Below are 144,179 nucleotides of genomic sequence, written 5' to 3'. Positions count from 1 at the left end.
TCCCCACTAATATATTAGTATTATGTATGCATACGTTATATGTATATATATATATATATATATATATATATATATATATATATATATATATATATGCACATACATCTATATATTAATATTTTTTAAAATATGGTTGAATATGTTTGAATCTTTTCTAATAAGATTGTAAATTTTAATTATTTTATTTTTATTTTTTAAGTAAAATAAAAAACAAAAACAAAATGATTAACATTATAAAAAATCACAGGGAATGAAAATTCCCATAGAAACGGGGATGGGGATAACCTTGTCCCTGTTAGCGGGAGCGGGATGGGGATGGGGAAAGGCTCCCCGTCCCTGCCCCGCCCCGTGCCATTCCTATCTAACACTGCAAATGGATTAATGGATATACCTAAATCCAAATCTGATGTATTAAAAGTTGGATTCAAATAGAATATTATCTGTTGGATTTGCATTGTACTTGGACATCATTCGTGCAACTTGGGTCAGGTTGGGGTGGGAATCTGTTAATTTTTCAATAGGTCAAAACCCTATCCCGAGCCTCATGTAGTTGAAACCCTAAGTCCCACAACCCAACTTGCAGCCCTAATCTTAAATTATTAATAAATTAAATTAAACATAATCAAATTATCATTTTGAATAAAATAAGCACCTAATTATATGTATGTATTCGTGTAGATATAATTCGATTTGGGATGGTATCCATTAACAATTTAATTATAAAGTTATAGAATTCAGATCAATATTGGGATGAGATTCCAATTTGAGATACAGTTTGCAGGCTCTTGAATTTTGAATCTCAGTATACAGCATAGGGGTGCAACTCGGGCAGATTGGATCAAGTTGAAGGTCAATTTAGACCCAATTCTAAATATGCAAATCTTGGATTCAGGCAATCCAATTTGAGGTTAAGTCCAAATTTATCAATCCAAGCCCAACTCAAGTTTAATCTATCACAATTTGGGGTAATTTTTTAGGCTTAGGTTGCATTAGGTAGGGCTTAGTTGGGCTTGATTGGGTTAGTTGGACTTAAAAGAATTTATGAATATATTTTTATATAATCATCTTTATATATGAATAAAAATGATTGAAAAATATGGGAAATTTTTATTTTTTATTATGTATATATAATTGGAAAAAGAATTTTTATATAAATAAATGGCACGCATATATGTATTTGTTTGAGTGGGCTCAGACTGGATTGGGTCGGGTTCAGTCTCCTGAAGGTGCTAACCCAAAATCAACCCAAATTTAAGTCAAACCTGAGTCTTCTGCCTAAGGCCAGCCCATACCTAAAAACTCAAAGCCCACTTTGTGCAAAATTAGGCTGAATTTGGGATCTGCCAACTACAAAACGCTCTGTTTTGTTTGATAGATATTTCCTACGTAATATTTATTCGAATAAATGTATTTCTTTTATTTTTTAAATAAATAAAAAATATCATTTTAATCATAAAAAATCATTATTACATAATCTCAGGCAATTTTATTTTTAGACATTATTCACCATATCATATCGTGATTTACAGCCTACTTACTATAAAACGCTGGCGACGTTCGTGTGCACGTAATATCACAGCAGCACATTGGGAACATCTCCCATGATAATAAATGGTATAATAAGATAATGTTCACAATGTGCGGCTGTAGATTTGTAGTAAGCACATTCGGCTATAGACACATTCCAAATTTCTTGCCTGCAGCATCCAGCATGGAGATACGATAAAAGAAAAAAAAAAAAAAAAAATGAACGACGGAGAGTGGAAGATGAGAACTGAAAAATATCCCTGTCGACAAGATAACCTTTTCTCTCCTCTTATCCAAATTTCTTGCCTCTGCGTGTTGACGTGTTGACGTGTTGACAGGCTGAGACTGAGCTTACCCAGTTGCCTTCCAAGTTCCAACTCTCTACCCTCTAGTCTCTAGTGTCTGGCCTTCTCTACTCTTGCATCGTTCATCTCCTTCTTCTTTCCCGACTTAACCAACAATTTTTTTTTTCACTGAAGAGTGCTCTTTTAGCGAAGTTCCATAGTTATCCCCTTCCGATTCTCCAGCTTTAATGGTGATGCCGTTCTCGTCCGCTGCTTCTGTACGGTCTCTCTATCAGACTAAATCACACACTACCAATGCTTCCCTAACTCTTCAAGGTCAGTAGCTTTTTATAAACCTTTTTACGTTTTGAATTTTATTTATTTGTTTGGTTTGGGAGCAGGGGAGGAGGTTAGGGGTTTAGGGTTTTGTTTCAAGATTCCAGCTCTCAAGTAATTGATGGAGTTCTGTTACTCTTTCCGTAATCGTAGTTATGGACTGTTCGGCTCCTTATTGAGACACGGAGTAATTGAATTGCAATCTGTTACCGATTCGCTATTGACCCGCCAGTTTTGCTTATATGAACTTGAAATTGGTTTTGTGTTATGGGATTTGGGAGTTCTAACGCCGAACCAACTTGTCTGAGTTAATTGAGGTCTCCCTAATTCCGTTAAAATTCGAATGTAAACGTGGAGTTTGAACGTGGAACTTGGAGTATGGTTAACCAATTCGGGCCATGCAAGTTCCAAATTACTCGGGCAGTCAGTATTGGAAAAACTTTGGCTGTTGCAAACCTGTTTTATGGCCATTGTCGATTGGATCCCTGTTTTATGGTGAATACTTTCAGGTTCTTACTGCAGAGAAACCAGTTGCAAGAAATGTCTTTCCACATGCACAAACGTGGCTTCATGGAGCTCAGCTGCAAATTACGTAAGCCTTCAAGTTGGCACCAGGAAATTTTCTGGCAAGCCCATTGTTGTAAAACTATCGGAACAGAAGAGGTAAGTCCATCTCCAGATCATTTTCTTTATTGTAGTTGTACTTGGGTCGTTATGCATGTAGATTTTTTTTTGTTTGCCAACCCTTTTTTGTGACTCCTTCCTGATGTGTTCGGTACCGCATTTTGTTACAATTTCAGATCCAGAGCAGGAGTTTTGAGGTGTGCCACCATTGAAGAAATTGAAGCTGAGAAATCTTTGATTGAGAAGGATGTTGTAAGTGTCCCTCATGGTTATAGTGCAGGCATGATATTGAAAAACATACTCTGTGTGGAGCATTGCCCCATACTTGTTATCGGATATTTGCAGTTATTATCACAAACACTGTACTCCATGATTTGATTGTTCTGCAGAAGCAAAGGATGGAAAAGACTATTGAAACAGTTAGAGGAAATTTTAATGCAGTAAGGACTGGAAGAGCAAACCCAGCCATGCTTGATAGAGTTGAGGTATTAAGTTCGTTTAACGTCTTCATTGTTCCCTTTGTAATGAGTAATTTACTTGTTTTTATCAAATGATTAATTACATAATTAGGGAATGTATGATAACTAGTGGTTGTTTTCCAATTGATTCTAACTCAGACATACCCGAAGGCTGCAAAAAGTATGGAACATGAAAAAATATGAATTTGAACTCAGAAAAATGCAATACTGGCATGTAAAATGATGTTGTTCGGGTCTATCTTGATCTAAAGTCCATTTGAATCTGCCCTTTATTAATACAAAGGACATGAAAATTGCAGTCTTCATAGTCAATAATGAAGAATGGAAACGAATCAGCCATAAAATTTGAAGAAGTAAATGCAAAAGCACAAGCCAAGGATGATAGTTTTATGTCTAGGTTGTTTGGGATATAAATCAACATTATGATGCTAAGTCCACCATGGTTTGCTCACTTGGTCTGCAAATTTCATGTTTCTCAGGTAATAAATAAATACTTTTTTTTGTGAATATACCAAACCTTTAGATAAGAATACCGAGCTGCTTTAGTTTGCTTTACACTGAACCTTGTTTTGGAAAAAAAAATCTGTTTGATGAATAATTCTAACCCAAGCAAAAAAAAGACTGTGCATCACCTGGCTGGTTTCTGTGTTTCGATGAATTGGCATTGAATATGATGTTAAATAAGTTTGTCGGTTGTACCTATGATGTTTAGACTTTAGAGTTTAAACAATTAAGTCTATATAGGACTTGAACATACAAGGTATGACCTTTTTGCTAATAACACAATACACTAACTAATTGAGCTAATAGCCTTTTGTATATATTGTATATTAATTTTTTCATCTTTTCAAAAGTGGTGCTTCATTTTGTTCAGGCCCTCATCTTGTGAGACACTAATATTTCAGGTTGAGTACTATGGAACTCCTGTCAGCTTGAAGAGCATTGCACAAATAAGTACTCCAGATGCAAGTTCTCTTCTGATTCAGCCATATGATAAATCGAGGTACAGTTTCATAAAATGATTTATATGAAGAAACTTTATAGTATTGGGAAATTAAGAGGTCCAACCTAACCATTTCTTTGTGGTTGATATGATTGCACATGCAAAGAGGTTAGGGACCTACTGTTCATTGAGTTCAACCTTATTGATCCAGTGGTGGAAATGTCAACCCAATAGGTTAGCTACAGGTTGTGAAAACTTGATAAGGATATTTCCTTTGACTATACAAGTAGGAACATATTGGAAGAAGACCCTCCAATTAATCTTAATTGTTTAATGCATCAACTGCTACCAAATCTCCCATATGTGCCACGTATATTATTCTAATATTAGAGGCTGGTATGGTATTAGTGATGCCCATGTATTTTTCTATATATTTCACTGTTATGTAATTTTATCTATGTTTAGGCTTGTTAAATCCTGTCTTTATTTCCTTTAAAGGTGAGTATCTCCAAAAAAGTAACCTTGTCTTTGTACCAATCAAATAGTAGACTTTGTTTTTGTCTTTCTTTATGTTTATCCTTTATTCTTTTTCGTAATTGCAACTTTCTTGCAGCTTAAAAGTTATTGAGAAGGCCATTGTCAATTCCGATCTTCGTTTAACTCCAAACAATGATGGAGAAGTGATACGTCTTTCCGTTCCACAATTGACATCTGATAGGAGGAAGGTAATTTATTTTATCCCATGTTTCAATAGTATTTTATGCAATATACCAAATTTCCTTTATTGGCCTTTAAACCTTTTTTTGGTACATATAGGAAAGCACTACAAGAGAAAAAGAAAAGAAAGAAAAAAGCATCATTCTTACTGTCTGCAACACAATCTGATGAGCCATCCTTGCAGCAATGAATTATGCCACGTTGATCGTAGTTCTTCCTATCAAGCTTGAAATCACACGAGCAATCTTCCCCTGCGAAATACAAATTCCTTACTATGCACCCAATTGCACAGTCTCCGTTTCCTTGCCTTGACTTGAGGCATCAAAGATTATCTTTAACCAGCCCTCTCTAGGTGGAGTCCATCCTGTCCATAATTTTTCTTTTGGTCTCTTTCCTCTTCTGTTTCCATTTACTGACTCTAATATATTCTTTAAATAATCTCTCCGGCCTCTGTAGAATAAGCCCAGCATTGCCATCCTTGTTAGAGAAAATTATTTCATTTCTTTGTTTTCAGATGCTCCAGAGCAGGAAACTGACTCTTTCCCATCCTGAGTTTATTACATTTTCCCTTGTGTCCTTGATTCCTCTTGTTAACCACTGTTCAAGATCTTCCTTATCCGTTCTGGGGCCCAAGTTCGGACCTTCTATACTCCCCCAAACTTGCTTTGCCAGCTGGCATCTCAGGAAAATATGATTTCCATCTTCTCTTTCTCCACAGTGGCCACAATCTGGATCGATTTGAAAGCCTCTGTTAGAGTTATATGTATGCCACTCAAAAAGAGATTATAACAAATAACTATAATATTCTTGTTCCCATGATTTTCAATTTCTTCCTTGTGCTAAAGTGGGAGTATTTTGGGATGTTTTCCTCCAAGATATGGAAAATCTAAAGAAATTAGGGAAAATATTGAAAACATGAAATTCGTTAATAAAAATATATGTATTGTTAGAAGAAGGATATTTGTGCATTGAAAACTCAAATAACCATAGCAAATAACTGCATATACCAAACAAGAGAAGATTAAGAGATTTGAATAAGCATCTTTTGCTATCTCCCTTTTAGTCTTTTAGCTATCTTATTGTCATTAACTTACCATTTTGACTTCCATCTTTTTTGGTACTATATGTTTTGGTTAGATCGAGTATCTTCCTTTTATTTTTTTTATTGTAATTGAGAATCCTCTTTTATAGTTATGTTGTTTTTTCTTTTTCTTTTTTTTTTTTTTGAATCACAATGACTTAGTAAATGAACCATATCATAGAATCACCATTTATTCTTTCAGGAAAAGATTTTCAAAAACTTTTGATGATTTTATTGAAATATTGGAAAGTTTCAATAACATTCCAAACTTTCAGATCTTAGATGTATGATTTATCAATAAAATTTATCACTGATATAAAGACAATTCTTCAGAGATAAGAGGGAAAAGAAAGATTCTTGGAATATTGTGTATTCCTCTAGCTAAATGGAGAGATTTCAGGGATATTTCACCAAGTCTGACCAGTATTTTGAATCATGCTTGCACCATCATCCACATGTCCTAAAGCAACTAATTTAACACTGATCTTGATCTCACCCTTCTTACCCATTTGTTTCGTTTCTATCATGGCCCATTGCCTTAATGTACCTTCACCCTTGATAATGCCCTGAAATATGTTACATGCAGAATGGAAATCTTATTTATACCTTTTGTCCCCAAAACCCCTACACATCACACTTATTTTCTTTTGAGAAGAATGCTCACTTTGTTTTTCTATATTTTGTCCTATTATCTAGCATTATTTCACAATTTTCATATATTGCCTATTATTTCATTCATTTTAATTTTACATGCATCTTTTAATTTTCTATATAATAACTACAAAGATTGCTTTAATATGAAAAAGAAAGCATATTAAGATGCCTTTTTTTTATTTTTTAAAATCTGATACGTCACTCCAACTAAACTTGGAATAACAAAATTCTTTCATTGAATCACTGTATTGGAAGTTTCAAGGCCTAATAGGTTGTACCTTTCTTCTCACATTTGCAGTATGTGGTTCACTTGAGCATGGGAATAGAAAAAGAATAAATAGGTTATGTATTTGTAAAATAACTAGATTAATGTAGATCTATATATATTAGCCAAAAAGTTACACTAAAAGGTAAAAGCAAGAGAAGAGATTTAGGCTGTGTTTGTTTCTATCTAAAATGGATGTATAATATTTTAAACTGAGATATTTTTTCTATTATTTATGCGCTTTTTATGGCAGAAACTTTGTTTTCTACCTCTTCTGATTTATTTTGATGTAAATGGCAAGGAAAATGTATTTTTCATTGTAATCAGGGAAGACAAAAGCTCAAATATTTCAGAGCCTGAAAAAAATTTCATCTACTTTATGTTGACACAATAGCTGGCTTGAGATTAAAGGTTGACAATCTAAATGCTAAACCTTGATGAAATTTTGACACATTGGACCATAGTACCTCATTAAATGATCAAGAAAACAAATGTGAATACATAGTAAAAGGAGATGAAGAAGAAGCCAAGCTCCTTTGGATATGCTGGTAAATTTCTCATTGCTAATTCCTTTCTTCTGTTGCTGAACCCAGGAGTTATTGAAAATTGTGGCTAAACAAGCTGAGGAAGGGAAGGTATGCTTCATTCTGGATCTTAAACATACATGGATGGTGAAAATGTGTATGTCTTGTTTCTTAATTTTGTTTTGGAATACTAGCACCAAGATGGAGAGAATTGGAAAAAAAGCATCTGCTTAACACACATTGTGCACCCAGATTTTTTTTTGATGGATTAGTGCACCTACTTTGGGGAACCTGATTGATCCTAAACTTCTGAATGCTATATCCAAAGAAAATTTTATACTTGGCTACTGTTCCCAATTAAAAAAATTATACTTGGCTTAGAGCATCTAATAAACTGGTCAGGTTTTGGCTTAGGACTGGAGGTTTTCCATTGTTTGGTTTGAACTTCTGACATGTAATATGTACAAAATCTGAAGTCTCAAGCTGTTCTGAATGCTGGATTTGGCTGGTTAGGGGTAAGTTTTGAAAAGGCAAATGAAAAAGTTGATGATTCAAGAGATGATGAATGCATGATTAGATCCTAGGCCCAAGGTTTGACATCCTGCAGACTTTTCACTGCCAACTAAGAGTCTAAGCTCTGTTTCCTGTCCAACAGTATGTAATTACTCTAATTGGCAAAAGTAAGGTACCGCTTGATGGATTAAAGAATTCTGCATGATGTTTTCATTGTCATTGGTATTAAAGGCTCCTCTAGCTACATTAGTGCTGTAAATTGTGAAACCTCACATGGTCAATGAGCTTGCTAAATTGATAGAGAACATTAATTATAGTTGCAAAGGGTTAGAGAACCATTGCAAGGAATTTCTATTAGCAATTTTTTTATATTTGAAATGGTGTAGCTTCCTTATTTATATTTGCTATCAATCGAGGGAAAAGGCTAATGTTTCTTATTAATCAGTACAAGGGCCAATTCACCTTTAAAAGCATATTACATTATGTAAGTCACTAAGTTGCGTATTTTCCTATTTGCATTTCACTACTTGTCAGGATGGAAAAGCTACTTATAAGCACAATTTCTCAGAAGAGTATTGTTATGTCCCAGAAACTTTACGCACAATTTTCAGACTCAGCAGAATTCACACAACTCGAACATCAACAAAGAAATTGGTATTCATTCAGATGAAAAGAAGAACATTAACAGTTGGTCAGTTCTTCGAGAGACCGTCGGCTCTCCCAATCGCTCACAGTATTCTTCACTCAACAAAAGCCTATCTCCCCCATCCCCCAAAGCCCTTTCTTATACTCTTCTCACAGCATAACTGACTCCCTCAATAAATGCCCAACTGGCCAAGTTATAAATGCCCATACTCTTCTTATTCCTAACTGACATAGCTATAAATGCCTCAAGACTCTCCTTATTCCCTCCAGCTATAATTGCCCCCATGTTCAATTATTTCCCCCCTTAGCCGAAAGTTGACCTTTCCCCTTCCTAGCATATGTAAAGTTAATCGGGGGCCTATCATTACCCGCCGCCCAAAGTCTAACCTTATTCTCAAGGTTAAAATGAGGAAATTGGTCTAGAAGTAAGTCAAAAGGATCCCACAAATCTTCAAAATCAGGCAGGTCCTGCTAATGGATGAGCACTTCCAAACCAGTAACTCTAGGCATAGTGGATGGACGCACACCGCCCACAGCAGCATGTTCCACAAGCATCTCCATATCAGCTGACAGAGTGGAAGGAATCACAAGAGAAGAGATATGGTTGCCAATTGCCTTCTACTACGACCTCGAATTGTTGACGACAAACTAAATTTAACATTCTGTAGAAATCTATCTGCAAGTTCCCCAAGTTCAGCAACCACAAACACATCATTCTGCCAACTCATGATTAAACCAACTGAATCATTTTGAAGAGCCAAATGAATAATGCCCACCTGGGGCAAGTTTTGTAGCTTCTTATGCAATGATCTGACAGGAGAGTTAAGCTGTCGAGGTCCTGAGGGAGATTTTGGTGGTGAGGAAGGTCCCTTTCCACTTTGAAAACCATCCAAACTCAGTGGTGGGACTAAATCAATTCGGCTAATCCTTGGAGGACCAACTTTAGGACTGTATAAAAGCGGGGTTGATGGGAAGCTTCCAGTGAACAAAGGTGATGTGAAAGGAGTTGGAAATGTTGTTGCTGGCACTGCCTTTGAGAATCCTGATACTTTGCTCACAAGAGACAATCTTATACCATCGCGTGCACAAAATGCTTCCAGAGACCGAACATGGTGGACAATTCTTCCTGAATTAGGACTATGAGAGGCTTCTGCAAGAAGTATCATACGCCTCCAGCCTAAAGAAGGCTTGTTCTCATCTAGCACTGCATTTGAAGCTTTTATTTTAGGAATTTGCTGTGGCTTAAACTTCTCTAACAATTTCTCTTCATTTTGGTATGGTAAAACCAATCTTTCACATAGACTTTTAAAGGCCTGGGAGTTACTTTGTATGTACCCATCAGTTCCAGCTTCTAGTTTCAACCAAACTGCAGGATCTGTCTCATCTAGTTTCATACCACAACGTTCATCAATTGGATTGAATCTATAATATTGTATTTCAGGAAGCATTGGCAGTAGTGTTCATTTCTTCTTCCACTTGCTCCACTGAGCATGCACTCTCAATCAAAACGTGTCCAGTATCCAGATAATGCCACCCACCTTTTCAAGGCTTTGTTGGGACAGAACCACATCCAATGGATACCAAATAGTCAATTCTTGTATCGGGCCATAGAAGTTGTGCATCTCTAATGGCGAAAATAGTGGGATTATGTGCTACAATTGCACCATCTTGCCAGCGGCTTACATCATCAGAGAAATCATCAAGGTAATACGGAGCAGCAGATGATGCTTTTATAGCCTGCCATATTTGATACCTACAACTTCCAATGAAAGCATTGTGCTTCAACCCAACTTGAGCTCCAGAGGGGGATGTTGTGGGCCAATGAGGAAATGAACCTGATTGATAAGCCCAAAGGGCCTAATTCTTATCCTCAATCTTTTGGGCCGCAACCATTTTCCTGATCAACCCAACGGGTTCCATCTGTCGGAGTTCGGCCTGGATATCTGGGCGCAACCCATTAACAAATGTTGCTTCAAGGACTGATTCTGGTAGGTCATGCAAGGGAGCGGAGAGCACCTCGAATTGGCAAGGATACTCCTTAACAGTGGAAGACTGATGTAACGAGAATATCTGCTCCTATAAATTACCCTCCTGAGTCGATCGAAAACATTCAAGGAGGAGCTCTTTGAATTCTGTCCAACCACGAAAAGGTCGCCGACCATCTTCCCAGTAATACCACGCCAATGCATCACCCTCTAAACAGACCACGGCCGCACGCAAACGCTTTGCCGGAAGCAAGCCATTAATCTCAAAATAGCGCTCCGCGCAAAAAAGCCAGCCGTCTGGATTTTCTCCATAAAAAATCGGTAACTCCAACTTTCGAGGAAGTGAATCAGAAGTATGTTCCGACACCGACATTGAAGAAGACGTCGAAAAAGCTGCACTCTTCCCTTTGTCAGTTGCACGACTCGATGTAACTAAAGGAGGAGCAGTGTCAGTTGTAGACAAAGGAGCTGAAAAGGTGTTGCTCAAGCAACAGATCAAAACGTCTCACCAGCTACACCTCCTTCTAGAGACGAGATCTTCGAAAGTCCAACTGCTACCTTTTCTGGATCGAGACGCTGAATCTCGTTGCGTAAGCTATCCATCTCCCCACGAAATTCAGAATGTAGAGAAGTCAAACATTCTTCAAAACCCTCCACCTGCGATGCCACTTCCTTAGCTGTCACCATGGCTGAGGAAAGACAGGCTCTGATACCACTATGTCCCAGAAACTTTACACACAATTTTCAGACTCACAGCAGAATTCACACAACTCAAACATCAACAAAGAAACTGGTATTCATTCAGATGAAAAGAAGAACATTAACAGTTGGTCGGTTCTTCGAGAGACCGCCGGCTCTCCCAATCACTCACAGTATTCTTCACTCAACAAAAGCCTATCTCCCCCATCCCCCAAAGCCCCTTTTTATACTCTTCTCACAGCATAACTGACTCCCTCAATAAATGCCCAGCTGGCCAAGTTATAAATGCCCATACTCTTCTTATTCCTAACTGGCATAGCTATAAATGCCTCAAGACTCTCCTTATTCCCTCCAGCTATAATTGCCCCCATGTTCAATTATTTCCCCCCTTAGCCAAAAGCTGACCTTTCCCCTTCCTGGCATACGTAAAGTTAATTGGGGGCCTATCAAATATCCAACTTGCATTAACAACTCATTTAAAATATTTCCCCTGAATTGTGATGTAGTGATGGTGAAACTATGAAAAGGAGGCTTGATATGGAGAGTAATGCCTAGGGAATCTGATTATTTTCTGTTATATAGTTATTCATTTGCTAAATGTTATTTTTCCTCATCAGAGATGTTTTTCTCAAACTTTTTTAAAACCTCAGAGATCTATCATTTACAGGTGGCATTAAGGAATATAAGAAGAGATGCCATAAAATCCTATGAGAAACTTGAGAAGGTTTGTGTCTCTCATCTGTCAATAATTTTCTTTTCTTTTTCCATATTTCATAGGGTGTTCTTTTGCTTTCTAATTGTTTATCAGATTCTGTCCTCCGATGTTCTCTGTTTTGCAGGAGAAAAAGCTTTCTGAAGACAATGTTAAAGATTTGTCAAGTGATTTGCAGGTATTGAATAATTTGCTTGTTCTCTATCCTGCATGTCATTTTTCTGTGGTCATCTTAATCCATATCCTTTCTTTTTCTTCTACTTGTTCGTCAAAATAATTTCTTGAAAATGACCAAGTATTGCCCCTTCATTGCAGAAAGTCACAGATGAGTATATGAAGAAGATTGATTCTGTGTACAAACAAAAGGAGAAGGTATATTAGTACTTCAATTCTATAGATTGATAACACAGATGTGATATTTCTTACAGGATCTTTCTATCTATTTGTCTATACGAGCATACCTAACGAGACTCGTGCACTGGGCTGCCCTTTTAATTTATACCCAAGGAGGTTGGGACTTGGGGCCAATTGCTGAATACTGGGCCCTAGCTAGGAGGGCTCCTGCTTTAAAATCATTGTTGTTGTCGTTACTTATTTCAGACAGTAAAAATGAAAGTAAAGAAAAATGAAGGCCTAAATAAAATTCCGTTAGGTAAGATGGTTACAGTCAATCAATTCGCCTTGTTTTTAGTTACCTCTTAGCTGAGATGCACTGGATGGTTAACCTTGAACCCTCCACATGTGTGCCACATTTTGCACTAGAGGAATTTGAGGATGACTTCCCATGCATCACCTTGTTCTTTTCTGTGACTATTTTAACAACCAAAGCTCAGTGATCAGCTGAGGTGATGTTTTCATGATGTATGATTGTTTATTGTTTTAATTGCTTCAAGATCAATGTTTTTTGCAATTTTTCTTGAAAGTTTCTGAGGCTGAATGGAAGAAGCTTCTTTTGACTTTCTTGGGCATAACTTATATTTGCACAGTTTGTGAAACCAATAGGTCCGCTTCTCAATTTATAGTTATGATCAATGAGCAGTGCACTCCTTGTAAATGTGATGTAGATGGATTTGGACCCCGAACTTTCTTAATGCTGTCAATGTGCTTTTTATTCGGAGATATGATGTAATCAAATGTCTCATTACTGTTGATATATTGTCTTCTTTTAGACTCAGAAATAGCCCACAAAATGGTCTGCACCCTCTGGATTTTTTTTTTCTTGTGCCTAGAAATAATAGGTTGCACTGATTGGGTGGTGGGTTCTTCTTGATGGCCTTTGAGGTGATGTTTGGATACTTTTGTAAAAAGACCTAACGTATACAACGTTTTAACTTTTTTGCTCCTTTGGTGTGACATAAAAGGCCCAAAAGATATGAACATGTATTAGAAGCACTAGCAACCATTAAGAATGAGAATGGTGTGTGTGTGTGTGTGTGGATAAGGCCTAGGGAAGAAATCAAAGTCCTGATTACTGCTTGATGCACGTCCTGTTTTCAATTTTTGAATTGTAGATCTGTAGTTACATTATCAAATCATGCTCTTCATAGTTCAAGTGCTCGATAAGTGCAGTATATTCAATTTTCTTAATGTTTTACATTTATCTATGGATATGGTTGGTTTTCAGGAGTTGCTGACCGTCTGAAATCTTCATGGGCATAAGTGTAAATCCCTGGAATCCCCCTTTTGAGTTTTGACTTTTGAGTCTTTTGACTATCATTTAGCATCAGTCCATTCTTTTCTCATTGCTTTTATTGGATGGATGCACTTTAAACTCATCAAATTTTGTAAGAAAGCAAAGGTGGTTCATTGTCAGTTGTATTAAAACAAAGTAGAAATTCTTGATGAAGAGTAGAATATTTTCTCCTTCCGCTTGCACTTGGAATGGTTGACCTATCTGTTCATTTTCTACAGTGACGTATCTAGAGAATAAAATATCATATGCTGAACCTCTGAAGTCTAAAGGCATGATTTTGCTGCAATAGTTTTCCATACAAGAGCTACAGTCTTAACTTTGGAGTTCTTAGTCACTGTTATGAAAGTTCCCATTGTTCCACTCAAGGACAAGCCTCATTCTGTCTACTTGGAAAAGGACATCTAGTGTTCATTAAAGTCTGAAAGATTGCCCTATCATCGCTCTGTGGAGAACTACTGTGCGTCTGCAATGAATTATGAATCTTCTAGGTAGGCAAATGGGTGGGTCCCTGCTCTTCTGATTAGGGTCATTGGATGGTTTTGATAAAGCTGACCATTGCCTTTAGTGATACATCTGTATCGAACTTGTAGTTATTGCTGAATGCGCTTGTCTGAAAACCTGTCACAAACACACCCACAAGCTTCAAAAGGGTAAAAGTTTACCTTACATGGGTCGTTTTATAGCAGCCCAAAATCATTAGTCGCAGGGGGTTAGATCCCAATCGAATGGTTTGATTTCTTCTCGTTTTTCACCCATCCAAAAGAAACCCTGTACCACTAATACACTATACCTGTGAGGCAACACAGAAACCTCTTTATTCAAAAACCAAAACTAGTGTGAAGGAAGAATGCTTTAATGAAATGAAACTGTTAAAAAAATGTCTACTCCGTAAATGGTCGGTTCAGACATAATTTGGTGAACATGGGCTTCAGTGGTATGTTGTGCAATAACCATCCAGGTCGATAGGGTCCACTTGTAAAAAAGGGGGAACCATTAAATAATGTTCATCATGGGTTAACGGCTTCTTATCATCATATCACGTGTACAAGTAGATATCCCCAAGCTGGGCTTGGCCTGTTGGGCTGTGGTTGGCCCAGCGTGAAGGCGGGCTGAGCCTTGTGGTATGGTACCAATCATTTAATCAGGTGGGGCGGGAACCATTAAATGGGGGACCAATCTCTAAAAGTTTATGTCCTCTATAGAGCCCAGAGGGTTTCCAGTGATCCAAGTAGATATGGATTATGGACCCCACTCCTTCCCTTTGGATCCTTTCTCTTAGGCTTGCACATGTAAGAACCCCACAAAACCATGAACTATTGCCCTCCCGGAGAGTAGGGAGAGGGGGTGGTTGGGGTGGGTAGCACATAGCATTAGCTACATGGTTGATTACGTCCGCATACATCAAAGATATATCATCCATTGGCCTGTATAAATTATCTTTACCAATATAATCATGGTTCAAGGTAGAATGGGCTGGGTAGCCGGACGGGCCAGCCCGGCCTGGCCCAACACTATTACATATAATAAAAAAGTATTTATGTTATATATAATATATATTTGTTTCTTAAGTTATTAATAAATATTATTATTAGGAAATACAAATTATTTTATTAATTTATTAAATTATTACTAAACTAATACAATATTAGTTTATAAAAGTACACTTAAAAATAAGACATTGTGTACAGATTGGGCTTTGGGCTTTGGGCTTTATATAAGGGCTGGGCTCATGCTCAAGATCTAGGCCCAATGGTTGGGCTGGACTCGGGCTCAGGTCTGCATTTTCTGTTGATAAAGAGGTGAAGCCTGGCCTGGCCCATGAACAGGTCTAGTTCAAAGTATCAATTTTCACAAAATGCAAAAATGGGTAAAATATAGTGAACTACACTTCAAAGGTAGTGACACTTGGGTACTTGACTCCCGAGAAAGAGTTACCCTGTACTTTTATATTCCAAACTCTATTTTCATGAAACCATTTTGCCCTTTTCTTTTATTGCATCTTTAAAAGCTAAGTTTGAACCCTACCTCTTTCAACTCTCATTCCTCTCTCTGTTACAAAAAGGAAAAAAAAAAAAAAAAAAAAAAAGATAGAAAAAGTTCAAAGCATAGGGTTCTAAAAGGGCAAAATGATCTCATAAAAGTTCAAAACTGCTGAAATATTAACTGTGGGTGTAGAGTGTTGGAATCTAAAAGTACAAGGTAATTCTCTATCACAAATGAAAGCTTTGGGATTTAAGTGACACTACCCCCAAAGTACAACATGACAAGTCTTTGTATTTTACCCACCTTTAAAGGCCGATATATAGGAGTATCAATGTATTAAAAAATCCGATTTCAAATTCAAGATTCAACATAATCAAATCGAATTCAGATATGACCTGATTCAATTCGATAAATATTCAAATTCGATCAATTATTTAATTTTTATATAATATATATATATAATTTTTAAATGCTTTATATAATATATATAATTAAATTATATAAATAGTTTATATATTTATATAAATAAAATATTTATTAATTTCCTAAAAATAATTAATTGGTCGAATTTGTATCCAAATATTTAATCAAATTCGAATTTGAACATTAATTCCCAATATCCATTAGATATCAAATCGAATTCAGATATTGAATTTTCTGATCAGATTCGAATTCAGATATTACCTGGATCAATTCAAATTTGATCCGTTTACGCCCCTACTGATATAGTATTTTTCTATTAGTATCATTTCAGTCTAATGTTTCAAGGTCAAGCATGTTAGAAGGGGTTTTATGCATGGTTTTTTGAACCGTTGTTGACCTGGATGGTCAGACCATTCAGCCTGGAAACCATCCAACTGCTTCTATTTCACCCTTAATCCGTATCTTGGCAAAAAACCATTGACTTGGTCAATAGCATATTGACCCGGGATGTCGAACCATTGACCCATTCAACTCAGACAACAGTTTTGGCCCTTTTTTTATTTTAATTATTTTTATTTTTAAATTAAAATGAGCCATCCATTCAAAATGGACATAAAAACCGCTGACCCAGAAATCGGTGGCCAAAACAGTTCCGATTCCGGGTCAATTTTTAAAACATTGATTTTATGTTTAAACATAGAAACACCATCTAACTCCCTATAAACAGCATTTCGACGGATTTAAAAATTGATACAGATAACACAATAAGCGCCGATACATTATAATATTTCGAACCTTGTATATAACACCGAGGATTGCCATTGGCTTCACCTCCAGACCACCATGCAAATGAAATTTGTATATTTATTTTTCTCTCTCCACAGTCCACTCTATTCATCTCTGTTCTCTTTTAGGTGCCGCTCATCTAATATAACATAAAAGATATGTTAATGATCTTATTTTTATAAACTATTTTTCAAAGTATCGATAGATCCATAAACTATTGAAAGTGAAATCCTGTACTTGTCAAAGTATAGAAAGCTGCTTTAGTAAAGGATAGGGCCAGACCGCTCATCCAATTTTTAAAAGGTGTTTTGTATGTATTATGCGATCAAAGAATAAACCTAAAAGGGTTTTGGCTTATTAAACGTGTACTGATTAGAAAACCATTTTTCCAAACTCACTAAACCCTAACACGTCGTACTTGGACTTGATTATAAAACAAAATACTTTTTTTAAATCCCCCCAATATTTGATTGGACAGAGGAGAGGAGAGTTGGTTCTAGCAGCAGCCATTGGATCAGAATCTTTTATCTCTTTCTCTTTGTAGTTGAGATGAATAAAGTGTTTTTTCTGCGTTTCTTATCTCTGCCCAAAGCAAAAGATTCTGATCCAATGCTTCTAGTAAAAAGAGTTGGTCTAGGTGCTAGGCTGCTAGCTAGTTCGAATATTGCACAGACCATGAGGTTCCATTATTTTTCAAAATATCAGGCCTGGGGGCCCACGGCCCACCTTCGAAATATTTTTAATGTAATTTCCTGTTTATAAGTCAACATGGTTGTAAGATCACAACCATTAGATTGAGACATTTCGATATTCAATGCCACAAATGGATGGTTAGGATGATGAAATATCATCTACTTTTGATTGATGATTCTCCCGAATAGGACAACCCGCCTCCTTTTGGATTTATTTAGAAAAATTGAAACTTTTGACTTAGCCCTGAAGTTGAAGCACATATTAATAATCTATCAACCAACCATACCACTTACTTTACCTCCTCCTCATAAACCTAACTATAGTGTCTCCTTCATCCAAGCTGACATGGCATCATCCATTGTGCCACTTGTCACCATCCTTCCCCACATGTCAATGTCTAGAATATTCGCACTGCCGATGCACGTGGTTAAATGGGCCAATCAAGTAAAGAGGATTCCACAAGGGGGCCATGGTAACTTTCCGATCCGAATCGGCTTCGGTCAGGGCAAAGCCCGTTCTAACACCTTTTACAGTCTTACGTTGGGAATATTTTCATACTTATCTAATTTATTTCATGGCAAGGTTGGAAGATTCTGATCCTAAAATAGTGTCCTAAGATTTCGATAGGACCTTACGCCGATGGTAGGGCCGGTAGGTATTCCGGATCCTGGTTAAATGACGTTTTTTACGAGTTCAACGGTTAATAATCCGATTAATCAATGAAACCGTGATCTATTCAGTTGTTGATCCAGATGGTCTGGCCGTTTGGCATGGGAGCCGTTTAGGCAATTGATTCGGTTTTACTTTTAATCTGCTCTTTGGTCAAAATCGTTGATTTGATTAGTGATTTACTGATCTTGATGGTTGAACCGTAACTTGTTTAATTCGAACAATGATTTTGAATTTTTATTATTTTTATTATTTTTATTTTTTTAATTAGAATGGGCCATTTGTTTGAACCAAATGGTCAAACCATTGGCTCAGAAACCGGTGGTCAAAGTAGTTCGAGTATCGGGTCAATTTTTAAAACATTTGATCTACTAAGCATTTCGATTTTTAGTCCAATCAGAATCATTAATATTTTAATAAAAGATTTAAGGGAGAATGACCGATCAGCCCAGGGTCAGAATATGTAGGCTAGCTCGGAATTGATGCTAATTCACGGGTGGGCATTGGTGCATAGAGTGTGGGTTGTGGTCATTTGAATGTTTATAGCTCTACAGTGTAAATTAGAAATCTGCATTGGGCAAATCTGTACTTCTCTGAAGATTTAATTTTCTATTGATGGGTTATTTTTTCAACGGTAAGTATAACTACTTAACTAGGGTGTCAATTGGACCGGATTTAGTCCAATCCAATATGAATCTATCATAGATGGATCGGGTACAATTCAATCCAATGAATACTTTGGACCAATTTAGAATGGTCCAATTCAATGTTTGGACTGTTCAATATGTTCAAGTTGGTTTTAATTTGGATTGGTTTCAAACCAAGCCTAATTCATTAATACTTTGGACCATTAAGTCTAGAGTCTAGATTGGTCAAATTCAATATATCTTATTCATCTATCCAATCTGTCCAAATTGAGGAACATTAAGTCTAGAGTCTAGACAGGTCCAATTCAATATATCTTATTGATCTATTAACCTGTCCAAATTGATTTTGATTTTGATTTTCAGGGGTTCAACCCAAAACTGGTCGATTGATAGTTTGATACCCCTAAATCATTATCTTTCTCTCAAGGATAAGTGCAAGGAGACAGGAGAATGGGAACAAACAGTCTTCCAACCCATGAACCAACTCTGTGCTGGGAGTATGCCACACACACCTGGACCCACCAACACAATGTGTTGGGGTCCACCTAAGATTTTTTTTCTAGGTCAATGTTTAACCTAATGTACCATGTTGTAGATTTTAACGGTTGGGATCACCCGGCCCTGTCTTTTTGTCCTCACCTACATCTTCTTCAACGATTCTCATTGAATACTTGGATGTTGGATCCATCAGTCTTCAATTCTTTGATTATACGACATTGCGTATGGCACACCACCACGTACAGGCACAACAACTATCGCTCCCCTTTCCATCTGAATCTTTCAGTCCCAACCAAAGCACATTTCCCTTTCTGGTTTCTTATTCCCCCCCTTATCTCCTTCAATAATCTCTTCTTATAGTGAAATGCCACGTGGAAAATACAGTGACTGGTATTTAAGCTGATGTGGAATTACTACATTCAACTATCGATCATTGGACATGTTATATATGGTGGGGGCCAACCGGCCAAGTCCAACCACAGAAGGAAAAAAAGAAATAAGGGTGGTATCTGAGTATTTCCTATTCCTATCTGGACGATCCCGTATAGGAAACGCCTCTTCTCTGCGTCTGGAATCTGGACCTCTCAGGAGTGAGCAGAATGAATGAGACCCTACCACGGTACTAGCCCTTAGAAAAGCTCAAATTCAGAGATGCCACACGTTCGGCAAGCAACAACTGCTCTAGTAAAAGAAATAAGGGTGGTATCTGAGTATTTCCTATTGCTATCTGGACGATCCCGTATAGGAAACGCCTCTTCTCTGCGTCTGGAATCTGGACCTCTCAGGAGTGAGCAGAATGAATGAGACCCTACCACGGTACTAGCCCTTAGAAAAGCTCAAATTCAGAGATGCCACACGTTCGGCAAGCAACAACTGCTCTAGTACTACAGAACAGGCGCATATCTTATCGGTGGTTGTGGCCCAGAAAAGACAAAAGGCACGTCATTTTTCCTTTTAGGTGGAGCCCCAACAGCATTGAGGTTGGCCGAGGCAGATGCAGATCTAGAGAGGACTGAGGATCTCTCCTCTTTCTTCAGCTTCACATTCAGACATAGAAAGGAACAAAAGCAAAATATGTCCAGACTCCACCAGTCATACTTACGCTTCTCTTCAATCTTTTCCTCTCTATTCTATGCTTCAATTATGCGTTCGTGTCTTTTGCGCCATCTACAGCAAAATTCTTCTGTAAATTAGTCCAATCGATTGAGGATTATAGCCTTTAACCATTAGATTAGATCTAGGACTTCAACTCAAATCATTGTACGGTTTGTGATGCACCCTGCTCTCGCGGATTCCTAATCCTCTGCTCTACTGTTCACAGGACAAAATTACAGTACTGAGGTCAATCGATTCTCCTCATTTCACCTGGTCTCCACCTCCACCGCCGGCAGAATCAACCAACGGCGACCAATTTTGACTTTTTGCGTTGCAATCTGGCCTCCACGACCAAAACCATCTGCTCGCATCTTTGTGTTTGTCTTCAGCCAAAATTGAAAGCTAACCGCAGATTTGTGAATCAGAAGAAAATCCCCATATGTTTCCAAGAAATGATGTTAGCAGTTGCGGAATCTATTTAAAACGAATTCTCCAAAGAACCCAGATCAAAAAATAAAATGGAATACTGAGTGAATTCTAAGCTCTATAAAGTTATAAACCAATAGATGCAGAGATTTATGAACGACCTGAAGCATAAAAGGGCAAAGTGAGCAGAATCATTGGAAGCTTTATTGGAGGGATCATGGATGGCGTCCAAATTCCAATAACAAATAACTGCATCACGGGTTAGTAGACACCCTTTAATCTCCGCCTTTTCAATCCAGGGATTGAAAGTCCAGTAAAGCACAAGAAGTCTTAAATGTTGACCTCTGCAACATAATAAAAGCCATTCCGCTCTAAAAGAGATGGGATAAATTTCAATTTTCTGCTCACTTCGTGTGTTTTTGAAACATGGACATTGGACACCAACATGCATAAGAAGTTTGGATGCTTTTTTCGTTGCCACCTACGGTGTTCGCTTTTTGACACTGTTAATTTCTCTACTTTGGGTTGTTCAGGTGAAGAGGCAGAGTGCGAGGGAAAGATTGTACAGTGGCCGTGTTTCAATCAGATATTCCGGTGGTGTCTTGGGATTGAGAGAAGTTGGTGGCTCTGAATTCTGAAATAGAGAGAGAGAGAGAGAGAGAGAGAGAGAGAGAGAGGGAGGGAGAGCGCCCGGCCAACAGGTCTGCCATTCCAGCCCGTGAAGGTCAGGTGGCGTGGTGAAAACGTATTGGCCCAGAGCTTTAGCCAGGAGGACAGGAAGAGTGGACATGGACGCTCTCTCTCTCTATGAGACACAAGCATACAGGCAAACAGGCACACGCACATCTTGCTCTGTTTAGGCAGACACTTAGTAGCCAGAAGCAGTAGGCAGTGGGTTGAGGGGAGTAGTACATTTGGCATTTTCCTAATGGGTGGCATTCAGCATTCTCACAGTTGAACCGGGTTGACTAAGAACCCGAAGAGCTAATGTGTTTCCTAGAGTCGATTATTCTTGTATTGATTTGAGTTTGACAGATTGTGGTACTGGGAATACAACAAAACCTCAGGGACCCACTTTGTGAAGGAAGTTGCTTATACGCGTGTAACACTGCTTAAATCCATGGAACCTGACTCTGAATCTCTGGCTTATTCTTATTGAGTTCCATACCTCCTCCTAACTTCTACTCCTACCTACAACTACAACAGCAGACAATGTGGTGGAGAGTGAGTGAAAGAGACCCATAAAAATAAATCACATTTATGTATGGACTAGAATTAAAACTTGGGGCCCCAAATAGCCCTACAAATTTCCCTTTCTAATCCTGTATGGATATTGGATAGGTGAATGCGAATTTCAGTTCAAAAATAAAAAATCTTCTCTCGATAGATGTGAGCTGTGAGATTTGAATAAGTGGCCAACACAAAAGCCCCCCACTTTGTTTGGTAAATGGTTCAGAATGGCAATATTGTATCCCGGCCCGATCTAAGTCGGGTTGCCTAGCCCGGCCCAGTCCAGCCCATGAACAAGTCTAACTGCAGCACCATACATGCATAAAAGGAGTTTTTTTTCATTGAGTGTCATAAAAAATGATGCTTTAAAGTCTGGATGGTTGAACCACTTTTCTTTCTGGGTGACGGTTTACTGGTTCAACCATCCAGGTTGAACAGGACAGTCCATTTTATCAATAGATCAAATTTGGGCATTTGTAGTGGAATAATAGGTTGACCTTGAATCCTAGAAGTAGCGGTGACAGCCAATAAACCTACTGTTAATTAGGGTTCTGTCTAAATGGCTAAAATCTAAATTGTAATAGGGGTGAGATTTGGGAAATAATAAAGTACATAAAGCCTAGTTGGTGGTATAGAATTAAGTGGTTATGGTCTGACCTATATCACCCACTAAAGGGGTTAATTGATTCAACTGTTTGACCACCTGGATTGATGGGTTTTGAATTTTGACTAGTGGGGTTTTGATATCGGTTGAAGTATTTCTATTCTTGTGTCCGATATGGGTGATTTGCTGATTCTTTAGTGATTCACGTATCAAATTTATTTTTCAAGTCAAATAAACTGTCAGTTCGAACCTAATGGTTGAACCATTTAATCCAGAATCCGGTCTCAGAACGGTTTCCTGTCCAGTCCAGTTTAAAAAAAACCTTGCGATGTATATTCTGAACCTTGTTTGATATTAAGCGAATTGAGTGTTAGAACAGCTATGAACGATAATAGGTCAAATGGTTTGGCCGCCTTGAAGCCAAGGAAAAAATAGTTTGACCGCCTGGAAAGGGTGGTAAAAGCTAATAATTAGGGGGTGTTTAGTACAAACTTCGTCAATTGCTTGGTTTCAGTCCATGTCACAGCCACAAGTTATTTGTTGGAAAGTATAGGCCAATTTGAACAACACACACTATATATAGCGTGGATTGAATTAGGTAATATTGCAATTTTTTGTCTATAGTTAAATTTCATAGCATAATATATTGAATAAGTCATTAAGATATTTTATTTAAATTTTTTTGGCAATATATCCAAACCAAGGTTCAAAGTATCAATATGCTATGCCCCGTATTGGGTATATCGTATTGTATCTTTGGGGTCGAATACACTTATTTGCGGTGTTTTGGAATCCTACTATTTTTTAATAAAAAATATGCTCGAACCTTGATCCACTTGTTTAAGTACCCATATACCTCTATTGATACACAAAGGTGATACTTTGAACCTTGATTCAAACTAATGTCTTACATACCAATTCGAAACCGCAACTGCTTTGGCTCCCACCATTATTCGGATCAACAGTTCAATCGTCGGATCCAAATGAATCACTCAGCCAATAACATTTAAAAGAATTAAAATGTAAAAAAAAAATCAACACAAAACCATTGTTTGCTTTGAATGAATTAACAATTCAATCATCTAGCCGTTATTTTTGACAAAATAATGGTTCATGGATGAAAAAGAACGGGTGTCTTAAACGGTTTTGAGGCCGAACAATCCGACTATGCAGGTCAATGATGATTTGAAAACCTTGATCCACAAAATATCCACTTTACAATACAAAACAACTATAGAGGGTCTCGTGGTTCTGCGATTTGGCAATTTCAACCACACAACAATAGAGCCGAATTCAGATTTCATCCTTTCAAATTAAACCTTTCTCTCAGCCATTTTACAGTATTGGGAATTACGTCAGTATTTATATGTTTTTATTTACAATGCAAGCTGCAAAAGGCTGTAAAGACCGTATGAAAAACCACATGAGATGAAAGACCACAGTACCGAGAACATCCTAAAACTGACCTGGATGACACTTAACAGAACACTATTTATGTGGGCTGCGATGTTGAGATATTCCACATGCGTGGCTGTGATGTTATGTGAGTAGAAAATCCAGATTCTCTTAATACCTTTTTATTTCTCAAATTTATGTGATAGCTGAGGTGGTGGAGCCGAGGGGGTCGTTGTGTTGAGAGCCAACTCTCGCAATCTCCAGGTATCTACACCATGTGATCCATAAATCTTTCTCTTTTTCTACTTTGCCACAAAAAAGGGGGAATCCATCCATTGTCCATTGTCCGATTTAAAGTAGTCGTCGTTTGGTCATGTCCCGGTATTTTTTTCCCACTCAAATGAGCATTCTGTTGTGATAAAAGACAACAAGTATTTATATAATTAGAATATGAAAATGCCCTTGTCTAATGATTTTAATTAAGGGATAGTGATGGCCTCCCTGAGGTGATAGTACATTTTTGTTTCCTTCAGCTTCAAACTATTGCAACTGTTTGCCAATAATTTTAGTCCCTGTGAACAAAGATAGAAAGACATTGAGATTAAAATACTAAATTATATAATTCCACCTAGACCATAATCCTATTTTTTTATTGGTAGTTAATAATAGTCATATTTAATGGTTTTATTTTTATTAAACCTGTTCCTATAAATCCTTGGTATAGGACCCACCATCCACATGGCATTGGACTGGATTTTTCTATTTGAATTGGAAAATCAAATTTAACTACGGTAAGAGCATATAGAAATAAGTATTAAGGATATTTGAATTTAACTTTTATAATTTGTAGGAAATTCAAAGCAAATATCCACTTTATATTGTATAAAATAGATGTATTTAAAATAGAGAGTATTCACCTTAATATATATATATATATATATTGTGAATTATCAAATTGAAATAAAATAAACACATTATCAATTCTTGAAAACTCTGACTGTACTATATATATTTACGGATCTAAAGAATCGATACCTTGAACCATGCCAATTATTATACTTGTTTAATAAACATACTTCCATTACCTCTGTAAGAGTATATCCAAAATTACATATCCACTTGCAAAATTAAAGTTTAATTGAGATCCCTTCATTTTTTTTTTTAATATTATTATTCCCCAAGCCTATGAAAAACATTGGCATATTTCATTTTATCAGTTAAATTTGTCAACAATAGGCTTCATTATCATCAAACCTTGTCCCAATTATGTCTATGTTTTGTAATTCCATTTTGTTTAATATGATGCCCATTATTAAATTATTAACCCTTATTTTTTGGGGGGAGGTGTGGGGGCAGAGAAGGATGCACGTGAAACCCACTACCCTACCATGGAGATAGTTCACACCTATTTGAAGGATGTCAAGTAACCATCTCAACTACCGGGACATTGGTGTGAACCCTTTAATAAAAATAACGCTTTCTATGAAGCAAAGCTAAAGGAGCTAATTTCTGTAGTTTGTAACATTGTAAACAATATTTTTCTTGCCTTTATTTATTTGTTTGTTTGAGATATGAAGAAAGGCATCCATATGATATAATATCTTATTATTCCCCAAATCACCAAATAGGTTAATTGGTTATATTTAATACCTTATACTGGCTTCTTCAAAGTAATTTTTGGTGGAAAAAATTGAAAGTTCAAATATTTTGAGCTTCAGGTTGTGTTTGGAAATAATGCAAATAAGTGTGAATATAAATTTGTAGAGTGTAAAATGGTTTATATAAATTATAAAATTAAGTTAGTTTTGCATGACAAATTTACCTTTTTACCAAACAAACTTTTACCTTGCAAACGTGAATTCCAATAAAACATATGCTTTTTTTTTTTTTTTATCAAAAGCTCACTTGAATGCAAATTTACTTCTTTTTTATTGATGTACTTTTACATCTTATTATCAATGTAAATATGCATTGGTGTGTCATTTGTAAATGCATAAATGTAATGTTGTCAAACACAAGTAAAAGTGAACCAGGATACAAATTTATCCTGAACTGGAATTTACACTCCATTTGCATCATTCCCAATACACAAATGTAATGCCTGTCTGGGAGGGCTTTTACATGGTGACTTCTGCATTGCAAGGTAAGCCCCACACCAAAAGGCATAAAGCCATGTTTGGTGAAAAACCTGGAAAATCAGAAATATGCTTACATGAGCTGAGAATTTTACTTTTGAGTGAAGCTATTTTTGGTAACTCTCCAGAGTGGCTCAATCAATGTAGCTCATTCAAAGCTGAAGCCCTCCCAAAGGGCCCAGTCATTTCTTCGTTTGGTTGTATAAATGCGCTCTTTCCGGTTCATAACTGCAATCTAGGTTCATCGATTTTGTACTCTTGTTGTTTGTTTCAATTGGTGCAAATACATATACAAATTTGCTGGTGTTTGGGAGAATGCAATGTGAGCAAATGAACAGGTAGGAACCTTGACTAAACCTGTAAAAAAAATACCCAAATATATGAAAGAGATTTAGACAGGAACCATCCAAAGGGAAAACAGATCTACATCCTACAAAAGACAAACACCCTTGATTTGGATCTCAAATACATGAACGATTGCAGATGGTTTGGGCAGACATCGGAAGTCTAAGTTCGAAATGAAGAAAAACAAGGGAAAACTACAGTGCGCAAACGCAGATTTGCATCTTCACGCGCAATGTCCAGATCAGAAAAAAAAAAAAAAAAAAAAAAAAAAGGAAAATGGACTACCAATGCAACCATTTTGGGTTCCAAGTTGGGAAATAATGAGAGGATGTATGCAATGGTGTCAATGGGCCTGTTTTGGATTGAATCCCGTCCAGTTCAAAATCAATTTGGACTGGACCAATCTGGTCCAAAATATTTATTAGATTAGATTGGATCTGGTTCATCCATAATAAATTTATATTGGATTGGATTGGATTAAGTCAATATCTAATCCATTGATATAAGATAATAATATATGTGTCAATGGATCAGGTTTGAGTTGAAACCAATCTAAATCAAAACAAATTTGAACAGATTTGATGGTCCAGACATTGAATTGGACTGGTCCAAAGGATCCAAAATATTCATTGGACTGGATTGGACCTGGTCCATTTATAATGGACTCACATTGGACTGGATTGAATTGGACCAAATCCAGTCCAATTGACACCCCTATGTATGGGTGTATTGAGGTTGAATCTGAGAGTAGTGAATGGTCAATCTGTAGAAGAAGATGGACTATGCCTCTGCCGAAGAGCACAACGAAATAGACGAGAGATCTGCAAAAGCAAAAGAGTATCACCACATCAGATGAGCGGAGGAGATCTGCAAAAGCAAACGATTAAAAAAAATCGACAATCAATCATGGATGGTGATGACCACGTATAGGTCAAAGATGAAGATGAGAAGTTACCGTTGGCGGAACCCCAGGAGCATTGGTTCTCCTCTTACTCGATCGAGACAATCGATAAGCCTGTTTAGTTAGGTTTTCAAAGAGCATAATTTTGTATCTAAAAAATGGATACAGAAATGCACTCTCTTCATGGCACAAAGTTATCAGTCTGAGTAGAATGACAATCCCCATTTGACGGAATGGCAATTCCTGACCCACCCCCTAAGAATCATGGACGGTGATGACCACGTAGTGGTCAAAGATGAAGATGAGAAGTTACCGTTGGCGGAACCCCCAGGAGCATTGTTTCTCCTCTTACTCGATTGAGACAATCAATAAGCCTGTTTACTTAGTTTTTCAAAGAACACAACTTTGTATCTAAAAAATGGATACAGAAATGCACTCTCTTCATGACACAAATCTATCAGTCTGAGTAGAATGACAATCCCCCATTTGAGGGAATGGCAATTCCCGACCCACCCCCTAATAATCGGAATCCCATTCATGCTTCTTAAAATAATAAAAAACAAAATTACATAAAATCCCTCAAACCCTTCTCACTACCTGGTTCCAACTTTTTAACCCTCTCTCCTTGTTGCTGAAATTTGAAGAATGAATTTGGACCAAAGCTCTAAAAACGACAAGGTAAGTCATGTTGATTTTGCTCTGTGTCTTCTCTTCTCTTCTTCTTCTTTTCCTCTCACACTCTTTTTCATTCATTTCTTGTCTTTCTATTGCAGACTAGACCAGACCACAATGAAATTGAATCAATGAGCCTGACGATGATGATGTCTGCATCTGACCGGAAATGATCGGGTCATCAATCAGGGTGTCGAGGCTGATGGTGTGTACGGTCAGAGGATAGAGTGGGTTGTTTTGGTGCTGGTCCTATGGAAATGGGACTTAGAGACTTCGAGGATGAGCATGGGGAAGGATTGGAAGGGAGAGAGAAAGAGGGGGGAGAGAGGGAGGAATAGAGGGAGATGGGGATGGCGGTGACTTTGTTTCTGGCTTCGACTATCATTAATGACAGTGATGGCAGTTCGATCGGTGGTGGTGTGTTTAGTGATGATGGTCTGATGAATATCACCGTTGCTTCTCCTCATTGCTCTTGGGGTTGTTCCCTACTTCACCGCGTCATTTTTTTTTTTTTTAAATCACTCATAAGCATCATATTTCATTCAATCAAGAAATTGATACAAAAAAAAAGGCCGATGAGGTCAACCAGAAAACATAGGAACAATTTCTCAAGAGAACAAAATAAGACAATTGATGAAGGAGGATCAAAAGATCTTCACCAAGTCATTCACTTTTGCTTATTAATATTTTTATAATATTAATAGTATTAGCATTTTATAAATATTATTTTATATTAATATTTTAAATTATTATTTTTATAATATTAATATTTGAATGCAAATATTAACATTTTGAAGACAAATTAAAATAAAAAATATATTATTTTATAATATTTTAATTAATATTATTTTATAACACTGTTCAACATTGATTCCGACTTATCAAGGTTCGACTAGATCAAACCAACCTGATGGTTGCGTTAAGCGGAAAACTTCAACAGAATTTCTGTTATTTCCTGACATTTTTATCCATTTTCTGCATTTTTATTTTTATTAGAGACAAAATTAAAAATTATGATTGATTCGGAATTCAAATTCTAAATAAATCAAACAGCATAAATCGAAATCTGATTCTAATTCCTGTCTGAACCAAATAGATAAAAAGAATAGATCATTCCAGTCGGATTCCAGGATTCCAATTCGAATTCCAATCGCGAACAAACATAACGTAAGTTAGTTTCTTAATTTTTTTCAATGTTACACCGGTATGGGTCATATTCTTTTTTAGATAAAATGGGGTTTGTTAATTGCAAAATCATACCTAATTTATATATTCAAGTCCAACCAAAAAAGTTTGAAAAAAGTATAATCGCCTTTTATTCAATATACGAGGTGGTGATTAACTAATAATTGACCAGAGGAGTAGTTGCCTTGTAATCAATACAGGGTGAGGGTGGTCATTAACTAATTAGTCAGAGGAATGAAATTGACCAAAAGACCACCTTGCCTCTTTCATTAAAAATTGAAAGCATGAATAACTATTACTGACTGACTGGGTTGGTAGAACCTGCATTACAAAGTCGAGTTTGGGTAAGTTTGGCCATTGGATTAAACATGTAGACAATTAAATAGATGGTCTTAGATTTGCCAAAGAAACTGTCCAAAGCGCCAAAAAACAAATATAGGTGGGGTGATAAAGAGGGAAACATTTTAATTGACCCAAGGGTGAACTTGATGAATGAATTGTTGATGAGAGTTGTAACCTGATCCTTCTAAAGGTAGCAACAGCTAGCCTTTGGAATTAGTAGGCGCGTCGTCAAAATTCTCCACTGTGCAGACACCTGAAGACAAATAAACAAATCGATTACACCTTTTCTTCGTGAAAATCAACATGCATAAAGTTTTTTCCATTCACAGCAGCCCCTGCATAAAGAATGCTTTGCTGAATATTCAATTTTGAGTAGTTAATAATGCCTGATAGATCTTTAATCCCACTTGAAGGGTTATCTGAATTTCCCTTATTTGAAGGACCCCAACAAGAGAGGATCCTCGATTTTTTTTCCTTTTTTGATTTATTTTAGATTTAGATGGAGCTTTACCACTTACACGGGTGTTCAATCCAACCGTGGGCATATTTTTGAAATTATTATCAGTTTTTGAAAAATTGGTAACTAAAATTGAACGAAAGTCGATCGGTTAAACCAGTTGAGTGGTTTGGTTCATCAGTTTTTTTTTTTATATTTACAATATATATTATAAAAAAATATAAATATATAATAATAATTAAAAATATATAATATTATCTTTTAAATAACAAATAATATATTATATATTATAAATATATATTTATATATAATGCATATTTATTAATTTATAATATATATATATATAATGTATATAAATATACATAAAATATATTAAATATATATATATATATATATAATTGGATTTTTTGTTCAAGTTTGATCAAATTTTCAATTTTTTTTTCTTCACCCCTAACTTACACAGCATCCACATTTGGAAAACTTCTGATAAGTGGGTTTTGATTCATTGGTTCAAGCTGCAACAAAATGCTTAGTTTAGAATTTAGGCTGTTCAATTAGAGCCCTAAAATGTGAGTGAAAAATGGAAATACAACCACAAATAAAAACCCTAGAATGTATGTCTATTGGTGATTAGGTTCCTAAATCCCATCTAGTTATGGTGGATGCTATTGTAGGATCTATGGAATTTTTTGACTTGCATATGCAACATCATCTTGATAGAATTTGGTAGAATTCTCAAATTATTTAATGATTTTGGTTCTGTAAATATTTAATTTAGACATAAGGACTTAACTCTTGTTGCTCACTTAGCTGTCCAGATGGCAAAACTTTCAACTTTTTTCTGCTGTTGGGGTAATGTCCCAAAACCCATCTCATGATGGGAGGGCAAAAGTGTGATTAAGAATAAAGAAGAGGGTGGAGTATAAGCGAGGAAGAGATATAGGGAGAGAGTGAGGTCAGTGGTCAGTCAAATGTGGCATTTGATGTGATGTATCTACGTCACACACACTCTGCAGCCTTGGACGTTGGAAAATTCCTACCCCACCCTCTGCATACGTGTTCGTGCAAATATCTCTTCTTCGTAAAGTACCTTGTTATTTGCATGTAATATCCTGCTAACGCTAATGCTGCTTTCCTTCCTATCCCATTCAGGCATTCACCTATTCGTGGAAAGTGGGAATTGGGATAGGGCAACTCACAACGATCTCACAATGACTTTATAGTTAATATACCTTTTTTTATGCAAAATTTGCTCTCATTTTGAATGTAAATATATCTTAGAATCTGTATTTATTGTCATTTGTCAAGACACAAATACATTCTTGTCAAACACTACCAAACTTGCATTATCACTCTTGCCAACAAAGCCTAAGGAATCATTTTTGATGTTCAATGTCTCAAATTATACCTTAATCCTCATATTCCTATCTAATATTCCAAACAACCCTCATTCACTTATCAAGAAAAAAAACGCCCTAATTCATCTTCAAACTCAATCAGCCGAGCCCATGACTCACCAAGCATGAATTGGACCCATGGTTCAAAGCATCAGTATGTGTGATACACAAAAATTACATACCATACAATTCAAAGGGGCGGTACTCGTGAATTACAATTGTTTAAAGTTTAAAGTTTCGAATGAGATGATTTCTTGAAGGCGTATTAACCATTGAATATGTTCATATGTCTTCAATCCTAGCATTTAGCATTTCAATGATCATAAAAATTAATATATAATGTTATTGTTGCTGCTCAGATCTACAACAAGGACAATGTTGGAAGACTTAGGGTTCCAATGACTTGAGTATTAAAGACTAATCACAATCCCAAACCGACAATCATGAGATTTATATGGTAATATATTTTCTTTTCTATTTGGTGTATAATTTTCTTTTTTTTTATTTTTTTTTTGTCTTTGATGCCCTTCTTTTTGAGAGATATTGTAATGTATATATATACACGTCTAACCAGACATGACCAAATAGAAGATCCTCACTTATTCAAATTTATTATTGTGATCATAGAAAATGTTAAAAGTGCCTAGAGTTCTTCAAGGTGGAGTCTTTGATGCTCAAGTGGGATAAAGAGTGTGTAAAGAGAGTGAGAAGTTGTACTATCACAACAAAAAGCCAATAAAATGTAGTGTATCATAGTATAGTATATATGATGTATTGTCATGTGTTATGCCTTGGGTTCTATGTAGGGGCGGCCACGAGTTAAGCTTTTTATGAGTTATTCAAATTTGGTTCGGTTTCAAATGAGCTTCGAGCCGAATTCAAGCCCAATTTATAAGCTCAATTAATAAACGAGCCAAACTCGAATATATATATATATATATAATAATAATAATAATAAAATTATAATTTTTAATTTTTAAATATGAAATAAAAAATATTTTTATCTATAATTTTTTATTTTTATAAAACATTTTTTCTCAAATTGAACTCGATTCGAACTAGTCGAGCTCAAATTCAAGGTTCTAGCTTGAACCGAGCTCAAGTTCGAGTGCCTCGTACTATACGACTCAGCTCGACTCGACTCCTAGTTCTATATCCTTATATAGAGGAGGAGGGAGGGAGAAATACTTCGCTCCTTGAACAAAGGACACTTTCATCCTAAAGACTAAACTTATCGATCCATGTTCTTCGGCGTTAGGTTAATTTGTCCCCAAAACCCTAAAAATCCTTATCCTCTTTCTTCTCCCCTTCTGTGGCGTGACCATCACCGGCTCCTCCCACTAGAAAACTTAAATTACTATTAAATCATTGTTCAAATCAATTTAACACAGCAATATATGCTAGAATAGAAACAAAAAGGAAGAGTGGATCTAAGTTTGCAATCTTGAGAAATAATCCATATAATACTTCCTGAATCTTTTTAAGCCCTAAAACATGATGGTGCAAGTTAATAGACATCAGGTCCATGTTGTTTTGCTCACAGCATTGCCATCATTCTTGGTTTATAGTTACCATTGGGTCTAATATTTTATTATAAAATAAGATTTGTACTTAGTACCGGGTAGACTATGTGCATGCGAGTGATGTAGCAGGGATTCGGCTGCAAAATGGCAACAAAGGTGAGTTCGTTGCCGCCAATAATGTTCAGGCCATCTCTGTTGAAGAGCTTGCATATTGGCTTTGTATTATTTTCTGAATAAAGTTGCAGTACATTTCAGACACCATACCTTGTATAATCATGCTAGTGAATGGGAGATGAGGATAGGAAGAGGAGGAGGAAGAACTGATCTATAATTTATGGGAAAATCTATAATGCGAAAAAGATATGATATGAGAAAAATTTTGGCCAATCAAAATCCATCTAAATTGGTTATCATGTTTATGATTCTAGGTGATTCAAATATTGATCATAGTTAAACCTATGATTTATTTATTACCATTGAATTTGTCCGACGAAAAAGCTCAATTCCCATCTGCTGCTAGTCATGCCGATGATTCAGATAAGAGAATGAATGAGAAGAATAACAAGGTCCTTGTCCCCAACGGGTTTTGGGGGGCAAATTACCCTAACACCATTTATAAGTCCTATCGTGATTCATTAATTTGATGTGGCAGCAGGATAAATGATGTGGGGCAATAATAAAAATTTTTAGGACAAAAGCGTGATTTCATTGAGGAGCAAAGTAAAACTCAGGAGGAGGACCAAAGGACTAATTGGTTGGCTTAGGTCTCGTATCTAAAACGACCTCTTTACTTAATCGTGGTTTTTTGCTTTCATTTCTGATTCCTTTCTCCTCCTCGACTAGCTTGGTTGATAAATTTTCAAATTTGCTTCTGGCTCAGGCCTCAGGGCATGAGGCGTTTTTTGATTATTGGTCGTTATTTAAATGTATCAATACTTTAAACCATGATTCGACCCCAATTACTCTTTATAAAGTTGAGATAAGAATTTTTATTAGTGGCATGGATATGATAATTAGACCCTGTTTTATATTTTAAATTATAGATTGCTTTAACTCTAAGGTTAGCTTTTAATATAGAAATTTATTATTAAATAATGTTTGTAGATATCTGTCTATCTATCTTTCTATAATATTAGGTATGTGTGCGTGTTTCTCCCAACCAATATTGGATTGTTTTCTGGACGACTGTGATTGCTTTAACAAAGGTGGATTCATTTGTTTATTCAGGTAATTTGGGAAATGCATTACCGACTAGTTAATATGGTAGATCACGAGTGCAGATGATTAATAAAATATCGCGTGGCCAAATTAAAATACTAATTCAGTTTCTTGCTGTTTAGACAAATCAGGCTTCTTACATGCACTTGCTGATGTGGCTGTAACAATTTATTCATGTGCCCGGTCTCCTTCCATGTGACAAGCTTTTATGTTTTATCACTCAATTGCGCGCTCTTTCTCGCTCTAGAAAAGAGTCCAATAAGAACTGTTTATCCTTGCTACTATAAGCCAGAAAATCCCATACAAGGCAAGTTTGTGGGGCCAAACGCGGACCCAAAAGGAAAAACGAATGAAAAACTGACACACCAACGGAAATCTAAATTTGCCACCTCAGCACTCCACACATGGAAAGAAATGAAAACCAAGTATCGTGATGAGAACAGGTAGGTCTTTACGGCCAGCTGGTTGTGCGCTGACATGGTAGATCTAAGCTATCATTTTGCTGAAACAATCAATTGATGGATGAGTATCATTTCCGGCAATAAGAATCTTAGTGAAGCTAGGGTTTTCTTTGTAAATTTCTCAAACAAACATTTAATTATCAAAAGAATAAAAAAAATCAAGAATTTTCATTTTATTTGTAAATGAGTTAAATATAATCAGCCAATATCCAACTTTGATTATAACCCACTTACGTGTAACCTTTTATGTCTTTTTATAAATAAATTATATCATATCACACTATAATTTTTTTGGATGACACTTGGTTATTGCCACCACACTTTTTGCCCTTGAGGGCTCGTTTGTTTATTTGCAGCACACTGATGCAAAAGTATGAGAGTGAAAATAATTTCAGCATAGATTCTAATTCATTTTTGCTTTGGAGATTTTCCCTTTTTTGGCTTGTTTGCATTGCAGGTAAAGCAAAATAAAATCTGAAGCTAAAATTCAAGTAAAAGAGGAGTTGAATTTGCATTTTTCTCATTTTCACTTTCATACGCTTATGCAAATGGAATTACATTGCAAACAAACAGAGGGCATAATAATTTTGCTGGAACCCTAATTTAATCCACATTGCAATGTAGGGAGTTGATACTCGATAGCAATGACCGCCCTTATAAAAGTTGCATTTGTTTAGCCGAGAAAAGTTGAAATTCCAAGAAACCCATTGGAAAGCCCGGCTTCAGTTGTGCAAGTCAAAATTTCAGGCTTCATTCATCAAAAGTCCAAGCGCTTAGTCTTTGTGTCTTCAATTCAAGCATTGTGGAGAAAAGAAAGTTAATAGTAGTGGTTGCGTCCCCTCACCTCCCAAACGGCCAAACCCCTGGGTTCCTACTGCTTCCTACTAACTAAAGCTTATATAAACAATTGACCCACCCCATCCCCATGCAACAATGATGACAAAGACAAAATGAGATACCTTCCGATCTGCCGTGTTTTCCTCATCCACGTGCCACCACCTCGTCAATTTAAAATGGTAGACCATAGCATATGAGATATGACCATCCATATTGATGTAAGCTGAGATCCATAACATAAAAATGCATGTATATTTTATTTCACTATTAGTTTCCCTTTTCTAAAGAGTCAGAGAATAAATCAACTTCATTTTATGCTTCTTATTTTTTTTTTGTTTATCGGAATTACAAACTTGCATATATTATTCTATTTCTTAGGTCAAAATAATTTAACCTACATAGAACACATCAAACATTTTCTATTCTAAGGTTTTAATTAAATTAAAAATATATTAAAAAAAATTAATCAAATTAAAAAGAAAAGAAAAGAAAAAACGATAGTGTGGAAAGGAATAACAATCAATGTATTGTCGTCCTGGGCAGACGATGAAAGGTAGGGATGGATGGATTCCTTTGTCTAGGGTTTCATATCAAGCATTATCTCTCCAATTCAATTCAATTCTAGTGGGCTACAAAAGCTTCAAGGCAATAAGGATTGAGGCGCCTGCATGCTTTTGAGTTTTGATACATAAAACGGTGCAAAGGTCAATAAATAATTAGTACATGCTAGATCTGTTTACTCCCTTTTATTTTCTTTTTTGAATTTACGATTAAATTATTATATTAAATGGTGGTACTGTCGTAGTCGACGGCTTGGTCTACGAAAATTTCGTAAAGGGACGTCCACGTAGGTTCGCTGATATGGTTCCTTATTGTATACGTGGCCCTAGGTCCTTCACCATTCGAAAGCGAGTAGAGATTAGAGAATGAAGAAAGATTCAAAGGCGACAAAACACAAGGAGAAAGGGATCCACTGGAGTGGGCTCCACTACTTAAGGTGGGTCTCTCGTCTGACGTAGCCGACAATTTTTCTGATTATTTAATGAGAGTGCAAGATATTTGCTGGCATGGGAAAGTGGAGCGGATGGCAAATAACCGGATCTGAGAGGAGAGATGAATAGTAATATATGAAATCGCTTGCCACGTGTCCAACTTTGCTGCGACCAAGCCTGAAACGTTTGTATGTTGGCATCCTGGATTTACGGCACCTCTTTTATATTATTACCTCGTGGAGAAAAGTCATTAATATTCCTTTTTTTTTTGTTTTTCCCATTTATAATTTTGAGTGGGGAGTGGGTTGATGACGTCACTCAAACTGCCACGTGAGCTACCGAAACAATGGGGCCCGCGAGGAAATAATTCTAGACGTGGGCCCATCCTTCTGGGAAGTTCCGTGACCATGGTTCGGGTTTCTCCTTTCCGGCAGTGCTAGTTCCTTCCACCGTTTGATGGGTGGATACCGGTGGCACGAATCTCATGGTCCATTCAACACGCATCGAGGCAGGTTATTTGGTGCCAGCTCGGACTAGTGCTTCGTGCATTGGGCTCCGCGCACCGTTATGTGACGCCACGTCAGATTACAATCCAACGACTGATGAAATTCCACAAATTCTCCACAAACATCCAAACCGTCGGGTGCCTATGCCGTAGCTTTCGTGGTGGGCCCAGCAGTCAACTTCCACATAAAAAGGACACAAGATATAGTAGAATGGTAAAAGAAATATGGAAATATAAAATAAAAGAAAATGAAAGCATGGAGGAGGAAATAATGGATTTGAGCGGCTTGAGCTGATATTTTCCGGTGGGAAGCGTTTACTTATGTCCCATGTGATTGCGCTGTAGCTTTTAACATGGCACCGAGTAACGGGCAATAGCCAGTGGGAAATCGTACGGAAGGGGAGAGATATATCTGCATTTGACGGTCTGTTGTCGGTATCGTCAAGCGAGCGATTAGAATAAAGTCGAGGAAGGCTGTGAGTTTTTTGGTTTTTACAAATTACACCCACCCCCACAAAACCAAAAAATAAAATAAAATAAAAAAGAGGATGGTAGTGAATACTGACCGTTTTCTACCCAAAAAAAAGAATACTGACCGAAGCTTGGGATAGATGAAAAGCGATATAGACTTTGACACGTGGCGGTAATGTTCAGAAGAGCTAAGGCTCCGACGGCGTCTTTTCTGCCATGTTGGCACTAGCCAACCATAGCCGTAGATTTTCTTGTGATCTCAACGGCTAAGATTAAATCTTTGACGGAAGCAAGTGATCTTGGCCGCTCGCGAAGAGTGAAAAACCATAAGATGAGATTAGAGAGCAAGCTGAAAAGCAAGACAAGAAAAGCAGAGGGGGAGAGGGAGAGGGAGAGAGGAGGCGAGGCGGAAGTAGAGAGAATAAGTAAAAGCTGAGATTTTTTCCGTCTTTTTCTTGTTCACTGGTTCAGAGGAGTTTGATACTTGAATCGTTTTGTTGGTCGAGGTCGGCCGGAATCTGAAGTTTTCTTCCATTGAGCTCCGGCGAATTATTGTAGAAATTTGGTCGGAATATCGGTTTATGGTTCACCGTATTTGATTTCATGAGAAATAGCGGTAAGGGATGGATAGAAACAGAGAAGCAAGAAGAGGAACCTTAGCAGCGTCAAATGGATTGTCAAGAAGGAGACAGAGGAGTAGCAGTCTTAGGGATTCTCCTGGTTCGGACTTCTCAGATCTGCCTTTTATACTGTTTATAACAATACTTTTTCATTTTTTCTCTGATCTTGACGTTGCTTCTTTTTTCCCTTTTTGTTCAATTTACAGAGGAAGATGGACCGATGGAATTGCAGGAAACGGCGAGATTGAGAGATCGAGGGAATAAGAAAGATAGAGATCGAGATCGGTCGAGTCGTAACAAACGAAGAAGAGGGGATAGATTGATGCATGGCAGTAATCATCACCGGCGAGACCAAGTGTTGCAGTAGCATCACCGGCTCCGATCTCTCCGTCTTCTTCCAATGCTTCTGCTCGGAAGAAGATGGTTAGTTTCTAATGTTTTACTCTTTATTTTGTTCCTATCTTTTGCTTTTTTTTTTTTTTCAATCACTCTGGAGATTGTCCACTAAATGTTTCAGATTTTGTGGCAGAAACCTATTGGACCCAAGCACCGGCCACCGAAGGTAGCCAAATCTTCATCCTCTTCAATTCAGGAGATTGAGATCGAGGTTGCAGAGGTTTTATATGGTTTGAAGAGGCAATCACAGTGCCCTTCTAACGAAGAAATCACACTAAATTCATCACAGAAGTTGGATTCAAAAGAGAACAATGGATCGAGTAATGAGGCCAAGTCGAGAGTTTCCTCTCCGGTCTCAATCTCACAATCGGCCGCGCCACCTCAGTCGTCTTTGTTACCTCAGAATTCTGGCACTTCGGCCACTCCGTTACCGGCTGTGGGTGAGTATCTTAAACTACTAGTCAACAAAGTTGGATTCGTTTCCCAACTGTTTTTCTGTTATTACATTGAAAACCTTCTGCGTCTGATGATGCTGGTATATGCAGCCCCGAAGAGGAAAAGGCCGCGACCTATGAAGTTTGAGGAGGAGGGCCCCTCTCATTTTCCAGTCCGAAATGGTTCCATTTCATCTGCTGCAGCTAAAGTTGAGAATGAACTGCCTCAAAAAATCGATATTTCCTCCCCAAAATTGGAGAAAATTCCAGGATCAAGCGAGGAAAATGGTGGGGTTTCTTTGGATTTGTGCTCCTCCCAGGCTGCTGCTGCTCCTGTATCATCATCGGAACCACCCGCATCGGAATCAACTAAGCCAGAAAGCAATACAATCTCGGATTCTAAGCCCGTGGCCGAAGAATCAGAAATTCGAGATGCGATTCAGACGAGGGAGGATGTCCTGTCGCCGAAGATGGAATCTCCTTGTGCGAAATTGGACGTTGATCTTGAGGATAATACAGCGACAAAAGCGTGAGCACCATAGATCCGTCGCCTTTTGCAGTTTTTTCTTCGGCCATTATTGTTAATGTGATTTCTGAAGTTTTGATTTTTTGATCATACAGGGTGTCAACAGTACCGGAGGTTGAAAACAAGCGGGAGGAAAAATTTCAGATCGACTTGATGGTGTGGATTTTTTCTCGTAATATATAGATAGGATTTTTGCAGTTATTTCTTCCACGAAGTTTTACTTAGAAAAATTTCTTCCATACAGGCTCCTCCTCCTTTGAAATCTTCTCCAGAAGGGGATGGTGTTACCGATTTTGTAGCAGATGCTAAATCTATGGCTCAAGATGTTGATGCGGTGAGTAGGCTTCTCTTTATTCTTTCCAACAACCTCTTGGTGGGCGATAGGTTGCAAATATGTTTCTATATATTTCCTCTTATGTTTTTATTATCTTTGATTAAATATTTTCTGTGTCATATTCCAGGGACATAAGTTGGAGACTGCGGTTCAGGCAGAAGAGAACGTCGATGAAATTGATAAGCAGGACGCATCGGAGGTTGGGTTGGAAGACAAGAAGATGGAGACAATGGCGGAAGAACCTGAATCACAGAAACCGATTGGAAATAGGGAGAGGGTTCTTGATCTGCAACTTGATTTAGAGAAGGTTGATAGGGAAAGTTGCAGTGTTGGTGGCACCAAACAGCAACAAGCGCAGCAAGTTCAGCAGCAGCAGCCGCTTCCGCCGCCGCCAGCCCAACCAAAATCTGGAAGAAATGATTTGAAGGCGGAGAAACCTGGTAAACCTACTTGAAGTTCCAATTTTTGCAATGCAGGGTGTCTGTTTTATTGGCCCCACGTTATGGCAATGAGTGGCTTCTTTTTTCCACCTTATCTTTGCTTTTCTCATAATTTTCTTCTCTGTTTTCAGGTCAATCCACCTCTTTGCCGTTGCCGATGACTGTAGCGGGCTGGCCAGGCGGGCTTACTTCTCTGGGGTGCGAATCCGATTACCTCGTTATGTTTCCCTGGCTGTTTTGGTTATTTATCATTGTAACCGTAACAATAAATATTTCATAGCTAAGAAATTACCTCCATCTTCATAAGCAGATACATGCCACCACTTCAAGCTGTTGTGTCCATGGATGGGAGTTCTGGATCTTCGACGCCTGGACAGGTATGTGTCACTTTCTTTATGTGGTGTCCACTTGGGCGATGTACCAAACGTTCTCTGATGATGTTGTGGTGATCCGGTGTTAAAAAAATTTAGGTACCCCATTTGTTTCTCTCCCAACAGCGGCAAAAGAGGTGCGCAACTCATTACCACATTGCTCGGAACATCTACTGTCATCAGCAGTTTACAAGGATGAATCCTTTCTGGCATGCAGCGGCTGGTTCTGCATCTCTTTATGGGGCCAAGCCATACAATCTCAATGTTGTGCCCCCAACAGAAACCACTATTCTTGGAAACCCATTGCAGGGAAGCTTACCTGGTAGGAATTTGAACTCGGTCTCAGACAAGGGCCAAGTTGCTAGCACATTTTCTGGTCATACTACAAAGGATAAGAACTCTGCAGCGGCTGCAGCCAACTTTGTGGATGCCAAGAGAAAGCAGCATGTGCTTCAGCAAGCTCCGCAGTCTGCTTCTTCTGGAAATCTGCTGGTATGACCCTATCCTCTTCACTGAATAATTTACTGGTGATGGTTTAAGAAATTTATTAATTTTATTTGCTCTGCGTTAGCATGGTCCTACTTTCATCTTCCCATTGAGTCATCAGCAGGCAGCAGCAGCTGCCACTGTGGCCACCAACCGATCGGGTCCTGTGAAATCTCCTACTGTTACCAGCAATGCTTCTTCCTCAAGTGCAGCTAGTTCAGCTCAGTGTGTTCCAGCAAACTCGTCATCGCAAGCAGCAGCTACCACAACCATGAGCTTCAGTTATCCAAATCTGCCTGCCAATGATGCTCAGTACTTGGCAATATTACAGAACAATGGATATCCATTCCCTATCCCTGCTCATGTTGGAGCACCACCACCTTATAGAGGAGGAGGAGCCCATGCTCAGGCAATGACTTTCTTCAATGGGTCTTTCTATTCTTCCCAGATGCTCCATCCCTCTCAACTTCAGCAGCAACAGCAGCAGCAACAACCACATTCTCAGTCAAAACCAATCCAACAGGGCCACCAGAACACGAGCACATCAAGTGGTTCCTCATCATCACACAAGCATCAACAGAATCAACAACAGCGCCTGCAAGGTGGTGGCAGCAGTGGTGGTGGTGGAAACTCGCATAACTTTCCTGCCTCGAAGAATCGACCTCCCCAGCAGCAGGCTCTGCAGCAGAACTTGCATGTGCCGCCACCTCATCAGGCTCGCCAACTTGAGGCAGAAGTTGGTGGGGAAGATAGTCCATCAACTGCCGATAGTAGAGTCTCTCATGCTCAGAAGAATATCTATGGCCAGAACTATGCCTTGCAGTTTCACCCACAGAACTTTGCATTGATGTCTCCTGCAGCTTTGGGTGGTGGTGGAAGCACCGGAAGTAATGGCGAGAAGCAACAACAATCACAGCAACATGGATTGAAAGGTGGGGTGGAACTCCTTCCATCTCAGGCATTTGCTATGTCCTTTGCCTCCTTCAATGGAGCTTCTACAGCAATGGGGCTTGATTTCTCTTCCATGCCTCAGAACCATGCAATTTTCCAGAGCCTACCAGAGACGGTAAGGCATGGCTATGCAGCAGCAGCAGCTGCTGCTCAGGTAGCACATCAAAAGAAGAATCACCAGATCACTGAAGAAGCCAAGGCTGGTGAAGCAACTAATGCTCAGGATGAAAAGAAGGGTTTGAGTGGAAAAGCCCCAGCGAGTATTGGGCAGTCACTTGCCTTCTCCAAGCCAGATTCCACCGAGCCATCAGTGTCCACAATTCTAGGCAATGCTGTTTTTGATAGCTCTCGCACTCTCAACCTTATCTCAGCTCCTGTCAATTGCAATAGAGCATCTCGTTCCAATACAAATTCTACAATGGCTACTGCTTCTGCCCCATCTAGTAACCCCAATTCTCAGCAGCAGCAGCAGCAGCAGCAACAGCAATTAATTCAGATTCAGAAGCAGCAACAGCAGCAACAACATATGCAGCAACAGCAGCAACAACATATGCAGCAACAACAACTACAGCATTTTGCGGCTGCAGCAGCGGCAGCAGTAGCTAGAAGCAAAACATCAGCAACTAGTAGTAGCAGTGTTTACTCTGATCGCCTGCCTGCCTCTTCTGTTGCCACTAAGTTCCCAAATACACTTTTTTCGCAGGCTCTTATCCAAAGCAGCAGCTCTGCCCAGTCTTCCCAGTGGAAGAACTCAGCAAGGGCAACGGCCTCTCCCATACCTTCCCCTTCTCTGGCATCATCGACCACTTCTTCCATTAAGAATCTCCCTCAACAGCAGGGCAGGACTCAAGGCCACACACAGATATCATTTGGAGTGAACGCAAAATCGGCCGCCCCAGGACAACAGCTTCCCACTAACCAGTCAACGTCACCCCCTGTCGTTGTGGGGTCACCCCCAACTACTACTTCTAAGAGTGCTGGGGGAAGTCCGAGAACTACATCTACGGGTAGCAAAACAACAGGCCCATCACCAGCATTATCATCTCAACAACAGAGCAAGAACTCGCCATCAGGGCCCAGCAGGAAGTCCTCTCCCGTTGGTGGAAGGAATGTACCTTCTATACTTGGCAACTCCATCGTTACCAGTGCACCTAGCTCTAGTTCCAAATCTCAATCCCAGTCGCAGCAGCAGCAGCAGCAGCAGCAGCTACAGAAGCAAGCATTGCAGCAGCCACAGCTATTCTTCACCAATGCCTATATGCAAGCTCAGTCTCCACAGTCTATGAACACCGCCACAACGAACGCCAACACCGCCACTACTGGATTTTACTGTCAGAGGCGATCTGATCAACACCAACATCAGGGGTCGACTGCATCTAATGGGATGCTGTCATTGTGCCCTCCCTCCCTCTCACTAGCTGGTGCCACGTCTGATCCTGCAAAAGCGGTTGCTGCTGCGGCTGCAGCAGCTGCAGCTACCAATAACATGAAAGTGGGCTTGCCGCCACCAAGCCTTCTCGCTGCACAGTTTACTACACCGGCTACTGGAAACTCACACCAGCTCATGTCTGCAGCTTTTCCATACATACATGCCGTGCCGCCTGTACCTGTCAAACCAGCTGAACAGAAGCAACCTGCTGGTAAGTAGATTGATTTTGTTTGTTATTTATTTGTTCCCTCCCCCCCCCCCCCCAATTGGAAATCTTGAGGTGAAAGAAAAACGGAATAGGAACTTTTGTTGGGGCTTTGTATATTTATCAAGGAGATACGGTTTCTTGCCCAGGAAATGACAATTTGCATGCCTGCTGGCAGCCTGACAAGAAATGAATGAAGCAACCCATTTGAAGGCGAAGAAGATGCTCTTGGAGTCGTCAGGGAATCCGCTGGCGCGGTACAACCCACACCTGCTGCTATGCTTTTAAGAGATCTTTGGAGAAGCGTCCGGAGTGCGCGGGGGGAGGAGAGGGCTGGGGGGAAGGCAGCTTGGAGGATTCTTTGTTTGGGGAATGCAATTTTGTGTGAATGAACACTACGGAGGTTCATCATCATCGTCAGCAACTGATCCGATAGTGTATGTAAGCTGTATTCATACCCTGAATTAACATGGTTTTCGTGGGTCGATTGAGAGAATTAGTTTGATTGGTTTTGACGGAGAAGGAACAGATACAGTGGAGAAGATGGAAAGGACAGATATGGTAGGCATGCATGCACAATGAACGACAATGCAGCAGTTGAAAAAGTTGGAAAGACAAGTCCGGCCAGACCCACCTTTTTATGTGGGGTTGTAGGGAAGGGTGTTAGTTTCTTTTATTGGAAGATATTGAAAACGTTTTTTAATTATGACTTATATTTTGTGATGAAGGACGTGTATATATATCTGGCACATAGAAGAAAACAGTGACTCATTTTTTTTTCTTTTCTGTCAATTTAATTCTTTCCTTTTTATTTACATATTTTGTTCCTCACTTCTTTACCCTTTTCTGGTTCTGGAGGGATGTGGATGGATGGGTAATGGGTTCATGATGGCACGGAAGGTGGGGTGTTGAAGAAAAGCTAAAAGGCTCCCCAAGAGACGTGGGTGTGTCATCAACTCGGTTTGATTGGGTCGGTGTCGCTGTGTGCGTCCCTTGTCCGTTTTAATGTTTCCATGTCTAAATTAACATCATAACTATGATCATCACCATTATCATTATTATAAAGAGAAATAAAGAGATGAGATTACTGGGTTATTCTTGTTGATGATTTTTGCTGTTAGGAAATTGGCTTTTTTCCTAGTTTTGATGCGTCTTTGCTTCGTTGCGGACCTGTGTTTGTTTAATTTTAATTGATTTGATTAATGAAGTTGGTGGACGTCATCAGATTTTGATAAGGAAAATATGATAAGGGGTGTGGAAAAGAGGGCAGGACAGCGCCAAGGCAAGTCAGGTTTGTCGTTTTTTACTTCTTTTATGGGGTCCTTTGGCTTTGAGATTTGAGCTTTTTGTTTTGTTTCTGAGAGGGAGGGAGATTGGATTCTCTCTCTCCTCTCTCCTCTCTCTCTCTAAAAATATAGATACGTTTATAAAGTAGGGTAGTTGAAAAGGACTACTATTGGCTCTTTATTCAGTATCAAACACGTGGCTTCCTTTCAAACCTTGTTGTTTAAAAAGACATTAAAATAATGAAATGGTGGAATACATAAATTTATAATGAAAGAAGAATCTACTATTACGGACAGTAGGCCGTAGAGTGGAGTGGTACCCCCCAGTCCCCCACACAGCCACACTGGCACTAGTTAGTTTCTGTTATCTGAAGATGTCCGATCTCGATCGATGCAGTGGTACGCATGTCTTCACATGGTTAGCGCAAGGCAAATGCCCTCAACCCAATTACGTTATGTTCACGCTCTTTCAATTCATAGCTTTGCTTTCTCCACATGAAATGAAATAAACGCAATCTTCTACTGCTCAAGTGGATAGCCATTAAAGAGTAAAGACATCGCGTCTCTGCCAAACACCTTTGCCCCCTTTCAAGATTTTTTCTCTTTCATCCCATGTGCTTCCCACGGGCGGTCTTTGTATTTGTGTATATGAGAAAAACATGGCTGTGCCAGTTATCTGTCCATCATCTCTCCCTCCTGTAGCTAATAGCCTGATACTTCCAACCTTCTATCAGTTTCCCACAAGAACACAAATCAATACTACTTTGGTCTGCAACCGGAACACGTCATCCCTTCCAATTAAAGCACTCCCATTCCTCTTCTATAGTTTATACTGTTCCAATAATGATATCCCACGTCAGTCTACTACGTGGGGTCCCTGAGGATACTGGGCCAATCACGATAAGCCGCGTCGTCCCCCTACCCTCCTCTCTATTAAAAGAAAGAAATGCTCATTTGGTTCGAGAAAATGATTGATAGGTTGAGTTGAAAATTGAAATCTTGAAAATGAGAGATGACTTTTCAAACTTCTAAATCTTCCGAAATCAAAAAGAAATTAGGAAAGGTAGGTATCACGTCGTTGGGGATTGGATGAGTTTGTTCGGGTGATCGGGTCGAACCCGACAGACCACAGGCCAGAACCCCCACCCCAAACGAGTGAGAATCATTGCTTCTTGTTGCTGGGTGGTTTTTTTCCATAATCTGAATCCGGATACCCTTACCTTAATCCCAACTTGTATGTAATATACTAATATCATATCCTGAATTTATGATACATACGTACAAGTTGAACGATCACAGCCCATATTCGGAGTCGGAAAGCGGGTTTGGGGTTTGCTCCCGTGATCCATATTCTGCTATTGTGTGTGTCATCGGCAGCGCGCAGTTTCAATTTTCAAATTCAATGCCATGGCCCTTCACTTCTCTGATCTCTCTTCTCTTTCTCACTCAAAGTCAACAAAGTTGGACGATCACAGCCTTCTATATCCTTCGCCTCAGCCAAGATGTACATGATCTATTTTACAAGGTCAAATGGTTTGGGCTCTTCAAAATTCTTCCAACCATTGGGTCCGGGAGATGTACGATCGTGTATATATTCCTGTACTTCAGTTAGCACATTATCATTACTCTCATTTGCATCTACTCCCCTATAAATTTCAAAAAAAAAAGGTTGTTTATTTATTCAGCGTATTTATTACTTCACCTTATCATTTGTAATTTTTAAATGGGTAATTGAAACCAAATGAGCTGGGCCCACGGGCAGAATCAAAGCAAAGACGGAAAAGAGAAAAGGATGATTGACTTTAGTTAGAAACACAAAGACTCTTTAAAAATAGGAAGCCCACCATGTCCCCTTTTATGCCCTCTAGGGCCCAAACCCTATAATATTAAATTTGGGTATATCATTATTATAAATTATTACTTTTTTATTTTATTCACATGTAATATATTTATATGTTTCCATAATATTAGATTAAAAACTAACACCCAATAGACAGATTGTGACTTGTGACTTGTGAGAGAGGAATTTTCTTTATTATATATTAAACCATACGTTTCATCATATCCCCATGATCAACCCTACCCCTCTCTCTCTCTCTCTCTACAACCTTTGCATATGTTCAATTAAACAAATCATTCAACTATCTGTGGTCTTTGAAGCTACACTCTCTCATCATTAAAATATTGGGGCATGTTTGGCTAATACGATTATTACGATTGAGGGGCGAATTTCCTTATAGTACATCTTCTAGAAATTTGTAGATACTAGACAGTGCTTCTCCACTTGACCACCAAACACGCAACTAAATAATTAAAAAAAAAATGAAGAAAATTATGGCCACTCTAGGCGGCTATAGCTGATCTTATGTGTGTGTGTTTTGGTCGGAAAACAAGTTTGAGGCGGTGAGTTAGGCATTTCCCATTCTTAGCTCAGAGTCACATGACCTACATTAGTAAATTGATAGATTTAAGTGAAAGGGGGCTTTGGGCCTCCTACTCCTAGCATGAGAAAGAGCATTTCTGGTGTCAGATCGGAATCTACTTGAATTCATCCAACCCAACCCTATTTTTAATCGTGATCTTAATCGACATAATTTGTAAAAAGCCCAGTTGAATATGATGATGCTGGACTGATATGATTGCGTATTGCAATTGGGCTTTGGCAAGGGGATCTCGGAGGGTATCCTGGCGTGGCCTAAACTTGGAATGGTTAAAACTGAGGTGGGCCCCCCTTTGACAACCCCCTAAGAAGAAGAAACGTGTGTTATGTTGGATGAATGGGGACGTAGCCTAGCCATGTCTGTCCCCTCATCCCATGTTGTCTTTATGAGCCTAACAGTAGTAAAGAGTGATAAGTTCTAGTTATTGACTATTTGACACACCGTTAGCTTTGGGAGTAAATTTAGGTGGGCTCACACAGTGCAAGTTTAAGGTCTTATTTATTTGCTGGAGGATGTTAAGAGAGAGAAAATGGACATGAAAGTTGAAAACTTGTTTTTTGAAGAAAAAAAGGGGGGGGGGGGGGAGAAAGTGGACTACTTTGTTAGAGTAGTTATAATTCCTACCTAAATGAGGCTAAGGTGGTCCCTTTAAATATCTGGAGTGGGGTCAAAATTCCTTTCAGACCCTTGTGATTGAGGTGAATTGGTCAGTCCAATTCAAGCATTATTTATTTATTTATTTACCATCTGATGAGATGAATGATGAGTCAACCCCAAATAAAGAAATAGACAATTAGGCATAGAGAGGGCATTGCGTATACAGAAAATGATATTTCACATGCATAGATAGAGATGAGATAGCCAAAGCCAAGGAAGGCCATATTCCCCCAATTATTCTCCACTCTCAATTAGATATAACTGGAGCCTGGAGGTTTCTTGGAACCATTCATTCTAATTAGATTTTTTCTCATTTGCTTTTGGTGAGTGAACTGATGAAATCAGACTAGTTTGTTGTATTTGGAAGATGGGAATTGAAATTTGGCCAAAGTAAGGGTTAGGCCGTTGGATGGGCATAAATAAATGAGCCCCTTTCCCCTTGTCTGTGGCCTGTAGGTGTGGGGTTTACTTCATCAGACATTTTTGGTTATTTTGTTAAATTTGTTTTGGTGGAGTTGGAAACTTGTGGTGCAGTGGACCGCCTGTTGTAGTTAATTGTTAATTTGTTAGTGCTGGTGAATGAATGGTGTTGGTGATGTGAAGTGGCCTGTCTTTTTTGTGGACCCTGGGTCCACCACCATCTGCCTTTCTGAACGAATGGAATTATGAGCTTTATCATCTCCAACTCACACTTTTGATCTGATGATGCTTGTCAAATGTCTGTGACAGAGAAAGCATCTTGAGCACACATCTGGGCTGCCTAACTCACACACTTTTGGAATTTGGATTTGGATTTTGGAATTGGATTGAGAGCATTTGCCATTTCTGGGTGTGTGGGACTTCGCCACGTGTTTCCCTCTCCACCTTTTTCTTTGTTTTTGTAGATAAGCAGATGGAGATGCGTGTCGTGTCACTGTGTCCCTCTCTCTCTCCCTCCCTGGCTTGGTGATTTCGTCGCAATTCGCAATAAAATCTCCACTCCCAGCATCCCACTGAGCTCTTGAAGTTTGAATGAACTTCATTCCTGTCCTGTTTCAGTTTGATTACCGTCGATGGGTTGTGGGCCTTCTTGCATCTGTCTGATGGACAAGTTGTTCGCTACTTTCCCAATCAAGTAAGTAACAGAAATGGAAGATGATCTAACCTCTATCGCGAAGGGTAGGCGATCTCATGGAGTTAATCCATGGAAATCGAGTGTCGGTAGTCGTGGAACAGGTCCCCATTGCTTGGACCGCTGGAGCTTACTTCCGAGTTCCGATCAGAGGGGGAGATGAAATCCAAGGTACGGTATGAAGAAAAATTTCTGAGGATCCATGGGAACTGGTTTTTCTTTTGTTATAAAATAGAAAAAAAAGGACAAGAGTTGCAGAAAGACAAGTGAATAATCGCCCCCAGTGAGTGCAGTTGAGACGAGAGAGAGAGAGAGAGAAAGGGTGAAGTGGTGAGACTGAAAACTCAAAAACTGGGAGTGCGAAGTGGGGAGAGTGCCTGCTTTGATTTCTCTTTCTCGTTCTCTCAATCTGACACGTCTCATGGAAGAAGGAGGATGGAACAAAGGGGATCCTACAATTTAATGCGGTGGGAGCAACATATAAATAGAGGGAGATCGGGTTGGGGACTTTGGGGGGTCCTCTTTGCCTCTTTGGGGAAGAGGAGAATCTAGAAGAGAGGAAAACGGAGTGGACCCCACACCCTGTACGGTGTACGGTCAATTAATAGTTGGAGCCTGGACTGGACGGAGGGTGGTCCACCCTCCAGGCCTCCACCGGCCCACAACAAAGAAAGTCTAAATTAATAGCAATTACTGGGTTGGACTCGGAAGCATGGCGTGTGCCCTTTTTCCTTGTGCAAATATTAATTCATAAATTCTGGACTCTGGTAGGTAGCTACAACATTGCCTACTGCCTATTATTGCATTGGCCATTGGGGAATTTACCGCTCAGCCCCGGGGCATAAAAATTAACTTCCAAAACAATTGTATTCATTTAAAAGATACCGTTTTTTATTCTTTGAAACCACATGCACAAAATCCTAATAACGTAACATTGTTATTGTTATGAAATATCCAAAATGCCTCTTTCATCATCATTAGAATATACTCAAAATACCCCAAGCGCTTAGCGGTAAATTTTCCCCCATGTCTGTAATTCCGATCAAACGAACGTCTTTCTTTTGCACTGGCGTTTGTTTTACCTTAGCATTGTCCGTTGACTTTCGCTCCTTGCACCGACATAGACACAAGACCGACGACGAGGAGGTGAACTTTCTGTTCTTCCTCACACTACACTCAAACAAGGTATTTCAACTAAATTAACTGTTTGAAGTTCGAATTACAATATTAAAAGAAAATGGGCAATCTCATGCTATGCTACTTATTGCTTGTTGTTGGAAGAAATTTCTTTGGATTACTAAGAATAGTTCTTGCCCGCCTGCTATTTTTTATCGAAGAAATTAGTTTTCATCCCTTGTTTTTTATCTACTATCTTGCGTCTGCTTAAACCAACCCCACATTCCAGTGCGTAGCCTGTGATCCACACTCGCATTCAAACCCCACCCATTCCTAGTCCATGTTTTTTATGTTCAATAATTTATATGTATGTATTTTTGTTGTTTGACGAATGATATTAACTGTTTAACTACTCTACCATTTTAATCGTTAATAATTTACCCAACCTCTTATTCTAGTCAGAAGATTCTTCATAATTAATATAAGAATAACATTAATTGGGAACAATGAAGATGGTCTAAATGGCACCATGGATGTTAGCCCAGCCACTTGTATTAAAAAAATATAAGAGGAGAAAAAAAAAAGGAGATGCAAATCTATAGGTCAAAGTAATTACTAATTTGGTTTTAATGGTTATCTGTGCAAACTTAGAACCAACACTTCCGTGTATCAAAAGACTCCAGAACCGTTCATCCATCCTGATTCCTGCATTATTTAACTTCATTCAGTGGCCACTCAGCCTATGGGAGTATTATTATTTATAAAAATCCCGAATATCCAAGGCACAATGCAACTTAGTTTTAAAAATTAATAAAAAAGTAATATAACAAATGTGAATCTGTCTCCTCCAATTAATTTCTAAGACAGCCTAAGCCCAGTGCCTACTCCAACAGTGAATGTTTTAATTTCATATTACATACAAGTACAAACAAATGCATAAACTTGAGATAGGAAGTCAAGTCAAATCGTTTTTCAAACAGAGGGTAGTTGTTATTGTACATGGACTTAAATATAAATATGGGTAGGACCGTAGGAAGGGATCAAGAAGAGAAGAGAGCAGAGGGCTCTCAGTCCTGGGAAACAGTGAAATGACTTTCTGGGTTTCAAGATTAATAATTTTCATTTTTTATTTTGTTTTAGGCAAAGAGCAAACAAAACACAACACAACAAAACAGAGCAAACTAAACCGTGTTTTTGGTTCGCTGGCCAAAACTACGACAAATTAGCATGTCAGCTGGAATCCTAATAATATTCCCTATTCCTTATAAAGTTATAATAAAGGGTCCATCCCAAACACAGACACAGACTTGTTTAATCAAACAATATGAAGTACACGTCTGGTCCAAATGGAGCAATGACCAAGATAAGAACTTAACTGGGGGAAGAAATGCTCCCGAGGTTCCAAGGATTAGTTTAATTTTTCAAACATTTTATAATATTTGTAGGAAGTAGGGACAACTGCACACTAATCAGCACTGCCTTCCTAGTTCCTAGGCTAAATCTACATTATTACTTTAATTGATGACTCTAGTATTCTAATCCCGAAGAGAAATCTATTCACCCAATTACTTCCAACTTTCAAGTCGGGTATGAAAAGCCTCACCTTCACATTGTTCATGCATCTTCACTCTGGGAGCTTTCTCCTTCTCCCCACTAGGTTAGACCTGCAACCAAACACACCCGACTCAAGGTCAAAGGCATGTTTGCGATATTTTCCTCAGTTCTGCTCAGATTGAACAAGCACTAGGACCCATCAGTATAATGGGCCCACGTCTGACTTAAATCTATCTGTGATCTACAACTAAACCATTACCCCAAAAACAAGCAGGAATAGGACCAACAGTGAAATGCGTCCTATCTGTGATCTACAAATAGACTTACCCTAAAAACAAGCATGAGTAGGACCAACAGTGCAATATCTGTGATCTACACCCAAACTATTACCCTCATCAACAACAGTATCTCATTAATAAACACTTAAAATCTTTTTGCATTTCCAACAGAACTTGACATTTACAATCGTTCTTTCTACTGTGTCATGCAAAATGAAGCCTTTGAACTTATTAAGGACAATAAAAAGTTCGATCATGGTTTCACAAGCGGCCTTGTGTTGCTCCAAAGCCATTGACGAGCAGAACCATCCAGCAAAGGGGAAACCTGCAGGAGTGTGCCCAGAAGTTAGTTAGACAGCTCAGACTAGTTTCTGAGAAAGAGATTTAAGAATGCAACGAACTTATAAGAATTTTTCCTATATGGCAATGCATAGAGACCAATAAGAAGAATTTAAGAGATCCGTTTACATAAACTACTTAGAATTTTGAGTAACCAGACAAACAATGTTTAAAAAGTTGAGAACAATTTGAACTGGATGAGTATGCCATGGGTATATTTGGTTATCCAGGTGTTACAGTTGGGAGACACAAGTCAAACAGAGGACATGGCCCTACAAGAATTGTAATGACAGAATAGGTTCTGAATAAATGGGATGTACACACAATAGATTTATAAGTATGTAATTTCAAATTAGGATCCATATTAAGTATATTTTAACACTTAATTGAGAAATACCCATGCAGCACCAGTGTCAGTATTGATAAAATGTTCTGTTGATATACCATTAAGCATGCTTAGGCGTCCAGGTATCATATAATTTGGGGATGCATGTTTAGTGAAAGATATTGACTATAGTGACAGATAGGGTTCATGTAAAAGGGATGGCAATGATGACGATGATGTTTGTTACCAAGATTACGATGAAATAAGGATGGCAGAACAGGATTTTTATAGTCTGTGTGCTTCAACAGTTCTCTTTTTTTTTTTTTTTAGTTTTACTGTAGCTATCTATAAATTACTGACCTTCTCCCAAACTTGTGAGTGATAATCATTGAGCCAATTGACCTCCGCAATGGACAATAAAGACAAATCTACTAATTTGCTCTGCAAGTGAAATATGCAACTACATTTAAAAATGTATGAATCAAAGCTGAAGAAAACCTTGAGAAATAAACTCAAGATTAAAATGATTGTTGCTACATGGCATGACATCAGCACACAAAAGAGAGATGAACTTATAACAATAATTATGTGCCAGAATACAATTGAAGATTGCAATCGTCTGCTACAGATTTGTAAATATTACCATCATATACTCAGTTTAAGCCTAGCCACTGACATGAGAAAACTATTTATTGAGGGTTCAGAGGTAAGACGCCTATTTTCAAGATTCAGAACATATATGATGCTAATGTATCTTACTGTTTGATCATGGTTTCTCATTTAATATGGAAGAATGTGAAAGTAGAGGAACAAGCAAGAGGATAATTAAACGGAGCAGAAAAAAAAAGCACGCATGTGAAGAAAACTCTTTTCTTTATATTTGGATTAAAATTCCCATAAGTAAAGAACAAAATCACTTAAAATTTATATATTACCATCCCATGCTTTCTTCTTCATTTACTTGATGACCCTAGAAATGTTTGTGTTTGTGCTACATAATATTTTTAATACCAAATACCCATCCGGATTCAAGACTCAACTTCCCAAACTAGAAGATTGGTATGTGTAACTGTGCTACATATCTAAGAACCGGTGTTTTAAAAACAGAACCAAACATCAACACAGTTAACTGGAAGGATGGTGGGTTTCACTGGTCAAATGGGCAGTTAGCCTAGTGAAATGATCAGAACTGTCAAAAATCTGGCACCCTTGTTTCAAACCATCTGGATCAATTATGATCTCAAAGCACTGATGAGAAGTTTTCCATGTGCTTGTGCAAATGGAAATCTAAATTATTTCTAATATATCTGCTTCTTAATTTTTCTCTTTTGAAAATGTTGCTTAATTGTTTGATGTTTAACTTGATGAGAAAAACTTACACATTATGAGTTTATCAGATATTATGCAATAACTTCCTGTCTGATAAAGTGGTGAGTAAAACATAAATAGTACCAGAAGTTCTCTAACATACCTGAATGGGAACAAATGTTAGCTTCTCAAATCCCAGATATATATTTCCTCCAAAATTGTTAGGTGTCTCAACCTCTTTCACAAAAAGGAGATTCTGCACAAAAAGATGGACGGTACCATGGTAGACCAGAATAAGAATATGCCCATGGTTGATATTTTCCTACCAACAGCCTGTGAGGTTCATCTATGCTAAGAAATGAAATTGACAAATTCTAAATTATCCAAGTTAGATGTGTCTACAAACAAGAATGTTGTATTATAAATCATGGATATCAACAACATTTAAACTGAAAGTGCATCACTAGGTTAAGCACAGTACAGATCATAGCAACTGTCTTCAGAACTTGTTCAATCACTAGAATACTTGGTGAAGAATTATAGTTAAGTACTTAGGCATCGTTGAAATTTCTGGTCTCTGTGAAGAGTGAAATCCAATATTTGCACCAATTTGTTAGGAAATTTCAGGCATCATGAAATTGTAGTTTCCTAGAACAAACATGCTATACAGTGAGTCAGTGACACAAACTAGGAATAATGATGGGAAAGAGCACTTAAGTCCATAACAGGGGAACCATGTCATGAATGCTTCTTCAAGATTGATTCAACAAATTTGTCATATACCCTGATGGATTTAGCAAGTATCTATTAACAGTCATTATTGCAGCAGTTGGTTGGTTAGTCCATGCAAGAGACAAGCTTGGGTGGCTTGGTTATTGGGTAGGGACTCACTCAGGGACATAAGCAGATTGGATAGATTACATTATAAAATTGATAATATTATATATTGTAACTAACTAAATTTTCTAAAAAGAAAAGTATAATTCTATTAAATAGAGGGAGAACCCCAAAAACAGCTAAACCAACTATATAATATAAGCATGTAAACAAAATTGTATAGAAAACTGTTAAGTTATTATTACATTTCTTACATTAATAATTTATATTAGTATCATAGTTTTCAAGGCGCCTAGGTGATGCTGGGCGATACTGGGGCGCCTAGGCGATAAAAATTTTATAATATAAAAATCTAACTCTTGACTAGTTCCCTAGTTTTATACACCATTCAGCATGTATATTAATTGAAAAAATAGCAATTCTCTTTATTAAGAACATTAAATTTCCTCTAAAAATGTGACAAATCATCACATCTAAAATATAAAAATCTTTTACATACATTAATATAATCATTTTCAAAAATAATACTGCTATGATAAGGATTTAATAGAGAATTTCATATCAATTAGCAGCTAAAGATATAGATTTCCTTCTATTTACTCCTTGTCTGAAAACAAAAGAAAAGTGATCTCTTCAGTGTTTGTTGATAACTCCTAGGATTTGGGCTCGAGAAGAGGTCTAAGGGATTCTGAAATGGGGATGGTCTCAGTTAAGGGAAGTCTTTCTTGATCAGTCTTGTAGAGATAGCAGAATTTGGAGACCTTCCCCTTCTGGTTTTTTTCAATTGCTCTTCTTTCTATAACATTTTGCTTCAGGCCTCTAACCTTGTAGGAACTTTCCTTCAAAGGAGGTGTAGGGTAGCCCTGTACCCCCAAAAATTCAGGCCTTTTGCTGGGAAGTGGCACTCCAAAAAATCAACACCTTGGATTTATTGCAAAAAAAGAGGCCAAATATGTGCCTCTCCCCCCATGTTTGTTGTCTCTGCTTGGGTTTTGGTGAGACAATTTCACATTTACTAATCTCATGTCCCTTTGTGTTCTTTATTTGGTCTTGGTTCTTGATAACTCGTTAGTTTGATGCCTTAAGGGCATCATTTTAGGGGTATTTTAGGCCTTAGAATAGTCAAAATGTCCCCTTTCCCAGTTAAATTCAATATTGTGACCTCTGAGAGTCTCTGTGCAAATCTTGGGGAAACTGGGGAAGTTTCAAGGCTGAAATGCAGTTTTTGGGAAGCTGGTGTGAAATCCAGCAGAGAGAGGGGGTGTTTTTGTGAAAAACTGAGCACAGGAGGGCGCCTCCTATCTGCTAAACCCAGAATGGTGCCCCTCCTATATTAGCATACTCCCCTCTCCCTAGAAAACCCTAGGGTGCCTTTCCACTCATTCTTTTCATCTCTAACAAACCCTAGCTGCCCCTAACTGCTAAATCCTCACCTTCCATTCCTTCCTAACATCTAATCTCCACCCTCCCTTCTAGGGCACCCTCTTTTGAGTGCATTCTAACCCTAGAGCGCCACCTAACTTCTAATCCTCACCATTCATCCTTTAGCCACTAGATCTCAGCCCTCTATTTCACTCTCTATCTCAGCCATTCACCCTAGGGCGCCACCCACTCCTTTTAATCTCCACCTTTCAGCCCTAGGCACCTAAATCTCCACCATCCAATTCTGGACGCCCAAATCTCAGCCCTACACAATATTGGGTGCTCTCTCCTTCTCTTCTCAGCCTTAGGATCACCGTAGAACAATCCTAACCCTTCATTCTAAACCCTAGGGCCCCCATATTTTCTGCTAAAACCCAGTTGCCACCCCCCTCTCTCTCTAATCCCAGTTTTATCCACCCTTTTCTATAAAAAGGACCTAAGGGGTCCTGAGAAGGGGTTGTATTCTGCCCCCAAGTAAGACAGAAGGTTGTTCTTGAGAAGTTCAAGGGTAGAGGAAGAGGAGAACGCCCAGGCAAGAGGAGGGGTTCTTGCTTGCAGTTCGCTTAGCCACTACTACCACCTCTAGATTCGGATCCCAACCAATTTTCCATTAGTTTCGGATTTACTTTCCGTTCCTTAATTTCCAATTCTTATTTTTATTTATGCAATTTACTTTTATCTAGTTTAATTTGTCTTCCTTTCTGTAGATCTGAAATTCGGCCAAATAAGATGGAAGGCCTAGCTCGAAGAGCTCGAGGGTCAAAGGAAATTTGGCTACCTCTGACTGAGTTGCAAACTTTCTATTTAGTTTATTTATTTATTTATTTCTGTCATTTATTTATCTTTTTGCAAGTTTCACTTTCAGCATTGTTAGAATTTTATGTTAATGGATTCCAGTTTAATTAATTAAATTTTGTGTTTCTGCAATCTCCAATTGTGTTATTTTGTCCGGATTGAAGTACGTAACGATTTTTCCCTCGCTTCCCTATGGATACGACCCCTTTCTCACCACTAACTATGTTTGTAGTTATTTTGAGAATCGGAAAAATTTATAATTATTGAAACTTGTGTTCCGAAGTGGTTAACGACACGCTTTCGAATACACCTGTTCTCTTCTCTCTTTGGTTGTAGTTGGACTCCCTCCTCGAGCGTGGTGAACCTCTTTGATCCAACTTTTTGCAGGGCAACCAACGGTTTGTGGAAGAATTATGTGGAGAGCCACTAGAGCTGTTGCATTGTGGCAGGAAAGAAACAATAGGATCTTCAAACTTCAAAAGTAATTGTAGATCCAAGGAAGAGGTTGTGGAAGGAGTAACTACCAAGGTTATCCATTGGTTGAAATCCTATGATCTTTTTAAGGATTTCTCAACTGAAGACATTTATAGAAGTTGTGTTAGACAGTTTTTGTATGCCCTTAGCTTCAATCAGAATGATGTACATTATGAGTTTGTTGTAAATGAATAAAGTACATATTTGATTAATGTTCCTTTGGTATGTTTCTGTGTAATACCCTTAAGCTGAGCACTTAATGAGACTTGTGTTAGTTTAGAATGTTCACAGCCAGTGGGTCAGTCTGGGGAGACATATCCTGATAAGGCTGACACTGATGTGCCACCAAGTCGGTTGGGGTGGCCTGTCTCAACCGCCAGGGTGAGACCCAAGGCACATGCAGTGTAGGATTAATTGATCTTTGAACCAGACCAGATTTCCAGTATTGCCCTGGACCTTGGAGATTAATGGACAAAACTGAAAAGTTACACCCGACCCCTAGACTCGATTATGATACTACACTAGGTGTCGGATTGGGCTGTCTTTGATGTACCAATCAGTGAGATCCTTAGCGGGGGGTCAAAACTTGGGCATGTTGGGGCAGTCTGAGAATTCATCTGAGTGGGTGATCATAGTGACAGGATCAGCCCCTTTGTCGGAAAAATGTAATGATCGGGGATGCACTCTCACTAATGGAAACCAAGACTGCCAGCAGCAGATTTCAATCATTGAGATTTGTTTTGCAAAATATATTTTATATGAGATATCAAAGTATATATATATATATATATATGTTTGCGTGTGTGTGTGTGTGTGTGTGTGTGTTTGCAAGATTAGCCCATCAGGTATTTTATATGTGTGTGTGTGTGTGTGTGTGTGTTTGCAAGAAGGTTTTAATTCCCGGAATCCATGTAAGCAGAGAGTGCAATACTGTTCCTTGTAGTCGAGGGAGAGGTCATCTCTTGTCGGGTAGTGTTTGATCATTATAGGCTGAGAGGTTAAGTGTAAGACCATTGAGGATAATACCTGATGGGCTAATCTTGCATCTGCCCACAGTCCTTGGGTGTTACAAGGTGGCTTGGCCCAGGGACCACTTAAGGTAAGTGTTGGGCCCATAGAGCCCATTTGATGGGTTTCAGGAGTGCACTGTCCATAATAGTGTATTCGGCCAGACCTTGTAACAAAGGCTAGGCTGAACCCATGTGACTGATGTGTAGATCAATGCTTGGGTCCCACGCCATACAAGGAAGCCCAACTGGGCAGCAGTTAGGAAGGCTAAGTGAGCACATGACCTTAATGGGCCTAAAGCCCATTTTGAACTGGGCTGTTTTAATTAGTTAAATATGGGGCAAATTTTGGGATGGATTAGTAGATAGGATAGGGTCTTAACCCTATCCACTCAGAGAGTTTAGATCTAAATGTGATTTAGATCTGAAAACCTCCTAATGAGATTAGGAGAAGGCTGATCTAATCTGCAGATAAGATAAGGGTTTATCCTTATCACCTAAAGGGATGTCTGATCCAAATATGATTTGGATCAGCAACTCCTAATGGGATTAGGAGCTGATCCTTTAAGGTTACAAAAGAAGGAAGGGGCGGCAACCTTTAGATTATCACAAGATCATCAGATCACTGCAAGTCTTTAGAGCTGAAATCACAGAAGAGAGAATTCAGCATACCTGCGAAAATACTCTCTTGCCGCCTCCTTCCTGCCACCGCCTCACTTGCCAGTTCGACCTCCTTTTCAGTGGGAGAAATCAAGATTCAATCTTGATATCAGTTCCTTGTGAAGGGACTGATAGGAACCTGTGCTCACGTGCCATTCTGCTATTTCTTGCGAAGGAATAGGTTCTTGGAGAAGAACACTGCTGATTCTGCTCCATCCTACATTGCGCCATCTTCAGTGGGAACAGTCTTTGGATCCTTCCTTGGGCGTGAACACCTTCGTTGGGAGATACTATTTCTCCGTATCAGGTATAATCCTCTCCTACTGCTTTTGTTCAGATCTGATTCAGTTTATGGTTCAAGATTGATCCTTGAAAATATGATTTTCTAAATAAGGAATGCGATTCCCAGTTGAAGGGAGAGAATTTTTTTGAAATTTTCCCACCTTATTCCGCAAGATTTGGGCGTCCATACGATGGATCTCTCATCCCTTCAAGTTGGGGTACTGTGGCATCTACTACTACTACTTCCAAAGCTATGATACACGAAGTTTGGTCCCCACTGGCACAACAATAGGTAAACCTGAACTTTGATGGAAGCTCTATAGGTAATCCGGGCCCATCTGGTATAGGAGGTGTGTTCAAAGATAATGAAGGCAAGATAAAGGCTTTGTATTCTGGTCTAGTAGGAGTTGGAGATTCTTTAAGAGCGGAAATCTTGGCACTACATCAAGGTGTAAAACTGGCCAAGCAATTGGGGATACAGCAGATTGAAATAGAGGGAGACTCTAAATTGGTAATTGGGTGGATGCAATCAGGGCAGATGGGAATTTCGCAATATAGACAGCTGATAAGGGAAATACTTAGCATAACAAGGGAGGCGGGTGTTTGTTTCAAGTGGGTAAGGAGATGAGCAAATGGTTTTGCTAACGCTCTAGCAAAACAAGGGACTGTAAGGGAGAAACTTTATTGGGCAGTTCTGTAATCTTTGATGTTTATTGGATCATCATTTTCTAATAAGGGTTGAATTCTGTATTTCAGCTTAATTTATCTCTAATGAAAATTATCATTTCTGATAAAAATAAATATTCAAGATGGGAAGTAAAATAGAAAAAAGCAAGGACGGAATTGCTGTTTTATTTAATTAGAGAGAGAGAATGAAAAAAAAAACAGAACCTTTTTATAATTCTATTCTTTCTTTATTTCTTTCTTCCTTTCTTTATTTCTTTTTCTCCTCAAAACCCTTTGATCTTTTAAATTTCAATAATAAAACACTAAAACAAAGTATATTGATATATATATATATATATATATATATATATATATATATAGCATATAATAAAATGTATTAACACATACATTAATAAGATACAGCAATATAAATGATACTATAAAAGGTGCCTGCCTTGTCATTTTTGTCGCCTAGGCTGGTGCTTAGTCACCTAGAAGGGTGCCTAGTTGCTAAAAGTCAAGGCATTTGGGCGAGGCACCCAGCCAAGGGTGCCTAGGTGGACGCCTTGACAACTATGATATTTAGTATGCAGATGTAATCGATATTATATGTGAGGTTCACTGTCTAGCTATGGAGGAACACACTGTTTGACAACACTTTTACCAAGTGCAAGTGCATTTTATTACACACAGGCGCATCTGAGCAAAATGAAAATCTCACCTCAATCCGAATGCCGAAAGAATGGTCTTCATAATAGCCAGGTTCATTGCTAACAATCATGCCTTTCTGCAATGGAGTCATATTCCCAAATCGAAAGCTTATACTCTGAGGGCCTTCATGGACATTCAATGCTGCTCCTACACCGTGGCCAGTTCCTAACACATAGAGGAAGAAGAACCCAATGTCAATGCCAAAAGCTTTCTTTCATATCTCAAGATATGGTCATGAAGAGTACCATGCCGGTAATCAAGTCCAATCTTCCAAAGGGAAGAACGAGCAAATGCATCCAGTACAAAACCAGGAGTATTTTCAGGGAATACCGCCTGATCAAGAGCTATATGACCCTGTAATCCAGATCAAGTTAGAAATTACCATTACTTCAAATTTGAAAAGGCCAAACTGAATCACTTAGAATATTAGAAATAAAACAACTAATATGTCTTGATATCAACAAGATTCGGGATTGCAGAAATGGGAATCGACAAGTTTTGAGTGATAATATAACCTAATAACCTAATGACAAGAGCAGCAATTTTGTGGACTATATTGGAAGAAAGTAATTTCAGGTTGTTTAAGGAACAAAATAAGACCATGGAGGCAGTGATTGAAAGCATAACTGTGAAGGTGGTTCATTGGATCAAGACCATGGAAGTGTTCAAAACATTCTCAGTGGACAGCATTATGAGATAATAGAATGTAATTGCAGCATCCTCAACTTGTAGAAGCACAACCCAGCAGCAATGGATTTCATGAAGCAACACAAAAATTAAATTGAACTTTGATGAAGTATGCTTGGTAGCCCAGGGCCTTCTGGGCACAAGTGTTAGAGATAATAAAGATAGTTTCTTGGTTTTGTATTCAGGACCAATTGGCTATAAAGAATCATTAAGGGCAGAGATAGCATCTGTATTGCATGGTCTGACATTAGCCATGCAACAAATTTACAAAAAAAAATTGAGATAGAAGAAAATTCCAAATTTGTGGTATGCTGGTTGAACAACAGCAAGGAGCTTGGGTCTATAGACAAATGTTGAGGGAAATTAGCAAGGGAAATGGAAGCTACCTTCAAGTGTGTGAAAAGAATGTCAAACTGTTTTGCTGATACTTTAGCAAAACAAGGGGTCAATAGGGAGCAAATTTTCTCTAAGAAAAAAGGGTACTTATCTTTCAGTGATAGAAAGACATTGATTAGATCAACCCTCTCCAACCTGCCTTTCTATTACATGTCAAGTTTTAAGCTTCTGGTAGGTGTGAGCAGGAACGTAGAGAAGACGATGAGAGATTTTCTTTGGGATCCAGGGGAAGTTAAGAGGGATCATAGGATCAGTTGGGAAGTGGTCAGTAGAGGCAAAAATGTAAGGGGTTGGGATTTGGGAATGGGTAATATACATAGGAGGAACTTAGATATTTTGGGGAAATGGCCAGAGAATGTTGCAGATTAGGACAAACTATGGACAAAGGTGATAGTGAGCATTCACGAGCTTTTGGATAACGGTTGGGATGTTTGAGCCAAGGTTCAAAATTTTGATACATATTGGGCTGTATCGCCCAATACGTATCGTAATGTACGCTTCCCGATATGCCCCTACATGGAGTGTTTCTAGGTCTAACCTGATTCAAGGGGTAGATGGGCCTTAAATTGACCCCTCTAAACCAGGTTGGAAAAAAAAAAAAACTAAAAAAAAGGATGCAAAGGCATATCGAACTGTATCGATATTTTAAACCTTGGTTAGAGCATCGGCAAGGGCAAGTCAAGCTTCTCCTTAAGGCCATCAATGTGGTATTACCACTTTTCACTCCTTTTATCAAATACAATCTTTGTAGTGCTAATCGTATTAAATTTTGGGAACATGTATGGTTGAGGTCTTCCCCCTTGAAGGAACAATTTCTCTCACTTTTTGCACTCTCTTTTTAAAATTGAGCCTATTTCCAAATTTTTGGTTCCTCCAGCTTCGAGTAATGGCTTTAATTGGGATTTGGCTTTTGAAGGGGTATAAGAGATTCTAAACTTCAGAATGTACTCACTCTACTTGAACTGTTGAAAGAAGCCCTTTTTTATCCTTCTAAGGTTGATAAACGAATCTGGACTTGTACTCCTTTTGGTTCTTTCTCTTGTTCTTCCTTTTTCGAAGCCTTATCTCAACCTTCCTCTAGTTTTTTGCCTTCCTTTCCTACTAAGGAGGTATCATATAAGCCTATTCTACCCAGAGTTGGTGCTTTCTATTGGAAAGTTGTCCATGGGAAGATTAATACTTTTTTTTTTTTTATCAATAACTCAGATTTCATTAAAAAAGAGAGAAAAGATACAAGGGAACAATAAAGAAGAGACAACCTCTCTTTTCTCCCCCATCCAAACAAGAAGACAAGGGAAAAAATTACAAGATGGCCCAAAATAAAGAGTCCCTAGTTGCCCCCCTATTTAGCTAACCCATCACTCCATCAGAAAAGGAGTTAGCATTTCTTTTAACCCAACTCATCTTCACCTCAATATTCTTAGTCAACCAATTGAATTTCCTCTTCTCATTGATGTAGTTCCAAAAATTAGTTGTATCATTTTTGAGCCAATCCACTACCAGTTTAGAGTCACCCTCTATGACCAATTTGGTGATGTTCAGTTCAAGCATCCTTTGAGTTCCTTCGCTAACAGTTGAAATCTCAGCTCTGAGAGAATCACCCACTCCTATTGGTCCCGAAAAGAGAGCAACTACCAGAAGATTAATACTTGTGACTTGCTTCAAAGAAAACAACCAAAGTGGTGTTTATCCCCTCACGGGTGTATCTTATGTAAGGTAATGGTGAGAGTTGCCATCACTTATCTCTTGTTCTTTCACTACTTTTATTTGGGAATGGTCCTTTTCCTTGTTTGGGTGCAAGTAATGATTTAGAAAGAGACTAGAGGTCTTAAATGCTTGAAAATGTTTTATATGTTTGGTTTTATTTTTAAATTCTCATTTGAATATGCTTTACATAATTACATCTTATGTTTATGTATTTTAATTTTAGATAATAGGTTTTATAAAACATTATTTTAAAATTTAAGTTTATATTTTTTATTAATATTATGTTTAGTATTTTTTTTTTGAATTTTCTGACATTTTTTATTTTTAGCATTTTTTTTTATAATTTTGCACCTTGCTTCAAAAAGGCACGTGCCTCGCCTTAAAATGGCCCAAAGGAGATCTTACGTGGAGGTGCTGAGATCTAATAGCGGGTATCTTGTGCCCAATTTACAAAGGAAGCTAGAAAGGTTGAGTCGGGTTCTCATAATCTGGCCCAATTGCTCAATCTAGGTCTTAAGATTCAAGTTGGGTCATGTGACCCTTTAAAAGCTCATGCGCATAGGTCCTGTGCGCCTCTGGGAGGTGATTTTTGTGGTCTATCATCATCCCCATCGACCTCTGTTCGTTTGTCTCTCCCCCAAATGAAGATGGCAAAAAAATTCCCCCCCCCCCTCTTCTCTTTCTCAGGCAGCAGGCGCCTCATCTGCACAAGGGAAGAAGCTTCAGTGGAGGTCGGCTGCTGAAGAGAACTCCACGACCCCTGAAAAGCCGAACTCTCGTTACAATAGGGTCTCGTAAGGAGACTCTCAAGATGATTCAGACTGGGAGGTTTTGAGAGATGTGAAAGAGGAAGAAGGAGATCAGCCATCGAGTATAGGTAGCATCAACTCAACAAAGGCCTGTAACTTCATAGATTTCAAAGCTTTTGGAACTGAATTGCTCTTTAATGAAGAATCTAGTACGGAAATTCTGGAGCTACAGGAATCGGGGGATGGTGACTCTATTGTGGGTAGCGGGTTTGAGGAGATGGGTATCCACTGCAAACCAACTATGGAACCACGTGAGGAACAGCTCCCCCCAACTGCGCAGGTGGCTACTGAACCTGAACTCGAAACGTCAGGGTTTGTATTTGGAGTAATCGATGAAAACTAGAATCAGGATCAGGGAGTTTCTTCCCCCCTTCCTCTCATTCCAATTCTTTCTTCCTCCCCGTTTTACTGTCAAAAATTCAACTGATATTGATCCTTGTAGTAATCATCGGCCTTTGGATTTTGCAGCTCCAGTTGTTGAAACTTCACCAGTGGCAGATATTGACCCATGTGCAGCAGTAAAAGAAGTTGGGGGAGGAGATAAAGACAAGGAGGAGGAACAAATCCTAAAAATGATTTAAGTGATGGAATCTGAGAAGTAGGGGAAAATGAAACTATTGTAGGCACAGAAGAAAAGGGAAAGGAATTTAGTGTGTTAGATGAGAGAAAAGATGAATGTAGAGAATCACCCAAACTAAAAGGAAAGGAACAAAAAGAAGCCAAAGGGAAGGTCTATCTTAGAAAGTAGGCAGAAGAAGACAAAAAAAAGAAAGAAAGAGGAGAATGAATGCGGTGGAAAAGCTAGCCTATGGAGTATCCTATGAGAAGACTGTAAATAGAAAGAGGGAGAAGAAAAGAGGAGACTAGGAATTGGAAATAAGAATGGGCCTAGAAAACAAGTGGAATGAAGATTCTTTGTTGGAATGTAAGAGGGTTAGGGAGTGCAAAGAAGAGGAGAATTATCAGGAATGTGATAAGAACAGAGAGACCGGTAATAGTCATGATACAGGAAACAAAACTTTCGGATTTGGATGGAAGATGGATAAGAAGTATCTGGAGTAGCAGGGGTCTAAGTTGGTCTTTTGCCCCGTCTTGGGTGCCTCGGGTGGGATCCTTACAATTCAGAAGAATGAGGAAGTTGACTGTCAAGAGGAATTGATAGGACAATACTCAATACCAATAAAAGCCAAGAGGATGAGTGAAGATAGAATATCATGCCCTTTTGTCAGTTTTATTTGGAATTGGTTTACTTCCCTTTTTGGGTGCAGGTGGTCTTCTCCTAACCGGATAAACATTCAACCTTAATGGTTATAGTGGTAAGACAAGGAGAGGAAGGATTTCTTGGAGGTGCACTAGAGCAACAATACTTTGGACCATTTGGGAGGAAAGAAATGATAGAATATTTGAAAGTAAAGAAAAATGCAAGGAAGCTTTAGTGGAAACAATAACATTGAGGGTGGCACATTGGGTAAAAAGTTTAAAGCTGTTTTCAGATTTTAAAAATTGAAGACTTTTTTAGGATTTGGGGGCTTATTGCTGCTTCATCACCTATGAGGCAGCAGGTTTGTGAGACCTGGTCCCCTCCAACAGAGGGTTGAAAGAAGCTGAATTTTGATGGGAGTTGTGTGGGTAACCCAGGCCCTTCAGGTATTGGGGGATTAGAAATGAAAATGGTTACATTATTGCTCTGTTCTCCGATGTTGTGGAAGGGGGTGATGTAGCTAGGGCAGAGTTTCTAGCTTCAGTATATGGGGTTGAGAAGGCCAAAGAGCTGGGGATTAATAGATTGATCATCGAGGGAGACTCAAAAACTGTGATAAAATGGTTGCAAAAAGGGGAAGGAGTGACCTGGCAACTGAAGAATGAATTCAAAAGGTTCTAATGGATGTCAAAGAATATGTCTATTCATGTGGATTGGGTTAGGAGATCGGCCAACAATTTGGCTAATAGCTTAGCAAAGCAAGGGGTTCAAAGAACAGATATGTTTTGGGCACATTTGTAATTTTGTCCTAGGTCAGCTTCTATGTTGATTTCTTTGCAACTTCTTGTTGTATATTAAAGCATCTTAATTAATGAAACTTTTCAGAGTTATTGATAAAAAAAAGGATGAGTGATGGAAGGGATTGGGTGTTGAGTAATGTGTGTGGCCCAAACTCATATAGAGAGAGGGATACATTCTAGGGAGAGCTAGCTACAGTGAGGGGCCTTTGGGAAGGTTCATGGTGTTTGGGAGGGGATTTCAATGTAATAAGGTATGCAAATGAGACAAACAACCCCAATCAGTCCATAACAAGTATGAGACACTTCAACTCCTTGATTGAATCCCTAGAACTAAGAGAACCTACCTTGCTACAAGCCTCTTTCATCTAGTCAAATCTTCAAGAAAATCAAGTGTGCTCAAAACTGGATAGGTTCCTTTTCTCCATTGGTTGGGAAGAGTTGTGGGGAAACTTAACATTGAAAGCCCTGCCTAGAGTAACCTCTGACTAAACCTATTCATGGGTCAGTCCTAGTCGGGCTCAGGCCGGGCTTTTGCTCTTCATTAACAAGATTTTTTCAGGCCCGAGCTCGAAGACCAACCTAACAGAGGCTGAAATGCATGATTTGTACAATGTTAAGAAATGCAGGACTCGCCACCGGAGAGGGGCGAATGAATTCACTGGTGGCGCGGCTGGCACCGGTGCCTAAGTTTGCTGGTGCTTGAGTTTGTTGGTTCCAAAGAACATGCAACAGTGCGTGAGAATGAGAACTACAAGAGAGAGGACTGGTGGCGAGAAAGAGAGAGAGAGAGAGAGAGAGAGAGAGAGAGAGAGGACTCACCGCCGGAGAGAGAGACGATCGGTGCTTGGGCTCGCCTGTCACCTCTAAGACTGAGAACTGTGGTTGCCTGCCTGGGTTTGCGCCGGTTTTTAAGAGTGAGAGTGATGAGAAGATAAAAGATGAAAAGGGGGAATATGAAAGGGTTAATTGACTAGGGTTTACAATAAAATACAAAATATCGGGTCGGGCTTTTGTGACAAATCTCAAGCCCGACTCGTAAAATAGTCGGGCTCGGGCTTTTAGGCCCGAGGTCAAGCCCATGGGCTAAAATCCATGAGCAATCCCGTCCGGGGGTCAGGCTGGATCGGGCTGGCCCGTCAAGCTACTCGGCCCATGAACATGTCTACCTCTGACCACTACCCCCTAAGTCTCTACCAAGAAAACCTTATTGAAGGCCCCATACCTTTTAGATTTGAGAATATGTGGCTAGAAGTTCCAATATTGGTGGTTAGAAGGTGGACTAACGGCTAGAGAGAAAGTGGTTAGATTCTCCAAGAAGTTGAAAAGATTGAAGGAAAAGGTCAATGAGTGGAATAAAGAGGAATTTGGAAAACTCGAGGTCATAAAGGAGGAATTAGCTAGGAAAATAGAGGAAGTGGACCAAAAGGAGGCCCGAAAAGAGTGTGGGCTGGAGGATACATCTAAAAAATGGAATTTAAAAGTGCAACTAGAGGAGATCCTAAGGAAAGAAGAAATTTATTGGAGACAAAAATCTAGGTGTAAATGGCTTCTGGAGGGGGATGGAAATACCAAAATTTCCCACTCCCTAGCAAATAGGAGAAGATAGAAAAACCAAATCTCCAGTAATAGAGGTGGAGGAAAGAGTAGTAAACTCAAAGGAGGAAATTGAAAGGTGCTTTGTGGATCATTTCAAGTCAACTCTTGCCTCCTCTGTTGAAAGCAATTTGGAATTGGGAGAATTACAGTGGGACAGAGTGCCAAAATCTGAAGCTTCCCTCCTAGAAAGAGCTTTCAGTGTAGAAGAGGTACATGAAGCAATTTTCTCAATAGATAGATTTAAAGCTCCGGGGCTGGATGGTTTTTCAATAGCTTTCTATCAGGATTGTTGGGAAATTTTGAAAGATGATTTAATGGATGTATTTGTGGAGTTCTATAAAAAAGGGGATTTATCGCCAAGAGTAAATGCAACTTTTATTGCTTTAGTGCCAAAAAAGAAAGAGGCCAAAACCCCTAAGGATTACAAACCGATAAGTCTTGTGGGTAGCTTGTATAAGATCTTTGCTAAAGTCCTGGCTGGTCAATTGAAGACTGTCTTGCCCTTTGTTATCTCTTAGAACTAAGGAGCTTTTGTAGAAGGGAAACAAATTGTGGATCAAATCTTAGTGGCAAATGAATGTGTGGCAGCTAAGAAAAAACAAGGTGGCAAAGGTTTGATTTGTAAATTGGACCTAGAAAAAGCTTATGATATGGTGGAATGGTCCTTCCTATTGAATCTCATGGAAAATATGGGTTTAGGTGAAAGATGGAGACTATGGATTAAAGGATGTATTAGCTCGGCATATTTTTCTATCCTGATGGATGGGGTAGCAAAGGATTTCTTCCAGGCTAAAAGAGGACTCAGACAGGGTGATCCCTTATCCCCATTCTTATTCACCTTTGTGGCTGAGGTCTTGAGTAGACAAATCATCAAGGCTGACCAAGATAATCAGTTTAAAGGATGGAGGATTGGTAGTTTAGAAGTGGTGGTTTCTCGCTTGCAATTTGCTAATGATACAATCATTTTTTGTGAAAGTTGTAATGAATCCAGTTTAAGGAATCTGAAAAGTTTGTGGACAAGTTTCAATAGACCTCCAAACTAAAAGTGAATTGGGGAAAAAGCTGTGTAGTTGGAATAAACATTCGGGAGGGGGACATCTAAGCCATGGCAAATTTGCTAGAATGTGAAGTGAAAAGCTGGCATCTAGAATACTTGGGTATGCCCTTGGGGGGAAATCCAAAAGCTAAAAGTTGGCAATGTGGATGAGAAATTATATTTCCTTGGGGGGAAGAATCACCTTGATAAAATCTACCCTAGCAATCCTGCCCACTTATTTCCTCTCCACCTTTAAGATCCCGGTGAAAATAGTTAGGAAGTTAGAGAAGATTATGAGGGATTTTTTGTGGGAACCTGACAATGAAAAGAATGATCATTTAGTGAAGTGGGAACAAGTTTGTTACCCTAAGGAGCAGGGTGGCCTAGGTATAGGGAACATATTAAAGAAAAATAAGGCCCTTCTAGGGAAATGACTATGGAGATTCCCTTGTGAAGAAGATAGGTTGTGGCACAGGATCATTAAAAGCATTCATGGTGAAGCAGATAACGGATGGGATGCATAAGTAGCTTCCAATGCAGCTCCAAATTCCCCCTAGAAGGCAATCTTTGAGGTACTACCAACCTTTCTTCAATTTATCCGGCTTGATGTTGGGTGTGGCAATAAAGCATTGTTCTAGGTGGCAAGACCTTTGGGTTGGGGATTTGCCTTTTATGGTTAAATTCCCGGACCTCTACTCCTTATCAAACCTTAAAAACAAACCTGTTGCTAGGATTGGCATGCTTTCAAACTTGGGTATCTGATGAGTTTTTGCTCACCTCAGGAGTCTCTTCGAGGGAGACCCTTCCTCCCACGTAGAAATGACGGGAAAAGAGAGAGAGAGAGAGAGAGAGAGAGAGAGAGAGAGAGAGAGAGAGAGTGGATTCAATTTGCATGCTTCATTCATTTGGCCAACCCATATTTATAATGGTTTTGGTTACAAAATATCTCAACAAACTCTGAGTTCTAACGAATTCATGCAGAGGGACCAGCTGACGTGTTGCTTGTTGCAGTTGGGTGTTGTAACTGCTTGAGTGTGTTCTTCCTCATGTAAGTGCAAGTGAGTGGAGGTCTAGGCCTTTGGGTTGGGTCTGAGCCTTGGTTCCCAACAATATCTCTTGGGACTTTGGCTTCAAAAGAGGGTTGAGGGAAAATGAATGTGAATCCCTAGTGCTTTTGATCTCAACCCTTGAGAAGGTCTATTTAGACCAATCTATAGTTGATAGTAGAATTTGGTCCCCAACTCCTTATGGTTTATTTTCTTGTGCCCCTTTCTTTGGTTTGCTCACTCACTCTGATCCTTTGGGGGTGAACTTCCTAGTGAGAGAAATCTGGTATAAACCGATCCCTCCAAAAGTACAAGCTTCCTGTTGGAAATTGTTCCTAGAACACTTGTGATGTGCTATAGAAAAGAAGGCCAAACAAATGCCTTACTCCTCATGTGTGTGTCCTTTGTATGGATTATAGTGAAACCCTACCCCACTTACTTTTATCCTGCTCTTTTGTTTCTGGTATTTGGGATTTTGTTTGTTCTCTCTTTGGATGCAGATGGGCTCCCACACAAGATGTGGTAAGTCTATTCAGCCCCTCCTTCCTGAGGCAACAGAACAAAAGAGGAAAGTGCTTATGGAAGGCAGCAAGAGCTGGCTACAGTATGGACCATATGGGAGGAAAGAAATCAAAGAATTTTCTCTAAAAAAAAGTAAATCAAAGGAGGAAGTTATTGAAGCCATAAAAATCAGAACTGCACATTGGGCGATGACCATGGAGTTATTCAAAAATTTCTCCACGAATGAGATTCTAAGAAATTGGACTGAAGTAGCACAAACAGATGCACCCAAAGCAGTCGTAAGAGTGGAAAGGAAGCCACCTGCACTGAACAAACCAAAACTAAACTTTGATGGGAGTTCTTTTAGTAACCCAGGAAGGGCAGGCATAGGGGGTGTGATTAGAAATCATGTGGGTGTGGTGATGGCACTCTTCTCAGGCCAATAGGTATTGGTGACTCAATACAGGTTGAATCTCTAGCTCTACTTCAAGGTCTAAAGATGGCTGAGCAGATTGGAACAACAAATTTAGAAATAGAAGGAGACTCACTACTGGTCATTTCTTGGGCTAAAAACATCACATCAGCACCTCGGAAGCTCAAATTTATCTTCAGAGAAATTGACATACTTGCAAGGAGGCTCAATTCTCAGTTTGGTTGGGTCAAACAGAATGCAAATGGGATGGCGGATACCCTAGCAAAACAGAGGGAAAATAGTACTGGGAAGAACTGTAGCTGCTTGTGGGTTAATGCATTACAGCAACCTATAACTATTGTAACTGTTTGTAACTTTTTCTCTGTTATTAATAAGAAATTTTTGCTGATAAAAAAAAAGACAACCACCACAGCCAATTTTGAATCAACTAAAATATCCAAAATACAATATACATTTCTAACTAAAAATATAGATTGACAGCAGTGCAAGATTTATTACCTGTAAAACTCGGGTGAAGCATTCTTTTTGTCGTGAAGTAGGTTCACCGAAATGCACTGTCCTTGTTATGTCTGTTGTACCATCGATATATTGTGCACCACTATCTAATAGGAATAATTTATTAGCATCCACCACACTGCAGCTCTTGGGCTCTGGTTTGTAATGTATAATAGCACCATTTCCACCAGAAGCTGAAAAAAAAAAACTACTCATGGTTTCTGAAGTGGAATAAAAGGAGGTTTAAATGCATTAAACTTTACTTGTTTTTGGACTCCCTTCCCTTCTCCAGTAAGGAATACAAATAACTAACCAAAAACTTCTAAGTATTATCGTCGTCACCCAAGCCTTATCCCAACTATATGGGATCAGCTACATGAATCCTGTTTCACCATTCCATTCTGTTTAATGCCATATCCATTGTTAAATTATTAGCACTTAAATCATTTCTCACTATTCAACCCATGTTCTTTTTGGTTTACCCCCTATGGCCCTACCCTTTGTTTCCCCTTCAACTTGCAACAGATCACTTCTTATGGGTGCTGTCAAAGGTCTCCCAAAAAACTTCTAAGCATATATACATGAAATGAAATACCATATAAACATTAGAGGTTTAGTCAACCAAGGTCTATCAGTATTTTTACCGTCAGTCCAACTGTTGGTAAACTGAAAAAGAAACAAAAAAAAAAAAGGAAAATATGTATAAAACAGAATAACCTACTAAGTTCTGCAAGAAAATGGTTTATTCTATGAGAAGTATATCTCCTTAGGCTCCCTTTATTTTTGCTGTAAATAAAAAGGAAATATGAGTGGTTAAATAATTAAGAACGAAAACTTTACAATGCAAATATTTACTTTGCATCTGCTTTCTGATATTGTTTGTTTCTTTTTCTTTCTTTCCATTTTTCTTCGAGAATTAGGAAAAAAACTGAGTAAAAGAAACATTTATAGTCTTTTTTTTACATCCAAAATCTCAATAAAAATAGTTTCAATTAGTTTCTAATAAACCCCCCTTGTCTACCTTTCACTAAAGAAAGAATTACACTTCAGTAAGAATGAAAAAAAAAAGCATCCTCCCTTAGAAGAATATAATCCACTTGAATTATTTGATAGCAAAAACATAGTTCAAACTGTATACCAACATTCTTTATAGATTGGCAAACCAGATATCAACGTGACTATCCACACTATTGAGCTGATAAAAAATAAATAAAAAAGTATCTCACTTTTTGAAAATGGTAAATAATGGCAACAGCGGTCATTATTTAATGAAAGCTAATCATCATAGTACCATCGCTATAGCACCATATCATATAACGTGTTTCCTTTTTTTGATCATCATTATCTAAGCCTTGTCCCAACTATATTGGTTGGCTACATGAATCCTGTTCAACCATTCTGTTTCAGTTCAGATGTTTTCCTTTTTGATAACTGATCAAAATTTCACTAATATATTATTATGTATAGACTATACAGTTGTACAAAAAGGCAGAAACAGTAATATTCAGAAAAGACCTTTACCCTTTGGACCAGAGTGTTATACCAGTTAAATTAAAATTTGGCCCTTTCAAGCCAAAAATTTCTTTCAAAGACAAAGCCATAAGGAAACTGCTAGCATTTGTACAATAATCCCTTTAAAGCTTCATAGAATCACCAAAATATCTGACTCAGAATTAAAGGGACCATCACCACCACCACCACAAGAAAAAAAAAAAAAAGAAGCTTGGAGAAAGCCCTTTTGTTCTACAATAATTGGATATAGTGATTGCATAAGAAGATCATCATCTTGATCTTGGTTAAAAATAAATTGGAAGTTATTTGTGCCCAATTTCACTGGTATTTTACCCTGATAAAGGGTAGATCCATGAGATCAATTTTTACCATTCAACTTGAAACAAAGCAACCAAAATTAATAGATGGGAACTTTTTTGTTACCCCTCATACATCAAATAATGGAGCCTAAGGGGCACCACAAATTAAAGGTTTTTATCAATTGTTCCCCCAAACCTGTAAGAAATATGCTGCTAACTGGAAAAAGAAGAGGCGACACTTCATGTTCAAAGTGAATGTGCTAAAAAGGAAGATTTTTTTTTTTTTTTTTGCATTAAACATACCACTAATAGTATCAAAACTTGTATCCATAAAACCAGCCTGCTTTGCTCGGAATTCGAGAAGTTTGTCTGCAACTTGTACTTCTGTAAGTACCACATTATTATGAATTTCCTCCTCTAGCCAAGCCCAAAACTGTGACAGCGCAGCTGCATCCCTGTAGGGAAGTGGAAAAGAAAATACTTATAAGATGCTCAAAAGATCCTTTTCTTGTTAGTGGTGCCATAGATAATTTAACCAAAAGCTATTTAATTAGATATGACCAGAAGTTATAAACATATGGTCAAACCATTGAATCTGAAAGCCAAGAATAGCCATTTATTCTTGTTCGCTATATTGAAAGTAAGATCAAATTACAGACACTGCTGAGAATCATTCTTATCCCCCAAATTCTAGGAAAAGATGCTCAGTCTTGGACAAGGTATCATGAGAAAGGAACGTTGAATATGGTGCAACCACTTTAAATTTCCAATCTTTAATTTCTTATTTGCTATGTATTTTATGTTATTAATGTAGTTAGGACTGTCAATGGACTCCAAAAGTCCAATACCCGATTCAATAACTGATCCTATTATCCCACATTTGGATGTTAGAACTTGCACCCAATTAATAACAGTTCAGATGCAGATTCAACCCCAACCAATCTGATCAAAATAACTAATAAATTATATACATGCATAGACATTATATACAATTATATAAAATTTATAACTAATAAATTTAAAATATTATATTTATATAAATTTAATAAATATGTATAAGTTAAAAAATAAGTAATTTCTCAAAACTTTTTTAATTTTTTCTTCATTTTAAGTATAATAAGTTGGAGGATTAAATCTAAATGTGATTTGAGCATGGTTTAAAATGTCCCTAAATTTCCTAATATTTCCACTTCCATGGGTAGTGACACGAAATTTTATTGGAATCAACATATTCCCTAGTGAACACTACCACCACTATGTGGAGTAAAAGAGAGTTCCATGGCATACTTCCATTTCCTTGGATAGCGACAAGAAATTTTACGAATTGACATATTCCCCAATGAACATTCTATCATGTAGTTTTGATTAATCAGGTTTATAGAACAACTTCAAAATGCATTCTTTTGTCTATAACCTTAGTTTCTTAGCTTTATTTAATGATTTCGAACAAGATAAAAATTTAAAAAGGGATTTTTGGATCTGACAACCCTTGATCTTTGCCAAAAAAAAACTAAATTATACCCTAAAGAATTAAAAGGGTCATTTTTGCTCTCAAATTATGATGAAAAGTCCACTTTAAGGCAAAAATAGACAATGTTAGAGACATCGTTGATGAATCCATTATAGACAATGAATAAAATAATAAAGCATGCTCACATGGCATTGCTCAAGTTTGAAAAGGCCACTTTAATAAAGTTAGTTAAGTAAATTATTTCAGGGTCTATGATGGTATACAGTTAATTAAGTAAATTAAATAAATTACACTAATTAAGACAACTAAATTAAGCCAACTATATAAATTAATCAATTGAATAAGTAAATTAAATTAATTAAGGAAACTAAGTTAACTTAGTAAACTAAATAAACAAAGCTAATCGATCTAAGTAAATTAAGTAAATTAAGCAAAGTTTTAAAAACCGATCAAAATACAAAATTGCTTTGGCCAGGTTTTTTGGGTCAGCGATTTGATCACCTGGTTTGAACAGATCAGCATGTGATGTTTTGAAAAAAAAAAAAAATTAAAATAAAAGTAACCTGAAAACCATTCATTAGGTTGTACAATTTAGTAGTTCAATTGTCTGGGCCAGCAGTTTGCTAACCAAAACCGATTCAACATTTTTTTTGGGGAAATTCCGGGCTGAGTATAAAATGTAATCAGACAATTGACTGGATCTTGGGTCAAATGGCTCAACCACTTGGGTCAACAATGATTTTAAAACCATGCAATTAAGTGAATTAACTAATTGATTAAGTAAATTAAGTCAACTAAGTAAATTAACTATTTAATTAAGTCAATTAGGTAAATAGAGTAAATAAATAATCAACACTAATTAAGGTAAATTAAGTAACTCAATTAAGAAAATTGAGTTACTAAGTTAACTAGAAGTGCCCATAAAAAACTGAAAAACTGAACCAAGAAAATCAAATGAAAAAATCTGGTTAACCAAACCGATCGCTTTGGTTTTGGTATAATATTTTTTAAAAACTGAAGGACCAGTCCAGCTTTCGGTTAACCTAAAAAAATACAACTGGTTAATCGGTTGATTTGGTTTCGGTTTCGGTTTTTGCTTTGAACAAGTACCCCATGGTTCAGTTAACGCAACCATGAGCACCCCTAAAGTTAACTAAATTAATTAAGTAAATTAAGTGATTGCTAATTTACTATTAGTTAAGCTAATCAGGTTAGTGTTTAATTAATAATTTACTCTTAATAATTGCTAATTATTTACTATCAAATTAATTATTGTTAATTTAATGACTCTATTTTGATAAAACCCTTGAAGTAATTTACTTCATGGTTAATAAAATTTAATTTTTAACTAATAGATTTTTTTCAACATCTAGAGTGGCCTTTTCGAACTTTAGGGTCTAAAGTAGCCTGTAATTTCCCAAAATTTTTTTTTGACTTAAGCAGTGCACATAAACATGCTTTATTATTTATTTATTGTCTAACGAATCTGTTGACAACATCTCTAACACCATCTATTTTTGTCTTAAAGTGACTTTTCCACCATAGTTTGATGACGAAAATGGCCCTTCTAATTCTTTAGGGTCTAAAGTGGTTTTTTTTTTTTTTTTTGGCAAAGATGTGCCTATGCTTCTTTTATCATCTCATAAAATATCATTCTATACTTTTGCATATTTTACAATGTTTCCACCATGTCTATAATTTTTACAATATTTCTGGCTTTTCTGACATGTTTCCTATATTTAGATGACTGACATTTCCACCAACACCAATATTTTAAACCTTGGATCTGAGTTAGACCCAATTACAACCCTAATGTAGTTCCAATTTCCAAATTACTATTTATTTTCTGGTTCCATAATTTCTAAAGTTTAACCACCTGGGAAATTGTGGAACCTGAATACCTGCGATATGCCACTTACCAGGGTACGCTGCATAGGATTTCTCCTAGATGCATGAAAGAGGGTAGCACACCTTAATTAAACATAATATTTTCATTGGCATCATCTATAAATGAATGTGTCCAATCTGATTGTGGAAAGGGATTGCAAGGAGGTCCTTAGTTATATCTTTGGGTACCACACTAGATGATCAAAGAAGTTATATCTTTCACATCCAATTTGAACTGCTCATTCAGATGGACACCTCTCTCAAGTCTCAACTAATACTTTAGTTAATATCCTTGCAAGAAAAATGGAATAACCATGGACCAGTTTCTGTGGAGGACACCACATACAGGTACTGAAGCAAATCCAATTTAACTGTAGCAGAAAATCAATGATGCTTGGCAGCTTTGAGCTGTTTGTAATAATGCCTTCTCTCCATTTTGTTTGGATACAGAGAAGTTTCTCCTTTCCTTCATAATTAAAACAATTCAAGAATAAATAAACAATGTGTCCAATGGATGAAAATATGTAAGAGTTAGTTTCATTTTAGTAGCTCATTTTTCATATATCACACTTATGAACTTCTTTGTTGCCAATAAATTCTCTATTTTATCATTAGGTCCCAATGAACATGCAGGATTGATGGGCTTGTGAGAATATCATTGCATACTCTCTTATCATCTTCTACTTCTTCTATGTTCTTTTCCTCTTTTCTCTATGAACCACAATTTCTTAATTTTTTTTTTTTTTTACATTGGCAGTGAGTTTAAACATTCTATGCACCTAGAGTGCCTCTTTGGCATGCCATAGAATTTTGAGGTACCTCGAGGTCAAGGAAATACAGGGTGTTGAATCCCCATAATAAGATGGGAGATCTATTCCCATATACTGTATATTCATTGCAGATAATTATTGAACTAGAAGAGTAAAGCAGAACATGAATGATACAGAAATAATTTACAGAACACAGTAGAAAGCTAAGGCGCATGGCACTTGTGAGTTGACTTGGTAACAGCCTCTCATGCAGAGGAAAGGATTAAAAATTGATAAGGCAATTTTCTTCCTCTTTTTCTTTTCCCTATATGTCTACCTCCCCCCAAAAGCATGTGTTCTCATAATTGATGAAATTTAAGGAAGTAAAATGAATCTCCATCTTGCAAAATACTACTTGAGAGGTGCTACTTCATTTTGATACTGGCACATGTGACCATGTCAATATTAGAAAATTCTGAGCAGCTTGGCCATGCTTGGCAAAAAGAAAATAACTATTTCAATAAAAAATAAGTGGTTCCAGTAAAAGGATATATCACCTTAAATGAGAATTTTGCATTCCTTCCAGTTCAGCAGGATTTTTCACTGCCTTTGCAAAGGTGACAGGAGAAACCTTGTAAATTCCAACAGGTCCTTCAGATTCACCAATTAGCTCTTCATGTTTCCCTTTATTATTTTTGCCTTTCTTCTGAAGATTTCCAAGAAATTTATCACAAGCAGATCTATAGGTTGCGACTATGGCTGCATTTACACTTGATGTATCCAACCAAAGTTGTGCTCCTTTTGTAGCCAAACTGAAAAGAAAATTATGATTTAAAATACAATGGTGATAGAAGGATCCTTGTCATGCTATATGTGTGGGAGATTATGAATTCAGAACCTAAACTGCAACAGAACTTGTTGCATGCATGCATGCCAATGCACTATAACTTAGATGGTTCAATCAAGAGACCTACAGAATCCTACTCATACACATGACAAGTTTACTGCTTTGAAAATCATATTGCAGGATAGAAGCAACCACAGAAAATAAACATGTGTCTTCCTTTTTTTATTCTGAAACAACTTGAACTAGCAGGAGAAGAAAGGCCCACTATTTTCCAAACAACAATGGTCTTAAAAAGTTGCTTTAACTTAAATATTGAGCTTAAATGAATGTTTTTTCATTGAGTTTGCCATGAGCAAACAGATTGGCATGAAATATTTGTCAGGAAAGTAATAGTATAATCCAATAATATGATTGTTTCCCATTGCTTCTTTGTCACTGTTATACATATATTATTTGAGGGTGTTTTTGTCTTTTATAAACCAGGCACAACCTCAGTGAAAAAACAAAATATTTCCCAAATTATAATGATAAAAACTAATACACTAAGAACTTTCCATTCTACTATTAATTAAGGTGAAACTGGTTATCAAAAATTGTATATACCAATCACCACACAGCGGAACTATTGTTGTCTAGATACTGCCTAAGCTTCTTAATTATCTTTAATTCTTGAGCCACCAAACATTACCTTTCTATTTCAGAAAGAATGGATTCATATGGTCTCAACTCTACTCCTGAGTTCTTCAAATGATCCATCACTTCCTTGGAGACTTTAGAATTATCAATAAACAGTTTGGCCCCATCAATCTCTACGATTAAGTAGGCATACACCACAGGTGAATGTGGAACATCATTTCCTCTCTACAAGTAAGATAAAAATACATTAATTGCATTAAATATAGAAATAGGATATCAATGAACATAACCACTAAAAATTTAGAAAGGGGGAACAGATAGCATAGATAACAAGGGCATCAAGAAGAAATTTCCAGGGAAAGCAGTTAGGCAAACCCTTATTATACTAAAGCTACTTGTGCTTTATGCATATTTAAAGAAACCAAACAAAGCCATAGAATGTCACAAAATCCAAGTTAAATTGTTTGTTTTTTTAATACAGCAGTTTTCCAACTTGAACAGAATTACTCTAGCAGATTCACAGGGACTGAGATCCACCAAATCCTTAAACTGTGCAGATTAATTGGTGAAAGGAGATTTACATGTAATAATAGGGTAGCTTACAAGAAGGACAGGATCTTGGAAATATAGACACATTATGATGGAGATCAAGAAGCTGGCTATAGACTTTATATAGATGGACCTTGTGATCAGCCAACTTCTTGAAAGATGGATTAGCAAAACAGGGAACAACCAGATTCTTGGGGTTTAATTCCCAGGGGGGATTTGTAAAACAAATACAGTGGGGTTGGAGGAGGGAGTTTGGATGAGCTACCGACATGCGGTCCCAACAACTCCCCAACTAGCCATTGCAGCCATACATCAGGAACATCTCCCCATGAATGACAAGGGAGATGGTCCCAATGTGCAGCTGCAGTGGTCCATTGAGAGAGTGTTGGGAGCGTTCTGTTGGTAGCAGATCCCTACCCTGGGGGAAGGGGCTAGCTGACTATTGGGGTGCTTGGTACACTGCTGTATTCTAACTATTCTTTTTCATTTAATTAATAAATCCATTGGTTGTTACCAATCAAAAAAATACAGCAGCATTCCAACAATATTTGGTCTTCATGCCTACAGATACATGTGTCTACCATGACAAGAGAAAAACCATTTAGAACATATAGGAAGTTAGCTATGAGGATTACCAGGTTCAACAACCAAGCAACCTCATCAAGCATAGAAATAACAATTGCAGAACAACCCACTTCAACAAGATCAGATCTTAGGGAAGACAACTTTGATGAGACATCAACACCGGCATACTTGATGTTGTGCACTCTAATTGGTTTTTGAGGAGGCTTCGGTCTTGATTCTTTCCATATCTTGTCCACTAGATTCAAATCATACAAGTAAACCAATTGATGGTTCCTCTTAGAAATGGTATCTTTAAGTTCCTCTGCTGCATCAGAAGAAAAAAGAAACTGCTCCCTTCACAAAATCAAAGAAAATATGGCATAAGACACTGTGCAAGGTGAAGAAGAATGCCATGCAGCTACTAGATTTTGAAAATAATTGACACCGCAAAGTTTAATAATAAATTGTAGGCTAATCTAGACTAGAAGTGCTTTACAAATTTCAAATTAAAATGAAAACAATTTTCATTGTAGAACTTAATAAGAAAGGAACATAATTGGAGTATTGGATCAATAATTGAATGTTTTCTGTTTCAACAGTATAGTATGTTGGTCTGCCTACGTCATTAATATACAACCAAAATTTAAGGATAAGTCCACATTAGGAGGTGACAAATAACTCACAGGATCTACGCCAACTCTGCAACCAGGAACTAGAACCTCATTAAGCCATTCACCAGTAGTAGGGACTCCAAAGTTGCCAGCACGCATGAGAATCCAACTAGGGCTTAACTGCTTTTCTGCCTATTGAGGAGAGAGGTCCGTGGAGTCAAAACACAGAAGGCATAAGATGTTAAAATGAACTTATGGCTCAGTTTGGAAGGAGTACAAATACAAATATGTAGAGTGCAAAACCTGGTATTTTGTATTATTTTGTATCTATTTGTACTGTACATATTTGTATTTGTACTCTTTCCAAACTGAGCCTATATTCCATTTCCTAACTGAACTAAGAGAGGAATAGAAAACCAATAAGAATAAGCTTGATGGAAATAAGAGAACAATTAAGACGTAATTTCACTGTAACTGACTTGAACATTTTAGATGAACCTAAATATCAGCCAAGTGCATATGGAACCAGAGTCCATTGTTCCTCAACATGCATGTAGCATATAACAAGAAATTTGAAAATCGAATTGAATTGAATTACAATTACAATTACATCTTCTTCCTATTATCAATGTGTCCCCCAAACCTGAAGAAAATAACGCCCATCAGTCCAAAGAGCTGCTTTATCCTTTGTGACAACAGCAGTTCCTGCACTACCAGTAAATCCAGATATATATGTCCGCCTCATAAAGCACTCAGCAATGAACTCACTCTGTGGACAGCAGATGAAAAACAATTAATTAAAGATGAGCAGGAGTCCATAAAAGCAACATGACACTTAGTAGGTCCCTTTCCAGAATAAGAGTAAGAACCCTCTACTCTACTATTAGACGCACCATGAAATTCATCATCGTCATGCACGGGAAGAAATTTGTGCATAAAACCAAACAAATACTGAAGAAAAAAATGAAAAGCCAAACCTGGTGAGGATCTTGGGAAGGGATAATATAAGCATCAATTCCAACCCCGGGCCTGGAGAAGAGCTCCCGGAGAGCGCGAAGTTTCTCGTCGGGTTTCGAATCATCACGCTTCTTCTGTATCTCTGACGAGGGTTTGGCAGTGATCGAACCACAGCTCCGGACGACCAAAAGTTGGAGATTCGGGGATCTTCTGTGGATTCTTTGTTGGGTTTTAATCCTCCCAAAAAACGGAACTGATAGAGAGAGGAAGTGAAGGCAGCGAGCTTGTAAGTTCGAAGAGACAGCCATGGCTGTCGAAAACGTTTTGGGGTGATACAGTGGAGGTATTGCCGTCATTGCTGCCGTTGCTTCCATCCCTCTCTCTCTCTCTTGCTCTTTAAAAAGGATCGAATAGAGAACCAGAGAAGATCAGAATATTTGTCCAATGTTGTGTGGATAAGACTAAACTTCTGATTATTTAATTGGAGGTTCATATAAATGGGTGATATTGGCCGTATGATTCATGGACTTCCCAAGTTCCCATCATTCGGAATGTTATGCACTTCACACTTTACGTTAGTGGACCCCAGTGGAGACCAAGCCTCCAACACACGCGAGAAAAAGTCTTTAATCTGAAGAACTTTTCCCGGACAGGCTTCTTTACAGATTTTACGGTACAAAACTGAGAGAACACTCTACTTTGAAGCTTGAAAGCGGTTCATCTGTTCTCGCAACACCTTGGGGCTTCCACTAATGGCGATTATAACAGAAGAACCAGAAGAGAAGGAAGAACCAAGGCCCTTGCAGAAGAAGCAAAAACCTTCCTCATCTTCAAAACCGGGTACGGGTGGTAAAGATTCTCCCACTGCAAACGCATTCCTCTTCTGGGCTTATTTCACTCTCGGTGTTTCTCTCATCACTCTCCTCTTCGTATTTCTCTCTTCACTAACTCCACGGAACGATAAATCATGGTTTTTAAGCTTACCCGACGATTTGCGCTTTCATTATTCCAAGGGTAGAACAATTAAAGTCCAGGTGAACCCAAATCGGTCTCCTATTGAAGTTTTTGCAATAGAAGACGGTCCCAGAGGTGGAGAAGCCGTATTAATTGTCCATGGATTAGGTTGTAGCTCGTATTCTTTCCGCGAAGTGGTTCGGTCCTTGGGCTCCAGTGGAATTTATGCTGTTGCGATCGATCTCCCAGGTTCTGGTTTCTCTGATAAGTCTGCATTGGAGGAGGATGAAAGATGGACTGGGGTATTGGGTAGGTTCTGGGATGTTTATAGTGATATTAAGGAGAAGGGTTTGTTTTGGGGATTCGATCAGCTCGTCGAAACAGGGCAAATTCCTTATGAAGAAAATAAAATCAGGGTTTCCACGAGGAAGAGTATTAAACCCTTGCAGTTGAGATCTGAGGAAATGGGTCGAATCATAGGGCAAGTGATCGATGCGATGGGTCTCGCTCCTGTGCACTTGGTTTTGCACGATTCAGCTGTGGGGATGACTGCCGGTTGGATTATGGAGAATTCAGGATCAGTGAGTAGCCTAACTCTTGTTGATTCTGCTGCAAAGTCCATAGCTTTGCCGTTGTGGGCACTAGAAATGCCGGTTATCAGAGAGTTTGTATTGGGGTTTTCATTTACTTATTTGGGATTTCTAAGATCGTGTTGCTCAAGATCAATTAATTCATCAGCTGCAGAAGCTCATAGGGTTCTTTTGAAGGGTAGGGATGGTAGGAGAGCAGTTGTTGGAACAGGGAAAGCTCTGAATTACAGCTTCAATCTGGGTGAATGGGCCAGTTCAGAGGCAGTAAAGGGTGTACCACTTCAAGTGCTTTGGTCTAGCCATTGGTCTGAAGCATGGAGTGAAGAGGGACGTCATGTTGCTGATACTCTTCCGGAGGTGACATTTGTCCGGCATTCTGGTGGGCGGTGGCCTCAGGTGAGAATTGAATTACTTGTAAGAGCACAAATCAAGAATTAATTGTTAGATAAATTAAAACCTATTATGTCTTCCGGCAACAATCAAACTGAATCCTGATCATGTCTTCTATCGTTTACAGGTTTTCATAGAAATGTGCAGCTATAGTCTAGTCAAATATTGTGTTTCTGTGTACCATCCTTCATGAATTTATAGACAAGGTCCATAAGCATGCTTCTGGAGATTATCCAGTTGTTGGAAAACATCTCTTCTTGGATGGACCACTTCAAAAAATAAAACTAATTCATTAGTCCATGTCATTGAAATTAAAATCCACAATTTTGAACAGCTGCATAGATTTTTTTATGGGCATCACAGGTACATGAATGAATGAAATAATATTCAGCAAAAGGTTTTTATCCATTAGGTATGCATATTTTATTTTACCATTGAACTGCTACCAATTCAAGAGGTATTCCACAAATTGAAGAAACTGAAATTAGCTGCTTGGTCACATTTGTGTATGGAAAGAATTGACTGGATGTACATTGTATAGTTAGTTGGTTTACTAGTTTACTAGTTTTGGGGTTGACTGGGAACAACATCCCAACCACTTAGGGACCACAATCTTTGATGAATCACCATTACCTGAATCCTGCACGATACCATATCCAAATATGACCATTGCAAGTGATTTTGCAAACCAACTGATCATCATTTCTGGTGTCTGATATCATCATTTTGTACACTATTCATGTTCAATATTTGTTTTGGTGTTGATACAACAAGTTAATTGTTCATATGAGTGTAGGATTCTTTTGGTTATTTATTGTTGATTCTTTTCTCTTAGAAATCATATGAGTGTAGGATGATCAATAATCTCATTTGTTACTGTGATTTTTTACCACATTATTTTTGTTGCTATTCCGATGTCCTACCAGGAGGATGCGGCAGATGAAATAGCTGATATTATTGTCCAGTTCATACACTCGTTGCCCAAATCCATCAGACAAGTTGAGGAAGAGCCCATTCCTGAGCATATTCAAAAGATGCTTGATGAAGCAAAACGTAGTGGTCATGAACATCATCATGGTCATGGTGGACATGACCACCATGGGAATCATGATCATGTTCATGCTGGCTACATGGATGCTTATGGTCTAGGTCATGGCTGGGGAAGTTGATCTATAGTTTTCAGTTTGCAAGTGGATGGAAAACTGGATTTAAGATCTCTAGCTATGTATGCTGATGGCGAAGCTGCTAGGTGACACTTCCCTTTTATCAATTTGAATGCAAAGCTTGTCTCCTTGAAGGATTTTTTTTTTTCTTTTCTTTTTTTTTTTTTTGGAAGATATGGTACTCCTATGGATCTTCAGAGCTATAGTTGGGTAGGTTTCATTTTTTCAAAGGTTATTAAGCTAGTCATTTGTAGCATGTAGCTCATTTCTCTTCTCTTTATTCTCTTTCTTGGAAGTTATTTAATAGTTGAACTTTGAAAAGAAAATTACAAAGATTGGCTTGTTCTGCCTTCTAATATCTGTTATTGATGGGTGGTTTTCCTTCTAAATTTTCAAATTATGTATAGAGAATAATATTATGGTTGGTTAGTGGTTACATAAATTATGTACTTCAGTGTGATCTAATTGGTGGGCATTTTGTTTCTCCACCTTTTGATCAACATTCAACCATGGAGATTGGGCTCAGCTCAACATCTAAGAGATACTTCTATCTATTCTATCTATTCAGTTAGCCCTTTGTAGACTTGTTCATGGGTCGGGTAGCCTGATGGCCCGGCCCGACCCGCACCCCGGTTGAGTTTGGTCATGTAATTAGGCCTGCGGGCTTGACCTCGGGCCTAACACAGTAAGCCCGACTATGTTTCGGGCCAGGCTCGGGGTTTTTCAAAAAAGCCCGGCCCGACTCAGCATTATATATTTTATAAAATATATAATATGTATTTTATATATTATATAAAATATATAAATAATATAATATTTATAAAAATATATTATTAACATGTGTATTATATGTACTGTACACAGGCTTAGTACCCGTAGGGGTATTTTCGTAATTCTGTATACATATTGTTATGTACGGCCAGAACAGTATAAATAGAAAGCTTCACTCGACTGAAGCTAAGTTTGGTTGAGGCCTTAACTCAGTTGCCTCTTATTCTTCTTCCTTTTCTCCTTCTTCTTTCTTCTTCTTTTCTCCTTCTTTTCTTCTTCTTCTTGGTCTCCTGCTTAACATGGTATCAGAGCAGGTTCGTCCAGGCCTAGAAAACAACTAGCCGAGGTCTCTCTCCTCTGTTGCGAAGGAGCTATAGTACTGATGCTCGAAGACAAGGAAGAGGAAGCTTTTCTAGTGCTGCGGTTAGTCTCCACTGCCGAGTAGGGCTCTACTACAAGTATGCTGACTGTTCAACTTCCTAGCACAGAAAAAGGGTTCGACTACATGTATTTTTGCTGGTAACCGGGTTGCTTCGACTAAGAGGACTGTAGAAATCCATCCCAGATGTTCGAAGGAAGGCTCTGACCTGAAGGGGAGTTCGAGTTCATGACTGAACTGCCTATTGCAATCTGACCTGAAGGGAAGTTCGAGTTCATGACTGTTGACTATGCTGCCTATTGCTGGTACTGAGATTTTTTTTTTCTCTCTTCCTGTTTATGGCTTCTTGCACGACTGTTAATGTTCTAGAATCTGAGTAGGGATTGTTCCCCTTCCACCAATTGTATGTTGCCCTAGTCTGCACTCTAAGGGGCTATTGATGAACCCTAGAACTTGAGTGACTGTTCGACTGCCCTGGAAAGTGGATATCAGTCGATTAGGTATGGTGAATCACCACTCGTATTGCTGCTCCTACTATGCCTTGTTTTTTGGGCTGAGAAGCTGTATCAAAGTTGTGAACTGTAGGTCTTTCAGACCTGGTTACATTGCATGTGCAGTTCGTATGGTGTTTTGTGGACTCCTACACAGTGTAGGTGATAAACCCTAGTACTGCAGTTGCAGTGTTTGTGCTTGGTTCTCTGTGGGGCCGAAAATCAGCAAGTGTCTTGTTGTGGATTGTTGCAGATCTGTAAGATTGTGCTTTGGTTTTGTGTATTTCTGAACTAAGAATCATGAGTAGTGAAGATTTAGCTACATCCGGAATCTCCACAATGCTGAATGGAATGAGTGGGAACAGTGATCTATCCTTCCCTATGGCTGTTGTTCCTCTTGACGGGTTAAACTACCTAGAGTGGTCAAGGGGGATCAAGCTATATATAACTGCAAGGGGAAAAGTAGGCTACATAAATGGAAGAATTAAATAACCACCTTCTAGAAATGCAAAACATGATAAATGGGATCAGGAGAACAATATGGTTATGTCATGGCTTTTGATCTCCATGCAACCTCAAATAAGGAAGAACTTCATGTGGGCTGAAACTGCAAATGAGATATGGGATCAGGCAAAGTCCACATATTCTGAACTCCAACACTATGCCAAAATTTATCAATTACAAGCAGCTTCATCTACTTGTAAACAGGGGGAGAGGAGTTTATCAATTTATTACTCTGACCTGACAATTGTTTGGAAGGAGCTGGACCATTACCAGAACATTGAGTGGAAGTGTGAGGAAGATGCAAAATTGTATAAGAAACTTGTCTCACAGCAAAGGGTGTTTACCTTTTTACATGGTCTCAATCCTATCTATGAACCCATCAGAGTACAAATTCTAAGTTCTAAGGATCTTCCTTCAATTCAGGAGGTCTATGCTCTTGTCTAGTTTGAAGAGAGTAGAAGGAACTTGATGAACAGCACTGGAGGGGATGCAATTGTGTTGGCAGCAAAGGGAAGTCCCACTACTAGTGGTGGACCTTCTTTCAAGAAAGGGGATCTCCAGAAGAAAGCAGAAGATAAAGAAAAATTGTGGTGCACTAATTGTCAGAAGCCCCGACACACCAAAGATACTTGTTGGGATCTCCATGGGAAACTGAAGTGGGCTCAGGATTTACCTAAGAAGCAAGGATCAGATGGTATTAGAAGACCCGGGCAGCAAGGTACCAAGAAACACCACATGGCCAATATGGTTACTCGGGAGAATCAGCCCTCCACCTCAACTGTGACTCAACCATGAAAGAATGGTAGGATCCATCTAAATGGATGCCATGAGGGTTGCGGAATGGGTGGGCGAATTTCAAAAATTTTCCTACCTTCTTCCAACTGGGAATCATATTCCCTAAATTTATAATACAATATTCAATGATCCTATTTGAACCATAATCGAACAAGATCTGAACCAAAAAGAAAAGGGAGGAGTTATACTTGATCCAACGAAACAGTATCTCCCAAAGTTGGTGTTTTCTGCAAAGCTGATGTCAAGAAACAATTTCTTGATTTCTTTCTTCTACAAAGATCAAATCTTGCAAGAAGGAATGGCGGCGGCTGGAGGAGAACTCCTGGGACGAAGATGGTTGAATTGCCTCTCTTCTCTCTGGAGTGTGAATGAGATCTAATCTCAATTCGTAGGATGCTTTCTTGCTTGCCACCCTTGGTTCGAAATCTGATATTTTTCTCTCTTAGGGTTTTTTCCTCTTTTCTTCTTGATTAAGAAACCTCCTAATTAGGAGTTATCCCAATCCAAATCAGTATTTGGATAGGGGATGATCTTAATCATTTCTACAGATTAAGTTAGCTTACTCCTGATCTTATCAGGAGGTTACCAGATTCAAATCTGATTTGAATTTGGTCTCCTTGAGTGGATAAGGTTAAAGGCCCAATCCTTTTACTAACATTAATCTCAGATCCGCTCCATAGATGGGTGATCATATCAGCCCAGCTCGAAATGGGTTTTTGGCCCATTAAGTGTTCAGTACTTAACTAGTTTCCAATCTGCTACCCAATTGGGCTTCTTTGTATGGCGTGGGACCCAAGCATTGATCTACACACCAGTCACATGGGTTCGGCCCAGCCGAATTCACTGAAAAGCTCAGTGAACCCCTGAGCCCATCACATGAACCCCATGGGCCCAACACTTACATTAAGTGGTCCCTGAGCCAAACCATCTTATAAAAACCCAGGGACTGTGGGCAGGTGCAAGATTAGCCCATCAGGTACTATCCTAAATGGTCTTACACTTAACCTCTCAGCCCTTAATGATCAAGCACTACCCGACAATAGAGGACCTCTCCCTTGACTACAAGGAACAGTGCCACCCTCTCCACTCACATGGACCCCGGGAATTAAAACCATTTGCAAACATTTTGAAACCGTACATATACATATATATTTTTTAATTTTGCAAAACAAAATTCCAACGATTGAAATCAACTGCTGGCAGTTTGGTTTCCATCAGAGAGAGTGTCTTCCCGATCATTACCTTTGTCCAACAAAGGGGCTAATCCTGTTACTATGATCACCCACTCAGATGAATTCTCAGATTGTCCCAACATACCTAGGTTTTGATCCCTGCTAAAGATCTCACTGATTGGTATATCAAAAACAACCTGATCCGACACCTAGTGAAGTATCATAATCGAGTCTAAGGGTCAGGTGTAACTTTCCAGTTTTGCCCATTTGTCTCCAAGGTCCAGGGCAACACTGGAAATCTGGTCCGGTTCAAAGGATTCGAGTAAATCCCATATTGCATGTGCCTTGGGTCTTACCCTGGTGGCCGAGACAGGCCATCCCAACACTTGGTGGCACACCAGTATCAGCCTTGGCAGGATAAATCTCCCCAGACTTATCCAATGGCTGTGAACATTTAAAACTAACACGAGTCTCTATAAATGTCTAGTTTTAGGGTCTTACACAGAATTATACCAAACAACATGAATCAAATATGCACTTTATTTATTTACACTAAATGTCAAAAGTACATCAAATCGGATTGAAGCTAAGGGCATACAAAACTGTCTAACAAACCACCGCATGGCCAACATAACTACTCTGGATCTGACCCAAGAGAGGATATTGTCAACTCCTTCCGTGACCATTTGGAGCTTTATGGTAGAACAATTCGCTAGATGGATGCTCCTCCCACCACCTCTTTTGCATCCACATCAGGTAATCCTGCCACAGCTTTCCATGTTGCTTCTCACGACCTTGACTCTCCATGGATCATTGATTTTGGAGCGTTAAAACACATGACTGGTATGTCCTCTTTCTTCCAAACTTATCACCCTCTTTCCGGAAGAGATAAAGCGAGACTAGCTGATGGATCATACTCTCCCATAGCTAGTCAAGGAACTCTCTCTCTTCCCCTCGGCCTTACTCTTCCTAATGTTCTTCATGTTCCAAAATTTCCTATGAATTTGTTTTCAGTCAGTAGTGTTACAAATTCCTTAAATTGTTCCATGACTTTTTTCCCTTTCTATTGTGTGATTCAGGATCTAGCCTCGGGGAGGACGATTGGTAGGGGTCGTATGGTTGATGGACTCTATATGCTAGAGAATACGGCTGGCCTTCTTGTTACAGAGTTTATGAGTCAGTTCAGAAAGAGTAAAATGTATTTATGGCATTGTTGTTTGGGTCACTTGTCTTTTGAGTCGTTGAAAGTTGTTTTCTCAGAATTGTGTAAGTCCGTGTCTGTTTCCAATTTTTCTTGTCAAACGTGTCAATTAAGCAAGCATTGTAGAACTCAATTTCCTCAAAGAAATAGTAAATCTGAGTTTCCTTTTCACATTGTGCATTCGGATGTGAGGGGCCCTGTTACTTTACCTTCTGAGAGTGGCTACAAGTACTTTATTACCTTCATTGATGATTATTCCAGATACACTTGGGTATATCCAATGCGAACCCATGAGGAAGTACAAAAAATTATCCAAGATTTTTTACGGATGGTCTTCACCCAATTTCAAACCAAAATTCAAATATTTCAATCAGACAATGCAAAAGAGTTTTTTCATAGTGAATTGGAATCTACATCAGCTCGACATCAAGAATGCCTTCTTGAATGGTGACCTTGAAGAGGAAGTTTATATAGTTCAACCCCCCGTTTTTTTTGGCTCAAGGAAGTGAACAAAAGGTGTGCAAGTTGAAGAAGTCTTTATATGGGCTGAAGCAATCACCAAGGGCTTGGTTCAACAGATTTCATACTGCAGTCCAGAAGAGGGGATACAAGCAATGTCAATCAGATCACACACTGTTTGTAAAAAGAGTAGAAGGTAAAATGGCTGCCTTAATAGTATACGTGGATGACATAATTGTTACTGGTGACTGGAAGGATGAAATTCAAAGTTTGAAGGGCTTCCTTGCCACTCAGTTTGAGGTGAAAGATCTAGGTCCCGCCAAATATTTCCTTGGGATTGAGGTTGCCCGATCAAAAAGGGGTATCTTCATCTCTCAAAGGAAATATGTCATAGACTTGCTTAAAGACACTAGAAAGATTGGGGTTAAACCAGTTGGCTCTCCCATTGATCCCAACCATGAGTTAAGTGACAGTCAAGGTGAACCACTTAAGGATGTGAAGCAATTTCAGAGGCTTGTAGGGAGATTGTTGTACTTGTCTATGACATGTCCAGACATAGCATATGTTGTTGGTGTCCTCAGTCAATTCATGCATGCACCTAGGTCCACCCACCTTGAAGCAGTAGAGAGAGTACTACGGTATCTTAAGAAGTTCCCGAGTGCTGGTTTATTATTCCAGAAACATGGACACTTGAGGGTTGAAATTTACACAAATGCGGATTGGGCTGGATCTCAAAGTGACAGAAGGTCTACTAGTGGTTACTACACCTTTGTAGGAGGGAATCTTGTTACTTGGAGGAGTAAGAAGCAAACCGTGGTAGCTAGATCTAGTGCTGAAGCTGAGTACCGTGCAATGGCACACGGAGTAGCTGAAGGTATGTGGATAAAAAATCTATTGGGAGAGTTGGGTTTTCCAGTTGGTAAACCCTTGACTCTACTCTGTGACAACAAAGCAACTATCAGTATTGTTGCTAACCCGGTACTACATGATAGAACAAAGCACATTGAATTTGACAAGCATTTTATCAGAGAGAAAATCATCACAGGCGAAGTATGCACTCCATACATCAGCTCTGAAGACCAACTTGCAGACTTATTTACAAAAGGGCTAAACTATTCCAGACATCAAGGTCTCTGTGACAAGTTGGGCATGATTGATATTTATGCCCCAACTTGAGGGGGAGTGTTAACAGGTGTATTATATGTACTGTACATAGGCTTAATACCCGCAGGGGTATTTTTGTAATTCTGTATACATATTGTTATGTATGGCCAGAACAGTATAAATAGAAAGCTTCACTCGACTGAAGCTAAGTTTGGTTGAGGCCTTAACTTAGTTGCCTCTTATTCTTCTTCCTTTTCTCCTTCTTCTTTCTTCTTCTTTTCTCCTTCTTTTCTTCTTCTTCTTGGTCTCCTGCTCAACATATATATTTATAATTTAATATATACATTTTTTATTCTTTTCTTTATAATCTCTCTCTCTCTCTCTCTCTCTCTATCTATCTATCTATCTATCTATATATATATATATATATATATATATATATATATATATATATATATATATATATATATATATTCATCCGCTAACAGTATGGGGCCCAGGCTTCGGGCTTTGTATGTGGCCGGGCTCAGGCCCAAGTTGTAGGCCCGATGGTTGGGCCAGGCTCGGGCTCGGGTCTTAGAAAATTCTGTTAATACAGAATGAAAGCCCGGCCCGACCCATGAACAGGTCTAGTCCTTTGGGACAATTCTTCAATATATCTTCTCAAAAGGAATTAGTAGTGGACCCAGAGCAGTAACAATAGAGAATGTAGACCAAAGGAAAGCCATGAAAGTTTTCATTATGCCTTCCAAACAAGAATTTATAATCTGGTCGAGCTTTATCATGCACCGATATTTTTATATACTGCATATTTGATCAACCTTTCAACTCATTTTATCAAACATACATACCTTCCTTCTCCATTGTCTGGTCATAGAGGTGCCATTCATTCTTGTAAAGGGTCTCAAATTACACCAAGTATAGAACACTTAGTGCGTGTGGACACACACACAAACATGGTCTGGGAAGTCTAGGATCTCAAATTACATCAAGTATATGACATCAAGCTCAACACACTTGTGATGTATCTACAACAGTTTTTTATAGGTACTTTTGAATAAAAACTTTGCAAAAGAATAAAATTTTGATATCTTGGGTGCTAACACTACTTGGAAAAAAATATTTTTTCAATACAAGTTGGGGCATAGGGGATAGGCTGACAGGAACCAGAGTGAATACTTTACCAATTTATAGGTCCCTCTTTTTGTGATGGACAATCTGGATTTATCTTGCAACCCCTCCATGTGGTAGGAACAGGTGGAATTTGTCTTAGAGAAGCAGCATAAATGACCAGTCAGGCTAACTTTTTCCACATATATGCACAAAGTGTATGGTTTGTGAATTCTCATTTTGGTTCAAAGGGGAAAGATTTAATTTGTCAGGTTTTATCATTTAAAATATGAAGTTAATTATGTTGTGCATTTATATAAGTGCATACTTGTTCTAAAATTTAATTATGTCAATATATTTAAATATTTAATCTCTGTTGACAAAAAAAATCTTCTTTCATCATTATTCTCTTAGAATATTATTCAAAAATAGGTACATAAGTTTTTAGATAATAGATATAAAGAGTATTAGTCAGATAAAAACTTCAATTTTGATAGTGTTAATCCCCCATTTCTGTCTTAATTTGAAAGTGTGGCATATAGGATTAAGCTTCTCAATCTCCTTGTTCTAACTAAGAAAACAAATTTGGATATTGGTTTGTAAAGTTCAACCATTTGTGGGTTGGGAATTAGGATAAATAAAGGTTGATTTTTTGTTCCAAATTATCATGAATCTTATGGTCTCTCCTTATGGTTTCCTCACCCTATCTTTCTCATGGTGTCTTCCAAAAAGGAGTGACGTGGTCAGTCTAAGGGAGACCTGTCTCAACTCACAAAGCCTTGTCCAAACCATATAGGGTTGGTTGTATCTTGTTACATCATTCCATTCTGTTCAGAGCCATATTTTTCATTATTACATTATAGGTCATCAAATCATGTCTACTAATGCATGTTCTTTTGTTATGCCCCTAGTTCTTATAGACCTTCCAACTTGCAATATGTTGAATAACTTAGTTCTATTTTCAGTTTAGTGCCGCAAGGGAACATTTGTAATTACACCTCTTTTTATTTTTGAATGGTTGCCGTAGTATAAATATTAAAAGGGCTGGCGCCACCAGCTGACCTTTTCCTCTCTCAAATCTCTTTTCTGTTTTCTCTCTTCTCTCCTCTCTCCTCCTTTTCTTCTCACTATTCTTGGATTGTACTGCCTCTTCACCAAGAAAACATGTATCAAAGCGGCAGATCCAATCATAGGAGCAGGGCGAACTGTGTGCTTCTTCCTCCAACTTCTACATTTGTCTATTGGTGATCGAATCAAAGGAAAAAGGTCTCTGGTGGACATGTGAGGGAGCTTACTGCGATTTTTTTTTCTCTCTTGGTCGTGAGCCCAGAGAGATCCTTCTTATGCCCTGAAAGGTAGGCTGTTTAGGTCTGCAGATCTGCAACTGCTGTGACAACAGTTTGTTTCCTTCTTCAGTTCATATTGAACCTAAATTGCTGTGTGAAAAGTTGATGAGTTATTGCTGGAGGGACTGGTCAGACCTGTTTTTGATTTGTTTTGCACATCTGAATTGGTTTAGTAGGGCTGAAATCTGAGAACAAGTAATGGTGTGTGATCAGTTTTGATTATTCTGTGTGAGAACAAGTTTTTTGTGCCCAGAAATATGGCTGAACTAAGACTTCAACCTGTTTGACTGTACTGTGAGTCTGAACTGAACTGAGAACTTGTTCTCTAGTTGGATTGTGACTGAACCGAAATCTGGTTCTATGTCTTCTAAAAATTCTGGTATGTCTGGTGTGACCTCTAGTCAGAGTGGGATGAGTGGAGGTTTTGACATGAGTTTCCCCATGGCTGTGATTCCCTTTGATGGCCTCAATTACCTAGAATGGTCAAGGGCAATCAAGCTCTACATAACTACAAAGGGAAAAGTGGGGTATATTAATGGTAGAATCAGAGAACCCCAGTCTGGAGGCGTGGAACATGATAGGTGGGACCAGGAAAACAGCATGGTGATGTCATGGCTGTTATTGTCTATGTTGCCACAAGTGAGAAAGTCCTTCATGTGGGCAGAAACAACTCATTAGATATGGGAGCAAGCAAAATCTATATATTCAAAACAATAGCATTATGCCAAAATATATCAGTTGGAGGCTGCCTCCTCAACTTGTAAGCAGGGGGAGAGGAGTCTCTCTGTCTACTATTCAGACTTGACTTTTATTTGGAAGAAACTAGATCACTATCAGAATATAGATTGGAAATGTGATGCAAATGCCAAAGCAGAATTGGGGAGTAAAGATCTCCTATCAATACAAGAAGTATATGCTCTAGTACAGTCATAAGAGAGTAGACAAAATGTGATGAATAATCCTAAGGGAGAGCAGATTGCATTAGTAACTAAAGGGAGTGTTGCTACGGGTGGTGGTAATTCCTTCAAGAAGAGTGACTTCTAGAAGAAAGTTGATGACAAAGATAAACTATGGTCTACACATTTTCAGAAGTCTAAACATACTCGGGAGACATGTTGGGAGCTTCATGGGAAGCCAAAGTGGACTTAGGAACTAAGTACAAAGCCAGACCAGAATAAAAAGCCATGACAACAAGGTTAGAGGAAGTTTAATGCAGCAAACTTAGCCTCTCAAGAACCTCAATCATCTACCACTACTACTGAGTCCTTTCGTGACTGATTCCAAGGAAGATATCATTAAAAAGGCTGGCACTGCCAGCTGACTTTTTCTTCTCTCAAATCTCTTTTCTCTTTTCTCCTCTCTTCTCACTATTCTGGGATTGTACTGCCTCTTCACCAAGAAAACACAATAGATTACTTCTATGCTCATGAATAAGTCATCTTAATCTACTTCAACTCATTTTATCATCTACTAGTGCCACTCCTAGATTTATAAAAACATGTTTTCTGGACATTTTGGAATTTCTTATCTTCTTTTTTTTTATTTTAGTTTTTTCACTCATCCAACTCAACATTCATAATTTTGCTACAATTGTTTTCTGGACATGTTTCTTGACTATCAAGCATTCTACTCCAATATAACATTGTTAGCCTCATAGTCATTTATAAAATTTCTTTCTGGTCCAAGTGTTATTCACCTATCATAGAGCATTATGAATACACTCTTTCATTTCATTTCTCTTGCTTTAGTTATATGGACAATATCCTCAACCTCTCCCTTGTTATGTATTTTTTTTCTTTTGATAGGTTCCCTTTTTATGGATTATTAAAGCCAAGGTCATGAAAAACGTCACATTTAGGTATTTCTTGGTCTCCATCTTTGAATGTACCCCGATTCCCACTCACACTATGATGAACTTTACATTGCATATATTCCATTCTAGTCTTATCTTACGACCTCTTGAACCTTGAACATCTCTTTATAGACTGAGTGTTGCATTTAGTCACAAGCAAACAACATATACCATGCAACCTCCTCCTACCTTAGTGAATGTATCCATTAGCAAACAAATAAGTGTCAAGTACTGACCCTTGATGAAGTTTAATTGTCACTGGAAACTTCTGTGTCACTGTGTCAAGTGTTTTAACACTAGTTGTCAGTAATAAAAAAATGAAACCTTAAACGAAGCAGTGGTTAATCTAAAAATTTGGTCACAAAGTCAAATAAAGCTTCATTTAAATGGGTTCAATTGGAAGCCTTCTCTATTGATTTTGTATCTTTTCGTCCTCCTGACTTGTTGTTTTTATAATCTATTTGATTAAAACATTAATAAAATTTTAACAATTGAATTAAATAAGTTAAAATTTACCTTTCTATTTGTGTTTATTTGTCTTGCTCTTTTTGTATCATTGCATTAGAATTCAATTATACTTGATTGTATTTAGTTAGCAAAACCCACATATGGTGTATAAACAAATTTACTTTGATTGTTTAGATGCACCAATTAGTTATGAAATTGCATTAATAGCCCTACTTGTATTTGTATGCTATATCATCCAGGAGCTAGATTCTTCAATTGTTTTTGTCCTGCCTTCAGTTCTATTCAAGTTAACTGTCAGCCTGTCAGCACTCCTATTTGTTGTGACAAAAAGGAAAAAAAAAAAAGAGAAACGATCTTGATTTTATCTAGGCAAGGGAATTTCCAGAAATGTCCCTTATCTCTATTATTGACTTCTGATTCCAATAGAATGTATCACAGCCTCACAGGGGTTTTACTGTGACCTATCCAATTGGGTTATGAGGCCATAATCATTGATCTTCATATAAAGAAATCACACCTAAAGAATGATTCATGCTTTTTTCTTTTTATCTGTAGGGAGGCAAGTAATAATGTTACCAACATTTGTCAGGGTTATTAGAACATTCATCTTGAGGTTTTTGATGATTCAAAATGGAGATGCTCTAAAGGCTTTTGATAGTGTTGGTAGATTGAACCATTGAAAGAGATGTTCTAAAGGCTTTTGATAGTGTTGGTAGATTGAAAGAGATATTCTAAAGGCTTTTGATACGGCAAAGACAGGGCTGGATATGATATCAGATAGAAATTCATAATAAAAATTGATCTGACATGATATAGCACCCATCTACATGTACAAGTATTCAGGTATCATAGGGTGAGAATCTATTTTTACTTACGACTAGCAGGTTGCCTCCTATTTTGATAACATGGAGTCTGATGGGGTGCAAATGAAAAGTGACGGAATGAGAATTTAATCCTATTGCTGGATTATTTTTGTTTTGTTTTATTTTTATTTTTTGTATTATCTACTATGAACTTCTCAACCAGGTTAGTCCTTCGCTGCATTCGGTTGTAGAGCAATTTTATTTGCACTAGTAGGAATGCATGGGAGTGCTAATGAAAAGAATGTAAATTTAGGGGTGCAAATGGATCGTATCATGATTGATGATGAGTGATCTAGCAGCTCTCTATTCGAGGACAGCTTGGACATTGAGTTGGTGAGTTTCCTGTTGGAAGGTGGCTTGGATGTTGAGTCGGCTAGTTTGTCGGGTCGACCTACAAAGACACTGCATGAGTGCCCGGGTTGCTTTACTTGGGGTGGGCACCTTGATACTTAAGTCAGTGATATGGAGATTTTAGAGAGTTAAACTGCTAGAGAGACAAAGTTGCGAGAGATAAGTTGTGCATACCTTTTAAGGTTGGAAATGAGACATTTATATAAGTGTTGTTTGGTGTGTGCTTCACGCACTGCGTTCAAGATCTCTGGGAAGACATGGCTGGCCGGTCCGAAGTCCTCAAAGGTAGTGGCACACGTAGACCAGGCTTTATGCCTTATTCTTTTTCTTCCGAAACATTCGATACAGGAGTTGATTTCTGGAAAACCCGGGAGTGGCGGAATGCACACACAGAGGTCAACAAGCACATCTTGCAGGTTGCCAAAGGAGGTCACTCCTCTCACCAAGGTCCCTTGGACCGATAACGATGAGGTACCACAAGTCGGCCATGGACGAAGTTCTCCTAACTACCCTGACGAGGTGCCCGAGTTGTGTATGAGGTCGCCAGTTGGGAATCCATCAAGTCGGCAAAGGTAGGTTATTAGCTAGGTCTCTTGTAGGTCGGCAACTAGGTTTTCATCATTTTGGCTAAGGCAAGTCATCGCCCTCGTGGTGGCGGGGTGTCGTCCAGTTGTTCTAAGATGCCATGTGTCATGATGTCAATGGAGAGTTAAATCTGCCCTCATCAATTGCCCCCCCCCCCTCCCAAGACGATGTCGATTTGGTAAAGGAAGTACTTCACTATAGGTTTTTTGGCCCAGAATGACCAGTTCGATGAGCTTGTAAGCATCAGTCAAGTTTGCTCCCCAAGTCAAAAGAGTCTTAAGGGTTGAATGTAGCCTTAAGCAAGACTTCGTCGTCTTGATTATCGAGGCACAGGAGCGAACTCATCCGCTCGAGGAGAGGCGGAGTAGGCTCCCTAAGGACATATCTACCTTACTAGGGATGCAACTGTCAAGGAGTTCTGCAATTCGGCCAAATACCTCAAGAGTGAAGTTTAGCATATCCTCAAGAGGGGCTTCCAACTGCGTGACTGCCTTGTTAGGTCACTCCACTTATGTAGAGTACAACGCAATGCCCCTCAATCTGGTTCTCGAAGGAATAGTCAACAAGGTTGATGCGGAGCTTGAAATCAAGGCGGAGGATGATTGTGAACAAATCAGCCAAATTTGCATGTCTGTCACAGTGTTGAAAGTGAACTAGTTTTTTTTTTTTATTTTTTATAAATGCGAACTAGTTTTCCTTTCCTCCATTTCTCTTTCCTTTTTTTTTAGGTCGACAATGAGATGTCAACGTCTTTTGAGATTGATTTAAGTGTAGAAATGGTAGTCAAAACACTATCGAGCTAGATAGATGGGGGTCGACCTGCTTAAATCGATCTACCTATTATCGATATGTTTTGAGGTCGGCTTGAGGAAACCTTAGCTAAAAAGTGGGGTGGCTTCCCCTTAAAATTTAGTTTGACTAGGCCGTAATTTTAGCCGCCAAAATGGTGTCGAGCTACCAAAGTGTCCCAAAGTCGGCGTAGGGGGCCTTAGCTAAAAGTAGTTTGGCTTCCCTTTAATTCGATTTGACCAGGTCGCCAAAACGGATGGTCATAATTTTGACCGTCAAAACGGCATCGAGCTACTGATGTATCTCAAGGTCAGCATAGGGGGCCTTAGCTAAAAGCGGTTTGGCTTCCCCTTAGAATTCGGTTTGACTAGGTTGCCAATGCGGATGGTCATCCTATAGTAGCTTTATTGCGACTACATCTATGCCATCACGTAGGATTGGCTCTCCCATGTCTACATCGCGAGTCAATGCCACACATGTACTGTACCTTCTCCCGGAACTATTGGCCGCCCACTCCTACTGGAGCCATGAGGGGCTCACCTTGAGGGGGTGACTCTGTTGTCTATGGGTCGCCTACTCTCACGGGAACCATGAAAGGTTCAGCCTGTGGGGTCGATTCCACATTCAGCTAGCTACCAACTCTCATGGGAGCCATAGAGGGCTCGATTAGTAGTGAGGCTTTGCAGTTGGGCTGGGAGACGATCTGGGCCAAACCGCTAAAGCTCACCTAGGCTGGTCATCTAGTTTCTACCCCCTTGTGATAGCATTGTTGATACGTGCGTTGCTACTAGCGCATGAACGATGGATTGGTGCCACGGCTACACTACGTCATCACTCGTAAACGCTGGTCGTCTTCTCCTACGATAAGCCATAGGGAGCTCAACCTGCGGGAGTGGTTGTACTAACTATAGGACGCTAGCTCGCACGGGAGCCTTGAAAGGCTCAACCCACAATGGTGACCGCATAGTCCGTTGGTCGCCGACTCCCACGGGAGCCACGAAGGGCTCGACCTGTGGAGGCGACCTCGTGAACAGAGCTAACGAGGCTCATCCGGGATGATTTCCGTTGAATGCAAATTTAAAATGAGCTGAGAACCTGGCTTTTAAGTGCAAATTTAAAATGAATTGAGGTTGGTAGGGCGGCTCCACAGTCTATTGGTCGTTAACTCTCACATGAACAATGGAGGGCTCGATCTACAAGGGCAGCTCCATAGTTTGTTGGCCGTCAACTCCCACTACAACCACGGAAGGCTCGTCCTACAGGGGTGGCCTCACAATCTATTGGTTGTCAAATCTCGTGGGAACCATGGAGGGCTAAGACATTCTGTTCGAGCGATACTGCTAGAACTTGTTCGAGCTAATCATTCTGATTCTGCCCCCTAGGAGGGTTCCTTCGATCCAAGCATTGTTGTTGTTGCTTGAGAATGTCATTCCTTGAGGCTTATAACACAGGTGAGAACTTAGCTTTTGTGTAGTGTTTCATACAGAAGGCACCAATTGATGATGCGCAATCTAGCAGCTACCCACTAGAGGACAGCTCGGACGTCAAGCTAGCGAGTTCCCTGCTAGAAGGTGGCTCAAATGCCGAGCCAGCTAATTTGTCGGGTCGACCTGCAAAGAGACAGTGCCATAGTGCCCGGGTTGCTTTACCCGGGGTGGGCACTCCAATGCTTAAGTTAGCGATGCAGAGATTTTAGAGAGAGCTAAAATGCTAGAAAGCTAGAGAGCTGCGGGAGCTAAGTTGCACATACCTTCTAAAGTTGGAAATGAGACCTTTATATAGGCGTTGTTTGGTGTGGGCTTCACGCACCGCGCCCGAGATCTTTGGGAAGATGTGGCTGGCCGGTTCAAAGTCCTCGAAGGTAGTGGCGCACGTAAACCAATCTTTGTGCCTTATTCGGTTTCTTCCAAAACATTCAGTGTGGGAACTGACCTCAGGAAGACCCGAGAATGACGGGATGCACACATAGAGGAGGTCGGCGAGCACGTCTTGCGGGTCGCCACCTGGACCTCAATCGAGTCGACAAGTCCTCGAGGGAGGTCGCTCCTCGTGCTGAGGTCCCTTGGACCGATAACGACGGGGTACTACAGGTCGGCCTTGGACGAGGTACTCCTAGTCGTCCTAACGAGGTGCCCGAGTTGTGTATGAGGTTGCTAGTTGGGACTCCATCAGGTCGGCGAAGGTAGGTTGCTAGCTAGGTCTCTAGTAGGTCAACAGTTGTGTTTCCATCATTTTGTCTAAGGCAAGTCATCTCCCTTGTGGTGTCGGGGTGTCGTCCAACTATTCTGAGATACCACATGTCATGTCAGCGGAGGGCCAAATCTGCCCTCATCAATAATCGATATGAGATCTGAGATCCAATCCTATTTGGTCAAATTCAGATCACCCCATTTGAATCTTTGGATTGGATAATATTATCTGATCGGAAATCATATCAGATTTGGATCCCCCTATTCGATCTGAGAAGATTCGATCTGATATCTATTATATATTTATAAATATAAATATAAATATATATAATACATATATATATATGTTATTTATTTATTTATTTATAAATATATTTGTATATTATATTTTTATAAATTTGTTATATTATTTATTTTTTATAAAAAACATGTATATATATGATGAAAATAATTAAAAAGTACTTATATTTTTTGTTTTTACTTTATTTAAATTAATATATTTTATTTTTCTTTTAATAATATTAATTAAAAAAACAATTTGAATCGGATCAAATTTGAAGATCTAACTTACTGGTAGGATTCGAATTCAAATCGAATCCTATCAAATCCAATCGGATATTCGGATTGGATTAGATTCAACATGAGTGACAGATCGGATTTGAATATACCTTGATTAGAATCCGGTCTGTTTGCATCCCCATATCAATCCTGGTTTAATTTGTTTAGGATTTTAATTTATTATGCTTCGAGTTTTGCTTTATTTCATTTGTATAGCAATCAAATAAAATAAATCAAAATTTGCACCCAAACGTTTGCACTATCAAAATTTTGCATCAATACAAATAAATTTGCATTCACAATTGGGAGATGTAGACATGGAGAATTATTTTTCAAAATTTACTATCATTACTATATAATATGATATGCATAGATACTTTGGAATTTGACATCGAAAATGTATAAATGCTTTAAAGGTATAGATGGGTTTCCTGTTTTTTATGGTGAACAGGTATAGATGGAGTTCAAGGAAAAAAAAAATCTGATAGATCATAACTATTCATAATATTCTTTTCTTACTTTATTTTCAGCCCCCCTCTCACTTGTGCCACTTGTAAATGTTAAACAGTGTATGCCCTTAACTTCAATCAGAATGATGTGCATTATGACATTTAATATATTTTATTCATTTAAAATACATATTTGATTCATTTAATATAAATGAATAAAGCCCTTAGCTTCTATGTAATACCCTTAAACTGGACACATATAAGACTCATGTTAGTTTAGAATCTTTACAATCGTTGGATAGATCTAGGGAGATTTATCTTGTCAATGCTGACATTGATGTACTGCCAAGTTGGTTGCGGTGGTTTGTCTCAACTGCTAGGGTAAGACATTTGGTACATGTTGTGTGAGTTTTCTTGAAACTCTGAATTGGACCAGAATTTCAGTATTTCCCTGGACCTTGGAGATAGATAGAAAAAAACTTGAATATTACATCTAACCTCTATACTCGATTATGATACTACACTAAATGTCGGATTGAGCTGTCTTTGATATACCAATCAATGAGATCCTTAGAGGATGGTCAAAAATTAGGTATGTTGGGACAGTCCGATAATTCATCTAAGTGGGTGATCATAGTGACAGGATCAGCCCCTTTGTCGGATAAAGTGAATGATCGGGGATGCACTCTCTGATGGAAACCAAAACTGTCGACAGTTGATTTCAACCGTTGAAATTTGTTTTGCAAAATATATTTATATAGAGATATACATATATATATATTATTATAGTTTCAAAATGTTTGCAAAATGTTTTAATTCCCGGGATCCATGAAAGTAGAGAGTGCAACACTGTTCCTTGTAGCTGAGGGAGATGTCATCTCTTGTCAGGCATTATTTGATCATTATGGGCTGAGAGGTTAAGTGTAAGACCATTGAGGGTAATACCTGATGGACTAATCTTGCATCTGCCCACAGTCCTTGGGTTTTTATAAAGTAACTTGACCCAATGACCATTTAGTGTAAATGTTGGGCCCATTAAGAATCCATGGTGATTGACTCAAGGGTTCATTGTTTTCTACGATGAATTGGGTCAGGCCTTGTAACAGAGGTTGTGCTAAACCCATGTGGCTGATGTGTAGATCAATGTTTGGATCCCACGCCATACAAGGATATCCAATTGGGTAGCAATTTTGAGGGTAAATGAGCAGATTGACTTAATGGGCCTAAAACCCAATTGGAACCGGCTTAATGAGATTAATTAAAAGGGGGTGGTTATGGGATTTAGATCAACAGATAGAATAAGTGATTGTCCCTATCCACTCAAAGAGTCCAGATCCAAATAAAGATTTAGATCATGAAACTCCTAATTAGATTAGGAGGGTTGATCCTTATCTGTAGATAAGATAAGGAATTATCCTTATCTCTTAAAGAGAGTCCAGATCCAATTACAAGATTTGGATTAGGAAACTCCTAATGGGATTAGGAGATACTCTCTTTAAATGTTATAAATAGAGGAGCAGGGCGATATTCCAATTCGCAATTCTCAATTCAGATATTACAAAGAGATAAGTATTTGTAGTTCGATTGCTCTTGTCTTCTGCTCTTTCCTGCTCTTGCCGCTATACCAGTTTGATCTCCACCTGTGGGAGCAATCAAGAAGTGTTTTTGATATTACATTTTGGCAGAGAAAGGTAATCAGAAGTCGTGCTCACTAGCCCTCCATCAGATTCTTGCTGAAGAATTAGGTTCTTGCTGAAGAGTCATTCTGTTGATTCTGCTTCATCCTGCACCGTGTCATTTTCGGTGGAAACAGTCTTTGGATCTTTCCTTGGGTGTGAACACCTTCATTGGAGATTATTGTTACTTCGTATTAGGTATATCCCCTCACTCCCTTTTGGTTTAAGATCTGGTCTGGTTTGAGTTCAAGATTGATCATTGAAAATGCAGTTTTCTAAAATAGGGAATGTAATTTCCACATGGGAGAGAGAAATTTTTGAAATTTCGCCCAACCTTCCTATAGTGTTCGGCCATCCATATGATGGATCTTTCGTCCTTTCAGTAAACACTTTCCTGTGCATAAACATTTACATCCATGAGATTATTGATATCATCAAATTAGATATAAAGGTAGGCAGGCTAGGCCGACTAGTGACTTGGGCTCCACCTTTAGTTAAGGACAATGAAATATAGGGACGGACCTTGTCATGTTTTCGAGTTCACATTTGCGCCCCACAATACCCCACAGCGCATCCCCACCTTATATTGGGAATATCTCCCGATAACAAGGGCGAAAATGATGAGATATCATTGGGAGATATTCTCAATACAAAGTAGGGATGCATTGTAGGGCATTGTGAGGCATTGTGAGGTGCCTTCTTGTGGGGCGCAAATGTGACCGTTTAAATCTAATGGTCAGCTCGTTTTGATAAAAAATAAAAAATGGTCAAAACCGTTCGAACGGTTAGCCGCCCGGGTTAGCGATTTGTTGATCAAAATCAACGATTTTTTGAGAATTCCCAATTTTGGGGAAAAACAAAACCGGTCAGCTGATTGGTTCTTGATTTTTTTGGTTCGACCATCTGGGCCAGTCCAGTTTTAAAGACCATGATACACATTGATGGACCTTGGCTTGGACCCTTGAATAAACATAAGAAAATACAAAGGAAAAAAAAAATTGAGTTGCACAAAGTGGGCCTCTTCGAATTCCAATTAGATTGAACAAAATTCCAATATCTCCTTTCAACTTTACCAATTTGCCTATAATTAAAAATTTTGTATTGTGCTTTATCAATTTACATTTCTGCCCATTAAATTAAAGTTATTACTTCATTTCAAAACTTGGATCTATGTCCAAAGTTATAACAAATTCTTCCCTATATTTTGGTATTTTTTATAAAAAGTATTTTATTTAGAAATGAATGCTAAAATGGAAGTATAAACTTTTTTTTGTAATAATTTCATTTTAAAAAACAAAATAAGATATGTAAATAAATTGTTTAGGGGGTGTTGGCCAATATAAATGATTTCGTTTTTCAAAACAAAAAAGAAAAAAACAAGTTCATACATGTTGCCAAACAACCCCTTGGTTATTTTAAATCAATGACTTTGTCATGTTAAGTCTGCATGGCAAATAAAAATGGGTCATCAAAATAAGTTTTAAATCGGTTTTTTTTCTGCAGGAGAAAATAAAATTGGGTTGTAGGACCAGGTAAAATTTAAAAGGGAGAAAATAAATTTTGCTTTCATTGGTTAACCTTTTTATTATAATTTGGTTGTAGGACAGATGTTGAAAATAATTTTTAATTTATTTTAGCAAAAAAATTACTGAGAACGCAGCATCTAACCGCACATCAGGAATTTTTATGTACTTTTGCTTCTCATGATATATCTACAATTTTTTGCTTAGGGCAAATTATTGATTCCTCAATCCTCACCTCCCAAAATTGTCACTATTTATAATATGACAGGTGGAAGAATATACTACAATACAATTTAAAGGTAGGTGGATGATAAAAAAGAATATACAACAATACAATTTAAAGGAAGGTGGATGAGAAAAAAGAATACACTACAATACAATTTAAAGGTAGGTGCAAGTATCGGGCGAATTGATACTGTTTATTGTTTTTTTTTTTTCTGAAAACGGTTCAGGGGGGCCGGTTTAGGACTCTTCCACCCCTTGAATCGGTCAGACCTCCGATACATCCATTGTAGGGGCGTATTAGAGGGGTTCTGAAATGACACGTGTCAATACTATATGCATCTAATATCTTTATTGAATTAACATCAGCGCCCCCACTGAGTGCATCCATCCCAGCCATGTATTGAAAACATCTCCCTATCATACATATACGGAGATATTCCTAATACACGTTCAAATAAAAACCGGATCTACTCCTCACAATTGATGTCTCACTGGCGCCTTACATGCACATCATATCAGCAAATATCTTCCGTACTTATTAATAAATATTCATGGAAAATGTTCCCAATAAACGGTGGATGTGCGTGTGAGGCGCCCATTTGTGAGAGATCCCGTCACGCTCAAATGTGTATCTAATCTCATTTTGCTGGGTGCCCCACGGGCGACATAACGAAGTCAACCTATTTCTATTTAGAATTTGGTATTATAAGTCGCTTTGATCTTCACGGGTTATATTCACCGTCAGATTGGTATCAGTCGGACGGCATCCCGATCAATGCAAGGTAGAGCATGGCCTTGTTTAGTTGATTCCAATCCGACATGACATTAGCACCAACTTCCTCATTTCGGGATTACTCCAAGTTTCAGCAGTTCAGCTCAGTTAAAAACTCACGGCGACGATCTCCTTCCTCTCTGCTCTCTGATCTCTCTCTCTCTCTAACACACACATACAGTCAGACTTCCGCAAACAGCCTCTCTCTCTCTCTCTCTCTCAAGTCAAATCGATTATGGGATGTTGTGGAGACGAAGAAGATGACATATTCAAGCAGCTCATCCCCAACAACCCAACCTCCTCCGCCGAAGCCTTGCCCCTACCCATGGGAGATCCCCAAACTTCCAACGGAACCCTGGGTACCTCCGGCGGTATCTCCCCAGCCTCCACCGACGATGTCGTCATCTCTCCTATGAACTCGAATTTCACCGCCCTCAGTTGCAGTGACAGTCTCCGTAGCATCTTTGTGCGCTTGCCGGTATCGGACCTCGCTCGAGCTGCCTGTGTTTGCCGCCTCTGAAACTCGGTTGCCTCTGACCGAGAGATTCAGACCAGAGCTTTCAAAACCCTATGGAAATTGAAGGACGTAATTGAGAATCCCAGTTCCGGGAGCTTCTGGCGTGATAGCAGCCTTGGTCGTTTTGCCATCTCTTACCGACTGGTCCGAGGAGATACCGTCGCTAGCCTCGCTGTCAAATATTCCGTTCAGGTTTACTCTTTTTCTTTCTTGTCATTTTGTTTTCCTGCTCTACAATTATTCTCATCGTTGGTTATTATGTAATAGCTTAACTTTTCTGTTATTACTTATTTATCCTTGGATTCTATTGAATTGGCTGACTCTCTGTTTCTGTGTCCAGATGGTATAAAAAAAATGAAGGGAATTTTATGCATTAGCTGCTTGTTGATTTTGTCCGGACTAAAAAGAAACATATTTTCCCGTGTGATTGGAAAACTCAACAGCTTCCATACACTCCTCTGGGATGCTTTTTGAACCAAAGGTGGAGAAGTCAAAAAACAATTATGAATTGGGGAGAGTAAATGGACGGTCTTGCTATATGGATTGGGAAATTTCTCTGGGGAGAGGTTGAGCAGTGGGGCATAAATTATTGAAGCCGCAATGGAAGACAACATATGGAAGTGGAAATCTTTTAGAGGGACCAGATTCTTCTTAGGAAATGATTGATATCTCGGGAGTTGCTGGGGAATGTCTAGAGAACAGTGCATGGGTAACAGTGGTTGGTATTGGAGACAAAGGTATATGGTTGACCTTACTGGTTCAGAATCAAGGTTTAGAGGTCCATTTATTAGTTGGGTTCTGTTCAGAGTGTTTAGGATATGGGAAGCATGTATGACAAAATGAGGTTGTGGTAAGAGTGTGCACATGTGTGCGTGTGTGTTTTAGAAGAATTGATTCCTTAAATGAATCGTATATTAGACTGTTTGGAATTTGTCTCTCTGGCTTTGTAGTTGGTTTTATTTATTTATTTATTTTTTTGATAAATTTTTGTAGTTGACAATCGTTACCTTAAAGTAGGCCTAGGACCTTAAGTGTATGAGAATCAAACGAAGGGAAGATATAATGAGTCTTTGAGAAACACCACAGATCCACAATGGTTTGTCTACCTGAAGGTATGTCATGGTTATAACCTTCTTCTTATTGCCATAACTTCACCTCTACATGGTGATGGGAGAAACAATATAATCATGTGTTACCAAGTCTCTGCTAAAGCAATCATTTCTACATACTCCATTCTTAGCTTTAGAATATGCTATTTCATTTACTGACCTTGGTGCCTAGATGGACAAATTGGAGGAATCTCCAAGCCGAATAGTTGACAATGTGGTTCCTCTATAACTACTGAACAATTGGGTTATTGAACTGCAGAATTATTGTATTGCTAAATTATTTGCGTTTAGGGGCCATTGATTGTGCAAAAATTAGATCTGGATCCAGCACCCTTTCCAAGACCCTGTATAATTGAGACCAACATTGGATAATGGCCCTTTTACCAAATTATTTGGGTTTGAATGTCAAAGAAGATTAGGCAGTATTTATGACCATCTTTTCTATTAATGTAACAATAATCAAGAATTTTAGGAGGATTTGATATAAACTCGTGAACAACTAGTGATGGCAATAGCATATGTGAATGAAGATCCTAAGAATTTGGCTCAATCTGGTAGAAGCGAAGTCACTGTGAAGTTTGTATATAGGAAAGAGATTGTATATAAGTACTGTAAGAGTTTTTACTTTTCATCTACCCCTTAGTGTGAAGGAAGATTGCTTCTTACAGGGGAAGGTAACAGCTTAGTTGATTCCTTAGCAAAACAAGGAGTGAATAGACATCTGCATTTGACGATTCATGTAGCCGGCCCCACATAGTTGGACAAGGTTTAGATGATGACGATTCATCTACAATATCCATTTTCCTAGATCTTCTTATGATGTACAGCCTACAGAGGTTGAGAACTTGGAGTGTCCCAACGTTTGTTCTGCACCTGCTATGGGAGTTTGAAATTGGGTACTACTAGAGATTTAGATTTGTCCTCTAATCTCTTTGTTAGGAAATATGTTTGCATTGGTTGAGGATACAATTGAGCAACAGCAGGATGAAATTCTTGGCACCCTGTCTGTATTTGTGTTATATTGAGGCCCTTGGAAGAATAAAGAGGCACTAGATTTTTTTACTGTAATTTCATTAATCTATTGACAATTGCAAAGTGACAGCACAGTTGCAAAAATGTGGAGAAGACTCTTTAAGCATGGAAAGAAATTCTTATAGCTTCAATGTCCATTAAGCTCAAATTTGATGTTAGTTACCTCAGCTGAGAATGTGAGGGAGTTGATTTAGTTTTTCTTTCAGTCTGACAGAGGTTCATGGTAGGATTTCTTGTTATCTGTCCTACAAAATTACATACGGTAATCATGATTGGAGGTATCCATTAACCCCCTTTCCTTTCCAGTCCATTAACCCCCTTTCCTTTCCAGAAAGGGTGGATTCAGTGGATGTAAAAAGAGTGTGGCATCTTCATATTAAATCAGATTAAATGGGCATCTCTTTAAGCATATTCTCCTCTGGTTTACCAAGTCTGACATTTAGTTCCCTTGTGCGGTTGTTTCTGTTACCATGTTCTCTGGAAATTGGCTTCACAGTTGTTAAAAGATTTGCTTCCCAACTTTAATTTTTTTTCCTTTCTAATTAAATGGACAATGAATACAATATCATGCTGGATAACTTTTTTTATCTGTAGGTCATGGACATTAAACGCTTGAACAATATGATGACTGACCATGGCATATATTCAAGGGAGAGGTTGTTGATCCCTATAAGTAAACCAGATTTTCTTGTAGATAGCATCTGCTACGTAGAGTTGGATACTTGCGCAAAAAGAGAAGTTGCTGTGTTGTATTTAGAAGGCCTTCCTGGTGGAAAGCTCACCCATCTATCAGATAGGTCAGCTACTGAGAGAGGGAAGAGGAGGGTAGTCGACTCATTGAGGAGAAGCATGCATGTTGATGATAGTACAGCTGAATATTACTTGTCTATTTCAAATGGTAATCCTCGGATTGCATTTTCAGAGTTTGCTGCAGATCTTAGGTGGGAGGAGCAGGCAAGATTTTCCTGAATAATCAATATGCAAAATGAAATGGTAAAATGCTGGGTCAAGTGAAGAATGCTGATTGGGATTTTTTGGTACTTGGCTTGCTTTTTATCCGAAGGAACATGTACATAAATAATGTCTCCCGAATTTGAAACTGTATAGCATTTGATGTTTATCATATTTCAGTGACCATCTACCAGGAACCAAGCAAAAGCAATACATAGTTTGCACCTTTTGTCTCAGCTACCTTAATGTTTTCCAGCTTCTTTCTTGAGGGGAAAAGTCATGGTTGGGCTTTATGCAAAACACAGGCTTGGGGAGTAGGGGCAATTGCCTAGTGTAGTGGTAAAATCTCAAGCTGATAAGCAAACAGGAGAACGCGATCTCAAATTTGAGAGCAGCCGGTGACTTTGTGCAAGAAATGCCAAAGGAGTTAAGGTGTGCATCCTGCGTACCCAGCGACTTTGGTGAAATCAGATTCATCGTGTAGAAACTGTCCCAAATGCGAACTGACATTTAAAACATTGTAATTTAGGTACGTGAGGCTTGAGGACGCATGCAAATTAGGCAAAGTATCATTTCCTCCGTTAGCGAGTGGATTGGCATCCTGAACCTGAAGTTACGAGGATGGGTCCGGTCCCATAATCCCATTAGTGGGATGATCAATCACTAGGCTCAGATGCAACTATTGGCTAAAAAGCCATTCCAAGCTGATGATAAAAATGCTTCATGCAGCATTCCACATTTCCATGAACAAAACAGACAATGCAAGGGCGATTGCAATCAACATAACAAAATAGGAGGGTCCTGGCTCCTGGGTCATCAAGGTAATCATCAGCAAGTGGGCTTACGCGAGCACGGAATTCTTAGGAAAAATCAATGAGTTGAGGGACCAAACTCTAACGACTAATGTAGCCTTACTAAATAGCTCAAAGTAGATAATTGATAAAGCAAATAATTGGTGTTGGCCGTTGGCGTGTTGCATGCATCATCATCGCCCGAGGAGTATAATACTCCTCCCAAGTTCCCAATTCCAACAGTACAAATTATGCTACCACACCACCTTCAACGTGCTGCTTCCCATATCACAAAATAAATTATCCCGTAACTCCTCCTTCCTATTTCCGCATATGTTTATTTTTTGTACATCTAACAGGGAACCTTTGATGCAGACTGAGTTAAAGCTTGGGGTGGCTTTAATGATGACAGATTTTAAATTTAACTGCCATCCACTACAATTGCTGGAAACAAAAACACCAATGGAACCAATGGGGTTTCATGAGCTCAATTTGATACTCGGCCACTCTCTCCATTTAAATGTCTTGATTTTGACAACTGGTCAGTTAATGCAGCCAATTCTTTTTCTTGCTGTTTCTTACAAAATTTCTGTGCCGTTGCTGTTACAATTTTGACAAAGAAGTTGAGAAGCATGAGCCACACTACAGTGTTCCAGATTGATGCAAATGACAGATTCCACTTCTTCACCTGACAAGTGACAGCAAACAAGAAAAGGGATTAAATGTCATTTATGTTTTGTTGAAGGAATTCATCAATTCCTTTCAGACACAGAAGATAACCTGATGAGTAACTGAAAATTTTTTTTAAATGATCGATGTACACTAACATAAAGATGTTTGCATAGCAACAATAACATTTAAAAGTAGAACCCATCATATAAACTGTACTAATAAAACAGGGAAAATTTGTCCCTCTTCCAACAAAGAAGCCAGAAAACTGACTCCATGAAGGTGTTGTGATCTAACGGTCAACAAACAAACAGAGTTTGTCTCTACAAAATAAATAAATAAATAACAAAACAAAACAAAGAGAGTTTGACTTGATTTTGGCAAATATTAACCAAGGAAAGACTAATTCAATTCCTGTCAGTCATCGTTGACAGGCCATAATATACAACATTTGGATGAATGCAGTTTACTGGGGTAAGGTTCTTTATTTCATTTTACCTATAATAGTTGTGTTGCTTATCTTTGGACCACCAATACACATTTAGGTGACTAGACATGCGCAAAAATAACAACTTAAAAGTATAATGTAATTCATTTGAAAAAGTACTCTTTATGGTAATCAAATATGAAAAATCAAGTAATTACAAAATGCCCATGTATACAAGAGGGGGCACAAGTAAAACTCTGAAAGTAGGGGTGATCATAGGCCGGCTAGGCTTTGGTTATATGACATTAAATAAAAATACTAAATATTTATAAAATTCATTTTATACTTTATATAATATAAAATACAATTCTATATAAATAAAATAGCACACACACAAGTATATACTAGAGGAGGCCTGTGAACAGGCTGGTGGTAAAAAGCCCATGTTCTATGGGGACATTCAGTTTCCTAATAAAAAGAAAACTGAATTGGTTGTGGGTGAGTTTAAACGGCCCCATGTTTGATTTTTTTTATCTTATAAAAGTTCAAAAAAACATAAACTTTTGAGGAGGTTGAGAAGCAGTGTTAGGAGGAGAGAAAATAAGCTGATGTGGACAACTGCATAAGTACATAGAATAGATTTTGGGCCCAGCCTAGACACAAAACCTAGGTCCAAACCCAGAAATTTCTGTGCATTGATGCAAATGATCATCCCATCTAAAAGTATGATATACTACAGATGTATAGGACCACTTTTTCCCTCTTTCTGGAGTTTCTTGGACACCTAGTGGCATTTTGACTAAGGTACAATCCTAACCTTAGGCATTTTTTCACACAAAGTGGCTGCATTCTCATGCATGCCAGCCCGAGATTTTACCATCAAACCAAGTAATGGCCTCTAAGAGATGAATTACTTTCTCTATCTCAAGGTCCAAAGCTGGCCTATTTTTCTGGTTGGATTTCCCTGATGGGCAAAGGAGTCTATCACATAAATTGATGGCCCATGGGTTCATGATGCCTTCTTCAGAAGCACTTCTCCTGAACTGCTCATTCAGGTTGGTCCTGATCAGCTAATGCTCTAGCTGATTTCCTTGCTAAAGGTTAGCTAGGTAGGCTCAAACGTTTTAAAGGCATACCTGGCTCATTTTTTGAGGTGCATCTCACCCCTACCTAGATGCACGTCTCCTGGCTTGTTATTATGTTTTGTTCAAGTATTCTCTGGTAACAAAACCAGGTTTTGTACTGATTTATGGTGGGGCAATCAGCTTTTGAAGGATTGTTTTAGTAGTCTATTATCCTTGGTTAACAATAAAGAGTTTGTTGTTTAGGAGTTTATTGAATATATATATATATATATATATATATATATATATATATATATGCTACTAGTAAAAGAGAATAGCCCCATTTTCTGGACTTTGCATTAGACATTTTTACCCCTTATCTAAGCAACATACAACGGGCATAAAAAAAGGCATATATGTCCTTCACTCTCACTCCAAAACCTGCCCACTTAAAACTGTTCAAAAACTGTCCATGAATTGTAAATAATTTTGTCTTGGAGATACTGTCACATGCAAATGCACGTACATGTTTACTAGTATATATCTGTGTGTGTGTGTGTGTGTATATATATATATATATATATATATATATATATATATTGATGAATAGAGCTTATTGAATATTTGAATGGTTTTCTTTTGGATGATTCTTGTAGTGACAAAAACGTTTGGTCCTCTTGCAATCAGGTCAGTTTTCTTGTGCTTCTTTCATGCCTTCTCATCCAATCCTAGATAGGTCAAGGCTGTATTGTAGTGAAAGTTAATACCTTGTGAACATCATAACAGAAAGGGGCCAAATTGGTGTCAATCTCCCCACATGTTCTCTACAGAGCAAGTGATAATCTACATTTCATGCACTGATCTCTTCTTCATTTGTGCATGACATTGGGGATTTTTTTCTTCTCATATTTGGGTGCAGGTGGAATCCCCCAACAGATTTGGGTAATCTCTTTTAGTCATATTCTTTCTCACCACCTAGGAAAAGGAGCAAAATCCTATAGAGATCCAGAAGGGCTACAGTACTTTGGACAGTCTGGGAAGAAAGAAATGCAAGAACTTTCAAAGACAAAAGTTAGACTAAGAAAACAGTAATTGAAACTATTATGGTGAGAGTGGCACATTGGAAAAATCACTCCATGTCTTTGACTGATACTCAACTAATTACATCATGAGATATTGGCAAGTAATCGCTGATACATCCTTGAATAGAGAACCAAGAAGATAATATGGCAACCACAAGAACCATTCTAGTAATAGTGATTTGTTGTATTTATGTTTTGCTGATTGCTTGGGAATTTCTAACCCCCCCCCCCACGGTCTGTGTATCACCTTCGTTTTTTCACCAAAAATAAAGTTCCTCTTGAAGGCACAATTTGGAGACTCTACAAGGGCAGAAATTTTAGCAGTCTTGCATGGTTTAAGACTGCCCAGATCACTCCAATAAAGATTTGGTGGTGAAAGGCAATTCTAAAATAGTGCAGGCTTGTTCAAAGATAACATGTTGGGAACCTAGGACTGTAAGTGCTTGCTAAGGGAAATAAAAAATTCAGCCAGAGAGTTGAATGCCACTTTTTCTTGGACCTACAGGGCTGCCAATAGCATGGCAGATGTTTTGGCAAGGCAACAGATAAATAGGGAGCACTCATATAGGGGTATGACTTATGAAGGAAATGCTTTGTAATAGCAAAAACCAGAGGGTGTGGAAGAAACTGAAAGTCTACAATAGGGGTGCCTGACACAATTTATTGTAATTATTTTTTTCAAATAATTAATAGAACTTTGATACTGTTGCTGATCAATTTTACTCCTAATTTGTATTGTAAGACTATGCAGTAAAATCTTTTACTTTTTTTTACTCTCTAAATAGAAAGAAATGGAAAAAATACAGAAAACCTCTAAAACAAAGAGAAATATCACTAATAAAAAAAAGAGAAATTACATCATTCTCTAACAGATGAATTGCAATACAATGCAGGTGATTTTCTTGTAACAGGGACTGAGATTGTATGCATATATCAGTACAAAATACATTGACAATACCTTGACAGTAGAGTGCACTGGAGGTGGGGGAGTTATGTACTTCTCTTTGACTGAATGCAGCTTAGCAACAATGCTGGGAAGGATAAATGAGAGACCAGGGACATGGCCAAGAACCCAAATCAACTCATTTTCTATCCATTCAAGAAGTTGATTATTGCAAACCGAGATGACAAAAACTGTCTGCAAGTTTGTCAGAGAGGGAAATCAGATTTTCACACTCGATCCAGATTCCCAAAACTAGTAACAGATCAAGAAATTTGATAGAAGAGCACTAGTATATATGAGGAAAATAAATATATATATGAGTATATATAGTTATTTCTTCAAACTTAGTTTTGGGTTAGAATCAAAAGAAATATAATCTTATTAACCAGAATAAAGCAAAGAGGAAGACCAAAGTCAGTACTTGAGTTACAGAAAATAGGAAAAACATGCTGACCAAAGCAAACAGAATAAAGGAAAAATGCTCTGGTCCACACTGCTTTCCAGGTCTGAAGAATGAATAAACAGTTAACAAACCTGTATGTGGGTCTTGATAATTGCCTTTCCAGTCAATGTTGCAAGAAAGAACTTCCAAAAGGGGATCCCAAATTGGCCACACATAATTCCAGCAAGGTCAAATAGTGGGTTTGGCACCTGAAAAATATATTTTCAGTTAAAACACTATCATGAAAATCAACACAATGTCCTAACATAATAGTGATTGCTTGAGACTGACAAAATAAAAAATATATATATAATATTGCAATATGGCTTTATTAGCATTTGTGTAAACAAATTAAAGGGCTTGGTTTTGACCAGTGTACCAAGATGGTATACCAGATAGCACAGACTTGCATCTATAAATAGATTTTATATGCCACAGCTGTATAAGATTTTATTCAATGGAATTGGAAATACAAGATCCAACATTCTTCTTTCTTTCTATTTAGATAAACTAGAGATTTATTTTATTTAGTCCAACTCCCAAGACACGTTCAGTTTCATCAGATGATCCTCAACTACAGAATCAAATATCTTCTGACAAACATATTTGCGCCTGCTCCATAATTTGCAGATCACTCAAAAAATTTGAAATGTCTGATGCCACCTTAATGGAGACCAAGATAATCTAATACCCACACCTAAATGCCAAAAGATATCAGTAAATCTTCCAGTGTCTATATCCCTGCAGTTGATACCAGCAACATTGTCCTTTCTAGGTTATCTTGGAGATCAAATTTTTTTTTGGAAAAAGGTAAAGTACTTTATTCATCATATTGAAGAGGGATACAACAAGACCCAGACCACTAGATCTGCCTGGGCACAATACACATTACAAGCTGTTCCAAGACTTAAAACAAAACAACAGGGGTACATTCTGATTTTTAAATTCCTCATTCACAGACACCCAGGAGCATAGCTTCCCCACAGCTCTCTGCAAGATTTCATCTGGGCTTTTAAATTTACCACAGAAGATTCTGCTATTCCTTTCAGTCCAAATGGACCAAAACACAGCTGCTGAGATGGAACTCCAAACAATATTTCCTTTCTTGCTGAGGCCCTCATCTCTCCAACACATCAGCAGCTCCTTCACAGATTTTGGCATGGTCCAGCTAATCTCCAAAACCTTAAGAAAATGCCCCCAGATCACAGACGAAACCGGACGGTGGATGCACAAGTGCTCTGTAGTTTCTGCACTCTTTCCACACAAACCACAAGAGAGATCCAGGATCTGAATACCTCATTTCTCCACATTAGTCTTGGTCAGACATTTATCAAGGGCCATAGTCCAGACCAGAAAATTGATCTTTGAGGGACTAGTTGGATTCCAAACCTGTCTAACAGGGAAATTCTCATGACCTGAACCACACAGCTTCAGAAATAGGGATTTGACTGAAAAACTACCATCTGCATTCCACTTCCAAACCCATTCATCCTCTGAATTCGAATCAATCATCTGATTTTGGAGCAGCCCCAACAATTCCCCATACTCTTCCACCTCCCAGTCAAACAAATTTCTCCTACAAAGAGGAGTCCAAATGAAAGAATCACCAGAAATGCTAAAATTTTCAGCAACAAAAGAATCTTGATTCACAGAAATTTGGAAATTTTCGGGAAAAACATCAGCCAGTGGACCCACTAAACACCAGGGGTCGTTCCAAAATTTGATTCTATCCCCCTTACCGACTTTAAATCTGATCCCACCCAGGAAGAGAGGAGTGTTCTTCAAGATACCTGCCCAGAGGAATCTTCCCCCATTGAGATTAGGCTCCTTAGATCTCCAATCACCCTATTCCACACCATACTTAGCCACAATAAGATTTCTCAACCATGCATTCCTCTCAGAAGCAAATCTCCATAACCATTTGCTAAGAAGGGCAGAATTAAACTTCTTTAGCTTTCGTATTCCTAACCCACCAGCATTCTTAGGGAGACATACTTGATCCCACTTTACAATGTGAATCTTCTTCTCATCCTCCCAACCCCTCCACAAGAAATTCCTTTGAAGTTGCTCCAGTCTATTTGCAATTTTGTTTGGGATGGGGAAAAGGGAGAGGAAATATGTAGATAGGTTGGAGTCGGAGAGAGTACTCTTAATCAAAGTAACCCTACCCCCAAATGAAAGGTATTTTACCTTCCACAAGGCTAGTTTCTTCTCCAATCTCTCAATAATTGAGCACCAAATTGAAGAAGAAGAAAATTTAGCCCCGAGAGGCAGTCCTAAATATTTTACCGGGAGGGAGTCAATTTGACAAGCCATCACCTTTGCACATTCTTCTAAATTTGAAACATGGCCCACTAGGGTGATCTAGCTTTTATTCAGATTAATTTTAAGACCAGACACCACTTCAAACCAACTCAAAATCCCAAACACTGATTCCAATTGAGTCACAGAGGCATCAACAAAACATAGGGTATTATCTGCAAATTGCAGAATATTTACCTTTTCCTTTCCAGGGGAGATTGCAAACCCATTCCATAAACCAAAATCTGCCGCCTTTTTACTAAAAGGTGTGAGAATTTCCATTACACAGATGAACAGAAAAGGGGACAAAGGATCTCCCTACCTCAAACCCCTAGAGCTACCAAAGAAACCCGTAGATTGACCATTAATTAGGATTTAGAATTTTGGTGTCTTAATGCAAACTCTGATCCAATTTCTCCATTGCTGTCCAAAGTTCATTCTGTCCAACACACGATCCAGACAATTCCAGTTGATGAAATCACATGCTTTCTCAATATCAAGTTTACAAATCACACCCAGAGTTCCCTCTCTTCTTCTTGAGTCAATTAGCTTAGCTCATTAGCAATCAGAATTGAGTCTACCATCTGCCTCCCTGGAACAAATGCACTTTGGTTCTTGGAGATTACACTTCCTAAAACACCTTTCATTCTTTCTGCCAAGACTTTAGCCAAGATTTTGTAAAAACTGTGCAAAAGGCTGATTGGCCTAAAATCCTTAATATTAGCAGCCCCCTCAATTTTTGGAATGAGAGTAATAAATGTGGCATTCAAGCTTCTTTGCAACAAGGCATTTGAATGAAACGCCTGGAACACTTTCATCAAGTCATCTTTCAAAAATTCCAGCATTTCATGTAGAAAAGGTTTGTGAGGCCATCTGGCCCCAGTGATTTATCTCCTTCTAACTTCTCAATTGCTGAACAAACTTCCTCTTCGGAAAATCTCTCAAGCCAAACTTTCTGAACTTCATCCAGCTGCCTAAATGGGAGGTAAGTAAGAAAGGGTCTAAACCTCCAACTCTCCTTATAGAGCTTCTTATAAAAAGAAGTTGCAACTGATTTAATCTCTGCCAACAAGTCCCCGCTCTTATCTTCCCACACCAGCTTGCTAATAGAAGAAACTCTAGCACGGGCATTTGCCATTTTGTGAAAGAAGTGTGTGTTTTTGTCACCCTCCTTTATTTTAAAATTATAGTTTATATTTTTAATTAATATTATGTTTCATATTTGGCATTTTTTGCATTTCAATCATTTATTTTTTTGCATTTGTGTGCCTTGTTTTGAAAAAGTGCATGCTTCGCCTTGCGCCTCTTGTGCTTTTTTTTGTGCCTTGCACTTTTAAAAATCTACAAAACATCTAAAAACACCCCTGAGTTTGAGAGACATTTTATCATTGGCTTTAGAAAATAGTGCCATCTGCAAACTGAATATGATACTTCAAGACAATTTTATTGATAAGCAAAAGTAATATGTGATTTTATTAATAAAATAAGACAATTCCCTACTTTTCAAGAATATGGGAAGCAGGGTGCATAGTTACAGCGTTTTGCTGAACCCACCTATCCCCCCAACTATATGTTCATTTACATAATATGGTCTCCCTAGCTCTTCTAGCCCCTTCAACTTGCACCTATCACATAGTACCCACGATTTGTCTTGTAGAATTTAGCCAACTTAACTTAGTAAGTCTAGACTCTAGAGCATCTTCATTTTCATTGGACCTTTCTTTGTGGCCTCACCCGCAAATCTTACCAAATATGCTGGCATGAAGTGTGGACAAGTACATCTACATGTGCTGTCATATAGATTGGAAGAAGGCCCTAAAAGACCAAGATGAGAACACAGCTCATATCCAAACCCGAATAGATGAAATTAATTTTCAGAATGGACTTGACGGTGTTTCACAAAAAAAACTGCTCATCTCAGACATACAGCAGTTATTTATAGAAGACGGTACTCTTCCAAAAGCTGAACAACAAAAAGCCCAACAGAAGAATTGATGGGCAGTCCATCTAATTAAACAAAAGGCTACTAATTATGGAGATGTAATATTAAATAGTCCACAGACAAATACTATTTTCCTCTTGCCAGAAATGATGGTCAATTTTTCTACTGGAGAAAAAGCAACTAAATAATAGGAGGAAAAGGAAGCTAAGCTAACCGAAGCAAGTACTAAAATCGTAAGGAAGTTCAGATGCTGGGAGTGTGAAAGGAGCCAGCGTTTGATTTGCTTCAGGTGACTAGATATGATGCTGTCGTCCTCACTTGGCAAGGTCTCAAGTTCTTCCACGGCATCCAATTTGCTTCCTGACATACTTGCTGGATAGAGAAATAAGTCAATATGCTATACAATCTTTATTTTCAAAGTTAGTTAAAATTTGAGTAAAACCATGTATTGGGAAGCCATTCATGTCAAATGATCTGTGCTACTACCAAAATAAAAAACATCATGCATTTATTAGAGAAAATGTCATGAATTTTTTACTCCTCATCATGCTCATACCTGCATATGAAAACATGCATGTACATATGTAAAATATATGTGTATGCATCTCTACAGTATGAAGACATGATGATGTTAAAGATCTTACTTAACACGTAAATCAACTTCTAATTGAATGTACCTGCCCTTGAGATAAAATAAGGAGGAAGTTCTCCAAGTGCAGTTCCAATGCCCCACAAAATAGCCTCCAACTGAACTTGTGGTAGTATGCTGCCCAGTGGAACCCTTGTACCATGTGAAGATGTAAAGACTGGAGGCCCATATTCTGAGCAATCCTTCTCAAGCCATGAAGGTTCCCTGTTCAATTGAATTGTATCATAGGGAGCATATTTCAAATCAACTCGGCCACAGCGCATGGCTTTTATCGTAAATAGTGCAATATGTGGGCCCAGATACAGCACAAATGTGTGCAAACCAGATCCTGGAGAGAGAGAGAGAGAGAGAGAGGAAGGCAAAGAAGATTATGATTATGATGATGATGTTAAAGAAGAAGAAGAAAAAGAAGAAGAAGGGAAAAGAAGGAAAAAAAAAAGAAACAACCAATCAAGTTAGAGTTAAAATATTTGAAGCATTTACTTCTATCGGGATTAGACCTATCAGCAAGATGATATAAGAAACAAAGAAATAGCCAGGTTGGATATCCACTGACACCTTAGAAATGAAATGAAAGAAATTACACCTCTTTTAGAACAACATGAATTTATTTTTTCCCCACATTCAGACCTATCAAGAATAGTTTAAAGCAGACTGACGAACAAGAGAACTAGACACATTCTGTCTGGCTGTTGGATAGAAAGTAAAGATAAGCCCCTCAAACCCCAAGAGTAAGACAAGTAAAAGGTTTGGCAACCTTAGAAAAAGATCTCAGAATAATACATTGTGTTATCATGTTTGACAGGTGACACCATTTTTCAAAAATGAAATTAGAGCAGGCCATACAAGTTGGTACATGAAACTGAATACATATGAACAAGCACGTAGGTATCTGAAGAGAGGTGGATTGAAGGGAAAAATTTTGCAAACAATGCAGATAATAAGAAATACAAAAACCTAAAATTACTTTGAAGGCAAAAGGAAGAGCTTTTGTCAAACCTAAACCCCAATTTTGTTTTTATCAGTTGATCTCAGTTCATAATTTCCATGAAAGCAATAACTACCACCCTCTCACGGTCTGACCCCCTTGCAAATCAGCTATAACCATTTTTTGATAGTAATGATAAATGGAACTCAGTTAGGCTAAACTACTTCAGTTCTGACCAAAGTTAAAAACCATGCTGCTTACAGAAATGATCAATAGAATTCAGAATTGGAGTTAGCATAAAAACAACAAATATAATAATCTACATAAATGTTTATATGACTTTGACAAAGAACGAAATTAATTTAATTGTTTAGCAGCCGTTCTAGAGGTAAATTTTTTATGTCTAAGATGCAAATAGCTACAATATCCACTAAACCCCAGCAACAAAAAATCATTCACCAATAATACTTTATGTATAGATGCAATGATAGGACTCTTCTAGTAGCTGTTAAATATAATTTTACTTACCTAAACCAATTGATGATGCCACACCAAGGGCTACCCACCACAAACCAAATTGGAAGTAATGAAGAAATTCCTGAACATGCTAGACACATATGAAATGTTAGTTATGTTAATCAGACTTATTCCAGAAAAATAATTGAGAATTAACAGGTTTAAGGAAAAAACACTGGTAAAAACATGACATGGTGTTTGGCATGGCTGTGTTTTTTGTTATTGCTGATTCGCCACAATCAACAATCCAATGCCCCAGGTTTTTATGCTTTTATCTAGTAGAAAACTGTTTGGGAGAGGCAATGCTGATGTGACATTTAAAGAATTCTTCTTTTGTTATTAAAACATTGTGCTCCAATTAGGATGTAACAACTCAAAAAGTTTCCTGGTACCTTACTTTCAACATGCCACATCAGAGGTGTTGTTGCAACCCCCCCCCCCAACAAAAACACTCCGTCATAAAAGTAACAGTTTATGATGAAAAGCTGAAATGGCAAGTTAAGAAAAACACACAACAGCTAAAAATGCAGCTATGCCAAACACCCTCAAAATCAGCTCCACTACAACAAACTATGTTGTATGACAACATTAGCCACCATATAGTTTGCAAAAAATAAAAAATAAAGAAAATGAATGGTGAAATGAACAACTCAACAAAGCCACAAAGCATTTTTTTGTTGCGCAAAGATAACATTCGAATGATGTTTTATAACCTAGTACTAGCACATAGCATATTGAAAATGGCAGAAAGATGGGGCATAACAAAATACCTTATCATGAGGACCATCAAAGGTAATAAGAAGAAATCCAGTAGCCACTACCAAAGAGCCCAAAAGAAAAGGACAACCACCTCTTGTCAGAATATATAATATTGGCTTCTTAAGATATTGAACAGTAGCCAATACAAAAAGCTTAGAAGTCTTGAATGGTTGGGTAGTTAAGGTCAAATTTTCTAGTTCCACCTGATGCCTCTCCCGAAGTTCTGTAAAAATAAGCAAATATCAACAATTGAATTATTTAGAGAAAAGTTCTTGAATTTCCAGATTATTACAGACAAACAAAAAATTCTTGAAGTTCCAGTTTTGCTCAGCATGATAATTTGTTTTCTTTCATAGCATATCTCTGCCCCACCCTTCTTTTTCTAATGGTAAGAAAATGCATGATGTATACCATGTTTGGAGCTGTATTAATAGATAATTGCAGAAAAAGAACCAGAATATCTATACAAGAAGCAATCAAGATACTGCAACCGGTGTTTTAAAAGCGCAAGTCGCAAGATGAGGTGTGTGCCTTTTTGAAGCAAGACACAAAAGTACAAAAAAATAAAAAATAAAAACAGAAAAATTCAAAAAAAATAAAAAAATATTAAACATAATATTAATAAGAAATATAAACTTAAATTTTAAATTTAATGGTTTAAAAAACCTATTATCTAAAATTAAAATACATAAACTTAACATGTAAAGCATATTCAAATGAAAATTAAAAAATAAAATCAAACATATAAAACATTTCCAAGCATGTAAAGCCCACAATCTCTTTTTTTCCTCAATTGCAATACTTCAAGTAGCTAATGTGATGTAAAACATAATTCTATGAGTTACCTTGTGCCACGCGCCTCGAGGCAAGTCCAAACAAGTCCATTTTAGGGGCTTAAATTCTTAATTCTCACACAAAAAATAATGATTTTATAATTTCAATTGCCTTTTAAGAAGATATTTTAATAAGATGAATGAATGAATAACTTTGGCAAATAGAGCCTTGGCCCAGTCGCCAGGTTCAAAAAAAGCAAAAAAAAAAAAAAAAGAAACGTACAATTTTCAAAAGACGCAAGCCTGGGCCAAGGTGCAAGGCGCATCAAGCGTACGCCTAGGCACACCAGGTGTGCACCTTTTGAAAGTGATGCGCCTAGGACCTGGGCAAGGTGCCTACCCTAAAATGTGCCTCACCTGTGCGCCTAGGGTGTGCCTTTAATATCACTGACTGCAACAGATTAAATAGGAACGGAAAACAAAAATAACTCTAATAAACAACTAGCCTTTTACCATTGCTGATGCTGACATCACAAGTAGTGCTCTTCCTGTGGAAACAACATAACATTCATAAGAGTGTCATTTCTCTTTCCTTCTTTCTCCCTTTTACTATTGATAGCGTAAAATATGGTGCTCTGCCCATGGAAACAATGTAACATTCTTAAGCATGGAATGATGGAATTACTCTTTCTTCCCTCTTTTTTGTCCTTTTTCCTGAAGAGAGAGAGAAAGAAAGAAATAAAGAAAAGGAGATCCTTTCCAAAATGACACATTTTATCTCCAATTCAGCAATTACGCTTTTTCCAATCCACGTGCAAAGACTGAAACTCTCACCACAATAAATATGTCTGGCAGTATTAATTAATATGCCAAGTGTTCTAATCCTGAAACTCTACCCAAACCTTTGCATCATTTCAGATTATACTGGCACTCCGCAATACACCTTCCAATAAATTCCAACGTCACAAGACTCCCAAATGATGCCAGCATTCATCCGAGGTGAGTATCCATACATTACTAATCCGATCGGCTGAAAGCTTTCCAATTGTCAACCATATATTTATAAATTTTAATGCAACGATAGATTACGCTCTCTCTCCCTCTCACACACACACAGACCCACACACACATCTAAGAGCTTCAGTGCTTGGACTAATGCACTGGGAAGGCTGTAATTTTCAGCATCTAGTGCATCCTATATTTCGTCAGCTAAACCCGCTCGGTCCATCCTAAAGAAGACGGAAAATTATATATTTATAATGGAGAAGCCAGAAGTAATTCTCCTAAGTTCAAAAGAATATTTACGGTTTCAACTTATGGCAAACGAATTCCACATGAACATCGTCATTGTGGCACTAGTAAAAATAACGATAACTGAAGCGACGAAGCAAATAAAAAAGAAATTGCGAAACTCACTTGAGATGGTAATATCAGCAATATCTGCAGAGAGAGCGGAAGAGGACGAAGGGGACACGGCAGGCATTCCGGACCCCATTTCCGATCACATGCTATAACGAATTCAAAACCCTATAAAATGCTTCATATGTATACCGAACAAAACAGAGACCGCCTCGAAAATCGCAAACGGGACCCTCAAAAACAGAGATCCGGATCGATCGATTGGCTGAAGGCAAATCCAAAAAGTTGAAAAGGGGGAAGAAAGAAAGTAGAAGAAAACAAATATATCGGATCCTTGAATGGTTGAGGAATGGAATTGCAGATCTAGCAGGAGGAGGCAAGAGAAGAAACGGAGGGGGAAGAGATGGTTCCCGTGACGATCAAGGATCAACGCAACGCAGAGCTTTTAGCCTTTGTAGTAGTGGCCTTTTACTACCGTTCCGAGCGTGCAGCCAGGCCCAGTGCGACAAGAGGGGCCCATCAACGTTATTTATAGTTTTGGAATGAACCATGTTATCTTATACAAATAAATAATAAATAATAAACAATAATAATAATTGTAGGGTACGGCCGAACCGCCGAAGGTGATAAAACCACGTAATTGTCTACAACTTTAGGGGCAATTTTGGCAATAAAAAAGGTTATATCAGTAGATTCCTTTCATCAAAGCATCATGAAGGAATCAAATTCTGTTTTTGATAAATGTACGATGCCGAAAGGTATGATACCAACCGATCGGTTACCATTTCTCGGTATCATATTCGAGCCAATTTTTTTTTATTTATTTTTAGGTCCAGAATCTAGAGAGTGTAGTAGAAGCAGGAAGAAGAAACAGGGCAGGGCCAGCCGGCCAGGCCAGGCCAGAGGTATCTGGTTTCAGTCTGTGTGTCAGCTGAGGACTAAGCACACCCGGGCAGGGCACGGACAGAAGAAATGAATGGGGTACGAACAAAGGGAAAATGAGGTGGGATTAGGGTACGAAAATGAATGGGGTACGAAAATGGGGATGTAGAAATTTTCATCCCTGGGGACTGGGCAGAGACGGGAGAGCACTCTTCGCCCCGGGAACCCCGATCCCTGTCCCTTGAAATCTCCACTAATATATATATGATTATATATATTTATATGTTATATATATATATATATATATATACATTAATATTTTAAAAAATATGATTAAATATATTTAAATATTTTTTAATAAGATAAAAAATTTTAATTATTTTATTTTTATTTTTAAAATAAAATAAAAAATAAAAACAAAATAATTAACATTATAAGAAATAATGGAAAATGGGGATCCCGCCATGTTGCGATTCCTAGATGGACGGACTATGGACTACTACTCTGTCCAAAATGAGGATCAGGATCAGGATCACGGGAGCGTGGGAAAAGTGAAGTTTCGTGATAGTGCAGTTGCGTTGTGACGCACGGCAACGGCAGTCCTGCTATGCTCAGCGCCTCAGCCCCCTGGTCTAGCACTACTGCAGGCTGTAGCAGCAGGGCAGAGACTGTACGTTCGCTTTGTTACACCTCTTCTCACCCCCTGTTAGGGTTTTTGGACTGCAAGCCCCCTCAGAAACTGTAAACAGCTAAACGCCCCTCGTGGCTGTAGATGGAATCATTTACGAGTTGGGGGGCCTTGCTGCAGTTCGTCTCGTCTCTGTCTCTGTGTTTCTGTGCCTCTGTCAAGTGTCCTTGTTTGGATGGATCCTGGTATCCTACGCAGACGCTGCTCTACTACTAACTCTAACTACCAATATGATACGATGAAATTGACCTGAAATGGAATTATTTCATTGTCCAGGGTAGTCCTCCGGTTGTAAGTTTCCTCGTCATAATTAGTTATTGCAATCACTTGTTGAACTAACTCATTTCATATCTAAATCAGGTTGGAATAGTCAGAGATGAGCGGCATTCAATTCAACGATGAATCTCCTCCTAGTCCTGGATTATCTGATATATGAAGTCCCAACTGAACTAGGAGGAGGGACCAGACGGTAAGAATAATATCCTAAGGAGGTAGGAGCTAGGAGGAGGGACCAGACATGTTTGTCGAAACTCTCACCCAAACTCAGTCACCGTGGCTTTTTTGACTCCACAAGAAGTGAGAAGTGTTTGGGACTTGGGACTTGGGACGGATCCACCAATTGGAAAGATATGAAGGACTTGGGAGGCCAACCAACGTCCAACGGAGCTGATATCTCAACTGATAAGCCACCGACCCCTTACCCTTTTTGTCTCTTGTTAGGTACGGTGCTTGGTAAAACTGCTAATGACGACGAGTGGGAGTGGCCCTGGCCGACCACCCTTTTCTGCTTTACCTAAACAAAAAGCAACTACCCAAATTTGAAGAAGACGAAGCTGCACCCTTTTTTTCCTTGTATTTTTTTTTTTTTTTATGTTTTCTGTACCGAATGTTATGTTTTGTAGCGTTCTGTTCTGTTCTGTCATTTCTCCGAAGATACAACGCAATTAATATATGGCGCTTTGCTCCTTCCTGAGCATTTGCCTATTTATGCCAAATTAATTCTGATCACAATAATGAGAAATAATAATTGTTCCTCGTGGAGGATATTCCAGCGATGTTTCGTAGTGGTTTCTCACTTTCTTGGGTGTATTTGTCCCCCATTTTAGGGTCAGTGCACTCAATTATTTATGGGAATTTTCCTACTCGACTATGTTGTCTTAACTTGTTCAGGAAGAGTGCATAAGTAAGTAATAAATATTATCGAATTTAATTTGTGGTATATCTCAAAATCAAGATTAATATCTACATTTTTATATAATACTAGCGGAGATCCGTTTCATGCGCGGGAAAATCTGAATAATTCGTGGTAAATTAGTAATCAAAATTTGTTGTTAATCAATTAAAAGTTTTCAAAGTTATTATTAATATTTAAAATTTTAATAATTTTATTTTTCACTTAATGTTGATTTACAGAAAATAATTATTATTAATTTAATATGAATAAATATTTTTTAATAAGTTTAATTTTATTAATCATTTGTACTAATTTTAATAACTATTATTATTTTTATTATTTCTAAATAAAATTTTGATTGATTTTAAATAAACAAAAATAATTGTAAAAGTTAACATCTTTATTCATTTCAATAATAATTCGCAATTATATAGGAATCGTAACAAGGTGGATTCAAGGCGGGGCATTTCATCCATGTCCTTGCTCCGTAGAAGACCCTCTACCCCATCCCGCCCCGTCTCCAATGTCAAGTGAGTTCAAGGCAAAGCACCCACTCCTTGTTAAGGATGGGGAATCCTCGAATTTCATTGCCTCGTCCTCAATGCCGAGTGAGTTCAAAACAAGGCACCCACTCCTCATTAAGGATTAGGAGTCTTCGAATTTCCTTGCCCCATCCCCAATGTTGGCTGGTTTCAAGGCAAAACATCCACTCCCCATCAACCCAATATTCAAATTGATGACAAAAATAATCAATAGGATATACTAAGTATCAGCCACATGGTAAATTTATAAAAGTACACTAAATTGTCTTTAATTTTCAAAAATATAATTTTATGAAAATTTTGGAAAATTTATAACAATTTTGTAATTTTGAAAATTTATTCAATTTTGTTTTTAAATTGTTATTAAATAATTTATCTTTTTAAATGGCTTACTTACAGAATTACACTAATCTATCTTATATTTTCTAATATAAAATAATCATTAATTACTTTTTTTCCAATATTATACTAATTTATCTTAATAATTTGTGTAATTATTGGTCCAAATTACAATTTTCCCTCCCCATACTCATTTATCTTTAATAATTTTCAATTATTTACAATGAAAATTACATAATTTTTCAATAGTTTCCAAAATCTATCAAATATAATAACTTTTCCAAAATATTCCAATAATTTTAAATAATTATTTAATACATTTTAAATAAACTTTCAAAAATTTTATATCTTTTAATTTCCAAATATTATTTTACAAAAATGTAGTTTTATGAAGTTTTTGGAAAATTTTATTACATTTATATAATTATTATGAAGATTTATTGAAAATTATTTTAAATTATTATTAAATATTTATTTTTATTAGGTAGTTTACTTATAAAAGTACATTAATTTGTCTTTTATTTTCCATATAAATTAATTAATTTTCATTTTCCAACATTATAATATTTTATTCCCCCACTTGTATTCAGTTATTATCTATAATAATATCAATAACTAAAATTGTATACTTTTTGATAATTCTTATATATAATTCTCAATTTTGGAAATTAACATGATGAGTTAATTAATATAACAGTATTTAGCCAAAATCTTGTTAATTAACATGAATATAACAGTATTTACCCAAAATACTTTAAAAATTCATGATGAGTTAATTAATACCATTATTTATTAATTTTTGGTAATTTACTAACTATACTAATAAGAATATTTAATTTTTGATAATTTAATAACCATATTTATTAACTTTTGGTAACAACACTACTTAATACTTGATCATTGAATAAGGGTTGGATTAAATATTAAATATTTAACTATTTATTAATTGATATGAATATTTAAAATGAGAGAGAGTGGGTATAGATTATAGGCAAAGATTTTAGGAATTGATTAGGGAGTGGGGTAACATGATAAGTTTCTAATGGCTTAGAGGAGATACCTTATGAGTAGGGGTGATCATGGGCTCGGTCGGGCTTTGCACTTATGATAAGGGCTATAGATTAGGCCTGGGTTGGACTCGGCCCTAGGTTCTAGGCCTGTAACATAAGCCCTAGCCCAGGTCTCCACGGGCCCAGGCCAGGGCGGGCCTGATTCCGGGCCAATGTCTTTCATATATAAAGCATTACATATCTATAATATTTTATATTAAATGACATAACATGCATATAAACTTTTATTTTATATATTATATAATATAAACTATATTAATTATACATGAATATAATGTAAAATAGCATGTATACATTATACACAAAATGTGTAAGTTTAAATATATGCGGGTCAGGCCGAGTTTGAAGTATTAAGCCCAAGCCCGACCCTAAAATTTGCAGACCTGATGTGGGCCCGGGCCCAGGCTGGGCCTGAACACAAAACCAAGGCCCAAGCTTGGAATTTCTGGGGTAGGCCAGTCTAAAATGATTACCCCTAATTATGAGAGAGATTGTAGGGATATTTTTGGTAATTGGGTTAGGAATGGTGACATGGCTTAATGGGAGTGGTGGGAAGGAGAGATGAGAGAAAGTCTTGCAATGCCCAAGCTTTGTTAAGAGAGGCATACTGACGTGGACCGTCTTGCAATGCCCAAGCTTTGTTAAGTGAAAGTTAAACAATAGAAATATATAGGAAGTGTGTAATTGTTTTATATTTTAACTTTTTAATAACCAATCCAGTCAAACTCGACTCGAGTTAGTTGGTTTTCCAGTATTTATGATTGGTTTTGATTTAGCAATTTTTCAACTTGACCGAGTTAGGTAAGTTTTGATTTTGCCATTTGTAAACCAACCAAAACTGAATTGACTTGACCATATATATATATATATATATTATATTTTAAATATAACTTTTTAATACAAGAAATTGGGAAATTTCCCATATTTCTTAGTCTAAAATATTTTATATCATTAATTTAATTTTTTAATAGTACCACTATAATTTATTAAATTTAAATTTTAGTTTTAAGCTTAAATCTTTTAAAGAAACAAACCAAACCAAAAATAGACCCAAACTGAGACAACCCGAGTTGGCGGGTTTTCTGTAATGATCAATCATTTCGGGTGACAAACTCCCAACCTAACTAGGTCAATTTGGTTGGTGAAACCAAGGTTCAAAGTATCACTACCTATCACCCGTATCGGCCGATATGTATCATGTTGGTGGCTTTCCAATATGCCCTACAGGGGGTGTGTTAGGGTTTTGACCGGTTTAGGGGGTTGAGGAGCCCTAAACCGGCCCCCATGAACTAGTTTTGAAAAAAAAAGCATAAAACACACTATCAATATCACCCGATACGCCCCTACCGGCATATCGGGCGTCTCAATATTTTGAACCTTGGGTGAAATAGTTTGCAACCAAACTAAACCAATCCTTGAACATTCCTAATTATGACTAAATTAATAGTCTAATAGTCTAATAAATAATAATATTTTAATCTCTAATAATTATTAAAATTTTATAGCAAAAGCACCCTTCTCATGTATTTCTAAGATGATTCTATGTAATAAAATCATTACTGAAGAATGTCATCATCAGAAAATTTGAATATGGTATTTACTGTCTATGTGAGAATGTCATCATGGGGAGACATTCGGTTACGTGAGGATGATATCGAAAATACATGAAAAGGGTATTTTTTATATTATGTAATGTTTAACTGACGGAATACTAACAAATGAACCTAAGTGTTGATTTTTGAGAGTTCATAATTATTATTGTTATTATTATTATTATTATTATTATTATTATTATTATTATTATTATTATTATTATTATTATTATTATTATTTATTGAATCCACTTGATGATCGTATTACAATGTTGCAAAGCAAACTTACCTTCAGTTAGCTCATAGTTAGGTTCTAACGAGCCAACCAAAATCACCTCAAGATTGCAATAGGTCTTTCTCATTCACTCCTTATGAAAACCCATTACTTGGACTGGGTTAGACCAAACCCAACCCAAAAAAATTGGATTGGGCCATTGGGGTTGGGTTGAAATATACAAAGTTACAAACCCATTCAGAAGGGGAAAAATTCAAATTGAATGAGGATTAAAGGTTTGGACAACCCAAACCAACCCGAATTTGAGTTGTTGAACCCCCAAACTTATAAGGTGTGCTCAGGGATTTGAATTGGCATGATATTAATGAATTAATGGATTGAGGTTTATTTATTTTATCATAAATAAATAAACCCTAACCCAAGTTCTCAACTCTGAATCTCACCAAAATATATGGTTTGTTGGCAAATGAAATTTGCTTTCTTAAAAAAAAAAGGTCTCAACCCTAACCCAACCCAAAAATTGGGTTCATAGTTTTTTATTTTTAACCCTATCCCTGGTCCAAACCTAATCCTATTGACCGACCAACCCAACGAGACATAATTCAGACGGTGGTTTCAGCGATCAGGTCTGACACTGCTCACAGACCGTGCCCCTCTGACATTGGAGGTTCCCCTTCCCATCCTGCCAATTTGTACAAAAAAAAAAAAAAAGGGCTGACCACTGATCCTTCCTAATAAAAACGGAATGGAAATATATAGGAAGTGTGTAATTGTTTTATATTTTAACTTTTTAATAACTAATCCAGTCAAACTCGACTCGAGTTAGTTGGTTTTCCAGTATTTGTGATTGGTTTTGATTTAGCAATTTTCCAACTTGACCAAGTTAGGTAAGTTTTGATTTTGCCATTTGTAAACCAACCAAAACTGAATTGACTTGACCATATATATATATATATATATATATTATTTTAAATATAATTTTTTAATACAAGAAATTGGGAAATTTCCCATATTTCTTAGTATAAAATATTTTATATCATAAATTTAATTTTTTAACAATACCACTATAATTTATTAAATTTAAATTTAACTTTTAAGCTTAAATCTTTTAAAGAAACAAACCAAACCAAAAATAGACCCAAACTGAGACAACCCGAGTTGGCGGGTTTTCTGTAATGATCAATCATTTCGGGTGACAAACTCTTGACCTAATTAGGTCAATTTGGTTGGTGAAACCAAGGTTCAAAGTATCACTACCTATCACCCATATCGGCCGATATGTATCATGTTGGTGGCTTCCCAATATGCCCTACAGGGGGTGTGTCAGGGTTTTGACCGGTTTAGGGGGTTGAGGAGCCCTAAACCGGCCCCCATGAACTAGTTTTGAAAAAAAAAGCATAAAACACACTATCAATATCACCCGATACGCCCCTACCGGCATATCGGGCGTCTCAATATTTTGAACCTTGGGTGAAACAGTTTGCAACCAAACTAAACCAATCCTTGAACATTCCTAATTATGACTAAATTAATAGTCTAATAGTCTAATAAATAATAATATTTTAATCTCTAATAATTATTAAAATTTTATAGCAAAAGCACCCTTCTCATGTATTTCTAAGATGATTCTATGTAATAAAATCATTACCGAAGAATGTCATCATCAGAAAATTTGAATATGGTATTTACTGTCTATGTGAGAATGTCATCATGGGGAGACATTCGGTTACGTGAGGATGATATCGAAAATACATGAAAAGGGTATTTTCTATATTATGTAATGTTTAGCTGACAGAATACTAACAAATGAACCTAAGTGTTGATTTTTGAGAGTTCATAATACTTAAATATTGAAAAAAAAGATACTCAAGTGTTACAATTCAAAGTTCAAGGGTACCTATTGTAATTTACCATTATTATTATTATTATTATTATTATTATTATTATTATTTATTGAATCCACTTGATGATCGTATTACAATGTTGCAAAGCAAACTTACCTTCCGTTAGCTCATAGTTAGGTTCTAACGAGCCAACCAAAATCACCTCAAAATTGCAATAGGTCTTTCTCATTCACTCCTTATGAAAACCCATTACTTGGACTGGGTTAGACCAAACCCAACCCAAAAAAATTTGGATTGGGCCATTGGGGTTGGGTTGAAATATACAAAGTTACAAACCCATTCAGAAGGGGAAAAATTCAAATTGGATGAGGATTAAAGGTTTGGACAACCCAATCCAACCCGAATTTGAGTTGTTGAACCCCCAAACCTATAAGGTGTGCTCAGGGATTTGAATTGGCATGATATTAATGAATTAATGGATTGAGGTTTATTTATTTTATCATAAATAAATAAACCCTAGCCCAAGTTCTCAACTCTGAATCTCACCAAAATATATCGTTTGTTGGCAAATGAAATTTGCTTTCTTAAAAAAAAAAGGTCCCAACCCTAACCCAACCCAAAAATTGGGTTCATAGTTTTTTATTTTTAACCCTATCCCTGGTCCAAACCTGATCCTATTGACCGACCAACCCAACGAGACATAATTCAGACGGTGGTTTCAGCGATCAGGTCTGACATTGGAGGTTTCCCTTCCCATCCTGCCAATTTGTACAAAAAAAAAAAAAAGGCTGACCGCTGATCCTTCCTAATAAAAACGGAAGGTTCATAAAAAATCCAAACAGGAATAGGACATGAGATAGAATGATGATTGGTAGCATTCTCCCTTCCATTTTGTTTTTCTAAGGGCAATTAGCTTTTTATTTGATAGTCAACCGAGGGCAATTAGCTCTACCATAATTCCCTCTGTTTTAATTTTCTAGGCTCCGCCAGTGTAAAATTCAATCAGGGTTTTGTTTTCATGTAAATTAAAGGCCACGATAATGGTAGGAATTTAAGAAAAATATAAGATTTTACATTCTACATATTTGTATTTATACTCTTTTGGAAACTTAGTTTTAGGATAAATTATCAAATTTTCTGAACTCGTAAATGTGTAGAACTTATATACAAGAATTATATAACATATTGAACACAAAAGTTTTAAGCTACCTGCTATTAGATTGTAGGTCAATCTTGTATAGAAATCCTTTGCCTCTTGTTACTTTTTACTATCTAAAACAAACAATCAATCCTACGCAGCTATTATGATTTAAAAATAAAAATAATCTTTTTTCTACATGAGTTATTACTGATTTGGATATTTTGCTTGGGACAACATTATGACGAACTTTGTTTGGTTATCAGGAGTCCACCGTGCATGAAAATTTCCCCCACGGTTCCTGTTGGACTATCACATAAAACGACAATAGACCCAGAAAGCGAAAGCTGAAACATTTTTTAGTCGGCACGAATGAGATCGATTTATGGTCCAAAATTGAAGTTTTTTCTGAATGGTATTGTATAAGTACTGTGTTGTTTAGAAGTTAGTTTAGGTAAAGAAAAGGCATTCCGGTTGTTAGGCGATAAATAGAGACGATCGATATAACGTATCAATATTGTGATTGAGATGAAACCAGAAAGAAGAGGAAAAAAAGAAAGAGTAAGAGACTTGCAAGCAAAGCAAAGATGACGGATTGAGTACTGGCATTTCTTTCATGGTCTCTCTCTTCTCAAGTTTTATATGTGTTAAACTGTTAATAGGTGAAGGCAGAACTATCTCATATTTCTTATGGAAGTCAATCATGTGTTTGGATTTCATGCCCACAACTCTCTACCCAGGTTGAATTGCAGCCACACATCCCCATCTCGTATTGTGAGATATGTGGGGCGTGGGTGGAGAATGTGAGCAGTAAATCTGGATTCGAGTTACTCACTAAGGATGTATTGGAATCAAAGAAAGTGAAAGCAATTTATTTTTTTCAAAGTTGGACCGGGTTGCATTGGACTGAAAGCTAGGACCGGATTGGATCCGGACTGTACCCTTGACCTCTTTGGTCCAGAATTTTGAACCAAAATAGTGAAAAAACCTTTTTTAATGTAAAAAGGCATAACTCAATTCAGATTTTTTTAATGTATTTTTGCCTGCTTTTAGGCCAAGTTGTTGGTCCAAGGGAAAGCCCTCCCTGAAGGTGTAATTGCGCTGGTCCTGGGCTAAGCATTGAGGCCTACATCCGAGGCCCCGAGCCCAATCCAATGCGATTGAACTTGGGTCTCGAAGACGTACAACTCTTGAAAAGGTCGATCTTAATAAAGTACTAGGAACTAAGTAAGAACCTTTCTACAATGAGCTCGTCCTGGTCCAATCTGGGTCTACTAAAATTGGGCTTTGTTCTTGATGAGGGCAGATTTGGCCCTCCAGTGGAACTGTGACACATGGCACCTCATGCCAATTAAGTGTGGCCTCTTGGCAGCTCGCCATAAGCAGCTTGCCACAGGCAACTCGCCACAGGCAGCTCGCCATAGGCAACCCGCCATAGGCAGCTCGCCATAGGCAACCCGCCATAGGCAGCTCGCCACAAGCAGCTCACCATAGGCAACTCGCCACAGGCAACTTGCCATAGGCAACCTGCCATAGGCAGCTCGCCACAAGCAGCTCACCATAGGCAACTCGCCATAGGCAGCTCACCACAGGCAGCTCGCCACAGGAAGCTCACCATAGGCAGCTCGCCACGGGCAACTCACCACAGGCAGCTCGCCATAAGCAACTAGCCACAAGCAGCTCACCCTCATAGCCTGGCAACTTAGACAACTCAGCATTGCATAGGCAGCTTGCCACCAGGTAGCTCGCCACTAAGCAGCTCACCACTTGTAGGGTAGCTCGATACAAGAGTAGTTTGACGTATCGTAGGAAGATCTCCGACCTGACAACCTGGCCCAAGCACCGACCTGATGACTGATGCAGGCACCGCCCTGACAAAACTGGCCCAAGCGCCGACTTGGCCGCCTAACACAAGCACCAGCCTGACGTCCTCGAGGAATTCGCCACCGTACCCCGGTTCTGACGGGATGTGAGGAGTCTTACCGTTTGGAGGCTTTTCACCCACCTAACCCACAAGGACTCCGGTATATAAGGACCTCACCCCCCAAAGGGAAGAGGGGGGGAAAATGGAGGTAATCCCTACTCTTTATCTCTCTCGTTTCTCCAATATCATCTTCAAAGCTCTTTACAATCAGAGTGCTAACTTAAGCGTCGGAGAGTCCCCGTCGGGAAAATACCCCTAGGTCCCTTGATTCAGTTCTCGCAGGTCCCTCGGCTCCCGCCGTCTACAAAGAAGAGGGAAAAAAGGATGTTCTCGCAAGCCCCTCGGTTCCTGCTGTCAACAAAGAGGAGGGAAAAAAGGATGTTCTCGCAGGTCCCTCGGCTCATGCCGTCTACAAAGAGGAGGGAAAAAAGAATGTTCTTGTAGGTCCCTCAGCTCTTGCCGCCTACAAAGGAGAGGAAATCGCCTCATGCAAAGGGTAGTCGGGTTGCGCTGCACCAGGGAGCCCCACCGTCCTCTGAGTTGCAGGCCACCTAGGAGCAGGTCAAATGACAAGTCCACCAGGCAGTTCGTCACCAGGAAGTTCGTCACTAGGCAGTTCGTCACCAGGCAATTCGCCACCAGGGAGCCCACTACCAGGCAGTTCGCCACCATGCAGTTCGTCACTAAGTAGCTCTCCACCAGGGAGCTCGCCACCAGGCAGTTCTCCACTAGGGAGTTCATCACCAAGTAGCTCATCACCAAGGCACGTCACCACCGGGTCAAATAATGAGGTACTTGGCCAAAAAATTTTATACATCACAAAAAATGGTACATGACCAAATACGGTTACATCAGTTCCAGTTGGGCTATAACAAGACCAAACTGTTCCAGTCTATCTTCTCTCAGTTCTTCTTTTAAGTGCTATAGATGGTCTTTTATGTACATGCCTAAATCATCTTAGGCCATGCTTGGTTCAATTCTCATTCTTTCTCATTTTTATTCAAGATGAAATTCTAAAATGAACAAAAATGGATAAAAATGGGCAGAATGAGAAAATAATGCTATGAACCAAACGTTTTTTCTCTAAAATTGATTTTTTTTTTCAAACTGACAAATGCCTTGTGTTGCTCATTTTCAATATTCATAAATACTTTGTGCCAGCGGGCCATAAATTGCCAGCCTAGGTCTCCAAAACCATTGGCATAGATGCTTACCGGCAGATGGACGACGGTCAATGTCCGCTTGGTGTAAGTTATCATGGGAGTCCGCCAATAAACATCTATGGTGATAGTTTTATAGACTTTGGCTGATGGTTTTATGACCACTAGCATAGATTTTCTTTACAGATGAAAATGAACAAGATAGGGCATGATTATTTTTCATGCAGCTACCTCAACTTTTGTGCTACAGGCTGATTTTTCATCATAAAAAATAAGGTTAATGGTAAGAATTTTTGTAACCAAACACTCTAACTTTATTCATTTTTGCTCATTCTTACTTAGGACGAGCAAAACATCACCTTAAATTCCTTTCAATGACTTCATTTATGTTGCATTTATGGCCTTAGATTCCTAATTTTCCCAACAATCCATCACAGAATACACATTTATGTTGCATTCATATTATCACCTACCAAAGCTGCTCCTAGGTTTAAAATACCCAATCTATGTTTTGAAAGTGCACTCCTAATGTAACCCATGTCATATGTTCCAGCCTAAGTGAGAGGCCGAACCCGGGCTTATTTTTAGACCCAGAGTCGCCTGGCCCAGTTGTAACCCATGTCATATGTTCCAAGCCCGGCCTGGCCCATGATTAGCCTGTCTCCTCACCTCACGCAAGTAAAAGTAAAAAGTGAAAACACCAGGCGCACCTTGTACTCAATTCGGATCCACGGGGAATAACCCCAAAGCTCATTACTCGATATACTAATATTATTATAGACTTATAGTAGTAGTCAGAATGGTTCGAACATCGGAGAAAATGTTTATTGGTCTCATGTTTTCTGCTCCGAGAAAGCAAAAATAAATAATTATATTTATTTGTTTATAAAAATAAAAGAAAAAAAGTTATTAAATAAATAAATATCACCTTAAGCTCAATTCAGGTTCAGTCCTCACAAATTTGTTTTCACACTATGTTAACAGCCACTTGCAGCTGTACATCGGAAATATCAATAGATTTTTCTTCACTAAAATATCCTTTTTTTGAATTTCATTTATTTTTATTGAGAGGGCAAAAATGTAATTAAAATAAAGGTAAATTATAAGGACACCCTTGTACTATAGGGTCAGTGACAAATACCCTCCTACAGGGAAAGGGATGGGCTACCCCTTGTTGTGTAGCCCCATGAAACAAAAAAAAAAAAAAGACAAGATGACAAAAGCCATTAAATTCTCTATTTTCTTTTTCTTGACATTCTCTTTAAAATCTATCCAAAAATACTTGTAATCATCATCAGAAAAGGAAAAATCTAACTTTCTTTGGTGAAAAATCTCCGACAGTGAGAAATCTAATTTTCTCTCCAGTGATCATTGTCAGAAAAGGAAAAATATCCGGAAAATTCATCATTAATCTTGAACCAACACATCAACCAAAACTGGCCACCTAAAAATGCGTCTTCTGGGGCTACAACTTACGATCCTCTGTTGAAGATTTGTTCCGTGGTGAGGTCCATATGTCGAACTTCTAGAAAACTTTCACCAAAAGAACCAAAGTAGCAAAGGGATGGTTTCATGCCATGGGTTGCAAAGATTAGTCTTTTCTTGAAATGAGATTTCTGAACCACATTAGAAGATTAGTCTGACAACAGTAGCAAATGGGTTGCAAAGAATAAATAGTCCAATCACATGAAAAGACTCTCAAAGAATCATTCAACCTAAAAGTTTAATCATACTCATTCTACCAAATGGGAAAAAGATTAGTCTGACAACCGCAGATTTGCTGTTAATCATGCTCATTCTAATAAATTCTGCAATAGTTACACTCTTAGGTGTTTAATTGCCATTTGTTGTGTTGTTTTTTGGAAAGTGCTACCCCCTTTCTGTGTAGCCCCTTCTGGTTCTATTAAAGAAAAAAAATAAACAAACAAAGAACATCCTCATCTATACTAACTTTTTAAAAAGGGAAGCATTGTAATGGTCTAATGAAAGCCTCTTTCATACCCAGAAATTAAAATCAATTTCAATGCTTCAGTTGGAGCTAACGGGGATGCTGAAAGAAGAGTAGCAGGTCGAGATCATGGTTTTTAAAAACGACCTGGAGACCGAACTGGTGGATCTGGTTATCGGGTTGAACGATCGGCCTGTTCTGACAAAAAAATAAAAAAAGGTCAAAACCGTTCGAATGATTAACTACCCGGATCAGTAGTTTGCTAACCAAAATCAATGATTTTGAAAAATTTTTTGATTTTGGGGAAAACCGAAACTAATCACCTGACCGATTCCCAGTTTTTCCAATCTGACTGGCTGATCTGGTCCAGTTTTGAAAACATGGTCGAGATTGTAGGGAAATGTTTGACGGGTCACAATTATGATTTTCATGCAACATGACAATAGATATGGCTCAAGGATGAAGCCATTAATATTGCTGGATGGGAGGCCATTAATTTGGCTAAAGATTTAATTGGAAGGTGATTGCGTCAAGGTATAACCATTCCATGGAAGATCGATCCAATAATGAAGGACACTTGTGAAATGTCAAGGGACGCTAACATCTTGGTATATATTAATACAAGTCATCAATAGAGCAGACCTAATAGTTAATCATTGACGTCAAGAAATTAAGGGAGATGTGGAGGGGCTAAGTTATTGCACTACATGCAATGATTTATGGAGCTCTTAATTTTCTCTTGCATTTGAAGAAAAGAAAATTCAAGAACCACTTCTACCTGCAACTGTTATTTGTTGACGTCAAGATAGAGCAATCAACATATACCACCATAGGACTTTGACTGGTTCAGTTGCAGGTCCATTGCAAGATGACGCTAAAACAGAGGACCATTCTGGATGTAGGATTGTTAGATTTCAATCGATCGGAAGGTCAAGTCATTCTTTCTTGTTAGAGGTATCGTTGCCCCTTTTCTCTTTTGTCTTCTAGATCAGTGCTCTTTGTTTCTACGTCCATGGATTCGAATGCTGCATTTTTAGTTATACACCCAGAATTTCTCAGCGGTCGCCATAGAGAAGTTCGTGATCAATCTGTAAGATATCTTCCAGAGATTTGCCTTGACAACATTTGCAAGATTGCTTTCGAATTTGACCCAGAATACTTGTCTCCCTCGTTTTCATTGCCAGAATTCACCACTGCATTTGGAAGTGTTGTCCGCCTTAGCAATGAAAGGTTCAGCTCAATTAACCTGATGCTCTGGAAACAGTTTCCCAAATTTGCTGGTCGAGACACGACATGGCAGCCTTGACCCGGTTCTTCTAGTTAATATCTAACTCACCCTCAGGTGAAGAATATGGTTTACAGTCATGTATGGCTTTGCAAGAGCATGAGACTATACCCGCCTTTTCCCGGGGATGCCAAGAGGCAACGAGGACAACATATTACCCAAGGAACAGCGGTGATTTCATAAATTAAAGAAAAAGGTAAATTTAATTATACAAGGGTAGTTTGGGTATTTAAAAAAATTAAACAATCCAATGAGAATCTTTTTCGAAATTAACTAATGGAACTATAATGGAGGTGGGTCTTTGTCCCAAAAGAAAGTGCAAGGGAGTCTTTGTCACTAACCCCATAGTACATGGGGGTCTTTGTAATTTATTCTTTAAGTACATTCAATTGTTTCTCATTAAATAAATCACATTCACTCTCTCATTGAATATAATATTTATACTTTTGTTTATCTTCATTAAATTCCACTAATAAATCCATACACAATAATTATTAATATAATGAAATTTTATACTTTTAAAATAAACCTAGAAATGAAATTATATTTTTCAATTTAGGTGGTGGTTAGGTAATTCAACTATTTGGGTCCAATGAATAATTCCATGATGTCATAATTAAATAATACAAACTTAGAAATATAAAATATACAAAAGCATATTAAATAAAGAATTTTTGAAATAATGTTATTAATGATGGGCATGGAATATACAACTTAAAATGGACATGGAATATACAACTTCCTCCTAAATTGTCTCTAATTCCTATTTATTTTCTAAATAATCTCTAAATCCTATTTATCTCTTAAATTGTCTCTAATTTAGTAGAGAGATTCTCTCCTAAACTATCTCTAATTCCTAATTATCTTCTCCCCCACTTTTTATCTATATCTGTCCAAAGAAAGTTTCAAATAAAAAAATTCAGAACTATTTAAATGTTATAACGAAATTATATACTAAATTTAAAGTATTTATTCAAAATGCAAAAAATTAATAGATTTAATAATATTCATATTATTAATAATTCAATATTTTTACAAAATTCATCATGAGATTATGTTGTAATAATATAAATTATAATTTTATGAATCATTCAATTTAAGTGTTATTCAAATAATAAAAATTTAACACTAAAATAAATAAAATTCAAATAACGAAAAATTTTAAATAACAAAATATCTAACATGACAAAATTTTAAATAGTTAAAATAACGAAATTATGTAATAAATTTAAAAAGAATTCTTAAAAGTAGAAAATTAATTATAAATAGAATTCATAATATTTATATTAATAATAATGTATTATCTTACAAAATTAATAACGAATAATGTAATAATAGTATAATTATAATTTTATGGATTATTAAATTCAATAAAAAATTAATATTTTAAGAATTTAAATAACAATATTATTTCAATAACTAAATAATATTGTAAATAACTAATTTCACTTATATCAATTAATAATTATAGAAAATAACTATCAATAAAATTATATTTATTAGTAATAATTTTACAATAATAGTGTATATTCATTATATATTTATATATATACTGAAATTAATATTTATTTTATTTTTAGTAATTAAAATTATCAATAATTATTGGAGATTAAACAACTATTATATTGTTTTTTTATAAATATGCTTTCAATAATTATTTATAAATGTATTTTTATTTTTGCTATTTAATATAAAATTATCAATAATTATTGGAGATTAAACAACTATTATTTAACTTTTAAACTATAATTTATCGTATTTATTGTATTTTTGTTATAAAATTATTTTTAGTAATTATATATTTTTTATAATTTATAGATTAATACTTATTAGAGATTAAACTATTATTTAAGATTACACTATTTATTGACTAATTTAGTACATCTTTAGTATTTATTATATTTTTGTAATTATTGTATTTTTATAATATATCTATTATATTTTCATTATAAACTTATTTTCAATGATTGTGTATATTTGTTATAAATTTTCAATAACTATTGGATATTAAACTATTGTTATTTATTAGAGATTAGACTAAAATTTAGTTGAAATTAGGAGTGTTCAATGATTGGTTTAGTTCAGTTGTAGGTTGTTTCGCCAATCAAATCGATCTGGTCAACTCTGCAGTTTGTCACTCGAAACCGATTGACCATTAGCAAAAACCCACCAACTCAGGTTGTATCAATTTGGGTATATTTTCAGCTTAATTTGTTTATTTAAAATATTTAAACTTAAAAATTAACTTTAAATTTCATAAATTACAATGATATTATTAAAAAATAAATTACAAAAATTAAATCTATGATATAAAATATGTTAGACTAACAAATACGAGAATTTTCCTACTTTCTTGTATTAAAAAATTAAATTTAAAATATAAAATATTGATATATAATTATTAAACCAAAGCCGATCTGAAATACTATAAAACTGGCCAACTCAAGTTGAGTTTGATCAGATTGTTTATTAAAAAGCTAAAATATAAAACAATTATATACTCTTATGTATTTCTATTGTTTAACTTTCGCTTAACAAAGCATGGGTCCCCGTCACCATGCCTCTCCTTGCTCCATTATCCCCACCCTACATTCTATTTGACTTTCTCTCCTCTCCCCTTCCCACCACTCCCATTAAGCCATGTCACCCAACTACCTAAAAATATTCCTATAATCTCTCTTATAAGGTATCTCATTTAAATCAATAGGAAAATATCATATTTCCCCATTCCCTAATCAATTCCTAAAATGCATCTCCCCCAATCTATATCCACTCTCCCTCATTTAAAATATTCATTATTAATTAATAAATAGTTAAATATGGTTAATATTTAATCCCATCCATATTCAATGAGTATTAAATAGTGTTATTACCAAAAGTTAATAAATACAATTAGTAAATTACCAAAAATTAAATCCTCTTATTAGTATGGTTAGTAAATTATCAAAAATTAATAAATATTGTTATTAGTTAACTCATTAACAATGTTTTATAGAAATTGAAATCTCCTTAACTAGTTTCTATAAAATAGAGAATTATATATATTTAACAATTATCAAAAAGTATAAAATTTTAGTTATTGTTATTATTATAATTAATAACCAAATACAAATGGGGAATAAAATAATATAATATAGAAAGTGAAATTATTAATTAATTTATATTGAAAAATAAAAGATAAGTTAATGTAATTTTGTTAGTAAACTACCAAATAAAAAAATATATTTAATAACAATTAAAAAATTTAATAAATCTCCATAGTTACACAAATGTAATAAATTTTTCAAAAATTTTCATAAAACTACATTTTCATAAAATGATAGAGTTTGGAAAACCATTGAAAAATTATGTAATTTTCATTGCAAATTATTGAAAATTATTAAAATAAATGACTATGGGAAATGGGAAACTATAATTTGAACAAATAATTACACAAAATATTAAGATAAATTAGTATAATATTGGAAAAAGGAAATTATTGGTTAGTTTATATTAGAAATTATAAGATAAATTAGTATAATTCTATAAGTAAGCCATTTAAAAAGAAAATAAAT

At 37.8% G+C, this 144,179-nt stretch overlaps 5 protein-coding genes and 1 pseudogene across 8 annotated transcripts; 4 read left to right on the top strand and 2 right to left on the bottom strand.

Moving 5' to 3' along the window:
• The first annotated feature begins 1,704 nt into the window (after positions 1-1,704).
• Positions 1,705-13,851, top strand: RRF (ribosome recycling factor, chloroplast precursor). Its single transcript, XM_088960754.1, has 11 exons — positions 1,705-2,147; positions 2,657-2,810; positions 2,948-3,023; positions 3,161-3,256; positions 4,156-4,253; positions 4,807-4,918; positions 7,504-7,545; positions 11,944-12,000; positions 12,116-12,166; positions 12,304-12,360; positions 13,613-13,851. The coding sequence occupies exons 1-11, from the start codon at positions 2,060-2,062 to the stop codon at positions 13,628-13,630; spliced, it is 849 nt and encodes a 282-aa protein (XP_088816880.1). The 5' UTR covers positions 1,705-2,059; the 3' UTR covers positions 13,631-13,851.
• A 24,681-nt stretch (positions 13,852-38,532) lies between these two features.
• Positions 38,533-44,580, top strand: LOC148879266 (protein TIME FOR COFFEE-like). The gene is made up of 11 exons (XM_088960753.1): positions 38,533-38,614; positions 38,721-39,027; positions 39,133-39,550; positions 39,643-39,703; positions 39,792-39,881; positions 40,009-40,321; positions 40,453-40,519; positions 40,632-40,698; positions 40,792-41,184; positions 41,264-43,769; positions 43,913-44,580. The coding sequence occupies exons 1-11, from the start codon at positions 38,612-38,614 to the stop codon at positions 43,954-43,956; spliced, it is 4,269 nt and encodes a 1,422-aa protein (XP_088816879.1). The 5' UTR covers positions 38,533-38,611; the 3' UTR covers positions 43,957-44,580.
• Positions 44,581-52,314: 7,734 nt separating this feature from the next.
• LOC148879265 (Metallopeptidase M24 family protein) lies at positions 52,315-82,195 on the bottom strand. Of its 2 annotated transcripts, XM_088960750.1 has the most exons (13): positions 81,842-82,195; positions 81,508-81,633; positions 80,937-81,056; positions 80,325-80,600; positions 79,193-79,365; positions 78,215-78,469; positions 73,854-74,005; positions 71,743-71,933; positions 61,278-61,386; positions 61,043-61,197; positions 54,342-54,434; positions 53,231-53,311; positions 52,315-52,531 (listed from the first exon to the last, which is right to left on the bottom strand). In XM_088960750.1, exons 1-13 carry the CDS (start codon positions 82,193-82,195, stop codon positions 52,460-52,462), a joined length of 2,157 nt encoding a protein of 718 aa, XP_088816876.1. In that variant the 3' UTR covers positions 52,315-52,459. The 2 variants fall into 2 exon arrangements, with proteins under 2 accessions (XP_088816876.1, XP_088816877.1); XM_088960751.1 differs by lacking the exon at positions 53,231-53,311.
• Positions 82,196-82,573: 378 nt separating this feature from the next.
• On the top strand, positions 82,574-85,274 carry AXR4 (alpha/beta-Hydrolases superfamily protein). The gene is made up of 2 exons (XM_088960752.1): positions 82,574-83,761; positions 84,682-85,274. The coding sequence occupies exons 1-2, from the start codon at positions 82,574-82,576 to the stop codon at positions 84,922-84,924; spliced, it is 1,431 nt and encodes a 476-aa protein (XP_088816878.1). The 3' UTR covers positions 84,925-85,274.
• Positions 85,275-106,653: 21,379 nt separating this feature from the next.
• Positions 106,654-110,395, top strand: LOC148879263 (F-box protein At1g55000-like; annotated as a pseudogene). Its single transcript, XR_016104160.1, has 2 exons — positions 106,654-107,259; positions 109,803-110,395. The product of XR_016104160.1 is annotated as an F-box protein At1g55000-like (transcript).
• A 679-nt stretch (positions 110,396-111,074) lies between these two features.
• LOC148879262 (vacuole membrane protein KMS1-like) lies at positions 111,075-125,922 on the bottom strand. Of its 2 annotated transcripts, none has more exons than XM_088960748.1 (8): positions 124,862-125,922; positions 122,684-122,895; positions 121,926-122,004; positions 120,498-120,797; positions 120,035-120,192; positions 115,670-115,786; positions 115,151-115,330; positions 111,075-111,638 (listed from the first exon to the last, which is right to left on the bottom strand). In XM_088960748.1, exons 1-8 carry the CDS (start codon positions 124,938-124,940, stop codon positions 111,438-111,440), a joined length of 1,326 nt encoding a protein of 441 aa, XP_088816874.1. In that variant the 5' UTR covers positions 124,941-125,922; the 3' UTR covers positions 111,075-111,437. The 2 variants fall into 2 exon arrangements, with proteins under 2 accessions (XP_088816874.1, XP_088816875.1); XM_088960749.1 differs by having other exon boundaries at positions 121,926-121,995; positions 124,862-125,303.
• Positions 125,923-144,179: the final 18,257 nt, after the last annotated feature.

Source organism: Nelumbo lutea, chromosome 1 (genome assembly GCF_056320005.1).
Source record: "Nelumbo lutea isolate HS-2025 chromosome 1, American lotus-T2T, whole genome shotgun sequence".
Taxonomy (NCBI): Eukaryota; Viridiplantae; Streptophyta; class Magnoliopsida; order Proteales; family Nelumbonaceae; genus Nelumbo; species Nelumbo lutea.
Note: the sequence above shows the minus strand (reverse complement) of the source record. Positions and strands in the feature narration are given on the sequence as shown.

Bases quoted from the DNA above. Each gene is read 5' to 3' on its own strand.
- RRF (XM_088960754.1), top strand. From the start codon at position 2,060: ATGGTGATGCCGTTCTCGTCCGCTGCTTCTGTACGGTCTCTCTATCAG. The intron at 3,257-4,155 runs GTATTAAGTTCG...CTAATATTTCAG, and splicing joins CCATGCTTGATAGAGTTGAG to GTTGAGTACTATGGAACTCC. The intron at 4,254-4,806 runs GTACAGTTTCAT...ACTTTCTTGCAG, and splicing joins CAGCCATATGATAAATCGAG to CTTAAAAGTTATTGAGAAGG.
- LOC148879266 (XM_088960753.1), top strand. The intron at 39,704-39,791 runs GTGTGGATTTTT...TCTTCCATACAG, and splicing joins AATTTCAGATCGACTTGATG to GCTCCTCCTCCTTTGAAATC. The intron at 43,770-43,912 runs GTAAGTAGATTG...TTTCTTGCCCAG, and splicing joins TGAACAGAAGCAACCTGCTG to GAAATGACAATTTGCATGCC.
- LOC148879265 (XM_088960750.1), bottom strand. From the start codon at position 82,195: ATGGAAGCAACGGCAGCAATGACGGCAATACCTCCACTGTATCACCCC. The intron at 71,934-73,853 runs GTATGTTTAATG...TTTTTTTTTCAG, and splicing joins AAGTTTTGATACTATTAGTG to CTTCTGGTGGAAATGGTGCT. The intron at 53,312-54,341 runs GTATGTTAGAGA...TTTCACTTGCAG, and splicing joins TAACATTTGTTCCCATTCAG to AGCAAATTAGTAGATTTGTC.
- AXR4 (XM_088960752.1), top strand. From the start codon at position 82,574: ATGGCGATTATAACAGAAGAACCAGAAGAGAAGGAAGAACCAAGGCCC. The intron at 83,762-84,681 runs GTGAGAATTGAA...ATGTCCTACCAG, and splicing joins CTGGTGGGCGGTGGCCTCAG to GAGGATGCGGCAGATGAAAT.
- LOC148879262 (XM_088960748.1), bottom strand. From the start codon at position 124,940: ATGGGGTCCGGAATGCCTGCCGTGTCCCCTTCGTCCTCTTCCGCTCTC. The intron at 120,798-121,925 runs GTAAGTAAAATT...CTCTCTCTCCAG, and splicing joins GGCATCATCAATTGGTTTAG to GATCTGGTTTGCACACATTT. The intron at 120,193-120,497 runs GTACATTCAATT...TTCTCTATCCAG, and splicing joins TTATTTTATCTCAAGGGCAG to CAAGTATGTCAGGAAGCAAA.